Consider the following 140,311-nt stretch of genomic DNA (forward strand, 5'->3'; position numbering starts at 1 on the left):
TGGGAGCTATGGGAGACGTGTGAGACTTGGCCTGTATTTGAGCCCTGAAACCTGCAACCTATTCTTATCATTTGTGCTGTCCCTTATACATAAGCCAGGCATCTAAGAGGTGTAAAAATGCTCCCAAGACCTAATCTCACCCCCTACTCACCGTGGATCAAAACAGGGAAAGCCATGAACAGACCAGGCTACCTGCAGGACCTGGGGGCGCTTCTCCCAGACAAGTCTCTGTCTCAAATATAATCTCTGGACTGAGGTTATTTCAGAGCTGGTGGAAAAGGCTGAGCTGTGCATGTCTATTCCCTCTTAGTGACACTGCCTTGAAGGATGCTTGGCGCAGCCTCCTCCATCCCAGCCTCCTGGACTTGGTCTGTCCTGTGCCTGAATCACCACCCTGCTCCTAGCACAACTATTCGGCTCCCCTGTGTTGGACCGAAACTTAAACAGCCTGACAGTCCTGTCAGCATTTCTCTCCTTAAGGGTTTCTAGAGGCAACAATCAGCTCTAGGAGTCAGCTCTTACTCATGCCACCCCCGTGGAAAATATAAGAACAGGGTTAGCAATCCAGCTGTGACTAAGGAGGCTGCAACTGGGGAGGTCCCCCTTGCTATTGGTGTGACCATGATTATCCTCCCTGCCAGCTTGGCAACACCCTTGTATCACCAGTGATTTGAGGCAGGGAGGGCATGGCCAGGATCCATCCAGCTCCCTGGGGCAGGTGGTGCAGGGAGGTGCACAGACAGCTTTTAGATTCTGAGGACATCAGTCCTGCCAGGATATTGGACAGAGCCTTCTTCATGGACCTAAAATTATTGCAAGGCAGACAGAGGAGGAGGGAGAGGTTTGGGTGCTTGGGCAATCAGGGAAAAGGCTGAGAAGAGGAAAGACCAAAACTTCCCTGTGGTGTCCAACCTCATGTCCAGCCAGGATAACTCTCCAAGTAGGGCTTTTCCTATGGATGTAGCCTGGAGCAGCCAGAGGTGGCTGCAATAACTCTTCTTCCCTAGTGCAAACACTGCTCCCAGCACTGTGGCTCCAACAAAGTGATGGAGCCACAGCAGCACCAAGACGCTGGGTGGAGCAGCATCTGGGTCCCATGGAAGAGGGCCTAAGAGCCTATGAAAGTCCCCCCAGCAGAGAAACTGCATCCGGAAAGCAACCAGAAGCCCTCCAGGGGAAACCTATAAGCAAATATACCCAACAAAGAGAGATGATCTCAGGGCACCCCAGGAACGTCCAGGGAAGAAGCAGAGATGCTGAAGCAGTCCTGTGCTTGCTCCATTCATGTAGGATGCCCGCCCTGTGATCTCTAGACAGGGATGCGACAAGGTCCACTGCTCTGCTGACTGTAACATTGCTGTTCAAGTCTTGTATCAGATCCATCCTGAATCCTGCTTATTAGAAAGAGATCCATTAGAAAGAGAAAAAGCCACACCAATGCTTTGAAAGATACTGGGAGTGTGTACGTCCAGTAACGCAGCTGTCAGGGATGGGAAAAATTTTTCTGCCTGTACTGGTCGCTGAGTCTTCACATTCCAGCTCCTGTGCTGAAAGGAACAAAACCTCTTAGCTCTGCACTTACTGGAGACAGGAGACACAACTTGAAGTCATCTGGAGTCAAGCACTGTAAAAAACTTAATGATGCAGGACAAATCAGGGTGACCAAAATAGCAAGCAAGACAGAGACGGTCTTGTGATTTAATGTGCTCGGCCAGGACTAAGGGTAACTGGGAGCAGTTCCCAGGTCGACCACAGGCTCCATGTGTCACCTTGGCTGAGCCACTAGGGACAAATACTGCCAAGAACTGGCTTAGGCATCTTGCAAAAGTAAGATAGGTGCTTATAAGACAATTGTATCAAAAGTCAGAAGGATTAAGATATTTCAAATGCAGCTAGGCCCTTGATGAAGGCTCCTAATTCCCATTGGATAAGCTCCTCACCCTAACGGATGGTGAAGTTGGGCTGGGACTCACCTGGTGACCTGGGGGTTAACTGTTTTATGCTCCATTAAGAGGATGGAGGCTCAGCATGAGCCTAAGATGATTTGGCACTTCCTTGCTCTGCTATAGGTCTGGAGCAAAGGATGCTCTACTGATAAGACAACAGCCTCACTTGGCTTCCTGCCGCCACCAGGAGATGGGTTTGTAGCCCGCTCCCCCAGGCAGTGGAGCCAGCATCTGGTCAGGACACTTCCACCGCCCCATTTGCACTTCCTGCAAAGCCTTAAACTGAGGTTTTAAGTGGGATTTAAGTGATGCCCTGTTTTTTTCTGGCTTCTCTGCAAAGGCAATAAATTCAACCCCTGCTAGATGTGAACAAACAAAAGCAGCTCTCCCTGTAGGCTGTGTACGCACGCATCACCGTTAAACCCTTCTCTGACAGCCAGAGCAACAGCTGGTGTAAATCTACAGCAGTCTCTGGGCTTGAGAGAGAGGCACTGATTTACACCCTCTCCCACTCCTTCTCTCCTCTTTCTCCTGCTTCACCTCTTCTCTAGCCGCTACCCCTGACCTTACTTCTTCCCTGCTCTCTGGAGATAAATAAACCTGGATGTGAGGAAGATAATGGGGCACTGACCTTTAATCCGTTGAGAATTTCCTCCATCTTCTTTGAAACAGAAGAGGGGTTTTTGTCTGTTACCTTCAAAAGCAATTCAGTGCAGGAAATATCATCTCCAGGAACAGGGAGGAGAAAAGAGATGTGGGCAAAGTTACAGATTCCTATTCAGGCATGGCCTGTTTTCCAGTGGGGCTGGGGAGCCTGGCAAGGAAGAGATAGTGTCCTTGAGCCACTCTGAGCAGCACACTTCCCCTTAGACTCTGCATCTGATGATGGCACCAGGCTAGGAGTGAAGCCTGCCACTGGGAGGAGGATCTGGGGAGGATTCACACTTGGCTTCCTGAGCAGTTAGGAGCTGCATGGCAGGAGCCTGCCAAAAGACAGGCCAGGCACGAGGAATCTGATCCAAACCAGGGCACGGCCACACACACAGCGTCTCATGGGAGACAGCCAGAGGATGGATGGTGAAGGAAGCACAAGGTGCTTCTGGCAGGTACAGAAGGCAGACGAGAAGGGGAAATGCAACCGCAGGAGCCGCAGAGAGGTGCAGGGTGAAAGACCTTGGCTGAGGCACTGAGACTATGAATGTCTTCCTACAGCTTCAGCATGCCTGCAAGTGCTTCATATCTCATCACCACGCATCCAAGTCAAACGTTACTCACAGGGCACGGCAGTTTCTGAAGGGGAAGTGACCAGCAGAGGCTGCGCTCTCCTAGCATCTCCCAGCAGAGAGGCTCAGACCTCAACCAGAGGCAGTAGCTGTTTGCCAGAAGTCTTATAATCTGCTCTCTAATTATTTCTTGCATTTTACCCTTCTCTGAATACATTGGAAAAGAAGTCAGTTGCATTGGCTAAATATCCCCACTTCCATCAAGGTACAACTCCCTCGTACGCCATAAAGCATTTATGTGCATGTGATTAAATGCCACTGAAGAGAGCGGGAATTTGCTTACAAGCAAATTACAAATTCCTTACAAGCTTAAGGACTTTGCAGAATCAGGGCCTAAATCCACTAAGTCTCTGTTAACGCTCCCAGCCAGGGCAGGCACGGATGAGTCCTGCCCTGGGAATGCATTTATTTTCCCTTTTGAGGCTATGAAACATTACGCCAAAGCTTCACCTCCCCCTGCCAGCTGCCGGGAGCTGATGTGAATACTGGGGCAAAATTGGGTTCGGCCCTGTTAGAGATAATGCTGGCTTAGGGTGCGGTTTGTTTTCAAGCAGAGCCTTCCAGCTCAGACGCAGAGCTGCAAAAGGTCTTCTACACACTTTAAAAGCCTCATATCAAAGACAGAGCAAAAAGCATAGTGCTGTCTCTTACCTTTGAGCTAAAATCAGCCCTGATTGCAGTTGATGGAAATTTTCCCATAAGCTCCAATGGAGCAGGACAGTGGTAGAAGCTCGGAGCGTGTTTTTTTCATTTGGTGCAAGTCTTTGGCTTAGACCAAAACAACAATTAAATAAGAGGCATGGACCATTTTCCTGCTGAGCAGATCATCTGTGCAACATGAAAGACTATAAACTCAAGATGAGAGGTCTTTCTACTTCCAAAATCAATTTTATTTAATTTTTGTATGGGAATGGGTTCCATATTCCATTACTGTCAGCTGAAGCAAGAACATCTTCTTCAGTTTCACTAGAGCAGACACATAAAAACTCCGCCCTAGGGATAAGACAGTATTGATCTCACACGGATTGAGCTCAGAGAACATTTATAGGGTCTAGTGAGCTGCTAATAATGAACAAGACCAAACATATTCTTACTGATTTAGAACAAGAAACCCATTTTCTTTCCCTCAGCTCGCAGAAAGTCCTGGTTTAGTTTTGCATCCAATGAACAAACGCTATCAAAACCCCCTTGTTACAAGGCATCATAGAAATTACTCTCCAGGCAGGCTTGGTCCCCACATTCTCCCCTTCTCAGGGCTAGATGCTCATCTGTGTTAGGGGACGACTATTGCATGTGTCCTACTTAGCCAGAGAGGCTCTGGGCAGCTGGTAATTGGGCTTTCCTGCCTGAATATAGGAGCTTAATTTAATAGGCGGCTGTTGGAAAAACAAGTAGGAAAGCAACACAATGGGACTTGATAAGCAGCCTCCAAACAAGCTTAGAGGAGGCAATTACAAGAAAATGTCTGAGCCGTTTCGATGAAGAAGATGCACTTCCAGATGCCAACCGTTACACAGCTGCTTGCCCAGGCTGGGAGCCTCCAGGTCAAACCATCACTGTATGGTTAATGAATGTCCTTTAGGAGGAGAGTGGAAAAGGGAGTCCTAGGAGGACATTTTGAGCAGAAATAAAGATGAATGCAAGAGTATAAAAAAAGGTGTGCTGGATTCAATGAGGGGATCATCCTGCCTGACATCCTCTCTCTCCCATGACCAGTACTGTGTGATAAGCCAAGCAAACAAGACTATTTTCCTATAAACTCTCCAAGCCTGCAGCAGGGTGTGGTTCCAGGACCTCTTGAGCCTGAGGCTTGTATAGAGATTATGTGCTGAAGAATCCTAGCCTGGCCAGTTACCTAGGGGAAAAATGCTCCATATCTTCGATCATTAGTTCTTTGGTGAGAACAGAGACCAGAGCTGCTCACAGTATTCAAAAGAACAAACCAGGAATTCATACAATAGTTTTTCCTCTTTCCTCGTTAATTCCTAGCCATCTATTTGCTTTTTTGACTGCTGCTCAGCAATGAAATGATGCTTTCATCAAATTTCCTATTATAACCCCAGGATCCTATTTCTATGAACAGTCAGTTCAGAGCCCATCACTGCGTGCATGACATTATCAGTGCTTCCTCTGAGGTTCAGCATTTACATTTATCTCCACTGAATTTCATCCATCATTTTATCACCAAATGTCCCGACGTCCTTCTGAGATTTGCTGCCATCGGCCTTTCCGAGCAGCTCTGTGTCACTAGCAACCATCACCACTTTCCCATCCACCCCCACTTCCACAGCAGTGACGAAGGCGCTGAACAACAAAGACTTCTGCGCAGATCTCTAACAAACTTCCTTGGGCCTCCCCTCGTCTCGGAGGCTGACTATCCCTGTCTGGCCTTTGTGGTTTCTGTCTTTAAACCACTTAATTTTTCATGTCTCCTTACTCTCCTCAAGAGCCTTTGATGAAGGATTTTGCCAGAGCATTTAAGAAATCCATACCTATAATATCCATTAGATCTCTGTTGTCCACCAAATCTTTGGCTCTATCCAAGGACTATGCTAGATTTTGTGAGTTATAATTTCTCTTGACAAAAGCTGTGCAGGCTCTTCCCCAGTACACTTCAAGATATGCTTATCCTCGTATTCCACCAGGTTTATAGCACTACCACTCCAAATAGCCCACACCTGACACTTTCTACCCCCCCAATGCCTCCGTGATTGCCACCTTCCATTGCTCCAACATCAAGGTAACGTTAAGAGAGCACCTGCACACTACAAAGAGTAGGTTGCCAATTGCGTCTTGAGTCTCTGCAGTACCACGGTGCAAGAATGAGATGGTTGTGGCAATTTGCAATTATTCCTTTTGCCAGTACAATCTGTGAACCCTTTTTCTGGTACTTCAGCTTGAATTCAAGTCTCCAACGTGTTCTCTGGAAAGAAGGGATCTCCCAATCCCCATCATGACCCGGATGGGGCACCCCAATCACAGAACCAGAGAATCATTAAGGTTGGAAAAGACCTCTAAGCTCATCCAGTCCAGTGCCACTGTGCCTAATAAGAAGTGCCACGTCTACACATTTTTTTTTAATATGTCCAGGGAAGGAGACTCCACCACTTCCCTGGGCAGCTTGTTCCAATGTTTAACCACTCTTTTAGTAAAGAGATTTTTTCTAATATCCAATCTAAACCTCCCATGGTGCAACTTGAGGCCATTTCCTCTATTGCTTCTTACTTGAGAGAAGAGACCAATATCCACCACATATAACCACTTTTCAGGTAGTTGTAAAGAGCAATAAGGTCTGCCCTCAGTTTCCCCTTCTCATCGAATTAGAGCAGGAATTACAGTAACGCATCTCTTGCTGTGGGGTGGCACGGACACAGAAATAGGTTCTGGGGAATCTCCAGCAGTTTGCACCTTCTCATGCTTCTGGGAAATGGTTAAGTCCCTGGCAAGACAAGCATGCCTATAGAAAGGTGTCGATGGTTTCAGAAGGGGTTGTTTCAGTTTTCAGAATCTTGACTAGTTTCCTGAAAGGGACAGGATGGATTCCCTGTTGAAAGGATCATTATCAGGATAGAAGCTCAAGGGTTGATGCTTGTTTGCCAAATGCTAGGCTGTGAAGAGCCATTTTAAAAAGCTTAGAGGTGAAGCCAGCACAGTAACAGGGAACTGGGATGGCTTTGAAATTCAAACCAATAAAGTGAAGCAATTTTTTCTCTTAGCAAATCACACTTATCCTGTGGAGCTCATTGCCACAGGACACCAGAAGAATCAGGAACAGGACTATGCATGGTGAGAAGGAGAAAATCCACTTTATGAAATTGTGGCTTTGTTGAGATAAATGTACCTTCTTACTTTAAATACAACATCAACCAAAAAACCCAGCTGAAGTCTTAAGGAATTTCTCTAATGGGCATAACCATTCCCGAGACTGTTGCATTTTTTTCCTGCAATGTTATAGACCACTTGTCTGGAACATGGATTCGGTATCTATACATGTTATACATACATTTCTGACTGTCTCCCTCATACAGAAGGTGACCTAGGTGTCTGGATGGCTGTGTATAACCTATCCCAGTTCTCACGTTATATTTTGTTCTATGCTCTACTATTGGCTCCCCTAAGTATGCTCTTTCTTTACTTTCCCATCATTGGCCCTTCCTTTGTCTCTGTATCAATTTGAGTGGGCTCCATATGAAAAACAATCCCTGTAAATCCCTTTCAGACCTTCCCATTACTGTTGTTGCTGAGAAAAAAATTCATACAAGATATAAATAGCTTGACCTCTCATCTGGAAAAAAACCCAACTGTTTACTTAAGCTAAAATATTACCCACTGTTAATTTGATCTGGTGTTTTGATTTGCACCACACCAATAACTCCTTCTGCATGAAGCCCACAGCCTTGCCTCATGCGATGAGGTTATGCTGGTGCATGTGGAAATCCAGCCATATATCAGATTGCTACCCTGATTTACGTGAAATGGGAACCCTGGAAAATTGATTTCTTAAATCCAACTTGACAAGCAGGGAATGCTGGACCTTGGGGGAACTTTTTCAGGCAGCTGGGATGCTGATCCTGCATGTCCGTGATCACCCATGTCGCCAGTTGGATGAAACTTTATCTTCTTTCCTTGCCTGGGTGGGAGCTGGATTGTCCCCACCCTGTACCCATCCTGCCTCCAGCACCACCAGTGCCAGAAGATCTGCACCGGGCACCCAGATTCATGTCAGGCCACCATCCATGTGGCTACAGGTGCATCCTCTGCTGAATTAAAAACTGGCTGGATGGCCAAGCCTAAAAAATAGTGGTAAATGAAGCTAAATCCGGTTGGAGGCTGATCGCAAAGTGGTGTCCCCCGGGCTCAGTGCTGGGTCCAGTTCTGTTCCATGTCTTTATCAATGACCTGGATGAAGTGACCAAGTACTCCCTCGCTACAAGTAAGTTTGTGGATGACACTCAGCTGGGCAGAAACGTTGATGGGCTTGAGGTAAGGAGGCTCTGCAAAGGGGTCTGAATAGGCTTGACCAATGAGCTGAGCCCAACGGTGTAAGATTCACAAGGGTCAATGCTGGGTCCTGCACTTAGGACACGAAAACTCCATGCAGCATTCCAGGCTTGGGGAAGAGTGGCTGGAATGCTGCCCAGTGGGAAAGGACGTGAGGGTGTTGATTGACAGCAGTTGAACATGAGCCAACAGTGGCCCTGGTGGCCTACAGCATCCTGGCTTGGATCAGCCACAGGCAGGCCATCAGGACCAGTGTTTCCAGGGATGGGGTAACTACAGCCTCACTGAGCAATTGGCTCTGGTGTTTCACCACCCTCATCATAAAAAATGTCTTCCTTCTATCTAGAATCATAGAATCACCAGATTGGAAAAGACCTACCGGATCATTGAGTCCAACCATTCCTATCAATCACTAAACCATGCCCCTCAGCACCTCATCCACCCGTCCCTTAAACACCTCCAGGGAAGGTGACTCAACTACCTCCCTGTTCCAGCAGCCTGTTCCAGTATCCAATGACCCTTTCCATGAAAAATTTTTTCCTAATGTTCAGCCTAAACCTCCCCTGACGGAGCTTGAGGCCATTCTTACAGGCCGAAGGACACAAACAAATGGACACTGTCTTTGAAGGACCTTGGCTGTGAGGAGATGAGAAGCAAAGTAACAAAGAGGAACACAAGAGACAGAGCTGAAAAGGAGAAAAACATGATGAAGAAGTGGAACGAGATCTAAAAACAAAACACGTCACGGCGTGTGAACAGTTAGTTTTAGCCAATCATATGTATAGTTTAGGCACGTGGACAAGTAGCAAACCCCAATCATTGTAAAACTAACGGCTCATGCTTTACTAACTAACTTACCTAAAGAAGCTTTAAGCCTAGTAAAGGGTCTTCTGCCCATCAGACAGGAGTCCGTGCCTTGATCCCTCAGAGCAGGGAAGGGATTTTGCTTTTGCCCCTGTATTTGGTGCTGGTGAGTCTGCACCTCAAATCCTCAGCTCAGTTTTGGGTCCCTCACTACAAGAAGGACATTGAGGAGCTGGAGCATGTCCAGAGAAGGGAAAAAAACTGGTGAATGGTCTGAAGAACAAATGTCATCATAAAATCATAGAATCATAGAATAACCAGGTTGGAAGAGACCCACCGGATCATCCAGTCCAACAATTCCTGTCAAACACTAAACCATGTCCCTCAGCACCTCGTCCACCTGTGCCTTAAACACCTCCAGGGAAGGTGAATCAACCACCTCCCTGGGCAGCCTCTGCCAGTGCCCAATGACCCTTTCTGTGAAATTTTTTTTCCTAATGTCCAGCCTAAATCTCCCCTGGTGGAGCTTGAGGCCATTCCCTCTCGTCCTGTCCCCTGTCACTTGGGAGAAGAGGCCAGCACTCTCCTCTCCACAACCTCCTTTAAGGTAGTTGTAGAGAGCAATGAGGTCTCCCCTCAGCCTCCTCTTCTCCAGGCTAAACACCCCCAGCTCTCTCAGCCACAGCTGAGGGAACTGAGGTTGTTCAGGCTGGAGAAATGAAGGCTGAGGGGAGAGCTTATCACTCTGTAACTGGAAGGAGGTTGTAGTGAGGGGAACGTTGGTCCCTCCTCCATGTAACAAGTGAGAGCGCACGAGGGAACGGCCTGAAGTTGCACCAGGGGAGGTTTAGATTGGGTATCAGGAAACAATTCTTCGCCGAAAGAGTTCTCAGGCCCTGGCAGAGGCTGCCCAGGGAGGTGGTGGAGTCCCCATCCCTGCAGGGGTTTAAAGGACGGGCAGGTGAGGCGCTCAGGGAGAGGGGGCGTGGCCAGAGGAGAGACGTCACCGCGGGGGGCGGGGCAGCTGCGGCCGCCATTGCGGGCGGGGGCCCGCGAGGGGGCGTGGCCTGACGAAGGGGGCGCGGTGACCACCGTCTAACGGCTCGGGAGGGGGCGTGGCCTCGCCGAGGAGGCGTGGCCTCCGCCGCACAGCCCGGGGGCGGAGCTTTGCTATGGGGCGCGGCTTGAAGGGAGGGGGCGTGGTCTGGAGGGGGCGTGAGGCCGCGGCCCCATTGCGGGGAGGGGAGGGGCCGCGGAGGGGGCGGGGCCTGTCGGGGCGGGGCCTCGCCCCCATTGTGGGCAGGGGCCGCCGGGACGCCGATCCGCGCCCTCGGGTGAGCCCGCAGCGGCCCCGCCGCTTCCCTCGGTCTCCCCTTCCTCTCCTTTCTCCCAGGTGGGTTCCGGCTGGGGTGCGGGAAGGTTTCCCTTCCTCGCTGCCCCCGCGGCGGGTCCGGTGGCGCCGGCAGCGGGGCGGGGAGCGGCGGGTCTCTGCGCTCGCCGGTTGCCGTTTCCCCGCCGAAGGGAGGGCGGGAGGGACCCGCAGCCCGGGGCGGGGGCTGCAGCCTCGGGCGGCCCCCCCGCTCCCCTCCGACCCCCGTCCTTCCCCCATCCCGGTGTTCCCGGTGCGCGGGGCTTGGATGGAAAGCGGGACGGAGCCCCGGAGCCGTGCCCGGGCGGTGCCCGGCCCCGCGGAGCCGGGCGGGGGATGCGGGGATGCTGCGGCGCTGCCTTCTCCATGGCAACGCCTCCCGGGGCGGCCGCGGCCTCGGCTCCCACCCGGGCCGGGTGGGATGCGGCCCTTCCCTACCCGCAGAGCCCCGCGGGGGGCGCTCCCTAGGGGGTGTTTAAAAGACGGGTGGACGAGGTGCTCAGGGACGTGGTTTAGTGGCAGACGGGAATGGTTGGAGTCGATGATCCGAGAGGTCTTTTCCAGCCTGGCGATTCTATGATTCTCTGGTTCCCGTGGCTGAGCAAAGCCCGTCTTGGGGATGGTCTTTGCCCTCCACCGACCTCCCCGCTTGGCGCAGCAGTTGGGGCTGTCTAATCATCTTTCTGTGCCGCCTTGCTGCTGGCACGCTCGGGTCCAGCCTGATGCTCTCTGTGCCTGATGCGGGTGGGAGATGGATTTCGGTGCTGAGCTGTGGTTGTGTCAGTGCTGGAGCTCTCCGGCACCTTGCACAGAGCTGCCAGACGTGGGGGTCGACTCTGTCTCTGGCTGCACCGAGGTGGAAATTCAGGGAGATTTGGGTCAGGGGGCTTGTGTGGAGGAAGGGCGATACCCTCGCTGCATGCGAACCTTGGGGGTGGGCACCGGTTCCATTGGCGTGCGGCGGCTGCAGTCGAATCCTGCCTGATCTTGACTTGCTTGGCACAAAGTCATTGCTATTAACAGTGAGATTTCATCCTTGGGGTCCTCGGCGCTCGCAGGCCGTTGTGCTGCCTCGTGCCTTGGTGCCTCTGTGAAAATGGTTTGCCGCATCTTTAAGCGATCGACGTTATTTTAAGGCAAAAATGCATGATAATTCTCTTCCTGACAAAAACCGCTTGAACTGACACGAGTTGCGTGCTGCCAAATGGGGCTCGAGGAGCTCTCTGTGGAAATTTGAGGCGGGTGAGAGGTCCCGGGGTGTGGCCGAGCCCCCTTTGCCAGGTACCAGAGGTTCCAGCAAGGCCCGAGCACTGCAGATACTCAGCATTGTACACCCAGCCGGCTTCTCCTGGCTGCACCGACAGAGACAGCAGAACAAGGCTTTTTCTTTTTTTTCCCCTCTCTAGAGCTCGATTCCGATACTGCATACAAAACCGAGTGGTGGTGTGTATTAAGGTGAACCGCAATGCAACCTCCTTATACTCTGTTGCTGAAAACAACACATGCCAAAGCCACTGGTGTGCCCTTCCTGCCCCTCTTTCTGTCCCACCGGGAGTAAAAAGGTCTTGCAGCATCCAGACCTTCTTCCGTGGGTGCAGGGTTTTATTTTGGTGCGTGGTGCCCCTGAAGACCTGCGGGCTGGGAATCCACCTTGCTGTTCCTCGATTAGTGAGTGACTCGCCTTGCTCTCCCCTTGGCTGTACACCGGGACCTGTCTCTTCCCTGTTGGGAGCAGGAAGCAAAAGCCAAAGTCCGCAATCTCCAACCGTCCGACGTGTGATACCGGGACAGCAGGAAGCACTGACGCTTCCTGGCTCCGGACGGCTTTGGCGTGTGGCTCTGCTGGTGGTGCCCCTGCACGGCCCTGTGGTTTTTGGGTCCAGCCAGCCAGGCGTACACACCGTTCTGCGTCCTAGCCTCCGCCCTGGGGAGGCAAACAGGATGGGTGAGGTGTAAAATCAGAGCCGAATCCGCTCCCCTGGGCTTGAAACGGAGTCAAACTGGTCTTGACCTGAGCTGGCTCCTTATCTAACCCTTTCTTTGCAGCAGGGGTGCTGGGGAGAGCAGGGAAGGGATGGCTGTGGTGGGCTGACACCTCAGGTCCCAGATAAACCCTCCTGCGAGGACAGGCAGGAGCTGGGGACAGCCGGTCTAACTGGGTCATGTTTATCTCCCTTGGATTCTGTGCTTTGTTTTGGTTTCTTCCCCCTCTTTTCCCGTGCTGTCATTGCCATGGCTGAGGAACCCAGCACAGAGCTTTAGGGCAGCTGGGCTCCTTTCAAATACTGTTTATCCCCTCTCGCTCCATATTCAGTTTGTATGCACTGAGCATCGATACTGGCTTGATGCCTGAAGGTCTTTGGCCGATGTGCTTATGGCAGCCCACCACATGCACAGGTAGCAAATTTACCTGCTGCATTTATAACCTGAACTGGTTAAAAGTTGGCTGGGGATGCTGATAGATGCACCACCCAGGGTGGGTGGTCGTCTTTTGCCCATCCTCCTGCTGCACAAATACGCACTGAGCTAATTCTACACACACTTTTATCTCGGAAGTATTAATAAATGAAGCTTCCCTATTTATATGAGCCTTTTCAAGAGGCTGGCGGAGCTGCCTTGAAGGCTTGCTTGGCACTGCAAGCATTCAGAGCTTTTTTTTTTTCTGTGCATGCTCTAGCAGTCGATAAGCCAGGGCATCCAGCTGTCGGCTTTGGAGATTGCCAAAGCCTGCTCAACAAGATTTCTGCAGCCTTCGCTCACAAATGAGGATTTTGTTGGACGCTTTGGTTTCTGACTTGATGCTGGTAATTAAATATCTTAGCTTGGCTTCAGAAAGCTGCCACTGCCATGGAGTGACTGGTGAGGCCATGTGAAGCAGGATGCTCTTGTTGTGCTGGAATTGAGTGTGACCTAACTAGGGTTATTCAGCCTGCAATTTTTTTTTTTAAATATACCTTTTTATATAAGTAAAATTCTTTTAAAAAGGGGGAAAAAAGCCTTACTTTTTACTGCTACACACTTAAGCTTGCATGGACCTGCTGGGACAGCTGTTGATTTGCAAGTCATGGCAGCCGAATGCTGTAAAATTCAAATCATGTCCATATTGATTTCTCGCCCCCCTTTTTAAGGTAATCTTATGTGTACTTTTCACTCCTGCACCACAACAGATGTCAGCACTGTGCTGAAAAAAAGAGGTGATCTGAACAAAGAGCGGAAAATTGGGGAAGAAATACTGTATGTCTGATCCTGACTTCTGTGTGGGTTAATTAAGATGCTAAGATTTACTTACTCTATGTGCTTACCATACTAGGGGATGAGAGAAATAATTAGTAAAGGGTTGGAAAGAAATTAAATATGCCAGCAGAATGTATTTCCAACTTTCCATTTGATGTAAAAAGCTAGAGGTTTCCCAGCCCCTTCTAAGATGCTGTGTGGAATTTGCTGTTTGCCTTCAATTCTTCTTTTCTCCCACCACTTCTTAAATCTGACCTGGGTTGGAAAGAAAGCTGTGTTGATGCCTTCTTACCCTCCTGCCCTCTCAGAAGATCACTTGCACTGAGTATCTCCTGTTGTGGTGTGTCAGAATGTTTTGAAATACATTGAAGAACCAGGAGTTCTAGGATAGCGTAGAAAATCTCAGTGAGTCATAAAGCTTTCAAATCTTTGTGGCCTCCGAGAAGAAAACCAAAGGAGGTGGAGATGAGAGAGGCGGCCTGGCACACCATGAAGATGTGGTTAGTTGACTGGAGAGTTTCATGATCTGAGCTGACAGTTCTTTGTTTTGTGATTGGTGTGGCCTGAGCACCAGCCACCTGAATTACAGCAAATTAACCAAATGAACATGTGAAGTTGACTGGACATCTGGTCTGTGTTTTCCTCATGGTGAAGTTGGGTGGGGTCATTCCCAAGGGCGTCTCATCTCACACTGCACCCAGGTCTGGAGCAACTTCTGTGTGTTCCACAAGAATCCCTTATCACCCTGTCCTGTTGGTGCTCTGTCCTGCGTTTGCCCCCAGCCTATTTGGAGGAGTTTGTTGTGAATTTGCTAAATGGAAGAGTTTTGTGCTGCTTGGAGAACTTGGGTGCGGAGATCTCTCCTGCCCTCTTCTTAAATCAGCTAGATGCATGGAGAAGACCAACCTAGTGACAGTCATTGAGCCAGTATTATCATGACTCAATAAATTACTCAATACATTACTCCTCATGGACTGAGTTGCCTTGAGAGTCTTTGTGTTTGAAACATTGCCTTGACCCACTAGAGTGGCAGTGCTGGTGGACAGGTGTGTTCTTGCCCACCCCAGCACGTGCCAGCCGGTCATCACAGCAGCGATGACTAGTGCCAACGTGTCAGACCGCTGAAGCAGGGTTGCTCTTCACGCCTCGTGTCTTTCTGGAGGATGTGCCAGTTGCTTCGCTACTGTTTGGACTTTTCTGTTATGGTATTTTGGAGCTCTCTCGCTGAATTCTTCTGGACTGTGCACTGAGGAAATAGCAGCACGTCTGCAGTGCGGTTAGTAGGAGGTGGAACATAGTTGGTTGGAGGCATCCTCATCTTTCTCAACACAGAGCGCCGAGTTCCTCAGCTCTTGCTGGGCCTGGTGAATGATTGAAGGGTTATTCGCCTTGCTAGACAAGTGGCTTCATGTTTCGCCTTCTGCATTCCTCCGGGTGAGCATTGCATAGCGTGCTACGTGCTGCTTACCTGAATCATCTCTTTCCTGTGCACGCAGCTTCACCGCCTGGAAGTCAGGGCTGTCCCTCTCCAGGCTGTTCCATCAATGCTCGAGTGTTTTACATGAAATATTATGTGGAGGGGTGTGGTGGAGGAGCGGCTGAAGTGTCCGGCTCTGGCTTTGGTGGTGAAGGTGAATGTTACTGCTTTTACTGCCCCTCCTGAAGGGATGTTTTTCTGGAAGCTGAACCCAGTGACCCAGTTCCCAAACTCTGGATTTGGGCTGTTGCCAAGAGTTTTGCACTGAGGCTCCTCATCCCTTCTTGCACGGGTCCTGGATGTAAAGCAGCCACGCAAAGCTCCAAGCAACCTGACAGCAGCCAGGTACCAATGAGATAAAGAGAGAGGAAGGACCCAACGAATTTGTCAGACCTGTGCCCATCCTCAGGAGAACAAAGGAAAGCACAGTGGGATATCTAGGTGTTCATTGCTCCTTGCTGTTCTGATAGGCTGGGTTGCTGGCAGATCCTGCCCCGGGGCACTGTGGCAGGAGGCAGACAATTCAAAACTGTGCCATGCAGAGGCAGACTTGGGGGAGGTTGCATGAAATGCCAGCAGCTGGGCTCTGTACCAATATGCAAAACTTTGCTGTGGAGCTTGGCGGCTTTTGGGGAAGGGCTCTGCAGGGCGTTGGTTCCTTCGATGCTTTGCAGGAGTGAGGATCAGCTTGCCTTCCCGATGGAGGCCCTTCTCGTAAGTGGGGCATCCTCAGAGATTTTAGGGTTGAGCATATGAGGGTAGATTATCCACACACAGTAAAGTGCATGTGATGGTTTTCTATAGGAACAAAGCTGGTTGTACCGCAAGGCTGCAGCACGGGTGAGCTCTGCACCTGGGGACAAGCTCTGCACTGCTTGGACCAGGAGGAGAGGACAGTACTTGTCCTAAAAATCAAAGAAAACTGGACTGTGAGAATGAGGGACACAGAGGGGCATTGTTCTGGGGTGGGACGGGGAAAGCGCGGCAGGTCAAGGTGGTGGGAAGACCCACAGCATCTTATGCTGTTCAGGTGATGTCCTGGCAGCTTGGTGGCTGTTACAGACAACTTTTGCTAGCAGCAGATCTTGCTCCCAGCTCCACTAGAGAGGAGAAGCTTGGAGGAGCAGTCTGGAGACTGTTTCCCCCACCTCAACGAAGCAAGGTGAGTTGCTTGGTATGGCACAGCCATAGAGACCGTACAGCCAGGATGTTTTCTGGCTCAGATGTGTTGCATGCCATTTAGCTTAAGCTGTGGTGCGTCTGCCTCACTACTGCTCCTGAGTGTTTCTTTTGTGCAAACCTTTCTGAGGCAGCTCTCTTGAACCATGCACCCATCTGGCTTTCACCTAGTCATAAGTCCTTGTTCGTTGCTTGTCCTTGGCATCCTCTGAGTGAACAGTGCTTAGAGTAGCTGTGAACTCTTGCGTGTCATTCTGGAGAGTCAGTGGTAGCTGAGGTCCGGTGCAGCTGTTTCCTTCAAGGATGCTTGTGTGAATGTAAGCGACTGTAAATCTGTTTGTGTAAAGCTTTCTCTCCGGTGCTGCCAGGCACCCTTTGCACTCCCATTCCTTCACAGTGCTGCTCCTGGAAACCGCAGCATCTTCTCGCCGGAGGTGAGGGCAGTGGAGATGTGGCTGGGTAAGGTGAATACCCCTGGTGTGCCCAGTTTTCACAGAAATCATAGAAGCATAGGATGGTTTGGGTCAGAAGGGACATTAAAGATCATCTGGTTCCAAGCCCTCTTCCATGGGCAGGGACACCTCCCACTGGATTAGGTTGCTCAAAGCCCCATCCAGCCTGGCCTTGAACACCTCCAGGGATGGGGCAGCCACCACTTCTCTGGGCATCCTGGACCACTGCCTTACCACCCTCGCAGGTGAAAAGTCCTTCCTGATACCTAATTTAAATCTCCCCTCTTTCAGCTCAAAACCATTTTCCATCATCCTATCCCTGCACTCCCTGATAAAGAGGCCCTCCGGCTCCCCTGTAGGCCCTTTAGTGCTGAGAGGCTGCTATAAGGTTTCATGCAAAGAACACTTGATTTGCTGAGGTTTTCTCTTGCCTCCCCCTCCAAGGCATTAGAAGTGTCTTGGCTCTGTGCAGGGAAGAGAGGCTGCTGTCTGCCTTAATATCAGGTTAAGCCTTTCAGATGCATGGTGATTTCCAGCTGCCCTGTTTTGCTTGGCACTATTCTCCATGCATATCCCATGCATAACTTTCTGCTGCTGTTCCTCTGCTGAGGGACACTTGTCCAGCTTGCTCATGGACATCCTAAGGCTGGAGCTCCTCCAGCTGCAAGGGAGGAAAGAAGACCAGTCCAGGGCGATGCTGCATTGTGTTTTCTTCTGCCATCAGGTCCTGTGGTCAAACACAAGGCTTCTCTCATTGCTATTTCTCTGCCTTCAGGAGTCGGCAGGGTTAAGGCTGTTGGGAGCCTGGGTGTTGCTCATCAGTGCCAGGCAAGTGTTGGGCAGGAGAAAAGCTGAACTTGCAAATCTGTTCCTGGGCGCTCTGGCAAGTCACGCCAAGGACTGTTTGAACTGTGCTAATCCCCAGTACCTCTGGAGCAACCTTGTTTACCAGAGCGGGTGCTTCAAATGAGTATCCTGATTTTACGTAAGTCATTTGCTTACCAAAGCTCTGCAGGTACAAGAAGGTGGTCTTGAGACCTCAGCCCATGTGCCTCCCCCTCACTTCAGGTTTTGGAGGCATCCTACAAAGATGCTTGAGACTTTTGGGGGACAACTTAGATCCATTTATAAACTCCAGCTCCTTTTATCTTCTGTGGAGAGTGCTGCTTGGCAAATTGCATGTGAAATAGCTGGTGGCTCCCGAGCCATGAGAAATCTCGACCTGTCACACAGAGCAAAAAGATGTCGAGGAAAATTTTTGGAGCGTGCTAAATATTTTAATCCCTACAGTCAGCTTGCTTTTGGGTATGGAGCTGGAAATGAGTTTATGATCATCATTTTCTCACATTTACTTTATTAAATGCTGCTTTACCACTCAGGAGTTCACTAGCATTTGCCATTTCTTAAGCGATGCAGTGATGGTTGTAGTTGTTCTCAAACTGCAGCGGTGTGCCATGGGCTGTGATTGGGGTTACGTACTCATGAAATCGTACTGTTCCCTCAGTTGGCCCACCAGGATAAAATGCAAGATCTCCCTGGCTTTTCCAGCCATCCTATTGCGTGACAGCTTTCAGCAAAAGAAGAGAGTAAAGAGGGACTTTAACCTCCAAATACTCAGTGGATGGACTTCCAAAGAAACGCATGTAGTTGCATCAGAGGAAGCTCTGTTGGCTTTTCACAGGGGACGCGGCTGAACTAGGTGAGACATGCGTGAGACAGTGATGATGAAATCTCATGTCTGCAGCTTGGCTGCCCTGTGTCCACATTTTCTTCCCTTTGCCTTGTGTTTCAGACTACGTCTTTTGTTTTTGTGGGAGTCAGGGTGGAGACTATGTCTTTAGGATCTGTCATCCCTGGTATACAGTGGGATGTTGGAGTATTTAAGGATGGACTGATTGCTGGGGACTCTAGACCTGAGCTCCAGCTATGGAAATAGGTTGTTACAGTGCATCCTGAGATGCATGTTCTTACTCTGGGAAATCAGCTTTTGGGGTAACACAGGGAGCAAGGAGAAAGACCCATGAAAAATGAGTGCTCATTTTTCCACGGGGAGGAAAAAGCCAAACAAAACGCATCCAACAGCACCTTGTCAGCAAATGTCATGGGGATGTCTGTACTCAGCCTCTGTGCTGCTTAATTACAGCTTCTCTTGCTGCTGAAAGTAAAAATTTGAATCTGTTCACTCTGGGGTTCCCACAGCAACTTTTTGGGGTGGCACCAACGCCATAGCTCCATGCCTGGCAGCCCTTGTCCAAGGCCAGGAACTGGGTTGCTCTTTGTTTGCACCGAGCCTTGGATTTGCAAGCACCCATTGTGGTTGAGGAAGGTCTTGGAAAAACACTTCTTTGCCCTATAGCAAACCCACCTGCTGCAAAAGGCTCTTGCAGAAGTGCTCTGGAGCTTGAGGGATGTTGCTGTAAAGGTGCAAAACGCATGACTGCTGTCCTTTCTGGTGCTGGCCTTGCTTTCAGTGCTCTCCTGCAAGAGGATCCACAGCTCCACTCTCCCTTGGGTGCAGAGTTTCCTGCTCAGCAGAATTAGGTTGGATTTGGAAAAATAAACAGACCTCCAACACCGCCTGTGCTGGAGCTGGGAGTCTCAGACTGTTACACAAGTGGAGAAGGTTGTAACCAAACGGCCCTTTCATAGCTTCTCTACCTGTGCCACTGCTACAGCTGGCTCTGAAGCCCTGGAATTGCATTGCCATCTAATTTATGATACTCTGCATTTGAAGGAGAGCAGAGTGGAGGGGCAGAAACCTCTCCCTTGTGCTGCTGCTCACACTTCTTCTGATCCAGTCCAAGATTCGATTGGCCTTCTGGGCTGCAAGTGCATGTTGCTGGCTCATGTTGAGCTTCTTATCCACCAACACACCTGGGCGAAGGAGCAGGGTCTTTTTACCTGCACTCGTGGGTTGCTTGATGCTTTTCCAGCACTGTTGCAGCAAGGAGCCAGCTTGATCATAGGGGCACGGCTGGTTTGGTTCATAACACCTGGGCTTTGGCTGCTGAAGCACCTGCAATCTTGGCTCCGCAGGTCAGGATCTGGGTCACGAAGCGCCTGGCACAGATGGATGGTAACTGCTTGCCAGTGCTGGTCTAACCCCAAGTCTATTAACAGCCCACAGGACTGAGTCTTACCCTTCCTCCTCCTGCTTCCTCCCCCCTCCCTTGCTTTTCAACACCAGGTTTTTGAATAAATCATCTAGGATGTGATCACACAGGAAACTCGGTGATTTGTAAGGTTTTTTTTTATAGCCGAGTTAGGAAGTGAATTCAGCTCCCCAGGGTTTCAGTCCTGTGCTTTTTAATCACAAGGTTCTCCATCCTTTCTACTCCATCACTTGTGACATGACGTCTCCTCGGCTGCGTAGGTTTTTCCTCTGCTTCTGCCTGCCTGCAGAAACAATAGCTGCTGGAAATGCTCTTCTAGAACCTGAAACGGATAGGGATTGCCTGCGGAAAATGCAGATTTGATCTGCATTACGTCTTTTTGTTGTTATTTTGTTTACCATTTGGTTATCCTTTCCCTTCAAAGAAAAGCAAAGCCCTTGTTCTTGCAGAATCCATCACTCCTGTTGTGTTCCTCGCTGGAAGTAACACGTGCAAAATACTGCATTCTTTTGTGTATCTTCTTTATTTTCTTCTTCTTTGTCGGTGGGAGCTTAGGGAGTATAATGGGCAGATTAGCAACTGTATTTGTGGAGTAACCCATCTTTGTGCAGGTCTGGCTAGAAACCAATTAAGCTTGTCTTGATCTCTAAATGAGATTTTTGTCCAACGCCTTACCCAACTGCCTTTTGCATCCATTAATAGCGGGGTGGGATGAAAATAGCTGAACATGTGAAGATCGTGTGTTGGATAAATAGAGAGGCGTGGGTTGCGGGGAGGTTCCCTGGGATGCGTGCGAACCACTGCCTCTTTGTGTGGTGGTTTTGTAGCTCCAGTTCTTGAAATCTGGGATTAGGTATATTTGGCGGCTAGTGCGCAAACCTCCGTGGTAGCGTGCCTGGCGTGAGGTCAGAGGCAGAGATGCTGGATAAATAGCGACTGGCCTGTGGATTTCATGAATATGCCAGTTCCCATCTCTATAACACCCCATGAGGAGATGAGGGTGTGTTTGGGAGCTCCTTGTGATTCTCACCTGTGAGTCCCACTGTTTTTGGCTTGCTTTTTAGCCTGGAAAATCCCCATGGCTTTACTGGGGGAGCGCATTGGATTGCTGGGCTGGGGGACCCTGCCTGGGTGGTGTTTGCTGCTGCCACGATGAGAACCAGTCCGGGAACAGCACTTCAGTGCAATGTTTTTGAAGAGCACCGAGCAAATAATCATGCTTTTAATAAACTGTGCCTTCGGGGAACCCTTATATCTCTGTTCCAGACTGCTTTTGCATCACGATAATATTGCAGAGCAGCTGGATTTTGCGTTGGGAGATGTAGGTGGGGGAAGAGATTTCTTTTAGTGTGCAAACATTCATTACAATCACCTTTATTTGTAAAGTAGCTACAGCCAAGCAGTGCACAGCCTAATACCTTCTTCCCTGAATGGGTGGCTTCTTTGTTGTGGCCAAACAGTGTAGAGAGTGATCTCAGCGGAAGGAGGGAAAGAAAACACTGGGTGAACTGTGCTCTGTTCGTTGGAAAGGATCCTGTTTTCTCCATCCTTGCCCTCCTGGCTGCCACCTGAACAGTGCCACCCCAGCTCTGAACTGGGAGTGTGGGCTTTGCTGGAAATGAGTTATGGAGCTTTGGTGGTGGGATCATGATGTTGCGCTTGTGCAAGGACGTAGCTGCTTCGGATGAGTCAAATTGTGGTGCTAGGAGGAATAAATCCATGTGAGGCGTGGTCGATGGCAGACGGGAGCTCCTGGCGTAAGCAGGCTTAGCTAATTTAATCTGCGGTGGACCCGATCTGCTTTGTCTTCTAGTTGAGTTAAATATACCCTTCGAGTTGTGGTTACAGAGGCTAACTCCAATTTTGATTATGCCAAATGTGCTAACATGGGACACAGCTGGCTGCCTCCAAACAGATCTGGGAGGAGAGAGAGATGGGGCATCCCATGGTCAAGACCTGCATTGTTCTCTCCTGCTAACCTGTATCTGGATCACAGTTGAGGGGCAGGATGTTCGATAGGCCGCTGCAGGGAGAGCTCTAGCTCTGGGGTTTCAGGCAATACAGATTTCGCAAGCACTGGGTCTTGTAGCATAGCTGTAAACTTTCCATCATCTGACAGGTTTTAAAGTTTAGAGTCTATGCTACTGCTGCCTTGGCATGGCTGGTGGTTTCAAAACAGAGGAAAGGACCCTCTCCATCTCTGCAGAATTTCCAGAGGCAGCAGATCAATATTTCTGCCCACAAAGGAGTACAAAGCTATTGGTCAACTTGAGCAGCAATTAGAAGCAGTTTTAGCCTTGCAAGGCAAAAGGGAAGTTAAATGCTAGTGGGGAAATTTACTGTGTTTGTCCAAAGGTGCCACCTGGGAATTTATATGCCTGGGATTAAGATCAGCAAGTTGTGGCTGTGTTGGGGGCAGCCTGTTTGCACCCTGGTCTGTCTGTGCTAATGCTCTGCCAGAGCTGCTGGGTGGGTCTCTGCTTGCTTTATCTTCTGGGGTTTGCCTTGGGTGACAGCAATCTCAGAATCTTCTGTTTGGCCTCATGAGAATCCTCAAAAGACAAAAAAGTCACAACAGCTAAAAAGTGCTAATGATCTTAGACTGGGTATAAGAAAGAAATATTTTGCGATGAGGATGGTGGAACACTGGCACAGGTTGCCAAGGGAAGGTAGCGGATGCCCCATCCGTGGAAACATTCAAGGCCGGGTTGGATGGGGCTCTGAGCAACCTGAATGAATTGAAGATGTCCCTACTCCTGCAGGGGGATTGGACTGGATGACCTGTAAAGGTCCCTTCCAGCCCAAAGCATTCTGTGATTCTATGATCTTCTCCAGGTGACAGCCTCAGAGCTAAGCGTCACTTTATCTTTTCAGATTTCTGTAATGCAGGCTTCAAAGTAGCCAAGAAAGCAGTTCATCAGGAGAGCTTTAAAGGAATGTGTCTTCAGGGTCTCCGATATCAGCAACTTCTGCATTAAATACCCGGTGACAGTCGTGCAAGCAACTTGTGCTGGTATTTGCTGTAGGCTGGCAAACCGCTATTTGCCATTTGCTTATCTGCAGTATGTGAGCAGCTTATCCCTTAGCAGCTGGATTTAACCCCCTTATCTGGCTGTGTGTTGGCAGCACGGTGTGCTGTGCACTGCTGGCCCACTGCGCTCTCCTGCTCCTCCACCCCAGCATGCTGCGAGAAGCCCGGATGGCTGCAGCCACAGCTGCACGTGGGGGCTTCCAGGGGAAATGGGTGTTTGCCCTCCCTGGGATGACTGATTGCTTCTGTTGTTTAAAAAATTCCACAACTCCTGGAGAGGAATAATGGATTAAATTGTTTAAGTGAATGAGTTTTCCTTTAATTTTAAAAAATATGTGTATATATGTGTGTGTGTAGCAACATGGTATCTAAAAGAATTAGCCTCACTGACCTGCTTTATCCCTGATTCAGTTTACAGATAGAGAGGGGAGGCAAATTTTAGGTAAAAGTAGGGGAATCAGCTTTACCCTTGCAAGGTCAACTCCTCAGTTTCTGTAGTGATGCCCGAGTTTGTTTGTTAAGAAAAGCAGGGACTTGCTTTCCAAGAGTGGGGTAGTTTGTGCTTTCCCAGTGTCTCAGGAGCCGAGCAGCGCTCACACAATTGGAAGAAGGTTCCCTGGCCAGGGTGAAAGCTGCAGCAGGTAGTGGCACATCCTCAGCCCTCTGCCTCTTTGTCCTTGCAGTGCTGGGCTTGGCTCCAGCCCTACCTTTCCTCTTTGCCATTTTAAATGATTTCCAGTGAGTGAAGAAATGGGTATTTGCTGGTTGCACCTTCCTGTATGGCACTGACTTTACAGGTGTGATTGCGCCTGTTCTGTATTGCTTTGGGTGAGCGTGGGCAGCAGCTGAAGGCGTTAGGGGTTGCTCATGAGCTCACCTGCCTCACTTGGGTACCAGCTACGCCATGGCAAGAGGGTGCCAAGTTCAGGACTAACCCGTGTCCCCAGGTGTGACATCTACACCTCTCTTAAATACCTCCAGGGATGGCAACTCAGCCACTTCCCTAGGCAGCCTGCTCCAGGACTTGACAACTCTTTCAGTGGAGAATTTTTTCCTAATATCCAGTCTGAACCTCCCACAGCGCAACTTGAGGGCATTTTCTGTCATTCTATCACTTGTTATTTGAGAGAAGAGACCAGCGCCTGCCTCGCTTCAGCCTGCTTTCAGTCACTTGTAAAGAGCAGGAAGGTCTCCCCTGAGCCTTGTTTTTTCTCTGGGCTAAGCAAATCCATTGATTTTGTTTTTAATCCTCGCTGTATAAAGGAGTAGTTTTCTCCCCATCACCCCCAAACAACAGTGCCAGGGCAGGTGGTCTTCCCAGGGTGGTGGTTCCTGGTCCCTGAGGCAGAAGGATGCTGGAACCAGGAGGATGCTGCAGAGCCAGGAGCCATGCCTTGGGTCTGGGAGGAGGCAACATCGTCACACCAGGAATGCGAAACCCATTAGCTTTTTATTCCTCAAAGCCAATGCACATGGGAATGGCAACCCCTCAATGGAGAGATAAGTGAATAGATGTGATGAGACACGTTTGTTTATCAAAATAATGATCAGTGCCAGGGGGATGGGGTGTGTTTTGGGGAACGAGTGAGGCAGCGTGTCAAGGCGTGGGTGGCTGTGAGCGACGGGGGCTGCAAACACAGCTGTGTGTGCCTGCGTGCCCTGATAACTTGAACTTGTTGCTGCTGGGAGTCTCTGCCTCAGATTGCTGCCAGAGATGTGGTAGCCTTTATTAATCTGCAGAGGTAGTTGTAATTTTAATGTTACCAGCGGGGGAGTTTGCATGAGGCAGAGGCATTCCTAGAAGACCTGCACAGGTACCATCCTGGAGGCATCCAACATGATGACTCAGCATCTGTGCTGACGGTTTTTTTAAAGTAAATCTCAAATCAGCACTGATTTAAAAAACTAAGAGATGATCTGAAGAAGGGGATGTTTGGAAGTGACGCCAGGAGGTGATTTTAAGCAGTAGAAAGTGGCTTGAGCCATGATCAGTTCTTGCCAAAGTCAGTTTGGATGCAGGGCTGCTGCTTCTGTGGTGGAAGGGCAGCTCCTGGCCCTGCCCTCAGCATTTGACGGAGCTGGTTTGATTGATGAGGGTGTGGGGAATTGCCACATGTGCATAAAAGCTGTGGAAATTCTTCATGCTGGGGGAACGTGAGCAGTACTTTCTCCATCAAGAAGCTAAAAAATGTTAGTATATATTGCTTTTTCAAGGGGACAGTGGTGGGCATCCATCAGCTTTTCAGTCTAGCAGATGGCCTGTGTCTGGAAGCGAAAGCTGGATGAGTCCTATCCAGAATAAGGCACAGATGCAGCCGTCTATATCTTTATTTTTCATAGAAGTGTAGAATGGTTTGGGTTGTAAAGGACCTTTAAAGATCACCTAGTCCAACACCCCTGACGTACGTTGGGACATCTTCAACTCGGTCGGGTTGCTCAGTGCCCCATCCAGCCCAACTTTGAGTGTTTCCAGGGATGGGGGTAACTACAGCCTCACTGAGCAATTGGCTCTGGTGTTTCACCACCCTCATCATAAAAAATGTCTTCCTTCTATCTAGAATCATAGAATCATAGAATAACCAGGTTGGAAGAGACCCACCGCATCATCGAGTCCAACCATTCCTATCAAACACTAAACCATGCCCCTTAGCACCTCGTCCACCTGTGCTTTAAACACCTCCAGGGAAGGTGACTCAACCACCTCCCTGGGCAGCCTGTTCCAGTGCCCAATGACCCTTTCTGTGAAAATTTTTTTCCTAATGTCCAGCCTAAACCTCCCCTGCTGGAGCTTAGGGCCATTTCCTCTCGTCCTGTCCCCTGTCACTTGGGAGAAGAGGCCAGCACCCTCCTCTCTACAACCTCCTTTCACGTAGTTGTAGAGAGCAATGAGGTCTCCCCTCAGCCTCCTCCAGGCTAAACAACCCCAGTTCTCTAGTCTGACCCTACCCTGTTTTAGTTTAAAAACATTGTGCTGCCTTTAACTACTGGAACAAACACTTGGAGCAAATGGCCTCAGACTCATCTTGGCATCCTGGGTCCAGACTGCTGGCAGCTCCAGAAGGCAGCTTGAGTTTGACAAAAGTATGTTCAGCACTTGATATGGAGAGAAGTGGGTAAGATTAACAGGCTGCAATGCTTGGGAGTCCCTTGCTCAGTGATAAATCACTCTTTCAGAACAGGCACTTCTCATGGGACTTCATGGTGCTGGAGAAGGACAATACAGAGGAGGTTGGCGTGGATCTGTGCTGCTTCTCCCCAGACATGTAGTCCATTTCCCTGTCCCATTGTAAGCAGACCCTGGGGGGATGGCCAGGGAAATGCATATCATACTGTCAGTGGCAGCAGCCTCAGTGTCCCACTGTGCATGGTGGCTGCAGCCGTACGCAAGCAGGTGTGGGTGGAGTTTATGTGGATGCAAAGCAGATGTCAAGCAGTGTTTTTATCTACTTGCTTGCAAAAATCATTCATCTAGCCTGTCTTCCATAGGCAGGGAGGTGGGAATTAAGTGAGATGTGGCATGGATCTGTGCTGGCTTCCTCTCCAGCCCCATGAAACCCCATTAGAATCATACAATCATGGTTTGGATTGGAAGAGACCTTAAAGCCCATCCAGTTCCACGCCCCGCCATGGGCAGGAACACTTCCCACTAGGTCAGGTTGGTCAAAGCCTCATCCAACCTGGCCTTGAACACCTCCAGGGATGGGGCAGCCAGAAGTTCTCTGGGCAATCTGTATCAGTGCCTCAGCACTCTCATCATGAAGAATTTCTTCCTAATGTCTAATCTAAATCTTATCTCCTCCAATTTAAACCATTTCCCCTCATCCTATCGCTACATGTCTTCGTAAAAAGTCCCTCCCCAGGTTTCTTGCAGGTCCCTTCAGGTACGGGAAGGCTGCTATATGGTGTCCCCGCAGCCTTCTCTCCTCTGCGCTGAATAACCCCAACTCTCTCAGCTCATCCTCTCAGCAGAGGTGTTTCAGCCCTCTGATCATCTTCTCAGGACCCATTCCAACAGTTCCTTATCTTTTTTATGTTGGGGATTCCAGAACTGGACACAATACTCCAGGTGGGGTCTCACAGGAGCGGAGTAGAGGGGGACAATCCCCTCCCTCTCTCCCTCCTTCCTGCTTCTCTTGATGCAGCCCAGGGTACAGCTGGCCTTGGGGACTGTGAGTGAGAAGATACTTCTAATTAGTGACGCTTCCAAGAGTGGCTTCCCCTGAAGTAAGGGGCTGGAGTGATAGTGCTGCAGCCTCTCACTGCCAAGGATAGCCCTCATTTTGTCTTGTCCCATTCATGTGAATGAAGTAATTTATAAGGACATTTTCCATGAATCAATAAATCCATGCTTGCTGCTCTGCCTGGGAGGATTAATTTGCTCTAGATACTGTACTGAGTACCTCTGTCCTGAATTGCACTGTGACGTCCTGCTCTTCAGAAAGGATGGGGATACAGCTGGATCCTCTGGAAACACGCTGTGGGCAGCTGCTGGTGCCTTTTCCCCCTTAATAGTGCATCTCCCCATGTGGGCTAAAGAGGTTAGGGAGGGTTTAAATGCAATAGTTTCTCTAGGTATGCACGTGGAGCTTGAGGAATTCATCGCCTGTGCCAAGCAGTTCCTGATGTTACAGGTCTTGGGGAAAGTGAAGCCAAAAGTTAAAGGAGGAGAGGGAATATTGGCCTTTGTAAGAAGACAGAGATCTTGGTTACAGATAAGTTTTCTTTTCAGGTTTCCATGTAGCCTTTCCTATTGAGAGGAACTGAAAAATTCTTGTTGCGCTGCGCCGCCTCCCCTTCCCAAAACTGCTTCTGTGAGCCAAGAAGCGTGCAGCTTTTGAAAGTAATGTGTGTGTTTAAGAAGCCCTCCATGAGATCTGCCTGAAAAAAGAGGGTTTAAAACCCCAGCCCTTCTACAAGTAGAGAAGTGAAAGATAACCCCAAGATCCTCAGTCCTGAGCGTGTTTCCCTTTGTTTGTCCAAGTACCACCATGGTCTCGTGCGTCTGGAGTGTCGGTCTGGGGTGGCCTCATCCTATTGCCAAGACCCAGGACAGGACCTTGCTTTCTGCAGCAATCCTGCTGTGGATTTGGGCTAGTTTCTGACTTGTTCCTCTGGCACGATGTGTGTTTTGGGGATCTCTGAGCTCATAGAGTATGGACAGCTGTTGGCTGTCCCTATGGTCACCCAGAGCCCATCTCTCCATCCCGTTCCACCTGCCCAGCTGAGCACCCAGGGACACCTCTGCTTCTCCTCCAGAATGATTCTGAGACTGCTTAGCAGCTCTTGGAGGTCAGAGCTTGTACTGGGGAATCCAGAAATGTTTCTGGAGCCAAACCACTGCACAGCCAGTGGGTGTGTGCTTGGTCTCTGCTTCTCATTTCCTTCATTGCTGCAGAGAGCAGCTGAGCTGCACACGGGGTTTCAGCAGGGTGTCCCCTCTTTTGTTCCTCTACATGAGAAACGTCTGTGCATGTGTTTATATTTAAAAGATGTATTTTTAACGTAGCTGGCTGTGAGCTATGCCACTTGGGACTGGTCTAGTTGGGTGATGGAGGGATGTTACTGGCAGCTGTGTGATGGTTCTGTTGGTCTGGCCATGCTTGCACTTGGAAAAAAGCAAGTATTTTCGCTCAAACCCAGCTAGAAAGGCTCCCTCTGTTGTGAACAGTTTTTGGAGCAAGTCTCGCAGCACTGGTGGCGAGGCCCAGTTGCTGTTATTTGTATCACAGCCTGTCCCAAACCTTACCATGAGTATCTGTCATGAGTTTTCTGTCCCCATTTCCCCACATGCTTGCTGCTGTGTGCCTCTCCGGGTAGCAGGGCTGGATGAGAGCTTGCTGCTTGCCATGATGCTGCCCATCCTCTGGAATGGCAAATGCAAGGTCAAAGCATCATCGTGCCAACGGCAAACTGGAGCAGACATATAAATTTGTCATTTTAAATCATTGCTGGGATGGTTCCTCCTCCCTTTCCCCCATCCCCATGTTCTTCCCCAGCACCGTGTCCTTTCCCACCTACCACCCGGGGGCTGCCTGGATCTGTTCAAGATTTATGTTAAAAGGGGAATTTTATATACGTAATTAAAACGTTATATTGCTGGGTAGAAATAGGATTTGGTGCCTACTGCTGCGAGTCTTTCTCATGTGTGAGGGTGAACTGATTGATTACTGGGGTTTGAGATTAAATATTCCCCTGAGCTCCACTGGCTGTTAATGTGGTGGGGGAGGGCACAGAGAAGGGGAGGAGGAAAGCAATGGTTTTCCTCCAAGGCAAGGAAAGCAGGGGAATGTCTACTGAGCACATCCTCTTGTCTTGCTCTGTGTGCCATCTGCTGCAACGGAGGCTCCCAGTGCTGGTGTCATGGACCACAATAAAGCAGGTGTCTTACTCTGCATCCTCGGTGGTGCGTGAGCTGCTGATGGGCTTTGCCAGTTTGTCTTGCTATCGCATCCTGTCGTGTCCCTGTGGCTCAGCTGCATCGCTGCCTCCCTGCATCCCGGTCCACGCTCAGATCCCTCCAAGCCCAGCAGCGGGGTAGACCTGCCGACCCCTCCCTTCTCCCTCAGATCACCCTTTGTTTATTTCTTTTCCTTAATTTCTTTTAATTGAAAACCCCCTCTCTTTTTGGTTTCAATGGGAGGGGAGGAAAAACTCCAACACACTGTTCCTCAAGCACGTGGTGGCGCAGGTTGGAGACACCCGCTTTCCTTGAAGTCTAATTTTAGCTGAAGGCGACGGGATCCCTCCAGGGTACTGCGGAGGTTTCCTATCGGCCTAGACCTTAAGAGACACGCACACAAACAAAAACAACACAGAAGTACTTAGGTTTATTTGGGCGAATTCTTTTAAAAATGGGTGTGACTTCTCTTTTTCGAGCAGCCCCTGGTGCACAGCAGCTTTGTTCTGCTGCAGTCGGGTATTTCAGGTCTTCCAGGATTTAATCAGAATAATTAGTTACTGTCTGTTTATACCTTCTGTTTTTGTTGCAGGGTTTCCAAAGGGCGTATTTATCTTCCAGAGAGCTGCCCAAGTGTCGCTTAATCATTAAGCATCTGATTTCCTCCAAGTTATCTGTCATGCTGCTTATGTAAGTAAATAAAACAAAAAGAAGAAGGGAGGGTGGGGATGGTGTTGGTGGATTCTGCTTGGGGGGATTTGGAAAGGTTTTTCCTGATTGTCACGGGTTTAATTGCGAGCTGCCTTTGGTTCCCAGCCCGTCATGCGGTGATCAGAGGACTGCGTGTTTGAATTGACGCTTAATGACCCAGCCAGTTTAATGAGGTTGCTTTCAGCCAGGCCTTCATGTATACCCCACTAAACTGGCAAGAGCTGGGTTACTCCCTGTTATTTCAGGAGGGGGAAAAAAAAAAGACTTTACAGAAATAAAGGGCTTTTGCTCTCGCTTTCACAGTTACGCCTTTGACTCCTTAACCTGGTCGTATCCCTTATAAAAACCACAGCTGTGTTTGGCAATAAGTTACCACTCTAAGTTTGCCAGGATTGGAAATTGGATGGTTTTCAGCCTGTATTTGCACATTTGGTTGGGAAAGGGGAGCTGGTGGTGCATACATTACCCATCTCTTTGTTATGGGAGATGAGACAGACACAGGAAAACACTGCAGAAGAGGATGGGATGGCTAGAAAGTCATGACAAGACAGATGTGGTGCTGAACGTACCTCTGGTTCATGCTCAGCACCTTAATGAAGGGAAAATATCATGTGATTCAATATTTATCATCAGAGCAGCTGAGGGCGGCTGCTGTCTTGAGGGAACTGTGAGGCTGAATGATCTGCTTTTTTTCCCTTCGCTTCCCTTTCTTCCCAAGCTGGGGTGGTAGGGGTTGCGTGCAGGGATGCTGGCTTGTCAGCTGCCCTCACCGCCTTGTTTATCACGTCAGGCATGGAAACCCTGGGGGCAAGGATTCGGGGTGCATGCTGCTTCCGTGATGGGTTTAGATCCTTTTACATCCAGAAGCAGCCATTGCCATCAGCTCCTCTGCTCTCCCTTGTGATATGGACCATAAATTTTTGAGGTCAGTAACTTTTGTGTTAGCCCTTGTCAGGGATTACAGATGCGCAGTGGGGCTTTGCTTTCAACCTTCCCTGGGGGAAGCTCATTAGAGGGAGGGGGCCGAGGCGAGGGCAAGGTGGGGCCATCGGGATCTGCAGGACTTTGGTGGCTTCAGTAGACCCAGTGAAACGCGCTTGCATGAAGGCTAAATTTGAAGTCTGTCTCCTCTCTGTTTGTTGGGGAAAGTAAAGATGAACTACTGTGTTGGGGTATTTGTTGTCTCTGTGCTGCATCAGAGCTGAAACTGAGCAGGTTTCCCAAATCCCATCCACCTCACTCAGCTCCTGAGCAACATTTTGGGGAGATGCTGGCAAATCCTCTCTTCCCTCAGACCGATGCAGTGGATGTCGCAGTCAGCACCAGGTTGCTGATGGCTCTCGCTCTTTCTGCTCTGGTGTGTATGGGGGGTGGGAAAAGTCCAGTCTAATGAAAGTATTCTTAAGGAAGGCTGTCAACGTGATGTTTACCCAGCTGGAAAGCTGGTAGAGGTTCAGATGAAGTGTTGGAGATGTGCGATGTGCAGTGCAGCCATTCCTTCTGCCCAGTACAGCCCTCTTGCCACAGTGAGGGATGCCAGAGGGGGTAGCAGGTCTCTAATCTCCATTCTCCCAGCATGTGCCTGCCCTTCGCTCAGTTTTTCACAGATCTGCTTAATTTGAAGAGAGAGAGTTGGGGAGGAGGAGCAGAGCTGCTGGGAGTTGAGAAGGATGAAAGCATCGAGAGGATGGGAAATTGTGGGTGGAGGTGAATGCTGGGGAGGAAAAGCAGGTGATGTGGCTTGTTTGCCCAATTCTTTAGGAGATGCTCGGTTCAATGAAGCATTCATGTGGCTTTTGAATAGCTTTGGAGCATGTGAATGCTCTGTGTTCCTCTCCTTTCATGATGGGAATCACCTCCTGTCCCCATCTCTATTTGGAGATTGTCTCCCTGTTATAAGTCCACCTTGGAACATGAGAGGTGCAGCTTGGCGGTCATGTGCTTTCAAAAAGCCCTTCCAGTTCTCCCCAAGTTCCTCATTGTTGTGGACCACCTATCCCTTGTTTTCTCCCAGTCTGGCTGTTGTGGGCCTTGGCCATCGGCAGTGACCACAGATCCCCTCTCCTGCAGTATCTGCTGCATGCCAGGAGGTTTGGTGCTCACCATGCAGTACTAGCTGGTCTGGGATGAGCTTATTGATCTTCCATGACCTCTCTTTGAGCATCCTACTTCAGGCAGACATAATGCCTGTTTGTCTTTGCTGTGCCTTTGCAGGGTTATGAGTTTCTTTTTTCCTTTCAGCCAGCTGAAACACTCCTCCAAGAGACTAGAAATATGTTTTCTCCTGGAATACCTTGTTTCTCTGGTTGTCCGTTGACACGGAATTGGCTTTTCTTTATGCACTTGAGTGTCCTGCCACCCGGTAAAGCAAATTCATGCCGTTTAGTTTTATTTAATTCCTGTTGAAAATGAAGGTACTTCAGGCTGTTTCCTCTTCTTGGGCCCTAGAACAATGCGACCCTGTGGTGAAGGATGCCAAAGGCAGACTCAGATCCTAAGGATCAGGATGCAAAGGGTGTTTGCTCTGCAGAAACCTTTATTTCAGTCAAGAATGGGGAGACTGCTTTACAGGCACTCCTGTTTCTGATGAGGCTAGTGACATGTATGGAAGCTACTGTGTCAATAGTGGGTTGAGAAAATTGGGGATGGGGACAAGCCATGTGCCAGCCTCCTGGTCCCTAGAGTGGTTGGTTCTTCAGCTGAGCACTGCTGAGACCTTGTTGCTCTCCCTTTGACTATTGTTGTTGGGATCAACTGCTCAGACCAGCATCTCCCACAGCTGTCTCAGTTTTGGCTGTGTAATAGCCATAAATGTCCATGTTTGTTGGTATTTAGGCAGAACTTCAACATTCCTTGCTTAACTGTAGAAAATGTGTGTCCAACTGTCAGCCCAACACCACTGTGCCTAATAAACCATGTCCAAAAGTGCCATATCTGCACAGTTTTTGAACACCTCCAGGGGTGGAGACTACATGACTTCCCTGGGCAGCCTGTTCCAATGTATCACCACTCTTCCGATAAAGAATTTTTTCTAATAGCTAAAGAATTTTTTTTCTACTATCCATCTGTATTTTCTTTCTTACTTTCCTTAAGTGGCTTTTAAAATAATTTTTATTTTATTTTGGGGTTTGGGGCTCTTATTTGGGTTGTTTTTCTTTTTTTTAATAATTTTCCCTTGTTCCAGAGTATCGGAGGCAGTGGTGCTTGGAATAAACTCAAAAGCCTGACGTGAAGCTGAGGACGCCTGGCCTCATGCATTCACTCTTTCTCTTCATGAAAGCCCACAGAGCAGTTGAGCTTCATCACATTGGAAGATGCCCAGCTGAGAAAGCAGTTTTTCTTTGAAATTCTGTGTTTTCTGCACAAAGGTCTTTAATGTGTTTTGGCAGGTGTGTTGTTGGGAAAGTAGTCACCAACCATCTCCTTGGTGTGTGCTGCACTGCATCGCGATGTGGTGCTCAAACACAGGCTATGGTGCTCAAATAATGGCACGAGCTGCGACCATAGCCCAAGCTTTAGTGGTATCATAGCCCAAGCTTTAGTGGTATCACAGCCTGGCTGGGAAAGCTTCAGCTGGAAGCTTTGGAAAACATTTGAATCAAGGATGTCGTAGCTCTATGTCTGATTGTTTTCCTTTGCTTTGTCCTTGAGAGACGAAACAGCTGTTAGGTTTCTGTTTTTTTCTTTCCATCAATTACTCTTTTAGATGTATTTATTTCCAGGGATTAATTAGAGCAAATGCCAGCATGTAAACAGTTTGTGGTGTAAAATGGTATTAAAATTGGGCTGGAAGGGGTCTCGGGAGGTTACTGTGTCCCCAAGTCAGGGGCAGTTGAATCCATACATCGAACTGGAAGGCAATTGTGTCTGCTGGGAGTTGTTTTCTCTTAAATTATCTGTGGAGCAGAGGCAAGAATCTACCAAATAATACTGTCAGTATGTGCATGCAAGCCTTCCTCAGTTTATTCAAATTGTTTGCTGAATAAGTGTTGAAAATTAGTGCTGGGTTCGTTCCCAGAGCCATTCAAAGTAATATTCCAGAGTAACCTTTTCTGCTTTGGCATTTGCCAAAACACTGCAGCTTTCACGGGTGAGATGCGTTTATCTGTATTTGGTGTGGAGCCATCCCTGTTTTGCCCCATTTCTGAGACAACCAGACCCCAGAAGCTTCCCTGGTTTGAAGAACAGTTTTTTGGGGATATTTCTTTGTTTCTTGTGAATTAAAGCCAACTTCTCAGTTGTCCAGGTAGTCCCTGCTTGGGCTGGAGGGGCAGAAACACAAAGCCCCCAGACCCACCCTGACAACACGGGGTAGTTTGGGATGCTGCAATGCTAGCCCTGTGGGAATCTGTGGCAACCTCTCCCCTTGACATCTGGAGGTTTAGATAACGCTGAGAGATCCGTGGCAGTGGTAGGAGAGGAGCAGCCGCACTAGAAGGCCTCGTCTGATTTGAGATTGAAAGCCAAGTGATGACTTCCAAATAATTTCCCTGCATCTTCCTCTGTCTCAGATTTGTCTTGAGTGATGGATTGAAAAAAACTGAATGCAAGAGCTCTAGCTTAATCCAGTCCCCTTTTGAAGGTGCTGCAGAGCTCCAGTGGGTCTTTTTTTCCTTGCTTTTTGCTTCCCATTTGAATGATGAAAAGTTTTGAAAGAGGTTCACCTGTAGCCAGCTGGATGCTAACTTACTCCCCAGCCAGCACTGTGTTAGTATTAGCATTCATGCATCCCAGACGGTGACCGATTTCCCTTCATCTGTTCCTTTCCCCAGCCAGTTTATAGTAGGTGATAGCAGAATTCATCCATCTTTGGCTGTATGGCAGGTTTGGCAAGTCCCCCCCTCCGTCCATCTGTACGTTTAAAGTAAGGATGACTGGCATGAAGCGTTCTTGTTTGAGCAAACATATGCAGAGCTATCACGGCGTAGATTTGTTACAGATGGGTTTCTAGATATAGTCTAAGGCATTCTGCCAGCCAATTTTATATCCGTGTAAAAGTGATTGGCATGCCTATAAATAAAGCTGCTGTAGGGTTATGAATCTAAATATACTTATTCATTAAATTATTTTTACATCTCAAGTGGGTTCCATCCTGGGTTATTGTAAGTGAACCATGCTCTTCTCATATGTGCTATCCACAGCTCCAAAAAATGCAGCTTCTGAGGCTTTGAAATATTTTTTCCCTTGGAAATATGTGCATGTGAGCTATCTGTGAGTCCCTGTGCCATGGTAGGATGAAGGACCTCTTCAATGGGACGTCTTTGCTGTCATCACTGGAAATGACTTTGCCTAGGAGGCTGTAACAGACAGAGCTCCAGAAGCAGTAGTGGCTGGGAATGTGAACTCTTTCTTCTTTGGTCACAGGGGCTGGAGAACAGGCCATATGAGGAGCGGCTGAGAGAGCTGGGGTTGTTTAGCCTGGAGAAGAGGAGGCTGAGGGGAGACCTCATTGCTCTCTACAACTACCTGAAAGGAGGTTGTAGAGAGCAGGGAGATGGCCTCTTCTCCCAAGTGACGGTGGACAGGACAAGAGGGAATGGCCTCAAGCTCCACCAGGGGAGGTTCAGGCTGAATATTAGGAAAAAAGTTTTCACAGAAAGGGTCATTGGGCACTGGAAGAGGCTGCCCAGGGAGGTGGTTGAGTCACCTTCCCTGGAGGTGTTTAAGGCATGGGTGGACAAGGTGCTAAGGGGCATGGTTTAGTGTTTGATAGGAATGCTTGGACTCGATGATCCGGTGGGTCTCTTCCAACCTGGTTATTCTATGATTCTATGAAATTAGTATGACTTTGCTGCGGTATTTAGTCCCCACAGCCAAGGAAATTCTACTTGCTTGGCTCCTTCAGTGCTGGGAAGGATTCCCCCACTAACATCTCCATCCATGTCCTCTAGCAAGGAGTCTCACAGAGGATTTCCTTCCTGTGTGCCATGGAGTGCATTGCATGGGAGAGGGGGTCTTTCTGACTCGTTTAACCACCCTGGCTATTGTTTTGGCTGAAGGCACGAGTGTCCTCACCTGTGAGGACTGAGAGGGTTGAGTTGTTCAGCCTGGAGAAGGCTGCAGGGAGACCTTATAGCAGGTTTCCAGTACCTCAAGGTGTCCTACAGGAAAGCAGGAGAGGGACTTTTTAGCAAGGCCTGTTGCGACGGGACAAGGAGTAATGATTTTAAACTAAGGGAGGAGAGATTTAGAGTGGGTACAAGGAAGAATTTTTTTACAATGAGGGTGATGAAACACTGGCACAGGTTGCCCAGGGAGATGGTGGTGGCCCCACCCCTGGAAACATCCAAGGTCAGGTTGGATGGGACTCTGAGCAACCTGATTGAGTTGAAGATGTTCCTGCTTCTGCAGGGAGGTTGGACTGGATGACCTGTAAAGATCCCTTCCAACCCAAAGCATACTATGATGCAATTTTATAAAAAAATTCCCGCAGCCCAGCTCCAGGCAGTGCCATGAGCTGTGCAGGTACAGAGATGGAGGGGGAGCCCAGCCAGCCGCCCATGCAGCCAGGCAGCGGCACAGGTGCTGGCAAATCGGGCTTGATCTTTGAATGGCCTTATTAAAACACTGCGAGCTGCAACCTCTGGTTTCTTTGGGCTTGTTTTCCTTCTCCTTTCAAGGCATTTGAATATTCATTCAGTAAATAGTGAAGTGTAGAGTGCATGTGCCTGAGAGGCAGAATATCAGCCATCTCACTTTCTTCAGTAATAAGGTCCACCATCAAAAGTTACCCTATGATTTTAGCTTAGTTTCCTAATGAAAGGAAGCTTTGAAGTTGGTCTGTCCATCTACTCCTTCCCCATCACTGACAATTCATCAAGTCCATTGGCTAGTTTTGTTCTTTTTTCTGGGTTTATTTTCATCTCAAATACATGGAGCTACTGCAAGTTTTGTCAAAGCAGTCATCAGGTGAGAAGGGTGTTGTGGTTTTTGGTTTTTTTTTATTACGGCAAAGAGTGCAATGAGAGCTCAGTCTGTGCTAGACACTAGGGAATACACATAAATGTCGTGAATGTCCAAGCCATAAAGAGTGCTTTAGTTGGATTTACCATGTTACAAGACACCGGAGAGGCCATGCTGCAGGACTCTGCACAGACATGTAGATGTTGCAGAGCGGATGTTGCTTATGTGAGTTCTCCGATGTCTAATAAGTGTAATTCATCCTGCAGCCTTAATATAAATGTAGTTTATGTTGCTTAGGTTCTCAGAGGGAAATCTCTTATTTGTTAAGGCTGGTATTTCTAATGCTGCTTACCCCACCAAGTGTAGTTTCTGTGAAAGAGCACGGTCCATGCAGTCTTGTAGAGTCTTAAGAGGCTGGTATCAACATTTACATGTCTTGCCCCTTTGCTGGAAGTATTTGCGGGTCAGTGTGCCATTCAGCGTTATGAAGACAGGGATTCGGCAGGTGGGAGCTGGAAGATGGTGTTGAAAAACCTCACCATCTTTCCTTAGAGGAAAGCTTAACGTGGCAGATGAGCAGCAGATGGAGAGGAGAACGTGTCAAGCCTGAGTGGTGGATCCTGCATCCTTGGGTTATTTCTGACATGTATTGGCTGAATTGTAGCTGCATGGTGGAGGTAAGAGGCCGGTGTCTGGATTTAATTTTGGAGGTACCAGGGGTGACACATAGCCTGGACAGTCAGGCTGTATTGACAAACTTGAAAGAGAAATGAATCACCTTGCCTGGTGCAGGTAGGGGCTGTGGCAAAAGCCGTGCTGCGTGGCTTCTGCTGGCAAACAGGGGGGTGGTGGCCTCTGGGAATGATGTTTCCTGAGTTCTGGTGCAATACCCTGATGCAGACGCCTTCCTCCCCAGCAAAGAGCTCCTTGTTGGCACATGTTATCCAGGTCCTGGTGTGGGTGCTCAGAATCCCTAAGGTGCTTTGGTAACCTAGAGGTTACGGTGTGACTGGTTGTGCTCCGTGCTGGTGAGAGCTACGTGCTGGTAGACGGGTCTTAGGTGAGCGAGACCCTTGCTTCACCTCACATCTCATAGCGGAAAGAGAGAGACCCTGAAAGACCAGCCACCTACTTCCCTGCAGGGGTATGATGGGTTGCGAGCAGGACTTAACGTTCAGTACGTTCCTGGGGAGCTGCCAAGTGTTTGCGTATCTGCCTGGCTTTTACTGGTAGGTGTCAATACTTTTTTCCATGCCTGATTTTTGTTCACTGCTTTCCACCAGAGCTTGACTTCTTTGCAGTATTGAGGTTTTTTTTCTCTTTGTTTCTATTTTTTCCTTCCATTTAGTGCCTTAGTTAAGAACACAGCTGAAGTACCAGGAGCCCAAACTAAACCTGTCTATTATGCATTACCCGATTAGACGCCATGGTAATAAGCATTTGAATCTAAAGCTAGATTAGGCAGGGAGCAGTCTGGGGCTGGATTTGCATAGCACGCATTCCTTCTCCATATGACGTGTTGGTAAATCTACTGAAAGTGAATTTAAAAAGCGCTGGCGTGCTTCAAGTGCTTCCATTGATGCATGGTTTGCTCTCCCCACAAGGCACTCAGCTGGGCAAAAAATGCCTATAAGTGCCTGGAAGATGCTGTTTCTCCCCTCCTCCTGCTCTCACAGCTCATGTTGCAGTCAATGGGGATGGGTAGCTTTTGCCAGCTCTAAAAACCTGCATTAATGGGTTTTGGAAAATTTTTTTGTCTGTAGAGGCAGTTATTTCATGAGCATTTTTTCTTCCTATGGTATCTGCAGCGGTAGTGGAGTGAATGTGGAATTTTTGGGTAACTAAATCCAACGTGCAGCTTCTTCAGGATTTTGCTGCAGTGTTACAGGTCTTGTGCTGGAAAATGCTGTGAAGAATTTTTATCCAAAAGGTATTTGACTTCCTTCCCCTGTACACAGTCACAAGATTGTGGATGACCTCAGAGTTGCTCTCTCTTTGAGTTATTTCATTAGTGTGTGTTATGGGCATCCAAACTGCAATGTTAATTGGGAGCATTGAGATTAGACATGGAGGAGAAAGTTTTACAATGTTTAGGTCAGTGGCTATGCTGCAAACCCGTGGGCTGGGAGGAATTTGAGGTGAAGGTTCTGAATGTTGGAAGTTCATAGAATCATAGAATGGTTTGGATTGGAAGGGACCTTAAAGTCCATCCAGTTCCACATCCCCTGCCATGGGCAAGGACACCTTCCACTGGATCAGGTGGCTCAAAGCCCCTTCCAGCCCCCAGGGATGATGCATTCACGACTTCTGTGGTCAACCTGTTCCAGTGCCTCACCATCCTCACATTAAAAATTTTCTTCCTGATATCTAATCTGTAGGGTTCTGGATGTTCTTGTTCCATTGCAGGGGGGTCTTGAGATGGTTATGCTTGTGCTAAGAGCTAAGCAGAAAACAGACTTACCCAGCCCATTCTTGTGGTGAGCTCTGTCTCGTGACATAGAGCAATTATACCTTTTGCTATCTTAGTAGAGATGCTCTGGTGTCACTGCAGCCCTGAGCTGGTGGTTTGGCTTTGTTTTTTTGTTGTTGGGGCTCTGCTTCACCCCTTTGGCAGCCCAGTGAGTGTGGTTCACCCTGCTTGAAGCCTTTGCTTAGACAGCCTGTGACCCTCATAGCGTGGGTGTGAAGAAGCGTGAATCAGGAATAGAGCTCAGCTCACTGGGCTTCAAGCTCAGTTAGACCTGCTGGGCCCCACTTGGTTATCAGTGGTGTTGTCTGGACTGTGTTGAAAGATTTGGAGAGCTGATTAATGGAAAGCTGCTGCCCTGAGTGGCTCCTATCAGCAAACTCAGTCACCATGTCTGCTTCTAGAGGTGTTTCAGTTTCAAAGCTGCTAAAGGAATGAGATGGGGGGTGGGGTTCTGGGGATGCACTTTCTCACTGGGTGGACCTGATGTCAGTTAAATACATTGCCCTGAAGCCAAGAAAGGAGGTGAGCTTTGAAGGAATGTCACAAAGGCTCTTATCACCAGTGGTACCATGAAACCTTGCCCAGGTGGCAGATGTGAAGACCTCTGCAAGCCCCCGCCACCACCAAGTTGTGGGAAATCTCAAAGACGTGAAGTTCTCCATTGCTGCGGATAGTGAGTAAACTGGACTGATGTTGATAGAGAAAAGTACTTTCACTTTTCTAGCCAAAGTGGTGGAGTCCAACCCTAAGCAAGAAGTCATCTTCAAGGAGCTCTGAGTTTGGAAGGGGCCGGGAGCATCAAGGGCTGGTTTGAGGACTCAGGAAGGCGAGTGAAGTGATGGCATTGAATCATGGAGCATCTCTGCAGAGGTAGCAGTGGGAGTGTGGGAGGGAAGTGGTGGATGGAAGAGGGCAGAGCACGGTTCTGTACCCCAACAGAAATGTTGGCAGTGTGGCTTTCTGAGCCCTTGTCATGCCTACGGTGGCTGTCGGTAAGGTACGTCTGTGCTTGTGGGTGTGTCTGGAGTGTGGCTAGTCCCAAATATATGAACACCCAGACTGCCTCCCTGCAGCAGATGAGATGAAATTAAAAACTTCAAACACAGTTATCTTCTCTCAGGGTGTCTGAGCCTCTCAGGATCTCCCTGAGTCACCTTTTCAAGCAGTTCTTTGCAATTATGAGGGTGCTTTTTTTTCTTTTTTTAATGAAAAGGGAGATCATTCCATAAATATCTACAGGGATGGGAAGCTTGTATTGCAATTTGTGGTGGGTGCAGTATGAAAACCTGCAAAGAAGAGAAATCCACTTCTGTACATAGCCCTGGCGGCGTGGTGGCTGCTGTCACTGTGATATTGCATCTCGAGGGGGATTTCCTCTCTGGAACATTTGCTCTAGCATTTACGCTAATGGGGTGGAGACGCTCATGTTTTAAGCAGCACATAGAGATGGAGGCAGGCAAGATGTCTGCAGCATTAGAGCTGCAGAAGAAAAAATGAAAATCCTGTGCTGCAGAAGAAAAAAAGAAAAAATGAAAATCCTGTGCATGTACTCGATGTGTTTAAATTAGGTTTGTATTGATGTTGCTGATGCTGATATCTTCCTGAAATAAGCATTAAAATAGCATCTATTGATTTATAAATGCATTCCGCTGGGATCTTCACAGGATGGATGTTTCCCTCTGGATGACCCTGCTGGGGACAAGGGGCCTTCGTTTGGTCCATCATTGGCAGTGATGGGTCAGTTGATGTTGGAGTGAGCCCTTCCTTGCTCCTTGCCATCAGAGTGAGGCAGGATAGTTAGGCAATTAAAATGGCATGTCTCTATTAAGCTGGGTCCTCCAAACTGCAGGTGTTGGGTTTGAGCAGCTCTCTTGGGAAACCTGAGCTCCCACTCTCCTGTGTCATGGGGTGGTACAGCTCCATCCTGGTCAAAGCAGGACATATGCCATAAGCTACATCAAGTATAACCTACCTCTCCCCTTGTGGGAGGGGCTCTTTATCAGGGAGTGCAGGATAGAGTGAGAGGGAGTGGTTTTAAGCTGAAAGAGGGGAGATTTAGATTAGATTTTAGGAAGAAATATTTTCCTGCGAGAGAAGCCGTGGCTGCCCCATCCCTGGAGGTGTTCAAGGGCAGGTTGGATGGGGCTTTGAGCAACCTGACCAGTGGGAGGTGTCCCTGCCCATGGCAAGGGGGTTGCGACTGTATTGGCTTTAAGGTCTCTAACAATCCAAACCGTTCTATGATTCTATGTGTTGCATTGAGATAAAAAATCTAATCAAGCCTTCCAATTAGTCCCGCCTGCTGTGCTTGCCTGCTTTTGTTTATAATGCTTAAACACAAACAGTCTTTTAGTGTAATGTGATAAAAATTGCTGCTTTTTCCCAGGCTGAGTGGGAGTCGGTGTCACGTTGAAGATGTTGGGATCGTGTTGTGCCTGACATGAGCTCACATATATGGATTTTCAGCGTTCATCTGCTGAAGCACGGGGAGGTATTAGTGGTATTAGAGATATTAGTGCTGTACTGGAAGGAAAGGGGCTGGCAGGCCATTTCTGCCATCAGACATTTTTATCAAGGAACTCTCAATCCCAGGTTCAGACTTTGGGGAAAAAAGTCACTCTGGATTAATGTCAGGATTTTAAAATCTTAAGAGGGAAATCAGCATTGCAGATGTGTTGGCCAGCTGAGACATCTGACAAGTATATTTTGTTTGCTTTGGGCACTTTCTGGACTACAAGTTTAATGATATCTGGCCATCAGGGTCCCTGTCAGGAAGGAATCCTGTTTACAGCAGCCTCCATCCATTTCCCATTTTGAAAGAGAAAAAGCCCAACTTGCTACACATCATAAGCTACATCAACATCAGTGATTCCAGTAGCCTTACCTTAAGTGTGGATAATACTAAAAAATCTCCAAATACAACCCAAAACTAGCCCGTTGGGACTAGTTGCCTTGCCATGATCGTGGCCCCAAAGCAGAGGTTGTGGTGCTGATGGACTGGAAGCATTTGCTGCTGAGCAACTTGGAAACTCCAGTTTGTGAAGCCAAATTAAGAGGCTTTAAGAGAGGAAAAACCTGCTTGCCATCCTCCTTGGTTTTACACTCGGAGAGCCCGTCTCACCCCAGGGATTACTGCAGAAACAGGGAGCAGTGAAATGGAAAGCTCAGCAGTGAGGCTTTGCATAGGATAAATCAGAGCCCAAATATTCACTGGAGGAGCAGGGCTTGAGGCTGGGGGCGGGGTGGAAGAAGGAAAGTAAAGGAAGACTTTTGCTGAACTATTGTTCTCCAGGAAAAGGCTAATTGGGAAACAAATATCCTCCCTCAGTGGAAAACACAGTTCCTCTCTCCCTGCCTGCCAGACTGTTGAGTTTTTATTTTGCACAAGCTTTGCATCATCAAAGGGAGTAGTTGGATCGTAGAAATGAAGTGACTTGAATCCACATCCTCTCAGATGAGAGGGAAATATTGAGAGGAGAGGTCTCCTTCCAGCAGCCGACCTGGGAGGTGGTCCCGGCGTCTGACATCTGGGGAGGTTTCTGGTCAGTGAAGCTGCTCTTCCTGGCTTAGTTATACTTGACTTGTGATGCACCAGGGTAGGTTTTGCAGGTCAGTATTGTCAGCCTCCTGGAGGTGCTTAGTGCTTTGTGTGAGCTTTTTCCATCAACTGGGGCCAAAATCTCTGATGGAGGTGGAGCAGGGCTGGATGTTGTCTTGTGCTTGTGCTGGGTGATGGGTGATGGCAATGGACCTGGGATGGAAGAGAATGGTCACCCCAGGATGCTCGGCAGTGCTGTAGGAGTCTGAGCTGCCCAGGAGGTCTTGCATCCCTTTTTTGACTATTTTTTGCCTTGAGGGCTGCCTGTCCAACACTTGGCATCACTCAGCCCAAACATCCACAAAGGCTCTCTGAGAGACCACGTTCAAATGGCAAAGAACAACTTTTGTGAGGGTCTTCTCTGCAAGGCTGTGGTGTTTCAGGAGAGCTCTGGGTTGGTGCTAAACCCTCCCCCCATGTTACCTCGGCTTTGAAAGAGCCTTCTCGTCCTCTTTGAGCCCCACCACAATGCAGTGCCAGCAGCTGCCTCCCTTGAACAAGACCGGGGTGAGGGGATCACCAGGCTGGCTCGCCCCTCATGTCGCCTTTCCTTTCTGCCAGGTTTTTCTGTGCTGCCTTTTGAAGCCAAGGCACAGGGAGGGCAGGGAGATGCTCCAGCATCCTTTCTGGAGAGCCTTTCACTGCCTCTACCTACCTCCGCCTTCCTGGGAAGTCTCTTGGGCTTATCCCATGTCCAACAAGTGTTGTGCCTAAGTTTCAGGATGCAAATTATTCACGGCATTTAGGGGAGGAGTATCTGACTTAAAACCTCCTTCCTCCTACTGCCAACACACGCAGCTTTTTGGTTTGCTTCTGCAAAAGGACCACAAATCCACCCAGCTGCTGGAAAAAAGGCACATGTGCATTTATAGAATCAGGTCGTTTAGCACCCTAGTGGGTATTAAGAAATATATATTTATATAGGTTCCTAAACTGGGTCTTGTCTGTGATTCCACGCTTGTTGTCCTTGTTCCTGAAATAAATGGCATTTGCCTGAGGTGATCTGCTGGAGCTCCTGTATGAAGGGTTCTTTAGCTGTTTAGAGGATCTGGCGCCGGCACTCAGCTCATCACCGATTAAGTTTACCCTTTTAGTGGAGAACTCGTGACCTCCCCCAGTGTTACTGAACTGCTCGCAGTCTAGCTGACCGGGAAACTTCCAGCAAGGTTTGGGTTTTAATCCTTGAAAATTAAACAAAGTTTTACTCCAGCAGCATCTTCTCTGGTCAGAGTCATCTGTGCACTGAGCTGTGCTGTCCCCTGCAACTGCAGGGGGGTAAAGAGCTGTGTGGGTATCCCTGGGGCAGCTTCTGCTGCAGAGGATGGATACTGCAAGCTCTTAGTGTCTTCTCCTTGGACCCCAGCTCATCTCTGTGCCCTGGGACAGACGTGGTCCTGTAACACAGGCAGCCGTTCCCTGCTCTGGATTTTTGCTGGCTTGCCAAACCAAGCGGCGCTGCTCCAAGGATTGATTTCAGTTGGAGAGCGTTAAGACAGATCCCGTCTCACCCTGCTGTGCGCCACACTCTTCCACCCAAAAACTGGATTGTAGAGTCAACAACGCGCGTACTTCCCTTGGCAGGGAGCTCGCTAGTACACTGGAGAGATGACTTGCAAGCTGAGATATGATATTCTTGCAGCGTGATGGAGATGGTTGCTCTTTTTCCTGGGTAGCATCATCAACACCTCTAGATAGGAGAGCTCCATGCAGACGCATGTGAAAAAAAAAAAGTGTCTCCCAGCACTTTTATTGTTTGCCCTAGGTGTAAATTTTGTTTAGCTGGAAAAAGGAAGGCCTTTTCTGATGCTTTACAAATCTGTGCAAGTGTTTTTTTTTCCTGGCTATGAACGTAGACGTGTTTAATGGCTCTGTGAATAAGCTGGTTTGATTTTCCTTGCTGAATTTTACCATTGAGCCCCCAAATCTCATCTGCCCTTGAGCAGTGTAAAATGCTTTCTTGCAAGACAGCAGACCCAGATGTACACTTCAGATTGTGACAAATGCCACAATAAAAGGAAAGAATACAAAGAGGAGGTGACACTTTTTAGGGAAGCACTGGGTTTTTGACGATGCTGGCAGATGGGACTTCCCGGGAGCGAGCTGAGAGCCTGTAACTGCAACCAGCTTCTTCCAGCATCCTTTGGGTACTGGACAGCCCAAGCAAGATTTGGAGATGCAAACCCCTCTTTATCATGGAGTATAACAGGATTTTTGAGAAAGGGGAGGAGTATCTGGGGTAATTCAGGATTTGGCAGATGTATTTATAAATCATGAAACCCAAGTCTTTGTGATTTGTTTATACTGAGAATTACAGCTCTTGTGATTTAGCGATGAGTCAGGCTCCTCCCGTGGCATCGCAAGAAAGGTCCTCTCCCCATCCCCTTCCATGATCGTGGTTTCACAGGTGGATGAAGCGGGGAAGAGGCAATCGTCAAGGAGTTAAAAGCATTTTATCTGGTTGTTTTGGCCTTTGTCCCCCTCCTGCCAATACACACGGATTTCCATCAAAGACAAATATTCCCCTCCTGTGCAGCTTGTGTGTGAAAACAGCTTTGTAATGGAGAAAGTTTTTTTTTGGAAATCAGCGTGGGAGCTTGTGGCCAAACTATCATCCAGGTTGCTTTTAACAGAAACAGCTGTGCCAGGAATACCAGCAACCACACTTATTGTGGGGTCTGTGCTGGTGATGGGCTCAGGTCCTCTGGGCTACTGCAGTGGAGTGAGGCTGGCTCCTGCTTAGGGGAAGGCAATCCCGTTTGTGAGCTTTCCATCCACACAAGGGCTCCATTTCAAAGGTTTTATTTTTAAAAATTAAATGATGCTTGGATTCCCCCTTATTAGAAAGGGTTACTTTGCACTGTCTTTGGTGCAAACATGAAACAGCAGCACTTCTTGCTCTAGAGAGAGATAAGCCCAAACACTGCTGCTTGATCACAAAGATGATCCAAGGGCTGAAGCACCTCCCTTATGAGGAAAGGCTGAGAGAGTTTGGCTTATTCAGCCTGGAGAAGAGAAGGCTCCAGGGAGACCTTATAATGACCTTCCAGTGCCGAAAGGGGGCTACAGAAAAGCTGGGGAGGGGCTCTTGATCAGGGAATGCAGGGCTAGGATGAGGTTAATGGTTCTAAGCTGAAAGAAGGGAGACTTAGATTAGATATTAGGAAGAAATTTTTCACTGTGAGGGTGTGGAGGCACTGGCACAGTTTTCCCAGAGAATTTGAGGATGCCCCATCCCTGGAAGCATTCAAGGCCAGGTTGGGTGAAGCTTTAAGCAACCTGATCCAGTGGGAGGTGTCCCTGCTCATGACAAAGGGTTTGGAACTGTGTGGTCTTTAAGTTGCGTTCTGACCCAAACCATTCTATGATTGTATGGGCAGAGCACTGTGCACACATTTCCAAGGGTTTGCGATTGAAACCAGACCCAAGAAGAGGTTGCATGAGTTAGCAAGGGCAAGGAGGCTGCCAGCTTTCTTAGGTCCATAACGTAAAAAAATCAAAATATGTCTTTGTTTCTCGGGAGATAACTCAAACATACCACTGGTCTGAAAAATGCCATGGGATCATCTAGTTTTTATTGCTGTGGTGTCCTGGACATGATTTATTATGGGAGGAAAATAATCTAGAATTGCTTGATTAGAACAAACGGTACAAAATAATTAGTGGGTTTGAAATGCACCCCAGCACTGCACTGTGCGCTGGGTGTTATACGCATGGGGGAAACACCAAGGGAGGGTGCACCACTGCTCAGCGGTGGGATGGGACAAGCATAAGGTGCAATGTCTGGGATGCCAAATTTCTGCCCTCTACATGCTGTAAAAAGTGGTCCAGGACTCCTGCCTCTAGCTTTTGGTGGGAGTGATGGTGTCTTCCAAAACTGCCTGCGGAGGCCAAGCACCTCCTGGCTAACACCAGCCAAGGAGATCGCTTCGCAGTGAGGGGAGAGAGAAAAGTTCCTTTGGTCAGGAGCATTCCAGCCTGCGCTGAAACTCATAGGATCATTAAGGTTGGGAAAGACCTCTAAGATCAAGTCCAACCATCAGCCCAACCCTACTGTGCCTACTAAACCATGTCCCAGAACTCTGCAGGCTGGGTGGAGGAAAAATTTGGTGTGGCGTAAGGTGCTGAAATTGGTCAGGGCTCGACAGGGAGTCTTACTGCACTTGCACAAAAATAAACTCCCCTATACAGTGCGCTGAAATAAAGCTTCCTGTTGAGAAAGAGCTCACTAGGGATCTTGCATCCATCTTTTGGGAGGGGATGGGAGAAGAGCCAGAAAAACAACACTCTGTATTCATATTTGAGGATTTAGCTCCTGGCTTCTGGGTGGGTTTGGAGGCGGGTGTGAAGGGGAGCGTGCACACTCTTTTGCATGCGTTTGTACCCTTGCCGGGTATTTTTAGCCTGCCGACCGCACCGCTGCGATGCTGGTGCTGGCTTTAAATCAGCTCATTGGGGCATTGGTCACAGACAGGCTTTGGCAGCATGCTGCTCCACGCGGTCTAATTTAGCTTGCTGAGGAGGCTGTTGAATATGTAATCAGTAATTGTTGCTCTCCTTTCCTTAAAGCAAAGGCGGAAGCGACACCGGGGTCCAATTTTCTCCTAATGGCTGATTTCATTTAAGCACTGCTCAGGGCAATGTAGCTTGCTGCTTTTTTTTTTTTTTTTTTTTTTTCCCAGGGCTGGGAAAACCAGCAAAACTCATCTCTCTGCATCACTGAACTGCAGCTCATGGCCTCTGTCCTATGGTCCGTTCTGCCGGCACACGTGGGCTAGAGCTCCTTTTCCTCTCCCTGGCCTTTCAGGCTAACCCATAGCAATCACATTTCTACTTTTGCTTTTGAAAAAGCAAAGTTATTTAGGAATGATTCAGCCCCATCAGTCCTTCCTTGGGATTTGGGGTTTGTCTAGAAGTTCCCTCGATGACCATCCTATCTTCCCTGGCTCTGTATGTACAGGGGCAATTAAACTTAATTTATTCTGGCCCACTTAATAAGTAGAGGCCAGAAGGCACTATTAGATCACAATCTGGCTTCAACTTATTGATCTAATTAGTGCTCGAAGGTATAAATAGGAGGTGGGAGCATGACATTTAACATGTGGTACTGTGTGAAGCTGGTCCCTTCTGCTCTCCTTAATGCAAGCCTCCAGGTTTCCAGGGGCTGTCATATTTTTCTCCATGAGTAACAATTTTTTGTAGAATTTGCAGGGAAGGAGAAGGCTGCTTAGCTGGACTTTGTTCTGATGATGCAATCTGCACTGCCTGCAGCTTCTGCCGACCTGCCAGGGAGCCGTGTTTTGGTCTTGATCCATCACATCAATGAATATTCATCAGCCTTCTGAAGGTTTAAATAGCGTATTCTTTCTCTAACCCTTTTTAGCCTTGGTTGCTAATAGCCTACAGCCCACTCAGCCTGCACTGTAGGTTGGTTTGGTTTCTTAAATTGTTTATAGATGAAAATGAGGAACCTCAATAGCTCCAGAGCTGGAAGCAGCTCAAAAATACCTTGTCTTGGTTGCTACATGACTGTCTGCTTTAAAACCCAAAATAAAATCTTGCCTTTTGATCTGTCATTCAATCTCCTCAAAAAACATTGTCCAGAGTGTGTATCTCTGAAGAGTAGGTGGTGTTCTGATAAAAGCTTTCTGTACATTTTTGCAAGTCCAAGTCAGTGCGTGAACATAGCAGCGGTTTTCAAGGAAGAGGTAGATGCGATGTTGAAAAGGGGATGGAAATCACTCAGTGGAAAAGGAGAATGGATCCATTTGCTTCCACTACAGGAGCAGGATCAGGTGCAACTCTGGGCACACCTGACCGTACCCATGGACTGGGAATGACCGAGTGACCCAGCTTTGCACAGCTGAAGACGTGCAGGTCAGGACCAAGCTCTTGCAGCAGGCAAGAGGTGCTGGGCAGCCACCAGCATCTCCCTCTGCACGCTGATCCTCCTGGCTCTTTAAAACCCAAGCCTACAACGTTTTCACCCGTGGTGGAGGGGACAGAGGTCTGTGTGCCTTTGGTTTCTTGTTTCCATCGCTCCTTTAGAAGACAAACTCCCCAGCATGTCCCAAAGCCCTCCTAATACCGAAGGGATGCCAGCAGGCTGCTAATGGATTTGCTGCGGTGCTGGCTGCTGGGGAACCATGATGAGAGAGCTTTCATGGCAGCTGAAATTCCTTTAGTGCCTGCATTTTTCTACATCCAAGATGCTAAATGTGAAATGAGATTTGGGGCTCTTCGGGAAGGGAGAATCCTCTGGATGGGGCACAGAGCAGTCACACAGCCAGGGATTATGCTGTGTGAAGACCCAATAGCTATTTCCCATCGTTTGTGGTTCAGCAGATGATTACACATGTGCTAAAAATATGCAATAAAGACAATTTGAAGATTCTCCATTGAAGCAATGTGGGTAGAGCCTGAATTTTCTGCAAAGTCTCTGTTTTGGGAGGGCAGTGTTTGCCATGCAAGTGGTGGTGAAGAGTGTGACCTCAGGTCTGCCCCGAACCTGTCTCCAGTGCTGGCTCTTTGCGGGGCACAGCAGCTCTTTATTTAGGTGTATAAATCCATAAGTGGAGGGGAAGGTCTGGCTCCATGGTGATCAGGCTGTCCTCTCCAAATGCAGACCTTTTTTCTCAAGTCTCTTCATAGCTTTGTTAATAGATCCGAGTCATCCATGTTTCAACCTTCCACATTAACCTTGGCTGTTTGTCCTGTCTCTTAACATCATGGTGCCTTGTTTTGCGAAGGTAAAGTGTGTGTGTGGATTTCGGAGACAAATATTTATGCTTTTAAAAATTACCTCTACTTTGCTGGTTGATTTTTCTCATTAGGTTGTTTCTCTGCTGTCCTCATTCCTTATAGGTGACCCTCCTCTTGTATCATTGACTTTCAGGTCCCAATTTTGGGACAATATTTGCCTGGTCCTTGCCGTCATCAGTCAGGCAAGATATGTCTCCTGCCCTGAGCTTTACTCCTAGCCTGAGTTTCAGAAATCAGCAAAAGCCATGCAGCTGTTGGTGCGAGCGATGCCCCACGTAAGCACTGCGTAGGAAAGTCTGAGCTACCGGCACTGTGTGATTTTTATCAGCTGAAATCGCGTCTTGTAAATATTTACTGGAATTTCAAGTAGGGTTTATCTAATTAAAGCCAAGTAAAACTTTCCATGAAAAAGAGCCGCCTAACCGGTGGTTGCCAGTTGATGTTTAGAGACACGTTTAAGAGCTGGGAGGAGAATACAGCCTGTTTTCGCAGCTCTGCTGCCGTCTGTGGCTTGGGACATCCTGAGCCACATGAGGCGTTCGAGAACTGAGTCACCCATGCTGAGGACCATGTACCTGGTGGCCCTGAGTGCATCCAGCTGTTCTGGCAGCAGCCTCCCAAACTGGCCATCCTGCTGGGGCTGATGTGGCTGTCACAGCGTGGGGAGATCAGCAGATATTTGCTGGGATTTTCACTAATAGTGGGGGTCCACGACCACTCACCCTGTGGAAATGGCAGCACATCCCCTTGCTGCTGCCGACTTCCGCACAAGGCAAGCAAATGCATTTTTTTAATTCACGTGGTCGTCAAGGTTGCCAGGACCATAAATGTCAAATCTGAGCAGAAATATTTGGCGTGTAAACCATCTCCGCTCTTCCCCTCCGCACTGAACGCGTGGGTGGCTTTGATTCCTCCTCCCCTCAGTGGGACGGGAGCTCGGTGCAGCGGGGTGGCTGCTTGAGCCTCATCTCTTCTCTTCCCCTCAGGATCTAGTGACCAGGAGGGAGGGACGCCGAGGATCTTGGCCATGGCTCCAAGGAAAAGGAGCAGTCGGGGGATCTCCTTCATCTTCTGCTGCTTTCGCAGCAGTGACCACCCTGAGATCACGTACCGTCTGCGCAATGACAGCAGCTTCGCCCTGCAGACCATGGAGCCCGCGCTGCCCATGCCGCCAGTGGAGGAGCTGGACGTCATGTTCACCGAGCTAGTTGTGAGTAGGATGCTTTTCTTTTTTGTCCCCCTTGCCCTTTCTTCCCTCCTCTTTCTAGTCTCCCCAGGCTTGGTTTTGTGTTTTCAGGCAAGATTTGGTGTGAAGAGAGCATCAGGGGCTGCTGCTGGCAGCTGTTCTGCACTGAACCTTAACCTCTGCTCCTTCCTGAAGTCCTGCCATTTTGGGGTGGTTTCTCTTTCTGTTAGAAAGTCTTGATTTCTTAGAGCAGGGGTTGGGGGCTGGTCTGGTTTTGTGCATCTCCAGGGTGATGTAGCGCTGTTTGAACCAGTAATGCAGGTTGTCTCCTGTAGGTGCTAAGTGACTTTACTTGCTAGGAACTCTGCTTCAGAGAAATCCTGCAGAGATCTGGAGAGTTGGGATACTGTTTCTCTATCCCTTGGTACCAGAACTCTGAAAAACAAGGAGTAAGGCAAAAAGTCAGCAGCCAAAAAGAGCTTTAATTTCCTCTAAGCAGTAACGTGTTGGTGTGGTTTGTTGGATAGACTCACTTTGAATTGTTTCAGCAGTGAAGTGGGGTTTCTTTATGATGCTTTAATGTATAGAGGAGGCTGAGAGTCATGATGCGGGTCGATCATACCTCATGGTATCACACGTCCGATTAGATGCCAGGCAGCATGGTTTTGGTGAGCCAGGCCACTTGGTAGAGGAGAGCTCCAGATTGAATTATGAGAGCTGATTTTGCACAGATATCCTTCTCTCTGGGCAGGATGAGACATCTGCCAGACTGGGACATCCAAGAAAAGGTGATGGGAATGACATGTCCCTGCAGCAGGACCTCTTCTTGCAGCAGTCCTGCAAAACACTGCTGGTCGGGTTGGGTTTGTTCAGGTGAAGTTTTTCTCCACTGATGACTTGACCAAATCAGATTTTCCTGGGGAACTTTTTTCCTGTGGAAAACTCTCCCCATGACCCAGCCAAAGGCAGTGTTAGGGCTTCTTGCGCTGCAGCTCGACATCACCAGCCAGGCTGCAGGAGGCGTCTGTGGAGACTCACATACTGCAGCCTCACCAAGACTGCAGCTCCTTGTCTCAGCCCAGAATTTTCCAAGCATCTCCCTCAAATTCAGCTGGCACGCTGGCAGCAGAAGCCGTGCTGGCTCCTCAGGGACTGAAATCATGTCAGGAGTGGGGGGACAATGCTTTCCCACCATACATGCAAGCAGCTCAACCCCCTGGCTCCCCTAAAAAACTTATCAGGCAAATCTCGATCCGAGCCAGTGCCAGGTGGGAAGGAGGGGGAAGCCACACGGCCCCACAGGCACAAAAGGGCAGATTCCCACTGAGGGGAATGAAACTGGGAATGAAACTGGAAATCCCCCGCTTGCCTCCCATTACAACAGCTCCTTCTTGCTCTCAGTAACCTGTTGGTGTCGGGTATTAAATTTCAGCATTAGTTAAATGGTTTGGAAAGTGTCCCACTGTTTCTGTATAAACCCACTGTGTAACATTTGGAAGAGAGACAGAGAGAGCACTCAGAGGTGCGGAGCTGATTTTTACACCCACAGGAGCCCAATGCCACCCAGTCTGTCATGCTCGGCCATCCGGGTTGGGATGGCTTGTGCCTGCTCTGTGGGACCAGGGCTCCCTCCAAAGTCCTCGGTCGTCTCGGTCGATCGGGTTGAGGGAAGTCAAAGGAGCTGGAGGGGATCTGGAGGCTTTGCCAGCTCGGGTTGGTCCTTGGCCAACTCTTCTCTTGCAGCTTAATAGTGACTTTTCTGCCCCATTTGTTCCCTTTAGGGATTCAGAGTGGAGCGGGTAGAAGATTTCATGCCTGGGATGGATGGTATCTTTGGGGATGTTGCAGCAGTGGGTTTGGTCGCTGGGAGGAGAATGCTTCCATAAAGACCAGCAATCCATCAGGGTCCTTGCTCTGCAGATCCCAGCCTGTTGCATACATCAAAAGGCAAAACTTTCTTTCTGGAACCATCCCGCAAAATATTCTCTGGACTTTGGGTGTTATCGAGTGTGCCTGTTCGCCTGAGTCAGGAAACATCTGCAGCGTGAGAAATCAGTGATTGTCCTGTGCCAGCAGCAGAGGACGAGGGCCTGAGCTGCGGAGGGATGTGGAGCAGCTGTGACTCCAAGGTCAGCTCAAGGCTTGATCTGCTCTCCCAGTTTCTGTTTTATGGCCTGCTTTATGTAAGATGGACACTAGATTTTAACTAGAATAGTTAAGTAGAATAGTTAAATAGTTAGGGTTTTATTCTGTGGCTGTGCAAGTGTTTCTCAAGAGGAACAACAAGGAAACAGGGGATGGGGTTTTTTACCTGTGCACAAACAGGAACAATTACCCTGTAAGAAATGCCCCGTGCCCATCCTGGGCTGCAGGGACAACGCACCCCGTCCCCACCAGCGGTGCACAAGCAGGGAGGGGCTTTTCCCTGGCTCAGGGCAGATGCAGATGTTGTTGCTGAGGTCAATGACTGCTCACTGCTTCCTCCCAAAGAGACCTTTTCCCTTTCCTTTCCTTTCCCCTGCCTCGGCTGAATGGGTTTTCATCAGGGTATTGTTGGGATGTCGCTCAATCAGGCACTGGCCCTGTCTGAAAGGCTTTTCTTTGTCCGCTGTCCTGCCGGGGCTCCAGCCAGGCTCAGCCACCCAGGGAGGAGCAGGTGCTGGCAGGGAGGCGCAGGCAAAAATGGAATATTTCAGGAAGATTTACTAATTTGCAGCTCCTTTGGCTGGGACAGGACTTTGAAATTTTGTGCAGCTCTGCTTTCATCGACACTGGTGCATCCTGCTGGCTCTGGTCAGCAATGTTTTCTTCCTGGCACTCCTGCAGCAATGTGATGTCTGCCAGGCAACATCCATTGGATTTAAGGAGTTTCAGGAGCCATAAGTCCTCCCATAGGACATACCAGGAGGATTGCTGTGTCATGGGGCTGCTCAGCCACAGCAAGGGGGAATATCAGAGGCTGCACGAGCTGCCTGCAAACCAAGAGAACAAAGCTGTACCATCTGCCACGGCTTCTTTCAAGAGGCTTCTGCGTATCCAGGCTAACAATATAGCATTTCTTCAAAGGCTGAAATCTTGCTTGCACACTCAGAGAAGGCACTTGCAAAGCTCCACATAATGGTGCCATATGGTAGATCTTGCCATAACAATCCTCTCTATTTTCTGCCAGCAACTAGACTTTCCACCAGATGGGTAAATGACTGATGTCCTTTATATCTGCTTAACACTCCTTGTCACTCTGAGGTTTGCAATGAAACGCTCTGTGTGTGGTGGTGTGCATCGGCACAGTGGGACATGCACAGGGAGTGGAGGCACAGAGGGATTGAGCGGCTTGCTCTGGAGAGGGTAGTGGGAGCCCCATCAGGACGCAGAATCTCTTGCTGGGTCTCCTCCTGGTGGGGAGGGTCTCAGTGGCGTCACTGTCACAGCAGTATGAGAGCGATGTTCCAGCAATTCCTTGGATTGCCTGGGTGTTTGGAGGAGCTGCCAGGTCTGACGTGGTGTTGCACACATCTCCTAGCCTACATGCCCACTGATGGAGGGATGGGCTCAGAGGACGTGCTGCCCCTGCTGCCCATATATTCTCTCAAATACCCAGAATTTGAGGAAATTCCAGTTACTACTCCCAGTGGGGCCTCTCAGACTTTTCACCTCTAACTTGTCATTAGTGATGCGGAAAAAATTCAAGCAGCCTCCATCTAGTCCTGCATCCCACCTGTGATGTGCAGCAGCCCACTTTTAGCCTGTGAAACCAGAGCAGGTAACCTTCGCCAGGTCCCTCTGCCCAGACCCCAGCAGCCTGCAGGCTGGAGGAGAGCCGGGGAGGTGACACTAGGAGCTGGGTGGCTGGTGGCCGTGCAGTTTCCCCAGCAGCCCCGGCTTAGGGTGGGTGCAGACCTTTGCCCCCTAACCTTGTGCAGGGTTAGTGGCTGCCTTCACTGGGATCTGCTGGAGGGGAATACTCACTCACGGTCTCCATAGTTCTGGGTTTATGCCTTCCCTTCACACAACATGGAAGGCAGCTCCATACCTCCCTGCTGCTTTTTGAAGTAGCGGAAACTCGGGAGCCTGGGGAACAAAAGAAAAGGCCTCTGGCAGCTTACAAGATTTATCGCAGTATTTGGTTTTGCTGTAGTTGGGGCAACTGATTCATTTCTTCAGAGCTGCTCTTTGGATCCTATCTGTTAGGAGATAGTATCCCCCGTCACAGAGATTAATTCTTTGTTGCCTTTGAAATGCTTCATGGTGGGCGATCGGTCTGTTAGTGATGGTGTGGGGTGCTCCACTAAGATGCTCCATGTATTAATACCCTGCAGAGCTCTGCCTTTTCACCCTCTCAGCATGCTGGGACGATTGCTGTTTTGTGTAGTGCTCGAACAGGCAGCGGAAGGCAACTTCAGTGTGAGGAGGAGGAGGCGGTGGTGCGGTTGGTGTAAGCACTGTTATGTGTTAATAGCAATGCTGAGTTGGGAAGTCATTGCTAGCGATATCCAGTTCTACTTAGGAACTTAAGTAATGTGCTTTTCCCCAGTTTCTAATCCAATAAGGGGAAAATATGAGGTTTTGGGCCTTGCAAAACAACACGGCTTTTAAGTAACAGCTGAGGGATCAGCTGCAAAGCTAGGCTTTGCATTTCATGCTTGCAGGTCAGCTGTCTTTTTCTGCCACCTGGTCTTTGCAGCATTGAGGAGCTGAGGATTTTGGGTACCACTGAGTGATGGCTAAAGCCATTTTCCCCTATATCTGCAAAGAGAAGCATGCAGCTGGTACCCAGAAAAAATACAATTGCAATAGCCTTTGTGTCCTGGTCAAAATAACTTTTTGCAGGGTCTTTCCATGGCCAGACACACAGTATGGGGCTCCTGACCTCTCCCATCATAGTCTCCCAAGAACAAGCTCCCTTGAGCTTATGAATTGCTTTTAAGGAAGAAAACCAAGTTATTCGTTAATGTCTGCTTTTAAATTCACTCTGCAGGGAACTGTGTGGACACTTTCACTGGGCTGCCCAGTTTCTGCTTGTTAAATGCAAACAGCCTGGACCTGCCATGCTCTTGTCCCAGCCCGCCACTCACAGCACTTGTTTTCATCACCTCGTTGCGTTGCGCTCTCATAGATAATCTCTTAAACATATGTTTTGATAGGTAAGTGTCTGATATAGAAGTCACACACCTACTCGGTGCAAAAATAAGGATTTTCCGCTTACACACATTCCACGGACCTGAATGAAGTAATCCACTGAGGAACACTATATTTCAGCTGAAGCATTCATGTAATTGCAATATCTGTTACAGCTACAAACCAGCGTGGGGGCTTGCCCAAAAACCATGCAGTTCCCAACCTGTAATTTTACGAAGGAGCTGTGTTATAGCACAATTTGAACCCCAGCCGAATGCAGAGAGCAAATAAGAAACCCCTTTGTTTCCAGGAGTACAGCTGAAGTGGAAAAATTTTATAGTCTACCTGCTAAGTGCTTTCCACTTTGCACTTCATAAAAGACGAGGCCACATCCACATCCCTGGGAGATGCCTGAGCAGCTCATTCGGTAACGCATCAGTGACCTTAATTGGGGCATTTAGGTTTTTGGCTTGTGTCAGCTCCAAGTGTTTCTGGCCCAGGTCACCACAGAGGGTACCAGCCTCGTTACATCCTATGGGGCATCTGCTCCAGCAGTGATAGTTCTCCTTCCTGATTGCTCTGTGATTCTGTGGTGTTGCTGGAATTACAGGCAGGATTGAGGAGCACGGGGGTTTTGCTTTATCACTGACTCCAGCAGGAAGTGTTCTTGCTGGGAATAGCCTGTGCCTGCCTTGTATCCTTTTGCAGATGCCAATGAGGGCTGTCTGTACCCTTGTAGTATCTGTTCCCAGCAGAGTCTGAGCCTTCCTTGGCCTGCAAGCATCACTGAGGCTGGCTTTTTTTTTTTTTTTCTGCAGCACAACAGGCAGGATCCTGCCTGAGCTCTCAGCGATCTAAATTCCCATCAATGCCAGTGTTCAAATCAATATTGCTATTTAGAATAATAGAATCATTAGATTGGAAAAGACCTTTGAGATCATCAGCTCCAACTGTTCCTGTCCACTACTAAATCATAGACCTAAGCATATCATGTACACGCCTTTTAAACACCTCCAGGGGTGGTGACTCAACCACCTCCCTGGGCAGCCTCTGCCACTGCCTGAGAACCCTTTCTGTAAAGAAATTTCTCCTAATGTCCAAACTAAACTTCTCCTGATGCAGCTTAAGACCATTCCCTCTTGTCCTATCACCTATCAATTGGAAGAAGAGACCAACACCCACCTCTCTACAACCTCCTATTAGGTAGCTGTAGAGAGTGATAAGGTCTCCCCTCCAGCCTTCTCTTCTCAAGGCTAAAACAACCCCAGTTCCCTCAGCTGGTCCTCGTAAGACTTACTCTCCAGCCACTTCACCAGCTTCGTCACTCTTCTCTGGACACACTCCAGGACCTCAATGTCTTTCTTATAGAATCATAGAATCATAGTATGCTTCGGGTTGGAAGGGATCTTTACAGGTCATCTAGTCCAACCTCCCTGCAGAAGCAGGAACATCTTCAACTCAATCAGGTTGCTCAGAGTCCCATCCAACCTGACCTTGAATGTTTCCAGGGGTGGGGCCACCACCATCTCCCTGGGCAACCTGTGCCAGTGTTTCATCTCCCTCATTGTAAAAAATTTCTTCCTTGTACCCACTCTAAATCTCTCCTCCCTTAGTTTAAAATCATCACTCCTTGTCCCGTCACAACAGGCCTTGCTAAAAAGTCCCTCTCCTGCTTTCCTGTAGGACACCTTGAGGTACTGGAAAGCTGCTATAAGGTCTCCCTGCAGCCTTCTCCAGGCTGAACAACCCAACCCTCTCAGTCCTCACAGGTGAGGACACTCGTGCCTTCGGCCAAAACAACAGCCAGGGTGGTTAAACGAGTCAGAAAGACCCCCTCTCCCATGCAATGCACTCCATGGCACACCGGAAGGAAACCCTCTGTGAGACTCCTTGCTAGAGGACATGGATGGAGATGTTAGTGGGGGAATCCTTCCCAGCACTGAAGGAGCCAAGCAAGTAGAATTTCCTTGGCTGTGGGGACTAAATACCCCAGCAAAGTCATACTAATTTGATAGAATCATAGAATCACCAGGTTGGAAGAGACCCACCGGATCATCGAGTCCAAGCATTCCTATCAAACACTAAACCATGTCCCTTAGTACCTTGTCCACCTGTGCCTTAAACACCTCCAGGGAAGGTGACTCAACCACCTCCCTGGGCAGCCTGTTCCTGTGCCCAATGACCCATTCCGTGAAAAATTTTTTCCTAATGTCCAGCCTAAACCTCCCCTGGCGGAGCTTGAGGCCATTCCCTCTTGTCCTGTCCCCTGTCACTTGGGAGAAGAGGCCAGCTCCCTCCTCTCTACAACCTCCTTTCAGGTAGTTGTAGAGAGCAATGAGGTCTCCCCTCAGCCTCCTCTTCTCCAGGCTAAACAATCCCAGCTCTCTCAGCCGCTCCTCATAAGGCCTGTTCTCCAGCCCCCTCACCAGCTTTGTTGCTCTTCTCTGGACTCGCTCCAGAGCCTCAACATCCTTCTTGTGGTGAGGGGCCCAGAACTGAACACAGGATTCGAGGAGCGGTCTCACCAGTGCCGAGTACAGAGGGAGAATAACCTCCCTGGACCTGCTGGTCATGCCGTTTCTGATCCAAACCAAGATGCCATTGGCCTTCGATATAGTGATTATAGTGATTTACAGGGATGAGCTTCCCTTCCCAAGCAACATCTAACGTCTCTAAGCCCCTTCAGTGCCTGCTTGTGCTCAGTGTCTTGCTGCATGTCAGACCTCAGTCAGAAATTACCTCTTCACAGGCTGACTCTCTGCTTTACACCTGCTTGAATTCTTGAAAATCACTGTAGACCAGGTGTGACCAGGTGTGACCACAGCCAGGGTTGTGGGGAAATGAGGACCACTTGTCTCACCCAGTCCACAGGTACTCAAGGAGCCTGTTTCCATCTTACGTTGTCTGTCAGTATCAGAATGTAGCTTCCCTTGCCTGTGTCCTTCGGGTCCTGTGCACAGAGTGGCAAATCTTGGGAAGCTTTCAGGATCAAGTTGGCATGGGGCTTTTCTGCCACTAATTCCCATCCAGCCCCTTTTGGAAGCCCTTCCCAGAGCGTTATCTGGGGAAATCCTGAATCAGGATTTAGCCTCAGACCAACCATGCAAAGCTTTCCTAGGTGAGTATCCCTGTTTGGCAGAGAACATCTGAAGCCATATTTGACTCATTGCCTTGACTTCCTACTTCAGTAGCTGTCAGGGGTGCCAGCAGCAGAGATGGTTTAAAAATAGATTGAAAAGAGATCTGCTTCTTTGGGTCCATAAGTATGGGACTCCACATCCAAAACCTTTCCTTACTTATTTGCCTTACTTATTTGTGTTTTACTATGGTACAAAAGATGCACCCACCACAGAACAGTCATGTGCAGCTGTGGTTGACTTGAATTGAATCAATTTTAGTGATCACAGTAGTAAATAATGGGCCAATACATCTTAGTTTTTTGTTTGGGGCATTTGTGTATTATACAGTTGTGTGAAAGATGTGCACTGGTGCTCCAGCGACAGGGCTTCTAGATCAGAGGCTGCTCTTCAGGGTTGAACTGCACAGATAATAACTCAGGCTGTAAAAATACCCTGTGTCTAATAAGACGGGAGAAAGGTTTTCCAGATGATGTTGGTGAAAAGGTCACAGAAGGCCAAACTCAATAAATTAAAAAAATTATTTATGTGGTTATAAATATATATTAGAACAAAAAAAAAAGATTGAGAAACCTAAGTAAATCCTTCTCTTTTAAAATACATTAGTACTGGAAGATGAACACCTTTAAAACCTTTAGCCTATTAAAATAATGAATTAAGTGAAATAATATTAAAGCAGTACATGCTGTCTGCCTCAGTTAGGTGTTTGAACTGGTGGGAACATGAACCAGCTGCACCTAGAGTTTATTGAGGAGCTAAATCACCTACTGATGGCCATAATTGTTCCTGCAGAAAAGGAAAGGAACACATATTTTATTTATGGCTGGTCAATGCGTTCAGGTCAATAACTGAAAGCTGCAGAGCAGGGTGGATTGGGATCTTTTCTTCTCCCAGTCTAAAAATTTAAAGTGGGAAGAGGCTGACTGGGTGTAAGCACTTCAAAGTGCTTACACATTTCTCTTTGTTGTGGCTGCTAATTCCCTTGCTGTGGGCAATTTCCTTTATTAAAAAAGAGTCATTACATGATAACAGCAAAACTAATAAAAATCTTCTATCTTTTCTGCTTATTCATTAAGAAATATGAATAGCTGATTTTTATTCATGTGCTGTAATTCCAGCTGCAGGTTGTCAGGAATAAATTGAAAATATGCAGCAATAATATTCACTGGGGTTGGTTTATCTGGGAGATTGTTCTTAAGGTCTCAGGGTATTATGGCTGAAACGATGTGTGCTGGGGAGGTGATATTTCGTTACTAATATTAAAAATAAAAGACTTTATTTCTTATCTTCCTATTTAAAGAAAAAAAAAACCCTAAGATAAATCTGCATAAGAATTGTAATCTCCTAAATAAGAAATCCTTTATGGTCCCTTCCAACCCAAATGATTCTATGATTCTATGAAATAAATGTTGCAGATAGAGGAGCTTCTCCTGCCATGCAGGGGGGTTTCAAGGTTATTGTTGTTTGCACTGTAGCAGCCACTGATTAAGAAGCCTGTTTCTTTTGGAAAACAGCTTTAAAAGAAAATAGGGTACAAAGGAAGGTTGATTCTGGAGGTTTATCACACACCCGTGTGCATCGCGGCAGGGCTGGCAGTCATAGAATCATAGAACCATAGAATGTCCTGAGTTGGAAGGGACCCACAAGGATCATCGAGTGCAGCTCTTGTCCCTGCATAGGACAAGCCCAACATTCACTCAATATTTCTGAGTGCATTTTCCAAATACTTCTTGAATATTGTCAGGCTTGGTGTGGTGACTGCGTCCCTGGGGAGCTGTTGCAGTGCTCCACCACCCTCTGGATGAAGGAGTGAGTGAAGGCAGCTGCCCAGCTGGCCGTGTGGGCAGTGCCTGTGCGCAGCGGAAGATTAGATGAGGTACAGGGGAAAAAAAATGCTGATTGCCATTTCCCTTGACACTGCAGTGTTCTGGGGTAAATCAAATTGATAAACTTGGAGAAGAGTGCCTGGAAGAGAGTGAAAGAGCTATATGACCCCTGAGAAAGGAAGCTGATACAGGCGTCAGTGGGCCATTCTTTATTTTTTAATTAATTCCCATACTGTGCCAGTTAATGCCAAATGTTGCCAAAAAGTTCATGCTTGTTTCTTTCTTCATATTTTTTTTTTCTTTTTGAATCTTGAATCTCTCATGCTTTATTTGAGGAGGCAGGAGGGGAGGTTCAGACTGGGTATAAGGAAGAAATGGTTTACAATGAGGGTGGTGAAACCCTGGCACAGGTTGCCCAGAGAGGTGGTGGCTGCCCCATCCCTGGAAACACTCAAGGTCAGGTTGGATGGGGCTCTGAGCTGACTAATCAAGTGGAAGATGTCCTTGCCCCTGCTGGGGGTTGGGCTAGATGACCTGTAAAGATCCCTTCCAACCCAAAGCATTTTATGGTTCTCTGATTCTGTAACATCTTTACTTTCCCCTGTCACCTCCATGTGTCCCAGTTACACAATATATCAGCCAGAAAGGTGCACTAGACTGGTAAGTTTTTAATCTTTTTTCTTACCACCTCTGAAGGTACTCCAGAGGTTGCAAGCTCTGTAAAGGGAATCATCCCTTACTTAATCTCTACTTCCCTGCTACTTCTTGCAGAATTTTTGGTGGCCCATGGGACTACCTTGACTGCAAACCAGGGATGTAGTAGAGTCTTCCTCCTTGGAGATATTTAAATCTGTCTGGACATCATCCTGGGCGATGGCTCTAGGTGTCCCTACTCTGATTAGGAGGTTGGCCCAGAGGACCTCCAGTGGCCTGAGCTCCTCATATCACCCAGTTGCCAGCTTGGGGAGGTAAGGGACCAAGGGAACATCTCTCCCTTGAGTGCCTCCAAGGGTAAGGTGTAGGGAGAGATGAAGACCCATGGGATCCTGCTCACAGAATGCTGAGCTGAGCCATGTGTTTCTAAGGCAGCTTTAGGAGAATGGCATGGGATCACCTTCACTGGAGCTTTTCCTGTGCTCAAGAGTGAAGAGGAGATTTGTTTGGCTTGGGCAGAGAGCCATCAGCAAAGCAAACCATGTGGAAGTATTTTACCTTCTAGAAACAGCAAATACACGTTGAGAATCAAACGGGGGAGGGGAGTTTAAATCATATTCAAATGAAGATTTAATGTTGAAACATGTTTCCTGATCTAAAGGTGAATAGTTTAACAGTACGGGATAAATATTTAAGAGGAGAGTATCTCTTTCCAGTAAAAACAGCGCTCTGGGCAGAGACTTCCTTTTGGTAGCAAAATGAGGCTGTTATTTTACATGCATTTGACCTGATTCCAAGAATATATTTAAAAGCGAATTTGGCAGATCCTGCCATGGGAGGCAGCCAGGTGGAAGGGGCAGAGCTGTGAAAGGTGAGGGTGAAGTGAGGGGTGAGGTAGACTGACTCACTGGTTATCTCCTCACTCGTCAACAGCTGCCAACATCGCATGCTGTAGCGGGAGCGTGTAGCTTGCAAATGGCCTATAAAATTAATTGCCGGATAGAATCACCTAATTATTGAGCTCATGATATTAATTGAAGGCACATATGGGCTTCTCTGCCACGTTACAACTCCACCATGCAACTACAAAAGGCTCTGTCATAGCTGTGTTTGTATGGTGGTCTTTGAGCCACTGGGAAACAGCTAATGTGCCTGTCCTCTCTTCGTCTTTTGGAGTCTGAAGGGCAGCTTATGAGCAGCCTGCCTGGGGCCAAGGAAAACTGAGATACTCATCAGTGAGTGTAAACAAAGGGCTGAGGTGGGTGCGGGAGTCAACACACACATAGAACAGATGAAGAGCTCTGACTCTTCATGGTTAAGTTGCTGTTACAGCTCCGTATGTTTGTAGCTGTTTGATTGTGAGGAGTTTCGTGTTCACTGGGTGAGACGTAGTATTTATTTAAACACCTCTCCCAAGCATCCTGCAAGATATCATTAGGTAGGTGTTGCTGAGTGATGAAGGACTGCGGTGACTGAACACGTTAGAGCTAGGGCACAATGAAACACGCTGTGTGAGACTCAGAAGCGTTTCTGCACCTTTTTTGGATGTGTTTGCACGTTGTCATGTACCAGGACCTAATATGTTCTTCTGATTTGTTCCTTCTTGCTGCCACTTAGGCTTCAGCTCAGTTTAGATTTTTTTTCCTTGGTTCATTAATCTTCATATTTGCACAAGCTGTATTTTTAGGGTATGGGTATTTTGTAAGTTCAATAAATATTTTTCTAAGAACCTAAGTACAGATGTGCTTGGCTGGTGCATGGCTGAATCCCAGATTCCTGTTGCAAGGACACAGGGCTTCAGTGGAAGCATTTTTCTATACTCTTATTTCCTTCACTGCAGTGGTGATTATTAGTAGACCTTCATTCTCTCCCACACTGCTAGATGTATAGAACCATAGAATCATTAAGATTGGAAAAGATGTCTAAGGTCATCCAGTCCAACCATCAGCCCAACACCACTGTGCTTCCTTAACCATGTCCCAGAGTGCCACATCTACACATTTTTTAAGTCCTCCAGGGATGCAGACTCCACCACTGCGCTGCCAGCATCTTCCAGTGCTTCCACTCTTTCGGTAAAGAATTTTTTTCTGTTATCCAATCTAAACCTCCCCTGTCACAACTTGAAGACATTTCCTCTTGTACTATCACTTGTTACTTGGGCGAAGGTGCCAGCACCTGCCTCGCTACAGCCTCCTTTCAGGCATTTGTAGGCAGTGATAAGGTCTTCCCTCAGCCTTCTCTTTTCCAGGCTAAACAAGCCCAGTGCCCTCAGCCTCTCCTTGTAAGTCTTGTGCTCCAGACCCTTCACCAGCTTCGTTGGCCTTCATTGTAATTTTCCAACAAGATGAATTTCAGCTGATTCCCTGTGTCAGGTGTCATTCTGTTGGCCACCTTTAGACTTGCAGAACTTGGATGTCTGACCAGCTCATAGCCTGAGAAGAAACAAAGGAAGAAGGGACTCAAGTGCAATTTCTGTTTTTCTGTTTTTCACATGTGGAAGATGTGGAAGGCTGACAGGACTTGTCCAAGGCTTGGGAAGGAGATGGGTTGCTGCATGTTGACCCCTGACCTCAGGCTTTCTTAGTCTTCGCTTTTATCCAAACCTGTTCCACAGCAGCATGTTTATTTCTGTTATAAGGTTGTCATGCCATCCTGCTTCCAGAGCCCCACCAACATCAGCTGTGCACAGCACGGGGTTTTGACCAGGCAGTTGATATGGAGGTAAAAGTCAAGGAAGAGGCAAAGTCTCTCCATGTGCACATAACAGGAAGAACTCCATGATACCTTTCTGGTTTAGGAGTAACGTCATCAGAAAGTGAAATTAATACCTGAAGTGGATGTATAAGCCTCTCAGAGATACTCAGGGTGACCCGCAGCCCTCCGTAGCTGTGTGTTGCTCTGGGGGTCCCATGGCTTTGGGTTACAAGGTAGCTGAAGGCTGCCTTCCTTGGCTGCTGGGTGCAGTACGAGCTTTACTGAGATCAGCTGCGTGTTGTCATGGCCTGTGGGGTTGCTGTTGCAGGGATGTGTCTTTCCCCATAAGCATCATGTTCAGCTTTCGCCAAATGGGGCTTTTACCTCTGGTTGGGATACCTGGGGCTACCAGCCTTAGTGCGTAAGTGTTATTATTCAGACAAGGAAGCCTTAATGTGTTTCTATGTAGTTTCTTTTTTTCATTTTTTAGTTACTGGAATTAAGTGTGTGATTTTTAATGAGGATCTTCATAGTTAAGTCCACTGGCTGGGTGGGATGAGTTGACTGGGGGCCACGGCAGGGCTCTCCTATGACCTTATACAGCATCTACAGCACTCCCACTGTTGCACCAACACCCCTTCAGCACAAGGGTTGTCATCAGTGGTGGTGATTTTAAGTGGTGTCCATGGTTGTAAGACCAATGTTAGCTTTAGCAACGAGCCTCGCAGTCCTTCCTGAGTGTTTTATTTAGTTAGTTCTCTGATAAAAGCTCTGACCTACATTCAGCACCAGGAAGTGATGGGCCTTTGATAATACTCAGGCATCCTGGTGGAGGGCATGCTGCTAACCGAGCCTTCACGTTGAAAATGGATGTGTCCTTTAAAATAAAATCAGATAAACCAATAGAGGTTTCAATCAGTAAACAGCTTTATCTCTGCCAGGCAATATGTAGTCCACTTTTGATGGAGAGGATGAATCTCTTTATGAGCTGTAGATATTAGGAAAGGCACTTCCTATTTTTAGTTACGGAAAAACAATAAGAGCCAAAAAAAAAAAGCTCGATATTCAGTGATATGAGGGTAACAGTGATGGAAATGGACAGGACCGCTTGCAGTGCTGGGTTGTGAAGCAGTTATTTGAGGTGGTAAAAAAGAAAAGTCCTATGTGAATTTTTCTTTGCTGTACATATCTGAGATGTGTTCTCTCAATCCTCTGTGCAAGGCTGTCTTGCAGGCAGCTGTACCGGCTTCATGGGTGTCATTTCTAGGATGCTTGCTGCCTTTACAAGCTGTAAAGGCAATGTCTGTGAGGAACGAGGAAGAGTTTGCAGCCCCATCCTCCCAGCAGCTGTCTGTAGCCCAGGAGTCAGGGGGAGGTCAGGAACAACAGGATGAGAATTAGCATCATTGCCCTGACAAATCGATAGTCATCGGGCAGTGCTGCGGGGCCGATGCTGTGCTGTGTTTGTGGCTCCACATTGATTTACACCACTTATCTGGGGGGGGTTGTGTCTATGCCATCACCCGTTTATATACTCATGTTCTGTGGTTTGGGTTTTTTTCCGCCTTTCCAGGATGAACTTGACCTCACGGACAAGCACAGAGAGGCCATGTTCGCGCTGCCGGCAGAGAAGAAGTGGCAGATCTACTGCAGCAAGAAAAAAGTAAGAGATCTGTCCATGCTGTGGTTGGGGGCTGAGCCAGTTCCCTCCCATGAATGGTTGGGAGGAGATTTGGGGAGGGGCACAGTTCTTTTTGCAAGCTGTGTGGTATTTTGGGTGTCACAGATACACATCCGGGGTGGCTCTGGAGATGGGACAGTGACCAGCAAGGTCTTCAGTCTCCAAAATGCAAAACTCTTCCTCCTGAGCGTTTTTGGGCTGGAGGTGTCCCCCAGCTCCGCATGGGTGTCCCTGCTGGCACCAGTGGGTCCATGTGGAGCTCCGTGGCCACTGAGGTTGGCATCGTGTCGACAAGGGGCAAGGCTGCCATGAAACAGGCTTGGGTGTTGCTTTTGTCTTCCCACCAGCTCTTCTTGGAGGTTGGCACAAATGGAAAGGGCCACTGGGGAAGCTGTGACCCTTCAGTGCAGCCCGTGAGAGCTTTGGCCTGACAATGTGGAACTTACTTTTAGGGTGAAGATGTGTCAGGTGATAGAGGGCTTTAGGTTCACGTGTGGAACTGAGATACTGCTGATAGGAGAACAGGGTTGGTGTGAATTTCTGATGTGTCTGCCAAGCTGCCAGCGTGACATGTCCACTTTGCAATGCTGCTTTTGGAGACGCTTTTCTCAAGTTGAAAACATGCATGGACATTTCTGTATGCCAAGATGAGCTGTTGTCTGAGCTCGGTTGCATCCCCCTTTAGATAGAGGTCAAGAATTTAGGTTCATTTGTGTATCTGCTGGTAAATCAACATCCAGCTGGCCAAAGCCTGTAGTACCTGTGGGCAAATTTGTGCTTGCAGCATGCAGCAATGCTGGTGCTGGTTTTCACAGTCCATCCAAGATGGAACAGACCACCTCTCTGCCTTTCTCCCTTGGTTCATTTGCTTTTGCATCTGGAGGCATGCAGCCTGACTGGTGCTGAATACTGCAGGGTACCTGGCAAGGTAGACAAAATCAATCTTTTTTCCCCCCAGTAAACTGAAGATTTTTGCCCCTGTATGTTGGTACAGGAGTTATTCCCAGATATCTGTGCTGGGACTCATTTTCTTTCTCAACCTTGGCCAGAGCAAAGATTACGCAGGAGGATCTTTAAGGTCCCTTCCAAGCCAAACTGTGCTGTAATTCTGTGTACCACCATGGGGAAATATGGGCCCAAAATCCTCAGTCTCAAAAGCAGATGGAAGGATGCCAAAGCCTGCAAGGGAAATGCCCCCAGTTGAGGGCATGGACCTATTGGAGCAGGTCGAGAGTAGGGTCACAGAAATAGTCAGAGGGCTGGAGCATCTTTCCTATTAGAAAGGATGAGGGAATTGGGGTTGTTCAGCCTGGAGAAGTGAAGGCTCTGGCAAGACCTGATAGCAGCCTTTTCATACTTAAAGTTGGCCTACAAGAATGATGAGGATAGACATTTTAGCAGGGCTTGTCACAACAGGACAAGGGGTAATGGTTTTAAACTAAAAGAGGAGAGATTTGGACTAGATAGAAGGAAGAAATTTTTCATGAGGGTCTAAGGCACTGGCACAGGTTGCCCAGAGAGGTGGTAGATGCCCCATCCCTGGAAACGTTCAAGGTCAGGCTGAGCAAGGCTCTGAGCAACCTGACGTCGTAGTCCCTGCTCCTGCAGGGGGGTTGGACTGGATGACCTTTAAAGGTCCTTTCTGACCCAATCTTTTCTATGATTCTGTGATTCAGTTCCCAAATTTGTTGCTGTGTCCCCTAACCTGGCTGTAGGATTTGGCTCAGCAATGTTGGCAGTCGCCTGGGTTTTCACTGCCATTAATGCCTCTTTTCTCCTGCTGTAGCAATGGCACCAGATTTTCCAGCTGCATTTTAGGCCAAGAGCAGGCTTACCTTGCTCATGTAGGATTAAGTTTTAAGCCTCTCATAAATACCCCTGAAATCCCTGTATTATTGTTAGACAGAGGCCTGCAATGCCCGAGATTTACGTAGGAGGGGAGAAGAGATGTTAACAAATTACAGGCACTGGTCTGAATCAACAAGAAAATGGGCAGGGGATACTCGCTCGTCACTGCCTGTCGGATAAGCAGAGCTGTGCTCTGGTGCATCTGTTCAAGGGGAGACAACAGAGACTTAAATCAAGTAAAGCTGTGTAATTATTATTGTGAGTGGAGATTATGTGCTATCTAATCTCCCAAAAAAGGGTTTAGATGGGGTTGATGGTGCCTTTTTCCAATTCCAGCACCTCCTTGTGCTCATGTTTTTTTTAAAAAACCATGCTGAGAAGCGACCTGCTCCTGGGGGGTTTGAAGGAAGGGGCCACAGAATCAGCTCGTGGCTTCCTAAGAGGTCCTCAGAGCAGCCACCCATCTGAGGCTGGATCCTGGCTGCTGTTCTGCTCTGGTCCTCATTTCTCTGACTGCACTCAGCTGCTCCTTCCATGTTTGTCATGCTGTCTTAGTGAGCTTCAGAGAAATGTGCCAGTGGAGGCAAATGCTTTTCTCCCACTTTTTAATGTAAAATGAGCAAAACTGTATCAATGGAGGCTCCAGCAGTGGAGGAAATCAGCAGTTGTGTGGACTGGAGAACATGTCTTCATGCATGGAAAGCTCTCGGAAGTTCTGCTCCTATGCAATAAGGACTGATAGGCAGCAGAAACTTTGGTGCCTCTCCTAGTGGCTCATAGTAAATTTTAGTCATGTACCTAAGTTTATATGAGGAAAAATCATTTGCATCAAAGAGGGGGGCTGGGCTTCTCCAGCTGAGAACAGTGGCTTGGTTTTGGACGGAGCAGTGGAGCTGGAAACAGGAAAGGGGTCCTACCTCCCTGCCTTGGCTGTAGGCTGAGTGGCGGTGATTTGGGAAGTCCAGGGTGCACCCAAACTCTTTGGCCTGCCTGTATTTAATAGCAAGTTGTTGCTTGAGATGCTGATGACACCCCGTTTCACCTGGTGGGTCCCAAGGGGCTGGCAAAGGTGGACATAAGTCGCAAGCAGTTGCCTGACTTATAAAAGATCCCGAATTGTCCTCTGAAGAGTTTTTGCTCTTTCCTCTACTACCAGTTTGACTCCTGTTGGAAACAGGCTGTTAAGAGTCAGGCAACTTCAGTCAGACTTTGATTCCAAAAGCTTCACTTTAGGGCATTCCTAATTTTCAGCATTTCCTCTGTCTTCCTGCTGGTTGCAAGGCTCCCTGCACAATCACAGAGACCAGTTCAAACGAGCTCCCATTCTAAAGAGCATCATGAGGCAGGACAGAAACGCTGCTCAGCCTTATCCTGGGAGTTTTCCTTGACAATTAGCTTTGCTGGGCTCCAAAATATCTTGTGTTGTGGCTGCAGCTCTTGCAGCCAGGGCACTCCCCTACCTCTGTCAATGATAAAGGCATGTGCAGCGCAGAAAGCAACTGAATATGTCTCCTTTCAGCATGTTCCTTGCTGCTGTGTGCCATGTCTGGTATTTTTGCTTTGCCGTCGGTGTCACCCATTGTACTCAGCTCTCCAGAGCGTATCCCAGTTGTTGCACGTTTTATATATTCCCACGATAGGCAAAGTTTTGTAAAAGGTATCCAAACTGAGACATTTTATTGTGCTGGGTTGTCCTGGAAAGGGACCTGGCAGCATCTGGCCTTGGCAGTGCTCATCAAGAGGAAATATGGGAAAACCAGCTGTTCCCTATGTGTATTTCCTTCCCTGGAATATTTCTCCCAGGCCTGCAGCCTCATATCCTGGTTTCTCTGCCCTGCAAACAGCTGCTTTTATCCCAGCTCACAGTACTGGCTCGGCAGGGTGTAGGCTTTGTCCTCACAGATTCTCCATAGAATCATAGAATGGTTTGGGTTGATTTGGGTCTCTGTCCATGGAGACACTGGATCTGATCCCAGTCCTGATCCTACTTGGAGCAGGGGGTTGCAGTGGATGAACTCCTCAGGGTTCCATTCCACCTGCATCACGCTGTGATGCTCAGGAGGAAGAGGAGGGGGCAGAGAGATAAAAAGCATCTCATGATGGGGGCTGGCAAGTCTGTTAGTGGCAATCCAAGCGGGAACTGAAGACCACATTAAATCCAGCAGCTGTGCAGCACTCGGGTCAGGAGAGAGATTTAAAGATTATTGGAGAGACCTTCTTTGAAGTCATCATGCTCCTCTACGGCTGGAATAAACAGGGAGATGCAAAAGTGGAGATATATTAACAGCAGGATGAAATCTGCTTTTAGAAGTGGTATTTCTGGATGATGACTCGTTTCATACCTCATCCCAAAATATTTCACTCCCTGCTGGCCCCGCTCTCCAGGAGAGGATATTGCTTGGAAGCATGGGGAGGAAGCAGGAGGATTTCCAGCTTTACTGTTTCTTTGGCTGCAGGTTTGCTTCGGTAGAAGAGGGTGACTAAGGATGCCCTTTCTCAGGAGGCCACACTCCAAAGCGAGTTAATAATTAACACTTTGCCCTTAGTCTGCAGCACCTCTTAATTACAGGAGGTTTAACTGCTGCCAACTGATGTACATAATGTCGAACTACTAAAGCAGCTCAACGGGAAATTTTTATGAGCCTCAAAATATGGGTGGTTAAGGGGTGTTCAGGCAGAAGCTCAACATAAATAACAAGGTCGAAGGGATTGGTAGTGAAAACCAGCTCAGGGAAATGCGGAGCCTGACTCTGTTCTCCTCCCTTTTGATTCGGCTGAGCTCTCTTAGCATCTGTAGAGCCGGGGTAAGGGAAAAATGACCTTCAGAGATGCCAAGTGATGCTGCGTTCTTTAAGCTTGTGTTGAAAACCCGCTGGCATCGCTGACAATGAGTGCATAGCTCTCAGCAGTGTTAAGTTGTGCCCTGCAAGCAAAACTTAGGTCTAAAATTTCCTCAGGCATCAGATGTAAAACTGGGATCCCTTCTCATTAGAAGAAAGCAACAGTGGTGCTTTTGCAGAGGAGAATGGAGAAAATGTGATAAACTGGGAAAGGAATGATGGTTCTCCAATAATACTGTATTTCCCTCTAACTGCGCTTTCCACCCACTCCCTCCAGAGAGCTTCGCTTTCCAGCTTGCTCTTCCACTTGTCCTGCTCAGTCCTGCTGCTCATTCGTGGGGCGTGTGTTGCTGTTTCCTTCATTTATAAAAGCATCTGTTATATTTTTTTTTGCTGCAGTGGGAGAACTAAGAGCAAAACCTGATGAAGATGGTATGCAAGGGGAAGAAATAAAAATAGCTTGGCATATTGCCGTGCCCCTGTGTCACCTGGGATGGATGAGGAGTGTTCCGTGGCCCTGGAGCATCCAGATATACCTGCGGTTATTGCAGCAGCAGGTTGAAATATCATCTCAAGGTGTCATTTTCCCAGGCTGAACTAGAGAAGCAGGCTGTTTGCATGGCTGGGGGTATTTTTCAATAGGAAATGTTTATGGGTTTTATCTTTAAAGGTAATTCCCTTTTTACTTCCAATCACAACACACTTTTGTTCAAGCGAGCTTTTCCTCCCTCTCCGGCCAAAAAATCCATCTGTTAGCAATCTTTTTGGATTTTGAAGTGAAGCCTTTCAAACAATGAACCAGCTGACTATGAAAGGCATCTGGACATGCTATATTTGCTTATGGGGAGCATAATTTTTAAACCCTGGGAAAATCATACAAGGGAATATGTGTATTTGCAGAGGAGAGACTATAGGAAGTGGTAGTGTATGGAAAACTACAGTGGGCTGGGCTGGGACAGTTCAGATCCCCAAATCCCATCTGGGGAAGAATCTGATGAAATTACAGTCTTTTGCATTGCTATATCGGTGAAGTGGCTTCAGTTGCATCATTTAGGTTTTGTTGCAGGGATACCTGGGTGAGCTGCGTGGCTGGAGGGACAAAGAAGACCCAGAGGGCTACAGGGGTCAAAAAAACTCCACCAGCACATGTCTGGCTACATCTTGGCTATGTTGGCAGAGCTGGGCTGGATTTAAGTATCCCATGCGGGCTGCAGACCTGTCAGTTTTAAAACCCATCTGCACCTCTGTCTGCTTCTTTTTTGACCTTGCAAATAGAATCCAGGTGGATCATCCACAACAGGAAGGGAGAGGGGGCATCCATAACATTGTGGGCTGCCAGCTGCCACCAGCTTTCTCTTGCTTGACTGTTCCAGAGCAGCAAGGAGGGGTGGGGAACACCATGCAAAATAAAAATGCAGTCAGGAGGATGCATAAAAATGAAGGGGGTTGCTTCAGTTTTTGCAGCAGGTGCCAACTGAACAGAATTTCTTTTTAATCCGTTGCCGTGTCTCTCCTGATGTGAAGTTCTCCTGGGGCAGACCAGCCTTGCAGGTGGTGCTAGGAGGGAAGTGAACCATCAAAGTCACGAGCATTGTCACTAAAGAGCTCAACAGGGTTTGCTTGGAGCTGGCTGCTGCGAAGTGGTTTCACCTTGAAGACTCTAACCCAGCTTGTTGGACATCTGGTGGTTTAGTAATTGGCCAGCTGCCCTCCAGGGCTCAGCTATCCCAAAGCAGCTCCACATCCATCACCACCACCAAAGGCTGTGAGTGCAAGAAGGAGGCTGCTGGATCAGGTGGAGATGTTGCCGGCAGGCTGGGCACCTGAAAGGCGTTGCCAGGAGCTTGATTTGAAAGTAAAGAAGCTATAATGAACCACTGAGGAACTTCATGAGTGTCTTTCTCTGTGCCACCATGGGGACATGCTGCAAGCAGGAGGGTTCATGTCTCCTGGCAGCTGAGTTCCTGCAGGTCAGAAGGACAGGTGCTCAAGGAGATGCACCTTTCAGGTGTAAATATTGATGTCCAAACCTGGCCAAGAGCAGCCTGTGAACTGCTTTTGTGCCACCACCTCCTCTGTGCTGCTTCCTGGTATCCCAAGAAGGGTCACTGGGAAAAGCAGGGGCACTTCTGATTGTGGGAGCTGCCAACACCCTGGAGGAGAGACGCAGAAGCTGTGGAAGTGTCAGACTTCTCACCAAGACCTAGCAGGGCTGAGGAGTGTGAAATCTCCCCAGGAAGAGCAAAGGGATGGCTAGAGTTGGCAGATCAGTGACCTTCACTTGTAAAAGCTCCCACTAATGAGGCAGTGACTGGACGCTGCTTTCCCCGCGGCACCTGGCCCTGACAGAGAGAATGGAGCTTGGAGAGAATGGAGCTTATTTATTGTGTTTACACCACGACAGCTCCCTGCCACTGCCCCGCAGTGTGAAACAGCCGAGCAGCACCATCCGTCAGCCCTGTGCACAGAGCTTGGCAGTGAAAGGGCGGTGGAGGCAAGGAGAGGGCGCAGCAGTGCCAGGGCTGCAGCTGATGTGATTAGTATTTTTGCCAGGTCCCTGGAAGGAAGAAGTGCAAGTCAGGGGGAGCGGGTGGGAAATGAAGGAGGGGACAGGGATAAGATTGCCCTTGGCTGCATATCTTTGGGGTTTCCTAATTTTTGCAGCAACGCACATGTATCCATCAGAGCCCTTTCCCAGAGGAGAGAACAGTTGATGCAAATAATAGAGATGAGAAGGGATCACCATCCCTGCACTGTGCAATTAGAACCATCAGCCTTCCTCTAAAAGAGGAGTTCACGTGAAGCCACAGCACGGTACCGGGCTGTCAGCAGGATTCAGATTAGCCCTCACTTCTGTGCTCCCTTAGAAGAGAGCGAACACAGCAAAGACCTAAATACAGCCCAGAGAAGAAGAAACTGGGAGATGTTTGTGTCCTTGGTGCCAGCCAGGCAAGATGCAGTGGAGCGTCCTGGTGAGCTGATGTGTACAGTACTCAGTTCCACGTCTGGTTATCCCTCATTGAAGCCAGGCTGCAAAACTCACATCTCCAAAACCCACCCTAGGTGCTGGGAAATCATTTTACAAATTTACCCTTTGAACGCATGGTGCCCTGAGAGGTTCCTCCTTCCTCCTGGCTCTAAGCAGAGCCTTGTGAGTCACTTCCCACCAGGCTTGTCACTTTGTCAGGAGATTTCTTTAGACACCGCCTGCACTAAAGGACACTTATCAGTGTGCTGTAGACCATTAGCCACAGTAATTACCACTGAGCAACGTCCTGCAGCGAGCAGAGGGAAGCCTGTGCCCTGATCTTTGCCTGCTTTATTGTGCAGTCCCCTTTTTGCCTGGGAAGTTGCTTTCCGATGAGCCTGCCTGGCTGCTCATCTGAATTAATGAGGTTCTGCTGCACTTAATTGAGAGCGCTGTCTAAATTGGGGGTTTCAGGGAGGAAATGCAAGAGCCCGAGGGAGCCAGGCAAAGGGAAATATTTATAATGCAGCACGTTAATTATAAATGAGCAGTTTAGCCAATTTTGTTGTTCAGCCTCCCCTCCACCCCCCGGAGACCTTTATTTTTTTGCTCCAGTGCTTCCTTTCAGCCCTAAACGAGCAGCAGGTCCGGATCCCTGCCTGCCTCACAGGTGTTTGAACCATGCAGAAATGCCCTGGGATGCAGGATGAGCCTGTCCTGCTGCCCTCCCATCTCATTTCTTGGCACAGGTCTCACTCCCTACCCAAAACTTTTGGCTGGCTACATCTGGATACCTCTTGGTGCTGTGCTGTGGAGGGGACCTTGCCACCCTTCTTAGGTGGCGTTGCTGCTGGAAGCACTGCTGGTCAAGGGAAGCTCCTTATAAGAGTTGCTGATAGTGCCTCAGGGTGATGGGGAGGACCTCCAGTGACATCTCCAGGAGGTGAAAGGAGCTGATCTCTTTTTGAACCAAATTCAAGGTACACGTGGATGGTGGGTGGATGGTGGATGCCGCAGCTCCCCTGTCCCCTGAGGCACCGTTTGCGTGCCAGCCTCTAAAGCGGGGCAGGAAAGCTGGAAAAATCAAAATCTTTGCCTGCAGGCTTTGCAGGTTTTGTGCAGAGTCTTCCTGTGCACGGTGTAGGATGCCTGGAGGGGTGAGTTGGCAGATGTGCATGGGGCTCACGGTTCCCCAGCATCCTTCCCTGCTTCTTCAGTGCTTCCACCACACAGAATCCTAGAATCACCAGGTTGGAAAAGACCCATTGGATCATCAAGTCCAACCATTCCTATCAATCGCTAAGCCATGCCCCTCGTCCACCAGTGCCTTAAACACCTCCAGGGAAGGTGACTCAACAACCTCCCTGGGCAGCCTGTTCCAGTGCCCAATGACCCTTTCCATGAAAAATCTTTTCCTAATGTTCAGCCTACACCTCCTCTGGTGGAGCTTGAGGCCATTCCTTCTCATCCTGTTGCCAGTGTACGTGCTGTCTCCTGTTTGTGGTGCATACAGCTGGCGTGCTGTGTGTGGCTCTGTGTGCCAGGGAGGGATGTGCTTTTGCACACAGGATTAGATGGGAGTGTCCTTTGGGAAGGCGTGCAATGTGAACTGAGAAACCAGAAAGACCTGGCTACCTGTGTCAGACAGGATTATCTCTGAGCGGGAAGATGGGCTGGCTGCTTGGCACCGCTGAGGAATCATGGAGTTATTCAGCAGGACAAGTGAGTGGCAATGAATAGTGCTAGCACCCAGAAACTGCCCTTTGGTTGCAGGAAAATAATGAAAGTGATGCTCTGCAGGTTGAACCTGCTGTGGGGTTCAGCCTGTCCTCACATCCCTGTGGTGGTTGGCCATGGGCATTTCTCCCATACCGTGCTCCCACTTTGCTCCCAGGGGCTGGTGGTTCCCCCTGGATTAAACCCACAGGTGGCTGAAATGATGTGTGTTTCCCTGGAGTGACAAATACTTTGCAAACTACAACAGTTTACTTTTCTCACCGGGCTCACGAGAAGCAGAAGACCTTCCTTCTGCTCTGCAAGAGATGGTGGTATAATTTGTGCCTTTGCATTCAACTCCTAAATGTAATATATGCCTTTGTTTCTCAAGCTCCCTGACACTTTCTCCACGCTCCTTGAGCATCTTTCACACAACATGGATGTCCTTCAGCAGACTCTGTGTTGAGTGGACATTTTTGGGGCCTCAAGCTCCATCAGGGGAGGTTTAGGCTGGACATTAAGAAAAAAATTTTCACGGAAAGGGTCATTGGGCACTGGAACAGGCTGCCCAGGGAGGTTGTTGAGTCACCTTCCCTGGAGGCGTTTAAGGGACGGATGGATGAGGTGCTGAGGGGTGTGGTTTAGTGTTTGATAGGAATGGTTGGACTTGATGATCCGGTAGGTCTTTTCCAACCTGGTGATTCTATGATTCTATGACTCTTGTGGACACAACAGGTGCTTCTCTGCACAGTCCAGTGGTGGGAAGCTCTGACTGATCATACAGCTGCAGACAGGTGTCCTCTTCCTAGCCCCTTGGGAATGCATTTGGTTTCTCTCGCCATGGCAGAAACTTCTCCTTGACCATGGCTTTGTGTGGCCGTACGCGTCGCTCGCAGGTGACAGTCCCTGCATGTGGTCCCAGGTGTGTCCAGAAACGTAGCAGATGGGCAGTCTCCAAGTTATTCGGAGGTTATTGCTTCACTGAGTCCATTTGTCAGTGAATGGTGAGACTTTGCCAGCCTGCTGTGTTGCCTTTGCTGGAGGTGTGTTTTCAGGAAAGAGGAAAGGAGAGAGAGTCCAGCATATCCCATTTTTCTTGGCTGCAAGAAGACCAAAGGCATCCCTGTCTCTCCCCATCAGGCTGGGTTTTGCATGCTCAGCCAGCAGATGAGCATTCCTCTTTTATTTAAGCACTATTTGGACGGGATGGGGATGGTTTTATTTGTTGCTGTCAAAAGCAAACTGTCAGAGCATGACTATGAATGGTCCTCCACCCATGCAGAGGCAGGCGGTGGGACCTCCTTTGAGTTTGTTAGGTTTGGCACTACCATGGGTAGGACAGACTTTTTTCTTGTTTTCTAACATCTCAGAAAAATTCTTGCTGTCTGCTGATTTCCTCTTGTGTGAAAAAAAAACCCTGGAATGTGGAGGGCAGGTGAATCAAGTGTTTCATTCAAAACCTCGGTTCTTGGCAGAAGTAGGAGGGGAGGACAACCCAAAGTATTAATGCAGAGGGCAGGGAGGGCTGAATGTGGTCTTCTTGCTCAGGGAAGTTATTTTATTTGCTTTAAACGTGACCAGATCTATAGGACGTTAAAAAAAAAAAAGTGAGACTCGTGGATGTGCATGTGTCAGCAGGCAGCCAGCCCGAGGGCATGGGCAGCCAGCATAGAGACCTGCTCGGGGCTATCTGATTACTGCCAGACTGGATCACAGCTGCTTGGAGAGGGCTGGAGGTGGCCACGAAGGTGGGTGAGCAGCTTCTCTTGGCCCTCAGCATGTCACAGGAGATGCCTGAGGGTTTGCTAGGTCTCTTGTTGCTTCCAGACTTCTTTGTCGCCATCCTAGAGCCAGGCACAGCGAAGGGTCAGGCCTGCAGAGATGGGCTGCACTGCCCATGGGGGAGCTGGGTCCTGTTCAAATTACCTATCAGTGACTCCGTGCGTTCTCATCTTGGCAAGCTGCCGCTTCGGAAGTTTGGATGCACAAACATTTCCCACATATACCTCTTGAACCATGGTAAATATTTGTGATTCTGCTCCTTGGGCTTGCTGAAATCAGCCAGAGGATCGGTAGCTGTCTGCATGCACGGACGTGGGAGCAGAGGAGCAGGTCGTCCACCTCCCACTGCTGCAGGCAATTGTGGTGAAGAGTGACCTTTGCAAACATCTCTTAAAGTTAGGGAGGGGGCAAAGCTGTGCAGCAAGTTGGGCTGTAAACTGAAGATGGTTAGTGAGGGAAGATGCCCGAGATTTATGTAGTGTTGGTTGGCTGTACAGCCTAGACCTGTGTGGCATTTCTGCTGTGAATCTTGTTTCTTCTGCTGACAGTAGTTTTTAGGAAAATACCATGGGGAAAAGGGGTGATTTTGAAGTATTCCCTCAAAATCTGCCTACTTGCTCCAAGTAGTCCCTGGGGCCATGCAGCATTATTTATCTGAGCTAGGCTCAGGGGTCCTTCAGTCATAGAATAGTAGAATCATTTAGACTGGAAAAGACCTTTAAGAGCATCAAGTCCGACCATTAACCTAGCACTGCCAAGCCCACCACTAAACCATGTCCCTCAGAGCTACCTCTACACATCTTTTAAACACCAGGCAGGTGTATGTTCTATCCTAGCCACTAACAAAGCTCCCAGAGGAGTTGTCTGTTGTACCTGGAGTCTCTCTTAGGATGTTGGTAAGTCATGGTCCTGCTTCAGGAGTGGAAGTTAGTTTGCATCACATGTATTGGATGGGGCCTTGGAGCAGCCTTGTCTAGTAGGAGGTGTCCCTGCCCGTGGCAGGGGATTGGAACTTGGTGATTGTTGAGGTCCCTTCCAATCCAAACCATTGTATGATTCTATCATTCTATTCACTCTTCCTTACTGGTAAGAGACTCTTTTTCCCCCCCAGCCAGAGCACATGCATCAAGACTGTGCACCTAAAACTTTAAGAGCATTGTAGAGCTGATGCAAGAGAAATCTGGATATAAAATTTCGGTGTGGTTTCTCTGAAGCTGATAACCGCAAGGCTGATGCAGTATCAGTGGGGCCGGGTTCAGTCACAGGCAAATGATGAAACATAGTTCATATATAAAATACACTGGCTCAGTATATCAGGTAATGTTCCCATAGCTGGAGCTGTCGGTGGTGAGCTCAGAATGTAAAACATCATGCATACATTGATAGAAAATAAAGCAGGAGCTCAAGGGCTCTTCAGAGGTGGTTGGTCATGAAGGGCAGGGGAGGTTATCACTATTTCTACTAATCTGCTGTCTTTATTTCACTCTTTTTTCTGCCCCCCTGCAGGATCAGGAAGAAAATAAAGGAGCCACCAGCTGGCCGGAGTTTTACATCGATCAATTGAATTCAATGGCTGCTGTAAGTATTTCTCCAGTGTTTTAGTGCTTGTGAGCCCTGTATGGGGCAGCAGCACAGCGGTGACAGTCTGTGGCATGGCCAGCATCGTGCCCAAGAGGGTGACAAGTGTTGTAGCCACAAAGGTGTGACCTGGCTGTCCCCAGCCTTTCAGGTCTGTGGACCTCTCAACAGTTTGAAGATGGCAGTAGCTTGCAGTTTGTCCCAGTGGTTCAGAAACCCCGGATGTAAGGATTTAAGTATTTATCCTCCAACAGATACAGCTGGAAAACAGAGATATTTTCTACGTCAAGAAGGGGATTTCGTCTTGCCTCAGACTTTGAGGCTGAGAGACAGATGGCAAACAGCAGCTTTCAATCCAAAGCCACCAAGGTGGTTTTTAAAGACCCTATTTGGCTGTGCAGTGCTAGTAGGGCACCAAGCTGAGTGGTTGCTTTGAAGCCAATAATTCCTGTGCTTTTTCATGGATGGCTGCTGCCGCCTTGTTCCCGAGACACTCTCCTGTACCAGGCAGCCACAGCGAAACATGATGCTCTGGCTTGTGTGTCCCATGAGGGATGTGCTTAGATGTAATTTTATTAAATACTTGTCAACATTGTGCTGGGTGAGACAGAAATAGCAGTATTTTCTGTAGGAAATACAGTTTATTTCCAGCAAGGCTGCACAGTTCGAAGCCCCTTCATCCTCGCTTCTGCTTTCAGAGGCTGAAAGTGCTGAGTTTCATGGCCACTGCACTAGAGACAGGAGCAGCATGGAAAACAAAAAAGAAAATCATTGTTTTTCTCTTTTTTCCCCCTGTGTTTGCCCTGGCGTCACAGAGAGAGGGTGACAGGGAAGGAAGGGCTGCATGGAAGAGCAGGGACAGAGTGGGGACGTGCGAGGTTGCAAGCCAGGGTGGAGCATGCTTCTTCCCTTTGAGAAGGCAGGGATACCCAGGGCTTGCCAGAGGCTGCTGGCCAGTTGAAGCCCTGAGCCTGAGCAGAGCTTGTGATCAAAGCCTGCCAGATGCCTGGATGGTGGCTTTGATCTTCCTGACACAGTGCCAAAGAGGAGCTGGGTTAAATCTCAGAGCCAGTGGCAGCTCTTTATATCTGCCGGGACTGTTTCTCCCTCCTTTGCTTTAGCCTTGGCTGATGCTGACAGGGCTCTCCTGACACCTCTGAGGGCCAAGCAGGAATGTTGCGGGAGGCAGCCAGGGTGTTTCTTTAGCTGTGGCCTTGGTTGCATGAGTTGGAGTGAGCAAGTTGTACCCTCTGCATGCCCAGGGCTGCAGGCAGCTGTGCTACCTCGTAGAGTTGTGGGAGCCAGAGCCCTGGTCCCCAGTGCCAGCCTGATAGCAAAATCCATTGTGGGAGATGCCAAGGGGCACACACAGCCACTGTCCCCAGTGTGGATGCACATTAGTGGGTGGCACGGGGAAACCTGGGAGGAACAGGGTTGGCAGGACCCACCCTAAGTGACCTGAGCATGGCTGTAGCATCCTGTCCCCTCCAGGCTTCAGGGCATCCCCTGAGCCCCCCAACTCCTCTGCAGGGGCACATGGGTACCTGTTAGGGTGCACGTGTACCAGGGAGACCAAAGAACCCCTCCTTCTCCCTTGCCTCAGTTTAGCACCTTCCCTCTGTGGACCCCCAGTTAGCATTGGCTTAGCACCCTGCATCTTCACAGCCCACTCAGCCCTGGAAAGAAATCAAGATTCACATCACCTGGATGTCGCCTGCAGCGTCTCTGAGCAGAGTTCAGCAGCGCAGTTTCTAATATGATACTGTGATCCACTTATTTACCTCTTCCTTTTACAAAATGTGTTTCCTGGAGGGTCATGGGCAATAGGAGACGTGCCAGGGTTGACATCGAGAGCCCATGAGTTGGGATGCTCCTTGCTCTGATCTGAGGGTTGCAGGGGACACTCTGATGTGGGCTTGTCTGGATGACTTACAGGTCAGCAGTTTGGAGTGATGCCAATTTTGCCTGTAGGGCATTAACTCTGGAGCTTAATAATCACACAGGACAATGCTAGGTGTGTCCTCTCAAGGTGGTGTTCCTGCTGTCCCAGTTGTCTCAGGGCAGTGAAGCCCAGCTTCTTGCCAGGACTTGCTGTGGGCTAAGGACTGGTTTGAGGAAGAAGGCATTGGGTTTCTACAGCCTCACTCAGCACCAGCCAAGATTTAGTGCTGCTTTGAAACAAAACGCAAGTGGCCAGGGAGATGCGAGGTGATCAGCAGCACCTCTCTGCTGATTGAGGTGTTGCTGACTCGTGATGCCCTCAACGCTCGCAGCTTAATTGTACACGTGCTAGTGAGTTCTGTGGGTGCTTGCAACAGCATCTTCAGGCTAAAACATTGCAATGACCCTGCTGTCCCCAGGCCAGGCCGTCTCCTTGAAGACCACAGAGGGTTTTTCCTTGGTGTTTCTTTTCCTGAGTCCTGCAGTTGCCATAAGAACCCGGAGGTTTTAGATTTCCAGAGTGGATTTAGGGGCCCAGCTCCATCCCTATGGCTTGGCACGCCAGGCAGTGGGCACTCCCCCTCCTCTGGTGCTTGTTTCACAGGGAAACTTCCACTTTCACATCCGCCTTTCTCCTTTCACAGAGAAAATCACTGATCGCCTTGGAGAAAGAAGATGAGGAGGAGAGAAATAAAACAATCGAAAGTTTGAAGACTGCACTGCGCACAAAACCAATGAGGCAATTCCCTTCCTTTTCCTGGCTTTATCACTTCAGTCATGGCTTGGGATTTGTGTTCTCTGGTGGAGGGGAGGTTAAATAGAAATATAAATGGGGCTGCACAAGACAAGGGAGGCAGAGACCCTGAAACAACACTTGCTTTTTTTCAAGTGACCTCTTGTCATTTTGTTCCTTTTCCTTGGACCTTTTAGTAGCTGAGAGCCACCAGGACCCACACATCTGTTCAGGCAAATCAGGCAACTTCTTTTTATTTTTCTTTTTCGAATTTGCTTTTGTTCTCATTCGAACAGAATGTAAAAATTCCTTCCAGATTGAATAGAAAAAGAAAAAATCTATTTTTCTTATTCAGCTAGGCCCTTTGTTTCAACTTCATTTTTTCTTGCACTTTTTAAAGGACTAAAATCACATGGATGTTCAGGCTTTTATGAAATATAAAAAGAAAATAAAACTAGAAGGTTTTGATGGGTAGGATAAAGAAAGGGTGGAATTCTTTCTGAATCTGTACCTTTTCCTGCAAAACTTTTAAGATGCCTCAGGTCAACATTTTCTGATGGGAAAATGTTCCATTAAGAAATGCCTGACCTGTTCTGGTTACGGAAGAAAGAAATTTGCTATTGCTTGCATATGCATTCCTCTCTGCCATTTCTCTTTTGCAATGGTTCTGATGATGGTGCTTGGTAAGAAATTCCCAGGGTAAAGGGTGAGCATCCAATTTCCGCGAAACCCAGACCTCTTGGGTGCTGTCTCCCTGCAGTCCCCTGGGAGCAGGGCTGGTATCCAGCCATGAAACTTTCCGAACTCCTTAAAAGTGGTTTGCAAGTCTGTCTCACTAGAAGTCAGAGGGATGCAGCAGGCTCTGCAGAAAATTTTACCTGTTGGACCTGCTTCTGCTCCCAGGGAGGTGAACATCAAATTTCCTGTTGACTTTGGCTGGACAAAGAGCAGGCTTTGAAGCAGAGAAATCAGTTTTCAGCCTGCAATTACCCCTTTTGTTGCTGCGCATCAGCAGGGCTTGTTGTGAATTAAAATCATCCCGATGCTGGGGTGTTCTTGGCTCATTTCCTTTTGGAGCCCATGCTTTTTGCCAAACCAGAATATAACCAGCCTGGATGGCATTGAGCAGGGAGGTCCTGAAATGCCTGAGCAGCATGGTGCATTATCTCTGCCTGCTCTGGTGAAGCTGTCTGAGGCACTGCCATGCGTTTGCTGTCTGCTTTCTATTTAGTGGCATTATAAGCCATCCTAAAAATCAGAAATCCCTTAAAATTGGTGAGATGCACCTAAGGGAGGAAAAGGTGGTGGGTGGTGGGGCAGGACAGTTAACAGGAGGCAGAAAATCTGACAGGCATCACAGGCTCAGCTGATACTGGGATGTCTGTGGCTGATGAGGAGGCAACTCCCAGGGCTTGGGATCTTCCAGTCCTGTGCAAAACTGGACCCAGTGAATGGCATTTAAGACTCAGGGTAGAGACTGGAAAGGTTTTACAACAGCTTGGTTGCAAACTCCTGAAGTGGGGTTTGTGCTGATGGGACTGGCTGGCTGGGTTTGCTGCTTCTGTTCCAAATATCCTAGCTCTGGACAACCTTGTGCAGATGATGGCTGGTTGCCTACACTACTAGGCATTGATTAAATTGAATAGATTTCAGCAGCATTGTCTCTGTGTGCTAAGCTTGCAGACTTTCTGCTATCCAAAGTCCAGGAAATAATAGATAAGAAGGTTCTGGGTTGACCACAACAGAAAAGTTTGGTTTTAAAACTAAAACCACTCTTTCTGGCAGGTTTGTAACCCGGTTCATCGATCTGGATGGCTTGTCATGTATTCTGAACTTTCTCAAAAGCATGGACTATGAGACGGCAGAGTCTCGAATACATACCTCGCTCATTGGATGTATAAAAGCACTAATGAACAACTCCCTTGGCCGGGCTCACGTCCTGGCCCATTCGGAGAGTATTAACGTAATCGCTCAGAGTCTGAGCACGGAGAATATTAAGACGAAGGTGGCAGTGCTGGAAATCATGGGCGCTGTGTGCCTGGTTCCTGGGGGCCACAAAAAGGTACTGGAGGCGATGCTGCACTACCAGAAATACGCCAGCGAAAGGACTCGTTTTCAGGTAGGTGGGTCTTGACTCACCCCTTGGCTCCCAAAATTCAGTTTCTTGTCCCTTCTTCCTCCTGGATATCTAAATGCCATTTGTAAATTATTTATTATGGCTGTTTGCAATTTAGATACTCTGGGGATTACTCCAGAACCATGTCTGAGGAGGTCTGCAGCTGCATGAAGAGCGAGGAACCAGTTGTTTAGGGCAGCACCCCCCAAACCCAAGAATACTTGCTGCTGTAGGGTCACTGGGACTGCAGCTCTGCAAAGCTGTAGCACATCTGGATGGGCTGATGTTAGCCAAAAGGGGTGCTGGAGTGGGCTTCATTGAAGGAGGCAGAAGCTGATCATCCATCACCAGGGGGGATGTTAAAGGCACCACAAGAATTTGTTCCTGCATGCATCACCTAGCCACTTGTGCAGCACTGGGGCTGTCACTGGGCATTTAACTGACATTTTGTGTTTGGCAGACGCTGATCAATGATTTGGACAAGAGCACGGGACGGTATCGGGATGAAGTGAGCCTCAAGACAGCCATCATGTCCTTCATCAATGCAGTCCTGAGCCAGGGGGCAGGCGTGGTCAGTGCTGGGGCTCTTGGGGAGGGTGATGTTTTGGTGGGCTTGGGGTGGTTTTATTCCAGTAATGTTTCTGAGGATGTGCTGCGTTGACCCCAAAACTATCCCTTGCAGGAAAGCCTGGATTTCAGACTCCACCTGAGATATGAATTTCTAATGCTCGGGATCCAACCAGTCATTGATAAACTAAGAGAGCATGAAAATTCAACCCTCGACCGGTGAGTAGTGACACCCACCCAGCCCACTGGTTATTTTTGCCCTTGCCTTGCACTCTTGCTTTCTGGTTTCTGGATTTGGGCTTTGGGGATCCATGTGGATCTTGACTCGCCCCTCTGCTGTCACCGGAGAGGGAGGGGAAAATCCTGACATGGTTTTGCTGCACTCTAACATAGGGTTGAGCTGGGAAGGATGTGCCATGGGGATCTTGGGGGATGCTGCCAGCCCTCCTTTTCCAATTCTCGCCCCAAAAGTCTCCTTGGACAGGCTATAATGACTGTAAGCTCAAAACTGAAATTCCAGTTGATGTTTCACGTCCCACTTGTCTCTGAGCTGCTGCCTGCGATTTATTGGTTGTCACATTCGTATCTGCTTTTAACAGTCTTTTACACCCCCTCCCTCCCTTTGTTTCCTCAGGCACTTAGATTTTTTCGAAATGCTTAGAAATGAAGACGAACTGGAATTTGCCAAAAGATTCGAGCTGGTGAGTATGAACATTGCTGATGCAGACACTGGCACTCGATGGCACAGTTCCTTCTAAAAGTGCCTTTGTGTCCCAGGATGGAGTGTGGTCTTTTGGATAAAATCTGGAGGCTGGAACTCTGCCTCCTTTTACTCTGCTTTGTTGCAACCTCTATCCTACAGTCTGCTTCATCCTTCTTCTCCTTTGACTGATGATCAGCACTGTTTGCCCATTGCAGGGCAGTGGGGTTTGTCTGTCCATCAGGTGTGGGGTGGAGACGGCTCATGGGTTCTGGAGCTGAGGCTCAGGAAACAGGCAGTACCATTGCCATTCGCATGGCCTGACCTCGATTCCCTCTGTCCCCAGGTCCACATTGACACCAAAAGTGCGACTCAGATGTTCGAGCTGACAAGGAAGAGGCTAACACACACCGAGGCATACCCGCACTTTATGTCTATCCTGCACCACTGTCTCCAAATGCCTTGTGAGTCCTTGGGGAGGGAAGGAAACTCATGGCTGCCAGGGGCTTGGCAGCCCACATCTCCTCCCCAGACATGGCAGCAACCTCCCTGCTGCTTCCCTCACACTGTCCCCTCCTTCCTCTCTAGATAAAAGAAGCGGCAACACCGTCCAGTACTGGCTGCTGCTCGACAGGATCGTGCAGCAGATCGTCATCCAGAGTGACAAAGGGCAGGACCCTGACGCCACTCCCCTGGAAAACTTCAATATTAAAAACGTCGTCCGAATGTAAGTGCTCACCCTCCCTTCCCGGGGCTGGCTGCTCTGCAGCACCAACACAGGCCACCCTGGCTTTGCTGCCTCCCATCCTGGCAAGCTGGGTGTTAGCCTGGCCAGGCTGACATCATTTTGACCTCTTATGCAGGTGTATTAAGCTCAGGCTCTGCATCCTTGGTGAGCTCGTTCCCCTTGACTGCTACTGTCACTGTTCCTTATTTATCACTTGGTGTCACCCAGTGATGTTTCTGCTCCTTGCTTGGATAAGCCAGCATCTCCAGAGCTGTGGAGATGGTGCTGCATCTCAGCCTGCAAAACCCTGCCAGAGGGAGGCACAGCAGAGATGTTTGAAATATCAGTCTGGGAACTTTAAGTCCCACAGTCTGGGCTTGTTAAGTTGTGTTTCTTGCTGGTAATAGCTGCTGGTAGGATCGTCTCACCACACCACTTGGTAAAACTTTCCTTTTAGGTTAGTCAATGAAAATGAAGTGAAACAATGGAAAGAACAAGCAGAAAAAATGCGAAAAGGTGAGTGATGGAGAGCAATACAGCGTTAACTTTAACCTTACCGTGTGCTGTAAACTGAATAGATAAAGTTTGCATGTGTTTAGCTGGATGGACTCTGCAGGCTTTATTGAGTGGTGGAGATAATACCACACTATGGGGCTCCCAAAGGAAACGGGCAAAGATACCCGATTTTTTCATGGGCAAGCCCTGACTAGGGCTCTAAGGCACAGCGCATGCTCCCTCTCTTAACTGCAAAGCTTCCCTGCAGGGCAGCATGGGGTTTAGTTCCCCACGTGTTGCCGTTTGCCAAAAGGGAGTGCTTGTCACCCAGAAGCGGTCTCACGGGGCTGTTTCAGAGCACACCGAGCTTCAGCAGAAGCTGGAGAAGAAGGAGCGAGAGTGTGACGCCAAGGCCCAGGAGAAGGAAGAAATGATGCAAACGCTGAACAAGATGAAGGAGAAGCTGGAGAAGGAGTCAAGTGAGCACAAGCAGGTCAAGCAGCAGGTGGCGGATCTCACGGCACAGCTCCACGAGATGAGCAGGGTGAGGCCCCAAACCTCCTCCCTGTTATAGACCAGTCCCAACCCCACCCCCTGCAAATACCATGGGATGATTTGTGGAGGCTGAGCTGCACAGGAGGCTGAAAAAAGGTGCTTGGTGGGAGGGCCACCATGATGTCCATCCCTGGTGAAAGGGTGATTTCACCCCTCCAGCTGCAGTGGACTTCAGTTGGGAGTGCTGAAGGCTTTGGATGCTTCCTGTGCTGGTTAAATATCGGCAAAGTCTTAAAAATCAGCATAGGGGTATTTTTTGGGTGGTGTCACCCTGCTCCATGTGACCAGTCTCTGCTCTTTCTCTCCCAGAGGGCAATCTGTGCTGCTGGCCCTGGAGGACCTCCCTTACCACCAGGAGCTCCTGGTGGCCCTTCACCTTCTCCAGCTCCCGGATCCCTCCTTCCTCCTCCACCACCACCCCCACTGCCAGGAGGATGTCCCCCACCACCGCCACCACCACCACCCCCTCCAGGTGGTCCACCACCACCCCCTGGCCCTCCACCCCTGGATGGGGTAATGCCTCCACCTGGAGCACCACTAGGCTTTGCCCTCAAGAAGAAGAGCATCCCACAGCCAACAAATGCCCTCAAGTCCTTCAACTGGTCCAAGCTGCCAGAGGTAAGCCGGGCAATAATGTGGGCAGTGAAACTGGAGGTGCCAGACAGCTACCCAGTGATCTAAGGGCAGGTGGGCAGGGGATCTCCAAACAGCAATCCTCCTGCTGTCTTGCAGAACAAACTGGCAGGCACCGTGTGGACCGATATAGATGACACAAAAGTGTACAAAATCCTGGACCTTGAAGACCTGGAAAGGACGTTCTCTGCCTACCAAAGACAGCAGGTAACAGCTGACCTGGTGTGGAGAGCGGGAGGTGGGCAAGGCACCGCCGTTACAAGATCGTGTGGTTTCACTCGTGGTCTCAAAACACATCTCGCATCATTATTTCATACCAACACCATGTTTACCAAATCAACTCGATTTGCTTTCCCCTGTCATCCGCGTGCCAGTGCCTTTACATTGAGGTGGCCGTTTGTGGCTCAGTATGTCCACACACCTGACCATGTGTGTCATGAAGATGGGTCACAAAACAAAGAAACAAAAAAGAGAGATAGAAAATGTATGAAAATAGCCCCCAGATGTGGCCGTGGTTGGGTAATATTCTTGAATTGCTCTTTATAGCAACTGCTTTGTGTATTGGGTGGAAAATTTCTATCCCTCTCTGGCCAAGAAGGGCTCAGTTTTACCCACATCTACCATGGGTGGATCTCTTATTTTTATAGTGAGCCCAGAGCAAAATGTGAGCTTTGAACAAAGAAGAAAATCCCAAACCAAAATAATGACACTGCAGGCAAAAGTCTCTGCTTTTTAATCTCCTCAAGCAATATGGCCCCAGTTTGGAAGGCATCAAAGCTTATGTAGAAAATTAGGCATTATTTTACCCCAGGCAGGACCACAATGGACAAAAGCAGTGAGTTTTACAAGAAGGCAGGAGGAAGAAGCAACAAGAGAGACTGAAAAAGTCACATTCACCTGCTGAATGTCTGCGTGTGTTGCTGGGAGAAGAGGACGGGTTGTCCTGCTCTTGCCAGGCTCAGGCGGAGGGATGATGCTGGGAAGGAGTGGAGCCGACATATAAGCTCCTTAGGCAACGTGAGTTTAATCTCTTCCAGAGTCTAATTGAGGGAAAGATCAGGGTAGATTAGAGCAGGGCAAATATCAAAAGTAACCCGCCAGAAGTACATGTTGCCCTAGTGCATTTCAGGCAGAGGTGACCACAGTGCTGGTTCTTTCCCCTGATGTTTCTGGAGCTTGGCTTATGCCTCCTGAAGGGCGTGTCTGCAGATGAGATGGAAGTGGAAGGGAGGCAAGAATAGAAACCTGGTGTGTCAGTGGGACGGTTTGCCCTCTGGCTTGCCTGCCTGAGTCCGTGAATCACCTGATGCGCTGCGGATTATCGCCAGACAGGAATTTAAAAATAATTTGGCTTGGCTGATCCCCGGCTCGGTAAAGCAGCTGGGTAGGTTCAAGGCCAGCAAGAACGGGGAGATGCTCCAAGGAGCATGGTGACTCAGGCTTTGACCCCAGATGGGATGAGGACCGAAAGGGAGCTGAACATGGCAGACAGGGACTAGGGTGGGACTGGCAGAAGCTGCTGCAAGAGTGTCTGGAAGGGAGATTGGGAAAGAGGAGGTGAAAGCTCAAAAACTCACTTGTGAGATGCTGCCAGGGCTGGAGCCACCCTTAAGAGCATGACACATAAGCTCTTTGTGACTCATTCAGGCTTCATGGTACCCCCGACCGGTTTGTTCAAGTTAAGCGATGGGGGACATCCCCCTGGACCTAAGGGGATGTGATTTCTCACCTGCGAGTCCCCAGGGTGGCCTTGCTTGCAATTGCAGAATGAGGAGACAGCAGAAAGCTGCAAACAGAGCTCTGCTGAGACTCTGCAGGCAGCAGCCACAGATACACCAGATGCGCCCCTTGAGATAACACACACACCCCCCATGGGGTGCTTGGTGGCGGGCTGAGGGAGCTCCACGCAAATGGTCTGTCTCTGAGGAGAAAGACAATGAACATTAGTTCATTAATAATAAACAGTGATTTTGATCTCTAGTGAAAGTTGGTTCCTGTTCTGATCAAGCAGGGGAGGAGCAGGGATTTCTCCTTTCTGCTCCCTGTCGTGAGCCCTTGGCAAAAAAATCACTTTTCTAGGTGATGGCACCTCTCACTTGTCCTCAGACGCAATGTGGGACATGGGGAGCTGCCTCCCTGCCTGTGCCCCAAGCAAACTGCGGCTCCAAAATCGCGTGGCTGGGTGGCACGTCACTGTGACTGTCACCCCATCAGGGCATGGGAGTAGCGTGCAGAGGTATTTGTGGTGCAGAGAGCTCTCAGACCCACCATGAGTAGATGTTCCAGGGCTGCTTTTGATAGGACTTGGTTATTTTTATTACCATGGTGCCTGGGAATCTGTAAGTAGTGCACAGACCTGGGACTTAATGATGTACTTAATTTGAAGCATCTTTTCAAGTGTTTTTCCCATGTTACGGGCTGGGATGTAAAGGCAGGCTATAAAGTGAGCTCTGTAGTTCTCCAGAAAGGCCCTTTCCATGTGGCAAGGACAGGAGCCCTCTGGACTTCCAGGGGCTCAGCCTGTGAGCATCTTTGCTTCATGCTGTCAGAGAGCCTGTATCCTCCTCATCCTCCCTGAAGAAGCTCTGCAGATGTTCTTGTCCCAGGGAGAGAGTTTGGCCCTGCAGCTGGGTGTGGTACCGGTGTTTGCCAGTCTTGCTAGCTATAACTGAAAAACCAACAGGAGCTCTGTGTCTCAGGCTGTAGCGTGAGGAACTGGCAGGGCTGGGGGTGGCTGCTAAAAGACGTGCATGTGGTGTAAAAGCAAGTCTAGAGCCATCAGGGCTTACGTGTGCCACGCTGGGCTCTGCAGCTCCACTGGAGGTATTTTGAGAGCCTGCAATGGGAAGGGGCTAGGAGTGATGCTGATAAGTGGCAGTGACACAGCAGGGCAGTCCTGGCAGGTCTCGCGGTGGTGAGTGATGTAAAAGATTCAGGGCCAAGTGGAAAAAATATTATACAGCTGTTGAACTAGGGGCTTAGCAATGAGCTGGGAAAAGAATTCATCTCCCAAAAAATGGGTGAAAGAAAAAAAGCCTCCAGCTCCTCTGTGCAATCTGGGGACAGCAGAGGTGGGGAATATTTGTGGGGATGGTGACAGCAGATTTAAATCTACTCCTTCTTTCACCACCATCCTACAGCAGAGGCTGGTTGCAGTGCAGGCCGGGGAACGGGGCAGGGATGAGGTGGGTCTGATGCAGAGAAGAAGGGGGTTTGAAATGTGCTTTTTCTCTACCTTTGTGCATGGCAAGCCCTCGCTTCCCTGCAGCAGGAGACTGCAGGAAGACCACCTCATCCTTCTCCTCTCTGGCAGTGTGGGACAAGTCTGAGCATCAATGGGCAGGTCCAAGGATCAGGATGGAAGGAGGGCTTCCAAATTAAAGACCAGTTAAATGAGCAGAAAATACCCACTGCTGTTTGTGAGGTGCTTTATGCCTGTTCCATGAAGGAGCCTACTGGGAAGAGGTTGTTTTATGAAATACTGATCTTTTACAACCCTGACTCATCCATGGAGTTAGTTCTACCTTGGCAACAGCCTCACGTCCAGCTAAATTGTAGTTTTTCATCTAACCTCCCTGAAGTGTAGCAGTGGCAGCTTGGATGTCTTTATTCAGAGTCTGCAGGTCCCCCTTCCCTTGCAGAGCCCCTGATATGGTGGCATTCCTGGAGCTCTGGGATGGTCCTGGCAGCATTTGGACACGTGTTTCTGTGCAGATGGGTGTGATGGTGCCTTAGGGAACCACTCAGCATGGTGCTGTGCCACACTGGGATGCCCACACCACACCCTGTGGTGCCTGTCCCTCTGCTGAAGAAAGGATGAGTTGCTCCTTTTCTTGGCTGATGTTTCTTTGTCTCCTGGCATGTCTTGTTCTGCTTCTTGGTCCCTGTGTTTCTACAGGCCTAAGGAATAGCCTGATGTGTTGGGTTTTAGCCACAAGGCTTGGATTGACACAGCTCAGCCCCGGCAGGTGCCAGTCTCCCAGCCCGGGGTGTTCAGTGACATCTGACAGAGCCCTTTCCCATCCTTCTGCCCAGAGCCATGTGTGGATCCTGGACTGATCCAGCCTTGGTAGCTGGTTAGGGGAAAACCTGCATGAAAAGGTTTCCTTTAAACAGGCAGCAGTGACGGGCTGTGTTTGGAGATCACCAGCTTGAATGAGGCACGTGGGCAGTTGGCTGCCTTGGCATGGAAGGGCTGGAGGGAAATGCCATTGTAAAACAACTGCGTTTGGAGCCACCTATCTCCTCCACTCAGTGCTTGCCTTCTCTTTTTACTAAAACTAAATGAAAACAAACCATGTATGCACCATTGAAACCTTCTTCCCCAATATGGAGCTCCTGGATGGTCTCTTGAGCCAAGCACAGAAATGAAAATAAGATGCAGCCCAGGGAACAAGGAGGGAAAACCCTCATATGTGTGTGCCTGTCTGTGGTGCTGGCTTTGCTACGTGTGTTTTCAATGTGGTGGAGGGAGGACAACCAGGTCTTTGGAGGAGCGTGGTGCCGGCGGGGTGTCAGGGTGGCATTTGGCCAGGCTGCTGAGCCCTGGAGAATGGGAATTGTCCCTGTCAGAGGAGAAGTCAAGGGGAAACATGTTGCCATGGCAAATGGTAAAGTTTTGCTGTGGCCAGATTAGCTCTGGGATGAGTCTGTCGTTATTTCCACTTGAAAGCCTTGTTTTTCCTGGCAGTCTCATTGGCATTTCAGTCTCTTGAATTCACAAAAACTAGCAATTTTCTTCCCCGGCATGGTGGGCTCCGCGATGCTGTGCCCTTGGGCCAGCTCTCGCCGCCTCTCACACAGACTAGAAGCAAGGCTCAGCCACCGTCCTCCCACCTCATCCCATGTCCCCTCCTCACCTCCTTGCACAGCAGCACCTTGACCTGATCCATTTGTTCACCTGCCTCTCTCTCTCTCTCCCATCAGCCCTCCCCTTCTGTGCATCCTTTAATCCTCACTGCATTTTCACGTGCAGCCCCTGTATCTCAACACTGGCAGACCCTGAGTGCCTCCCGGTGCTGCCGAGCCCCCTCTGCTGCACTCTCCCTTGACTGTGCTTCGGTTCCTTTTGTTTTTGCTGAGATCACTGAACTGCATGTGTTTTTACTGCCTTTTTCCATGCTTCTGCTATGACCGTAGGACTTCTTTGTGAACGGTAACTCCAGACAGGTAAGCGAGCATCTGCAGGACCCTGACGCCTGTGAGCGGCGAGGGCAGGGCGAGCATGGGGCTGGGGATGCAGGGGATGCGCGCGGCGCTGCGGGGGCTTAATGTGCAGCGAAGTTGGTATTAAATCAGAGAGGTACAAAGATCACCAGGAGTTGCAACTTGAAAGTTGATGTTAAGGAGGCTGGTAAGTACAGAGTTGCCTGCTCTGCTGTCTGGTCACACCTCAAAGCCACTGTCTGTGTCTAGGGGTTGAATTTGCAGATGCAGCTTAACATAAAGAAGCTCCTACCCCTGAGCAATTTGCTTTTCAAAAGATGGAAATAAACTCATACCTATGGGCTGAAGCTCTTTGTTTCACTGCAGAGGAGGAAGGGCACAGGAGAAGGGCAGCTGGTGATAGGTCACTAGGGGCTCACCTTCCTTCACCTGCCACTGCCTCTGTTCTACACCACCAGTCTCTGCAGCTTCTCGCTCCTCATAGCTGGGTTTGGGTTTTTTTAATTCAAACAAGAAAAGAATTCAAAACTGGGAACTTCTGTGCTCATTCTCAACCCATGCAGTGGCTGTGTGCCAGGTCTCCTACACTGGCAGACTTTTAGTGTGGATCTAGAGTTCGTGGGACCTTGAAGCTCCAGGTTGTGTTGCTTCCGGAAGGATTGAATAGCTGGCTTTTAGTTGATTAACCTTATGAAAACATGTGATATGGTAAAATAAAACTGGGGGCAACATGAAACTCTCGGGCAACTCTGCAAAACTGCTGTTACATAGATCTGCCTGTTCACCCGCAACCACAATTTGGTAGATTGTTACTCATTTGAAGGTAACATATTTAAGCTGCTTAGGAGATGTAGGTGCTTATGCCACACCAATTCCTGCTTTCAAATCCCTTATTTTGGGAGAATTGCACTGAAAGAGCAGCAAATGCTGTAGGTTGTGTTTGCAAGTCTGGTAGCTTGTGTTGGTAGGTTTGTTCAAGAGGACTGATGCGTGAAGGGCGACTGCAGATACTCGGAGCAGGAGTGAAGGACAAGAGTGATGCTGAGTGTGTGCAGCAGCCCATAATGGAATATTTCGTGTGAGGATGTAATGAAGTATCACAAATATGTATGCTGAGAAAGACCGGCTTTATTTATTCAGCAGCGCCTGTGTGTTTGCAGATTCTTAAATCTTCCCTGTCTGAGAAAATATTTACATTTCTAACTAGTGGCTTCAAAGCCAGCTCTGGTTTATGAAACAACTTACTGTGTTTCAGTTACAGGCGATGGGTTTTGCTCATAACCCATGGTGACACTTCTGACTAATGGGGGCCCGCTGTGTATCACGCTGCTATGTGCTGAGAGTACTAAATGTCTTTGCTTCTCCATGGCTTTCTCCAGGGTTTTTTTTTCTTTGTTTTTCTTCGTAGAAGGAAGATGCTATTGATGACACCTTGAGTTCCCGGCATAAAGTCAAGGAGCTTTCAGTCATAGATGGCCGGAGAGCTCAGAACTGCAATATCCTCCTCTCCAGGTACAGTTACAGCCTTGTCACCCTCTGGGCAGCGGGGGGATGCTTGATCCCCTGCCCTGGACTGAGGGATGCTGCTAATCCCAGGGCAGGGGTTAATGACAGAACCCAGCACGGAAGGACAGCCAGCGACATCTGAACCCAGCTATAGCCTTACACCATACATGGTGGGGAAATGAGATTAACTGGGGACATGGCAATTTGGACTCCCTGGAAAGTCCCAGAGGGGCTGGGGTACCCAGTGAGGCTTTACAGGGAATAGGAAGGGGATTGATTTCACCTCTTACATTCCTCAGCCTGGGTTTTGTTCACTCTTGGATGGTCTCAGGCTGGTGAAAGCACTGGGTATCAGTGCAGGGAGCAGCAGTGTAATTCAGGTAGAGCCTGGCTGCCCATGAAGGTATCCTGTGCCACATCTGGATTTTGGGAAAGGGACATTCCCTTCTTACAGCTGCCCATCCCCACTAGGATGACAGCCTCCTGCTCAACCCTCACGAGGCCAGCTCAACCCTGCCTTGCTACCAGCAATTTAATCCCATCTCCAGCTTGCTGGCAAAAGGATAAGAAAGGCCTTTTTTGGCAAGATAAACTATGCCAGTAAGACTGAGTGCTGAGAACGGAGAAGCGAGGCTGCAGTGGTCTGAAAGGGCTGACCATCAACGTAGCCATTTGAAAAAAAACCCCACAAATAGCAGCAGAAAATACCATTTGTTTCTGACTCACGCAGGAAAAAGATAATTCAAAAGCAGTAAGATACAGCTCCATTCAGAAGTATTCACTCCGTTGCCTGGAAGCACAGAAAGTGCCACTCGGGTCTGGCTGGGATGAGACAGCATTGCTGGCAGGTTGGGCTTGCAGCCACATCACCCAAATTCTGTGTTTTCTGGAGTGTGGGTTGGTGTTGCCAATGCCTTGCTGGGGCATCCTGGCTGGTTTCCTTCCCTGGAAAGCATGCAGAGGCTGATGTCTGAAAAAAAACCCTCTGGTAACTGGTAACTTCTGGTCTCTTGTGCTTCTTCGAGCTCTCGCAGAGATGGTCCTCAGCCCTGTGGGCAGTGGGAGCGATGAGTGCAGTGAGCCATGTGCCACAGTGTTCTGTAGTGAAATTGCTGTGTTTATGGCCGTTTCTGCTCTGGATTGCTTCTGGGGATTTTCATACTTCCTAGCAATCCAAATAAAAAAGGATAATGATGAAAGCAGAGTTTAAAGCAGCAGGCAAATGAATACATCTATGCCAGCCAGCTATTAGCAAGTAAAGCGATGGGATTCAGGGCACTTGCTGGGCTGCTCCCCAGCATACTTGGAGCTGAGTGTAGTCAGAGCGGATTAGGTGTGATACAGCCAGAGCTTTAGGTGTATAATTGAAAGTTAAGCATGCAAACAGACCCTTCAGTGGGAAGAGGAGCTACTCAAACACTTAACTTGAGTCGTCTTCTGTGTCCTGTGGAGTAAAGCAAGTCTTCTAAGAAAGTGATGGCTGGAAATGAGTTGCCAGTAATTAATCTAGCAAAAATGGAAAGACAGGAGCTGCTGCCTGTCTACCCTCCCCTTTTCTAGGTGGTGCAGGGTGGTCTCCAGAACTCTCATATGACTTTTCCTGGGCTCATCCTGCTGCTCTGTGGCCCTGTGGGGCCAAGCAGCTCTAGGGGTGCATCAGTTTACGCCAGCTGCTGGTTTGGATGTGCTCTGGCTTCATCCCACGGTGCTCCCAGGGGTGTCAAGATGAAGCCCGAACATCCTGCTGCCTCCCAAGGGCCTCAGGTCCAATGCCTGCATCTACAGCAGACTCCATGGGACCTTGGACAAGCCCTTTCATCTCTGCCTGCCCCGGTTGCCCATCCCTAGGCTGGACAGAGCAGCGGGTCCGTGGTCCTGGTGTTGCAAAGGGCTCAGCTTAACCTGGTCTCGCAGGGTGGCTCGCTGCAGCTGAGCTGCTGCTCTCCTACCTCACTCATGCGGCCACCACAGGGACGAGCAGACTTTCACATGTGAAAGAACCTGCAAGCTTGGCCCCTGATTTAGCCCAGACATTTGTAAGCTCACCAGGCATTGTCTGGCTTGCAGCGTGGAAAGATTACAGCCAGCGAGATACTTTATCTCTCTCTGTAGATTTATTTTTTTGCCTGCTTCCCTTGCTTTGGGAGAAATTACTGCTCAGTGAGATCACTGGATTTTCCTCCGGCTTGTAATGCAGCACAAGAATATTTTCAACACTTGTTTTTTTCTTCTTGTTTTCTGGAGAATGCTTTGCCGATGTCAGCGCATTATCGGGTCTTCCTCAGTGAACCCACCACGTCCTTGCTTTTACTCCCTGTGTACGTGTGTGTATTTTTAGTGCTGCTTTCTGCAAGATGCAAATCAAGCCCTTGCTCCAACGCTTTCTGTGCTGGCGGTGAATGGCTCGCTTGATTCCTCTCTCCAGCGTGGCAGCATGGAGCATTTTTCTCGCATGAATGTGGCTTTTCAGAAGGGTGCGTCCCTTTCCCAGCGGAATTCATTTTTCCCCTTCACACTTATTACGTCCTCTGCAGGACTCTACAAAAGCCGCGCAAAATAGCCCCGCGCTTGTCAGGCTGGCGAGCTGTCACTTCGCATCGGCGGGCTGCTGGCTTTAAATCCCTGTGACAGCAAGTCCTGTGACCCCGTTCCTCTCAGACGGCTCGCGTTCGACAGCTGCTGCCAACAATGATAATTATTGTGGTTATAGATAAGCTTCTAGCTTTCACTGGCCCCTTTCCCATCAAATTGTCTGAGAAGCTGTTTTCTTCTGGCGCCCCGCACTTGCTCTCTGCCGATGACGGGGTAGGCTCTTGTTCTTGGCACTGGGTTTGGATGATTCCTGAGAAAAGTTTTTTCGACCTTTTTTTTATATATATATATATATAAATATATTCTTTTATTAACTGTGCTTTTAATGAGCAGGGCATACAAAAGTCACCCTCAGCTTTCACCACCCTCCTGGAAATGATCACAGTGGAAAATGTTGATTTGGATGAGGGGTAGCTGCCTACCTGTCCCCTTCTCCCAGGATCATTTTTGCCTCCCAGATGTCCAAACCCAGCCAATGTTTGTTTTTCACTGGGGTGGGGACAGATGTGACATTTGTTGGAGATCTGAGCTCTTGTGTCACTGCTTGGGTGTAAAAGGAGGCCTTCTGCAGCTTCACATCCCACCTCAGGTCAGGTCCATGCCAGCCACTGCCTTCATACAGAACAGGTAGAGTGTCCCCAGGACATGGCTCCTTGTCACTGCAAGCATCAGAGGGGATGTTTTCTGTGGATCTTGAGTTTGCTACTTGTGCAGCCACTCTAGCAATTGTCCTGGCCAGTACTCAGTGCAGCCACCTGGCTGAGGTGAGATTTTAACTCACTCCTCGTTCAACAAACCCTCTCTTGGGAGACTCCCTGGGGCAGTAGGTGAGAGAGGACTGAGTATGGGACAAGAAATATGAGCTTATGAGGAACAAATATTTATTTGCCAGGTCTTTAAGATCCACCAGCCTCAATAAAGCTAATCCTTCACTTCAGGTCTTGAGCAAAAGATTTCAAGCTAAACCAAGCTATTGATATCGTGCTCTTGGATTACAGCACCCTTCCTGCTTCAGATTCATCTTCCAAAAGCCAGCTTTACAGTTCTAGTGTGCTCAGGTGTCAGGATGAAAAATACCTTCCTCACTTAATTACTTGGAGTGATCAAGTCAGCTCCTGATCTTCTTGTTGACCTCCAGATCAGGTTTACACAAGGCTTCATGTCCCACCATAGGATGTGTTTCTGTTTTCAGCTCATTCCTTTGAGCCACATCCAGTGTTTCAGCATATTTTGACATCATTGATCACTGAGACTGAGACAATAGGTTTCCTTAAAGCCCACAGAGAGGTCTTTTCAGTTGTGCAGCAGTTCCCTGCATGCAAGAGCAGGGCATTTGTGTTTTTTAGACTGTATCTATTGCTTTAACCGCTGCTGCAAGCTGGGCAAGGGAAATGGTATTGGCAGATGGAACTGCAGGAGTTTCTGGGCTTTCCCTCTTTTGCATTTAGATTATTTTATCAACCACAAAGCAAAAACGTGAAGAAAAATAATGTGTGGTTTTGCAATCAAAGTCGTTTCAGGGAGCGGTCGCAGGGAGTGCCACAGACATATTAAACTGTAATTAGTGGCTGCTTTAGCCCAGGAAGAGCTGAGGGCGTCTTTCTATCCATCTATTGCCTCAGCTTGGTGCAGGTTGCTGTTGGATAAACCACTGCCCTGGAAGATCAGCCTGTTGTTGTTTGCTGCGATGCAATGGTTTGGGGTTTTCAAAACCTCCAGTTTGAGGCTACATCTTCAATTCCTGTTATGTGGAGGAAGAAAAAGGTGGAGGGAGGGACTGGTTTCCAAGCTGTTACACATTGAATCTCCACCATTCCAAAAAAAACTGATGGGTTTCCTGAACATCCATTTTCCCCAATTTTGGATTTCTTTCTTCTAGAATTATTTAGGTTGGAGAAGACCTTTAAGATCATCAAGTCCAACTGTAAACCTAGCACAGCTAAGCTCACCACTAGGTCTCTCTTTCTTCTTAGATGGAGACTTCAACCAAAGTCAGTTAGGAGGGATGGGGGAGGCAATGTTCAAATCCAAGAAAAGCAGAAGAAATTGGCTAAATTTTCCTTAGAGGCTGTGGTCATGGGTTCAGGAGCAGTGCTGAGCTGTGTTCCTGAGTCCAGGCTGGGCTCTGTTACCGATAGGGAGAGCGACCCTCTCTGTCCCTGTGGCTCTTGGGGATCCTGGCACCACCAGAGCAGCATTGCTACAAGAGTTCCATATAAAAGTTATATATTTTTAATACATGTCTAGTATACTACTTCCAATACTTATATAAAATACTATAAAATAGTGGGTGGCAGCTGCTGTGCGGGGAGGGGGTGTTGGCCAGTGGGGTTTGACCCCTCATTCACAGCAGGGCCAGGGCTGTTGTGTGCTGTGCTGTGGCAGAGCACAGTCCTACCACGTTTCTCACATGTCCTTCTTCATAACACGCTGTGTAGCGTTACTTGTGATGCTGCTGCTGGCCAGGATTTAAGCAGTTCATGTTGCATGGGTGTGTAAGAAAATGCTCCTGAACCTTGCCTGATTGCTGGGCTGGGAATAACTCTCCTTCTCCTCCACCTCCCAGACTGAAACTCTCAAACGAGGAGATCAAACGAGCGATTTTGACGATGGACGAGCAGGAGGACCTCCCAAAAGACATGCTGGAGCAGGTGGGCAACATATCTTGCGTTCCTCCATGGTTGCATCATTCTGAGACCATACTGTGCAAGGCACTTGGGACCAAACAATGGACTTGAGAAGCGTGTTGGGGCCCCAGATTATTTACCAACTGCATGCTGAAAAACCACCCAGGTGGGCTGGAGCAGCAGGAAAGCAGCTTGGTTGTAGCATCAGCAGTGGGTTCCACATGCCATGCCTGTACCTGGATCTGCCCTGGGACCCCTTTTGTGGCCACAGCTTGAGGGTTTATTTTTGAAAGATGATTCAATCTTTCTACAGTCCTCAAAAAGGGAATCCAATTTGTCACCTCCTCTGAATCCCCTTGGAATCATATTTTTCACCTGTCCTTAAAGCTGACCTGATAACTGCACATTCAGCAGAGGATTCATTGCATAAAATTTCCACCTGCAAATGGGTAGCGTTGCAGCAAATGAGAGTCCCTGACATCTCCTCTGGCAGAGCTGATGTTGAAACCTCCTTGGAGCAGATGTGATACATCTGTTGTAAAACTAGAGTGTTGTCAGGGCAGCGACAAGAGGCACTAATGTGATGGAGTAATGGGAGGAAGGTCACAGGGACAGTGATAACATTTAATTGACAGGTGCCTTGGGGTCACTGTCTGTACATGCTGGAAAGTATTCTACTCAAGCAAATAAATCGCCCTTTTGCTCCTGAAAATCTGTACACAGACGTCATGTCCACAAACATGTTTTCCCTTGTTTAGCTTCTGAAGTTTGTTCCTGAAAAGGGCGATATTGACCTGCTGGAAGAGCATAAACATGAGCTGGACCGCATGGCCAAGGCTGACAGGTTCCTCTTCGAAATGAGCAGGTTGGTGGTCCAGGGGACACGTGTCTTGGCCAGTGGCTTCATGGGCTGATCACAAGGTCTCTGTTTAATGGAGCCTGCTTGGGAAAGTAGCCCTGCTTCTTGTTTTTCACATCAAGAAATGGGTGGACCGAATGGATGGGACAGCAAGCAAGGTGCTCCCACTCGTAACAATCACTCGTGATGCGTGCATCCCAGACAAGCAGCAGCTAGACAGAGCAGGGAGGAAGGATGGGGGATAGGGACAGGTCATGACACATTTCCCCTCTCATTTGGGGGAGGTCTGAATGGTAACACAATGCTCTTTTCCCCTTCACACAAACAACTCCTGAATAATACTCAAGGCTGATGTATGTAAATTTGGCCCTGATGAATCCCTCTTCTCATCTCAGGAATGACTCCTCCCTGGGGCTCCAGAGATTATATGAGATGGAAAGGAAATGTCATTTCTTCCTGCTCTTGGTAGCAATCATTTAAGGCTTAGAAGTCTTCAGGGATGAATAACCTTGTCTTTTGCATGCACATCCTCTAGAGGTGTGGGTTTAAAATCTTGAAGCTCCTTATTTAAATCCAACTTAGTATTGAGCTCTTTGGATTTCTTAACAGAACTTCAAGCAAGTCACTTGTTTGCAAAGTCGGTGAGTTTTACAATTTGAGATCGTACTGGGAGATCAAAAATAGAAGCACTCCTGTCCTCCCAGAGAAGCGCACCAATGAACACGGGGCAATGCACCATGTAGTTGCTGAGTGTGAAGGACAGGCAGGACGGAGCTGTGAAGTTCAGACCCGATCCCTCGGGGCTGGAAGATGCTCAGAATTAGCTTTCCTATTACAGGTCACCTTTCTTCTTCACAGTCTCTTGCCTGAGTGTTGTTCCTGTGCCTTCATCTTTTAGAAAGCTCAACGTACCAATGCAAATGTTTTTCTTCATTTCCAGCATGGATTTTTAATTTGCCCTGTGGTCTGTAAACGAGTGTGGTGTCTCTGTCACCTCTGATTAGTACAACAGCACAGCTCATGGCCTCGTCTGTGAGCATGTCTCCCGTGGGTCCTTGGTCCAAATGACTCAAATCAGACTGCCATTTGCATCTTGTTTAGCCTAAATACAACTGACATGAGCAGAGACGACCTTAACTTGCCCAGGAAAGGGCTGGATTGGGCTGTGTTGGTGGCTTTCCAGGCTAGGTCATCATTTTGAGGATCTGAAGGTCTGGTTTTGTTAGTGCTGGTAGTTGGTGTGCCTGTGTCCAGCCACAGCTCATCAAAAAGCCCCTGGGAGACCAGAGCTCATCAGCATCTTTGCTAAGGAGTGGTCATAAATGAACTGTTTGTTCATAGCAATAGCGTGTAAAAATGCAGTTGTTGAACCTGCTGAGTTAAGGGTAGGCTTAAGCATGTGCTTAAGAGCCCACCTGGATCCACCCCAGGACAGCTGTAGCTTCAGTTGTCATTTTTTCCCATCCCAGTGTAGTTTCAGGGAGAAATGCAGTCATTATTTTTTAATCAGCGTGGCACAAGCATGCTTTGTAAGCACAGCTGTTAGCAACAGAGCAACTGAACTCTGCCTGGAGCAAGCAAAGCTCAACCCACACCTTGTTTTTTTTTTCCAGGATAAACCATTACCAGCAAAGGCTGCAGTCCCTCTACTTCAAGAAGAAGTTTGCAGAGAGAGTTGCAGAAGTCAAACCCAAGGTGGAAGGCAAGTGACCAGATCTTCTGAGATCGCAAAGAGGCTCTGTGCTGGCACAGGGAGCATTCGTAGGAAGAGCATCCCTCCATGTCAGGGCGAGCCTGATCTGCGTGGAGGTTGCTGTGGTGCAGGGGAAGGGAGGGAGCTAGCGGTCACTCTTTGACCCCGGGGGTGCTGAAGGGGTTGCTGCAAGGAAAGGGGTCCGATTTGCTGTTATGGCATGGGGTAACGTCCTGCACCTCTCCGCTTACAGCCATCCGTGCCGGCTCCAAGGCTGTGCTGCAGAGCAGCAGCCTCCAGCAGCTGCTGGAAGTGGTCCTGGCCTTCGGGAACTACATGAACAAAGGCCAGAGGGGCAACGCCTTCGGGTTTAAGATCTCCAGCCTCAACAAGATTGCGGATACCAAGTCCAGCATTGACAAGTGAGCAGCCTCTGCCCTCATCCTCTGTAGCAACTGCAGGCCCCGGGGATGATGGAGAAACGGAGGTTGTTAGATTGCCTCTGGGTAGGTGGGAGCGGTCCCCTCCCTCCTGCTGCCCTGCCTGGCACATCTGATGATGCAAGCATCCATTTTTTAAGGAAGATGGATTTCAAGGGAAGCTGAGCTGTAGATCAGCATGGGGATTCATGAGGGCTTTCCTTCCTGGGCCGGCTGAATGGCACCCTGGGCTGACTGGGAGTGTCATCCTCCAAATGCGTTTTTCCAGCTTAGAGAAGCCAAGAGCCACCGTGCTGTGACACACCACTGGAGGAGGGGTCCCAGAGGCTCCTTTCCATGGGAACACCCCCTGCAACCACCCCAAGCTATTGCAGCTGTCATCTAGTTTGCTCTCCCCCAATGAGCTCTGTGTGTGGAAGCAAGAGGAGCTGGATCAGCTCTCACACCTGCCTGGTACATCAATAAAGACAGTGGAGGAGCGATGACGCCTATGTCACCTCCCTTGGGTCCCCTCTGCGAAGAGCCCTTACTTGCAGGGACCAGGCTGCTCTGCGTTGTGGCTGTGCGTGGGAAAGACCCATCCTACATCCCGTGCTCTGGGATGTAAACAGGCAGCGCAGAGAATCCTTGCAGAAATCCCCAAATAATTCATTACCAGAGTTGGGATTTAACTAGTGTTTTCAACTGAGCTCTCGAGTCCGCACCACACTGACCTCACTCTTCCTTTCTTCTAGGAACATCACCCTTCTGCACTATCTCATCACTATCGTTGAAAAGAAATACCCCAAAGTCCTCCGCCTGCATGAGGAGCTGCGAGACATCCCGCAGGCAGCCAAAGTCAAGTAAGCAGGGATATAGGTGGTGCCTAGGGAGTGCCTCTCCCCTCACTTTAGCCTGTCTTTCCATGTTGCTTTCGGGTGCTTCTGCTCCTGGCCAGATCCTGGCCACAGGGCTGGGCCCTGTGCTGTGGCCACGCTGGGAGGTAGGAGCAAATATCACCTGGTGGCTTTAAATCTCAGCCCTTGCAACAAAGGCTTGTGAGCCTCTGAGCCTCCGAAGGCGAGGGAGGAGAGCTGCTTGGAGCAGACGTTTCCTGTCGTTATCTCACCGCAGAAGCATTTAATTAATTTCTAATGGTACGTTAAGTAATCTGGGAGGAAGCAGTTGCGGTGTGGCTGCAGATAAGGGGCAGCTGTTTATCTGCCTGTGGTGAGGAAGCTTTGCCGGCGGCGCAGCAGGACTGGGCAGCGGTGCGAGGGGCTCACCTGCCCTGGTCTAGCCTGGCCCTAATTTTGCCACCAACACAGAGCTTCTAAACCTTGCAACGACCTTTTAAACCTTGCCCGTCTCCTGCTGATGTCTCCTGCTGACGTCTCTTTGCCAGGGGAGGCCCCCATTCAGCAAAGCCCTTAAACATACGGTGAACTTTTAAGTGCAGGAGGAATCTGCTGTTGCTCTGCAAAGCCCTCAAGTATGTGCTGAAGTCCCTCTGAAATCAATGAGGCGTTGTTTCGGTTTTAAAGTTCAGCGGGAGCTTACGGGATTTGCTGCTTTGGGGACCTGAGCAGCAAAGATCACATATTTCCGCAGTCAGCACACGTTTGTGTTAGCCTTGAAGATGAAAAGGGCCTGAAACTGCACCTTTTTAGGGAGAGGATGGCAAATATGCAGAGAGTATATGGCAGCTCAAGGGTCTTTCAAGTTTCAAAGTGCTCTTGTAGCAACAGTGAATTCCCCGCAGAGGATCCATAATGTGCAAAGCAAGCATTCTCCTGTTTAAAATGTAAAATAATTATCAGCCATAGGGATTAAACAAATCTCGGCATGCGAGGAGGAGTGTGTGGTGGCTGTGCTCATAGGCATTGACTGAGAACATGGTTGAGTAGGGCACGCTTCTTGCTGGTGCAGGCTCTGGCTTTCTCATGTTTGTGTATCTGCAGCTGTTGTACAGATCCATGTATGGGAAAGAAACCTTCTGCATAAAGGGTCTTTTTTTTCCCCTCTAAACTTTATCATTTTGCTCTAAACTGGACACCATATGTAATATTTGGGTTTGGTCCAATCTAGAGTGAAACCAAAAAGTTTCTAAAGCTCTAGAAAACCCTAAATTCCCCCCAGCCCTGCAGCTGTGAAGCAAAATTACCGCCTCTGTCAATCCCACCACTAGTAATGAACTGCTGGAGCAGAGGGCTTCCAAAACTGCATTTTCCCAGACTAAATCTGCCAGGAACACTTGCCCCGTGACCCAGCATCAGCTTTTCCAGATACCCCAGCCCTACGACAATCACCTCTGGAAAGATGTCAAGCCTGTGGTCATCAAGCCTTTGTGAGAAAGCTTCCACTCAGATGTGGTGGTAGAAACCCGTAAGCACTTGAACTGGATGCTCATCAGGGACTTGAGCCTTGTGTAAACAGTCAGAGCCAGACGTGGTGATTTATCTTTATTTTTCTATATTTGGGTTGTCTCCCTTTTTGAAATCCTTGCTGCTCAGAATTATGCTTCTCATGGCATTCACCTAACCGAAGTTCCCTGAAAAACTGTCTGCTGTGCAAGGGCACAGCAGGTCTATGTTCTGGTAGCCCTTGAGAGGAGAAGGGAAATCTGTGCCCCACAAAACCCTCTCCTGAGCTCTCCTTTTGCTTTGAGAGGTCTGGAAGTTGCTGAGCTTGCTAAGCCTGCACAGTCCCCTTGATTAAAAATACGCAAAAGTGCTTTTCTTTAAAACAAGCAACGGCAGCCACTTTGAGACGGGCAGCTGTCCTAGCTTAGGGGCTGTCAACCCGATTTGATGCTCTAGGTGCGCTGCCTTGCAAACGGGAGGCAATGTGTGCTGGGGCTTTTTCAGTGGAAAAACGCAATCAGTTTGGTTGAAGAGCAGTAGAAGTTGCTGAGGAAGGCCCAAAATTAACATCTTGCGCTTTCCAACAGCATGACCGAGCTGGAGAAAGAAATAAACACTCTGAGGAGCGGCCTGAGAGCAGTGGAGACCGTAAGTATTATTTAAATCAAATCTAGTCCGGCGTAGCTCCAAGCACTGCAGCATCCCTCCTTGGGGAGGCAGGCGAGGGAGCTCCCAGTGAAACTGCTTTTATCTCACATCCTGGAGAGCTGTTTGTCTTTCCTTTCTGCCTGCACGTGCGCCTGCCCTCTTAGGGCTGTTTTGGCACCAAAGTTGCTGTGTGTGGTGAGGCACGTGCATGGTTTACATCTAACACGCCAGGAGAGGCTGAGTAATTCTAGTGATGATGTCCATGGAAGACCTGTGATGTGCCGAGGGGTCTCCCTTTGGCTGTAAAACTGCAGAGGGCTGGGGCTTGGGCTGGGAAGCGCTTCTGCGGACCAGCTGGAGTAGTGATGAAATGGTGGATGTATCCCGAAGGACTCACTGTCTTGCTAAATTATGCTGCTTCCACAATCTCCCCTTGCAAGATTTGGCCTTAAAAGTGTGCTGCAGGAATGATACTGGAAACTAGGGTAATCCATGGTCTCACACACGGCAGAAGGGAGCAGTGGTGCAGCCAGTACCCGTGGCACCGATGCAGGGACAAGCTCAAGGGCGCTACCAGAGGCTGATGGTATTTGTGTCCCTCATCAGCCAGGGCCTGACCAGATTTACTTCTTTTTCTTCCCCAAAGGAGCTGGACTTCCAGAAGTCTCAGGTTCAGCAAGCAGGCGACAAGTTTGTGTCCGTCGTTAGCCAGTTCATCACATTAGCTAGCTTCAGCTTCTCAGACGTCGAAGATCTTCTGATGGAAGCGAAAGAGCTGGTAAGGTCACCACCATCCTTGAGATCTGGGTAGCATTTCAGCCTTTCCTCCAGCCAACAGGGGAGGCATGGTCCTGGCCATCCTGGAGCCCATGCCGTGTGCTAACATCTCAGATACCTCCCTGACAAGATGATGCAAGTGTCCTGCTGAGACCTTGACATAAGAAAGGTGCTGGGCTACTCTTCATGGTTTCTTTGAAGTGTGTGGGTGGGTACATCCCTGTCTGTCCCCAGGGCATTTTTTCTGCTCCACAACCCAACATGCCAGGATGGGGTCAGCCCAACAGACTTCTTCTGGGACACAGGATGTGTTGCTGAAAGCTGTGAAATGCCCGTCCTGTCTTTCAGAAGTGGGCTAGCCATGGGAGAGTTGTGCCCATCAAGGGTGGAGATGGGTCATCTTCTCTGGAGCGAGTCCAGAGAAGAGCAACAAAGCTGGTGAAGGGGCTGGAGAACAGGCCTTATGAGGAGCGGCTGAGAGAGCTGGGGTTGTTTAGCCTGGAGAAGAGGAGGCTGAGGGGAGACCTCATTGCTCTCTACAACTACCTGAAAGGAGGTTGTAGAGAGGAGGGTGCTGGCCTCTTCTTCCAAGTGACAGGGGACAGGACAAGAGGGAATGGCCTCAAGCTCCGCCAGGGGAGATTTAGGCTGGACATTAGGAAAAAATTTTTCACAGAAAGGGTCATTGGGCACTGGAACAGGCTGCCCAGGGAGGTGGTTGAGTCACCTTCCCTGGAGGTGTTTAAGGCACGGGTGGACAAGGTGCTGAGGGATATGGTTTAGTGTTTGATAGGAATGGTTGGACTCGATGATCCGGTGGGTCTCTTCCAACCTGGTTATTCTGTGATTCTGTGATTCATTTGTGAGAATCTCAATTTTGGTGAAGAGCTTTCACTCAAACCTAGAGGTCTTGTTTTGCTTTCTGTGTTTTAAAATGGAAATATCCCGGTTTTGGTGGCTTTGGAGCCAGGAGTGTTGCAGCTGGGACACCTTGGCTAATGGAGTCTGAAGGTGGCAAGGAAGCAGTCTGTTCTGTCTGGTATTGTTGGAAGAGGAGGAAGAAATTCAGCCAAGGCTTCAGGCTGGACATGAGATCATCCATAGGCTGATATCAGAGACAACGCAGGCTGCTCAGTGACCCCACTTCTTTAGGGAAAAATAACATCTGATGCTTGACTTCGTTCTGAGACCTGCCCAGCTCTTCTCTCCAGAGAAGAGGTGCAAGGAGCTCAGTGACATGAATCAATGCCAACTTCAGACCTGCTTAGAGAAGCTGCTTAAAAGGTTTGCCTTCCTCGGAGTGATTCCTTGGGGTTCTTTGCAGCCACATGAAATAACCCTTTACCACGTCCTTTTCTCCCTACCGGTCCAGTTTAAATCACAGCAAAAGGGTGTCCATTGACTGGCATCTGTGATTTCCAAGCAATTCCCTTTTGCTTACCCTCCTTCAGCAAAGGGGCACACAGCTGGTTTCCATTTCCTTCAAGAACTGTCCTCCAGTATCTCCTCCCTGGCCTGGTCTTTATCTTGATAGAAGTGGCAGGGAGATAGTCCAGCACAGGCTGGTTTACATGTCTCATCTTCATCCTACTGCATGAGCTACCTCTCCAAAGACAGAAGTTACCAAGTGTTACTACCTCCTCCTCCCCTCTGGATGTACCAATGTCCATTTGCCACTGTCCTTCAGACCATCCACACATGCTTGGGCATGATGATTGACCACGGCCTTCCTGAGACCATGTCTAACCCAGGTCACCCTTTTAAACTGTTGACAGTAATGATGCCTGCAGTGAGGTAGGACTGCGGAGATGATGACAAATGCTCTGCAAACTGTATTGTCTTCTGCAGACTTGGCTGGATCTGGAGGAGAAGGTGTGGTCGTGGTCCTCAGAGCCCATCCAAGTCTACTTGGAAGCAAAGCGCAGCTGTTCCTGTGGTTATTGGATAGGATGGGCCGTGCAAAGTGCGCCTGCTTTTCACTTTTAAAACACATGTCCAGATTCAAATGCTTTCTCTTAGGCAAGCAGAAACATCATTATTTTCTAAACTTCCTGTCCTGTGAGGATAACATTTTCAGTCTTTCCCCTCCCCAGAATCTCCTGTAACATGGCAGAGAATTGAGTATCTTAATGAAAATCAACAAAAATAACCCCAATTATTTTGAATTATATAGTGGCACCTCTCAGATTCCTCCCTGCATCTTGAAGTGCTAAGTCTCTTAAGTAAACAAAGAAATAAAAATGTTCTAAATATCTTTTGAAGAGCCTGGGGCATCCATGCAAATAGAACTTAATCATATAGGCAGGCTTTAAAAATCTTCCTCTCAGTCTACCCAGCAGAATCAAAGCAACTAATAAATCTATTCATACTTTGATTTTGTTTTCATTTTTATTTAAGCATGCTTATCTCCTGAATGCACCATCACAATTTTAACAAATTTTCTGTGCACAGAGTCTCCTTCAAACTGGAAGCAAGAACAAAGGACATCAGTCCCAAGGACGACTCGTGAGCTCCTTGGGGATCAGGACACATCGGCAATTCATGGATGTCCTGTCCTGACCTTTACTACAGCCTCATTCGACTCCCTTACATTAATGGTGTGCAAACAGCACGAAAGGCCGGAAAACTCCCTATTTCCCTCCCCAGGGCTGTGCCTGAGCCTGGGCAGAAATGTCTTTTAGAAGTTTCACCAACACATTTGGTTTCAATAGCAGAGCATGTGGCAATGATAAATAATCCCCCAAAAATACTTCAAAGGCAAACTTTAAAGTGCGAGTTTCCCTTCCCCTGCCGTGTTTACTATTAGGTTTATGTCTTCAGTCTTCAGTCCCACAATATTTTGCTTCCTTGTTTTTACTGCTGCTTAGTTAATAAAGTCGAGCTGGGGCAAAGGGAGCTTCGGCAGAGCCAGACATGAGAAGGGTTGTGTGAGAATGTTTTAGGAAAGGAGGCTCGGAAGTGATCCAGTTTGGCTTTTACAGGACAGCAGGTAAAATGTCAGATGAATTCTTTCATGTCTAAGTCAAGGTTTGATGAAGCAGAGCCCCGCTCTCTGCCATGGCCGCTGGAAGTGCTTCTTTCTGCTCCATCAGGTCAAAGACTTCCCATGGTGGGTTTCACCAGAGTAGTGAGTATCTCCAAGACTGACAGATCCCTGTCTTCTCTCCCAGTTTTCTAAGGCTGTGAAGCACTTTGGAGAAGACACGGACAAAATGCAGCCCGATGAGTTCTTTGGCATCTTTGACCAGTTCCTTCAAGCTGTGACTGAGGCTAAACAGGAGAACGAGAACATGAGGAGGAGGAAGGAGGAGGAAGAGCGCCGGGCACGCATGGAGGCACAGGTAAGTGGGCACTGGCAAGTCCAGCAGGAACCTCAGGACACCTGAGGAAGGCCACCATGCTGTGCTGTCCCCAACAGCTATCCTTGGCCATGGTGGCACAGGGAGTGCTGAAGGCTAGGCAAAGAACTTCTGCACTCTTAGACCCACCTGCCTTTCACTGTTGCTTGCTTAATTCACTAATGACCTTGGGTTGGTGAGATCTTGGAGCTAAGACATAGAGCAGACCTGGTGCTGCCTGTGAGCTGCTGTGTGGAAATCAGCCCATAGTTTGCATCAATAAACCTGACCAGCTTCATGTGCCAAATACTGGGGTGGGAAACTACTCTTGTTTATGGGTTTGGAAGTCACCACGTGTGTTGGGCACTCCCGCAATCACCTGCATGAGAGTGAGATGTCTCCTTTCCCCTCTCCCACTGCGGCATGTAGCTGAAGGAGCAGCGGGAGCGAGAGCGCAAGGCAAGGAAGGCGAAGGAGAGTGGGGAGGAAGGTGGTGAGTTCGACGACCTTGTCTCCGCCCTGCGCTCAGGTGAAGTCTTTGACAAGGACCTCTCCAAGCTGAAGCGCAACCGCAAGCGCATTGCCAACCAGCTGGCTGACAGCGGCCGTGAGAGGCCCGTCACCAAGCTCAACTTCTGAAAAACAGACATCAACAACAACAAAAAACAAGAAAAAAACGCGGATTAGTCTTTTTGAAGTGACTGGGGTGTTTTTTTACTCCCGTTATACTGCCTTGTGACTCAAAGCAAAACAGTGGCACGCTCTTTCTCCCCGCGGGCAAGTGTGTGTGTGTATATACTGTGTACATAGTCGGGTCGGGGTGCAGATGGAGGTGTGTGGGCAGCCCACCTTGATGGGCACCCGCACCACCTCCTGCTCTCAGCCCCCTCCAAAAAGTAGCTCTCCCCATGCACAAGCACAATTCTGCGTCCACGGAGCAGGAGAGACCCCAACCCAGAGATGCTGGTGGTCCCCGGGATCCCCAGAGGCAATGGGAAGCTGCTCCCTGCCACTCTCCTGCTTGGACTCCCCAGGGCTGTTGGCGGGAGACGCCTTGCGCACAAGCCAAGTGGTTTAAAGAGGAAAAGAAAAAAAAAAAACAAAGTTGACTGAACTTAATCTGGTTTTGGGTTTTTTTCTCATTGTGATTATTCAAAAAAACTCGCACATCTGTGCTTTCGCACTGGTTCCTGAGCTTGGTGCCGCGGGCACTCTGGGCAGTGCTCTTCCCATCATCCTTGGGAAACGCTCCTTTTCCTCTTACCGCCACCTTGCTAAAGGAAAAAGTTTATCCCAAAGTGCTTATTGCTGTAACGCCACACAGATGTATTTATACTTTTCTAATGATTTCTGACCCAAGGCGGTGGGAAAGGTCGGTTCTCGGAGGAGAAGAAGAGCATAAACTTTTGCGTTGTAATGTTTATTCTTGTTTTCTGTTCAATGGGACAAACTGTATCCTCTGTAAAGGTGGGTCAGGACCTGATGTGCAAAGGGGCTGGTGCAAAAGCCACCAGCTTTCACCCATCTTCTTTTCTTTTTCTTTCCTTTACCGGACACACAGAAGCAGCGATGCCAAGAAACACTCGTCTCTTAGCCAGGTTTGCTGTCATTGTCATTGTAAGCTGAACTACCTGTCAAATGTCAGTCCAAAAAAAGACAAAAAAAAAAATAATAAAAATAATTCAAAGCTCTCAGGGAGTAATAATTTATGGGTTTAGAAAATTAAGAATTGGAGAATAAAAAGTAACCACCATTAACATATTAACATTTCTATTCTTAAATTATGCTGAATATATAGAGGACTGTTACTTTTTACTTTTATTTATTTGTGGTGTGTTTTTTTAAGAAAAACAAACCAAAACCTTTTTTTATACCACCAATACTTTTGTAATCCTTTTTTTTTTTTGTTTCTTTGTTTGTTCTTTTTTTCCTGTGGAGAGATGAGTTTGTCCCTGTTGCACTAGATATTAACACTATTGGAAATGGTTGGTTTTTTTGATTATTTTGTCAGATAATCGGTATTACTGGTGGGGTGTGGGACGTCAGTTAACTGTATGTACTGTATAGCAAAAGTGCTGTTTAAACTAATTTGTATAAAGAAAAAAAAAATGGTTCTTAGCACCTGAAGGCCCTGGGCTCTGCGTGCTGAGTGAAAGCTGTGAAATCTCTCTCTGACCGGAGTTGTCAAGAGCTGTGGTTTTACCATTTTTGTTCTTTTCTTTGTTGCAACTTTTGACGCACTGTAGATTAAAAAAAAAAAAAGAAGAAAAAAAAAGACTTTCTGAGTAGCATTTAAAGCAGTAATAAATAAAGCAGGTAAGCGCAAAATAGAAGTCCAGCACCTCGTAACCCAGCAGCTGCAAAACCTGCAGATTATGTTCAAAGGTGGAGTTAAGCACTTTGCTTTAAGAAGGAGGGGGAAATAAAGACAGAAGGTAATGATAATACTATTCCTTAACTAAAGTGCCTCTATTTATATTTTTTATTTATGGCTGAAAAAATAGGGCTGATGATACAATTGGGGGAATGGACTTTGGGGGGGAATTTAAAATATTTAAAAAAAAAGAATTAAAAAGAAAAGGTTAAAAAAAGAAGTCTGGCCTCTGATGGTTTAAGGAATGGTTGGTCACGTGTGTTTCATTTGAAAGGTGGTGGGAGTCCCTAAAGGCGATAGCCTCCCAGGGTCCCTGGGTGCGGGGCTGCCAGCACCCACCCACAGCTCCTGCCTCCGCAACCCCAGTGCCACATCAGGACCTTTCCTGACAGATTTCCTCTTGCCCTTCCAAACCTGTTTTGGTTTTGGTTTTGTTTTTTTAATTGTTTTATAGCAGCCTCATTACAGGGCTGAGTTTGCCGTTTCTTTGTTTTCTTTCCAAAAAAAAGAGAAGAAAAAAGACAAAAAATATTATATCTCTATAAATAAATGAAAGGCTGTGTGCAGATAATTCCATGTGCCATTGTCGAAAACTACTTCTAGATTGGTGCTGGTGTATGTAGCCACTCTTTTCTCTTGGGTGTGTATTTTAAAGATGTTTTTTTTTTTAATAATGCCAAAAAGGAAAAAAAAAAATTCCATAATAATTTGTAAACTGAAGTATATGTCTTGGACTTTATTAGCTTCGTAGTGACCAAGGTAGTCTGTTAGGTGCAAGGATGTCAGTAGTCTTAGCTAGCGGGAAATGCTGTGTAATGTTATGAGACTGTACATTTTCTAAGACGGCGATATGCAATAAAGAAAAATGATTTCGGTGAGTGTACGTGACAGAGCCGCGAGTTATTTTTTGGGGAATAAAAAGGTGTATTTGGGGATTGAAGTGGGTTTGGAAGAGAAGTCCTTCCGTGGGTTGCTCTGTTTCAGAGGTATTTGCAGTCATTGCTGGCGTTGGCTGTTATTCCCACTTCAGTGCTTTTCTGTGTGCTGCATTTCAGGCGTTCAGAGGTTTTTCCACCCTCCTGGCTCTCGTCTCTCTCCTCATGGTTGCTCACATGTTTGCGCTGAAACACCTCCTGTTAGCAGCCCATTCATTTCTCCCCACTGTGTTGTTGCTACTACCTGTTCCCACCTTGGTGACCAGGTTTTGTAGGAGCCTGCACTGAAGCAACCACCGGGATTGGATCATCTTGCATTCTTCAGCTGAGCTGGTGCTGGCTGGGCTGGTCAGTGTGCCTTTAGCAAGCATATCTAGACACACCAAAGATGTTTTCTTGACAGCAGCCCAAACCCCAGTTGGCCTATTCACACTTATCATTGCCTTTTCCACACACCTTCCATCTGGGCTATGTATTATTTTCTTCTTTTTCTAATGCTCTTTGCACCAGGGACCTTTGCAGCGCCCAACATCCCCAGACCCTAACGTCTGTGGTGATGAGGAGGGAAATGGCCTCAAGCTCTGCCAGGGGAGGTTTAGGCTGGACATTAGGAAAAAATTTTCACAGAAAGGGTCATTGGGCACTGGCAGAGGCTGCCCAGGGAGGGGGTTGATTCACCTTCCCTGGAGGTGTTTAAGGCACGGGTGGATGAGGTGCTGAGGGGCATGGTTTAGCGTTTGATAGGAATGGTTGGACTCGATGGTCCGGTGGGTGTTTTCCAACCTGGTGATTCTATGATTCTATAATGGGATCAAACCCATGCTCTTCCCCACTTTGTTCAGGGTTTTTCCCAGTATAATCATTGAGCACTCACTGTGCTAGCATAGATGGGATGTCAGCACATCTCTGTGCTTGCTGGGTCCTCCTTCGGTGTGATCCCACCTGCTAGACGTGGCAGCTTCTTTCTGTGTACGTCCCATGGCCGGTGTTTCTTACCACAGGACGTATTTATGACCCAGGAGCTCAGGGCAGTGATGAAGAGCTCAGCTACCATCACAGCACCCCGCGGCTGGGTGGGCTGATGGTGCCGTACAGAAGTAGCCCTGAGCTGAGTAATGAAAGGACCCAGCGTGGCTTCAGCTGATTTTCCCTTCATAAAACCCTGTGCCCCAGCACTGGGTTGCATCCCTAATGGATGTGAACAAGCTGGCCAAAACATGCAACCTGACGAGGACCTGAAATTCTGGTTGATGGCAAATGGCAGGTTTCCTGGGCCATTCCTTTGTGTGACACAGGACAGTCCCTAGGATGGAGGCAGGGTGGCAGTGGGAGATTTGAGCCAAGACAGGAGCTTTTCATTCGTCTGAATGGGAGAAGAGGCCAGCTCCCTCCTCTCCACAACTTCCTTTCTGGTATGCAATGAGGTCTCCCCTCAGCCTCTTCACCAGCTTCGTTGCTCTTCTCTGGACTCGCTCCAGAGCCTCAACATCCTTCTTGTGGTGAGGGGCCCAGAACTGAACACAGGACTCGAGGAGCGGTCTCACCAGTGCCGAGTACAGAGGGAGAATAACCTCCCTGGACCTGCTGGTCACACCGTTTCTGATAGAAGCCAAGATGCCATGGGGCTTATTTGAAGTACAAAAAAACCAAAACAAACTAGTGATGTGCAAGCTTCCCAATCTTACAAACCCTTCTTTAGGGCTGAAACAGCAGCAGTTATGGCTGGGAACATAATTTGAGATATGACATTGTCATCCCAGAGAAAAGGGGAAAGGGGCAGGTGCTGTGCCAGACCAGCAGGGCTGTGCTGTGTGAGGCCACGTCACCAGGAGTTCATGTTCACCAGTGCTCTGGTCAGTTGGGTTCTCACCTGGAAAAGGGTTTCTGTGCCTTGAATCCTGGCTGGTCCCTCCAGTCAAAGCCATGAGGAGGGTGTGCTGGATAGGCCAAACCTGCCCAGACCCGTCGGTGCCAGAGGAGCTTCTGGGCATGGCACTCCCAGGGGAATTGCCTCATGGGACTACCCAGCTTGGTGGCATCAAACCTGCTGAGCCAGCCTTGGCTTTGCTCCGCTCCAGCCCAGCGGCTTTCCCCATTGCTGAAGGCTGGGGTGACTGGGAGTCCTGCTGGAGCAGGGAGTGTCACGTATCATCTCCCGCACTCAGCCTGTTATCCTTGGCATCATGCCCCCAACTTGGAAAAGATGAGTCAAGAGGCTGGGGCGATGACCTGGTGCAGACGCAGCGTTGCACGCAAAACTCAGCTCAGTAAGTAGGGAAGACAAGGCTGGACAGGGAGACGCAGGGCTCCAAGCCTCACTGGCAGCACTGCTGCTGTGGTGCCACTAGCAAGGGGTCACAGGGTGCTGGATGGGCAGGAGGTTGCTCAGACTTCATAGAATCATAGAATCACCAGGTTGGAAAAGACCCACTGGATCATCGAGTCCAACCATTCCTATCAAACACTAAACCATGTCTCTCAGCACCTCGTCCACCCGTCCCTTAAACACCTCCAGGGAAGGGGACTCAACCACCTCCCTGAGCAGCCTGTTCCAGTGCCCAATGACCCTTTCTGTGAAGAATTTTTTCCTAATGTTCAGCCTAAACCTCCCCTGGCGGAGCTTGAGGCCATTCCCTCTTGTCCTGTCCCCTGTCACTTGGGAGAAGAGGCCAGCTCCCTCCTCTCTACAACCTCCTTTCAGGTAGTTATAGAGTGCAATGAGGTCTCCCCTCAGCCTCCTCTTCTCCAGGCTAAACAACCCCAGCTCTCTCAGCTGCACCTTGTAAGGCCTGCTCTCCAGCCCCCTCACCAGCTTCGTTGCTCTTCGTTGCTTCTTCTGGACTTGCTCCAGAGCCTCAACATCCTTCTTGTGGTGAGGGGCCCAGAACTGAACAAGGGACATTAAAGATTGGAAGGGACATTATAGATGATCCAGTCCCAACCCGACACATCCCACTAGATCAGGCTGCCCAAGGCCCATCCAGACCTCCAGGGCTGGGGCATCCACAACTTTCCTGAGCAACCAAAAAATATTTATATACTTCACATCCAAAAAATATTTATTTACTCCCAAAGGAAGGTACAATGGGACCAACGGATCTGTCAGGCTTTGATGTCCCTCATGGAGACCCTTGGGAAAGGGTAAGCAAAGCTGGGACATGTCCAGTCCTGCTCCCACCAGTGTTGCAGCTGGATCTGGCTCTGTCCCTTATTCTGTCCCCAGTGCCTATGTCACAGTTCAAGCAGATGTTCTGGGGTACACTTGAACTTCAGCAATGTCACGCCCAGTCATCAGATCTGCAGCTGGAGCACCCCAAGAACAGGCTCACCCCCCAATACAGAAACCAGTGTAGAAATGCAACCCCGTAAGTAATGAAATAAAAAGAAAGAAAGAAAGAAAGAAAGAAAGAAAGAAAGAAAGAAAGAAAGAAAGAAAGAAAGAAAGAAAGAAAGAAAGAAAGAAAGAAAGAAAGAAAGAAAGAAAGAAAGAAAGAAAGAAAGAAAGAAAGAAAGAAAGAAAGAAAGAAAGAAAGAAAGAAAGAAAGAAAGAAAGAAAGAAAGAAAGAAAGAAAGAAAGAAAGAAAGAAAGAAAGAAAGAAAGAAAGAAAGAAAGAAAGAAAGAAAGAAAATGTGCTGTGGGTGAACATGCCCTTCGAGCTCTTCTTCTTGAGGGAAACGGAAGAGTCCAAGCTGACATGAAATCTGATGAGAGGATAGAGGCTGTGAGGCAGCACCATCCCTGTCCCCATCCCCTCTCCTGCAGCAAATCCTGCAGGTATCGCTGGAGACAGTGAAGTCTCTCCCTGGCCTTGCTCAGGGTTCTGCATGGGAAAAGGAGAGCTCTCTGTTTGAATCAGAAACATTCTGACCTGAAACCTCTGAGCATTTTATATTATTTTTAGTCTTAAACACAGGCTTGTGTGCAGGTGAGCCAGGGAGAAAGCCAGGAGTCTGTCCTCCCGGGCCCCAGCAGAGCCTCAGGAAAGGCAGCACTACCATCTGCTGGCTCTTCCCTGGACTTCGCAGTTTTAGAGCTGTCATATATAAAATAAATCCTTTCTCTTGCTTTCCTCTGCCAGATCTCTACTGTGGTCTGAAAAGTTCAATGTTCTCTGGCTGTGGAACACTCAAAATGCTAAGCATTATATTTAAGTTTCCTCCAACATAGCTGAGGAGGGATAATTTTAATTCCACCCATCATAATTCGAGTCAAATAGCCAAAGGTGACAGTGACTGTGTGTTTGGGCAGCAGCAAGCAGAGCTGCCCTAAACCAGGATGCCATCCAGAGGGAACTTGACAGACTTGATAGGTGGGCTCGGGCAAACCTCATAAAGTTCAACAAGGCCAAGTACAAGGTCCTGCACCCAGGTCAGGGCAATCCCAAACACAATTACAAGGCAGAGAATAGATTGAGAGCTGCCCTGAAGAGAAGGGTATTGGTTGCTGGTGGATGAGAACCTCAAGATGTGAGCGCTTGCAGCCCAGAAAGCCAAGCTTATCCTGGGCTGCATCAAAAGAAGTGTGACCCGCAGGTCGAGGGAGGGGATTCTGCCCCTCTACTCTGCTCTTGTGTGACCTCATCCAGAGTCCTGCACACACTTCTAGAGTCTTCAGCAGAGGAAGGATGTGGATCTGTTAGAGTGAGTCCAGAGGAGACCACAAACATGATCAGGGGGCTGGAGAACCTCTGCTATGAGGACAGGCTGAGAGAGTTGGGGTTGTTCAGCCTGGAGGAGAAAAGGCTCTGGGGAGACGTTACAGCAGCCTCCCAGTACTGAAAGGGGGCCTATTGGAAACCTGGGGAGGGGCTCTTGATCAGGGAGTGCAGGGATAGGACAAAGGGGAATGGCTTTAAGCTGAAAGAGGGAAGATTTATATTAAATATTAGGAAGAATTTTTTCCTGTGAGAGTGGTGAGGCATTGGTATGGGTTGCCCAGGGAAGCTGTGGCTGCCCCATCCCTGGAGGTGTTCAAGGCCAGGTTGGATGGGGCTGGGAGCCCCTGATCCAGTGGGAGGCATCCCTGCCCATGGCAGGGGGCTGGAACTGGACAGGCTTTAAGGTCTCTTCCAACTCAAATCCTTCTATAATTCCATGATTATCCTGTGCACCACGGCAGCAAGTCTGGAGGATACAGAACAACCAAACATAGCTATGATCCTGCTACTGAACCTATCTCTTTGGATTTCCAGGATGCTGCTGTAAGCAAAGCCATGCTGGGGAGATGTGTGTGGTTTTATCTGGGCTTCAGGCACTGTGAGGTACCAGTGGCTTTTCCATCTACTTGAATTCATGCTTGTGTAGGTTTGCACAGCTTTACTTTACCAGGCTCTGTGCAGAGCATCCCCTGGGTTCAAGGAAGGGCAAGGAAGCCCCAGCCTTGTTCTTTGCCCAGATCCTTATCTCTGTCCAAGACCCTTCTTACTGTGAAATTGGAGTGAAGCACTCAGGCAAGACCTCGTTTCTACAGCAAATTTTTCCAATTTAATCGCAGGGGGCAATCACCATTTGAGTTTCATTATATGGAAAGAATCTACAATTCAGATACTGCATTCAAAACTCGACATGACCTCAGGGACTGTATATTACCAAATGTTCTGTAAAATGCACCAGACTGAGCACAGCAGCCACAGGCACAGGTCAGGAAGGAGCACAATTGCCGTGGCACATTAGATTTCACTGGGGAGATAAGTGACCTGGTTAGTCAGAGCATTTTTTTCTCCCTCATACCGAGATTAGTTCAGAGCATGTTGCTATGTCGGGTAAGCAAATTATGGTTACGTGGTTGCGAGGGAATTGCTGGATAAGCAATTTAAGAGAAATTTATCTTGCTGCTCTTGTCCAAGTCTATGACCCCTCAGGGTTTGCAATTTGTAGGGTCTACCCAGGGGGCTTTGTTCCTTACCAGCTGCAGCAACAACATCCTGCTAGATGCCCTCCACTGGGATGGGATGCGATGGGATGGGATGGGATGGGATGGGATGGGATGGGATGGGAGTGTGCACACTTCAGTGAAGCCCTCTGGTCAGGCCACCAGGCATAAATCTAAGATTTTAAACCTGCACATCTGTGCTGCTTGCAGAAGCAGGTGGAGAGATTTCTGCTGCCTTCAGTCAGACTTGCTCTGGCCCCTGGGAGAAGCAGAGGCGCAGAAGGGCAGTACTGAATATTTCCACTCTTAATCTCATAGAATCATGGAATGGTTTGGTTTGGAAGGGACCTTAAAGATCATCTGTCTCCCCAGGAGCCGAGGAGTGGTGTCTCTCTAAGTAACCTCCCCAAAGTCATTCCACTGCAGCTTTCTGTTTCTCCTTACAGTGGGGACAAGGAGGAATGGGTGTCCCTGTGTCTGAAGGGAAAGCACCTGCAATGCATGAAGCACTGAGGTTTGTAAACACCTTTAACTCTTCAGCACACACAAAAATAGAAACCCCTCCAAGAAGAGGTGCAATCAGCTTTCCAGAGCAAAGCTTTAAGACCCAGGTTTTTCAGTTTATGAATCTCCTAGTACTTAAAGGTGGCCTACAAAAGGGTCTACTGCATGGACAGAATGAGGGGGAATGACTTTAAGGTGAAAAAGGTGAGATTTAGATGAGATATTAGGAAGAGAATTTTTCCTGTGAAGGTGGTGAGGTACTGGCACAGATTGGCCCGAGAAGTCATGGGTGCCCCATCCCTGGAGATGTTGAAGGCCAGGCTGGAGGAGGCTTTAAGCAACCTGATCTAGTAGGAGGTGTCCCTGCCCATGGTAAGAGGGGAGATACTGGATGAACTTCAGTCCCCTCTAACCCAAACCATTCTATGAATCTATGAATCTCTTTAGATGCTCCTTTGTTCAGTAGTTTCTAAGCTGAATATTTGTGGAAGAGATAAGGTTGAAAACAGTTTATGTAGGCAAGGATAGTGGATGCACAAAATTAAGTAGCTCAAGTATTTAGGAGTTGCTCCCCATTCTGTTTTGTGGGCTTCTGCTAATGCCTGCCTTTTTGAAACCAGCTGAACCTGGAGAACCTCAGTGCCAGCTAGACAAAGAAGAAATAGCACAAATAACAAATGGGTCATCTCAGAGTAAATTCATTTCCTCTGCTGAGTCACAGCTGGATCCAGCTCATCTTTCATGATCACCCCAGAAGCCTGTGGGCACACAGGTGTGCTGCTTCGTCTGGTACAAACAGCTCCAGCAAGGCTCCAGGGTTTGATTGCTGCCTGAGCAGCAAGTACCAGAACAAACTTTTTGGCTGGGGTGGCAAGATGAATGCAATGATCTTTGCAGAAAACACACAGATTGGTCTTCAATTGTGGCTATACAGCTTGCGCTACAAGAGTCTGTCTTTATGGCTCAGCCAAAAACTTACCCCTGGGCAAGAACCAACGAGTGAAGCTGAGCACAGTGCGGTGATGCCCACATTGATGGGGGCAGGAGCAGGGCAGGGCTGAGCAGACACCCCAGCCTGGCTGGGGTAGGGGCCTGGCACAGTGCTGCCAGCTGCCTGGGACAGAAATGCTGGAGCATGTCACCACCTGCCTTCCTTCTGGCACAGCTGCCTGGTGAGGAGAAGGTCTTTGCGAGGGAGTCCAGTGCTGTGACTCCCAGCGCACATCATACTGTGCTGGTCTTCCGTTTGCCTCTGAATTCCATATGCTGTGTTCCCTCTGGCTTCAGGCAGAGCCTCCTGGGGAGTTTTTGGCTGAGTAGATCATCCATCACTACCCAGCCAGACTAATGCAGGCTCTGATGTTGTGCCCTGGGGTTTGTGCTACTTTCACTTTGATTTCCCCTGTGACTCATCCATTTTAAGCCACTAAGAGGGATTTGCAGTCTGGCTCTCCACGTCACTTTTCCTCTTGATTGTCACAGTGGTGATTTCCTAGGCAAGAAATACCTAGAAAAGCAGAGCTGTTCCCCAAACAGGCTGCCCAGGGAGGTGGTTGAGTCACCTTCCCTGGAGGTGTTTAAGGCATGGGTGGACGAGGTGCTAAGGGTTTAGTGTTTGATAGGAATGGTTGGACTCGTTGATCCGGTGGGTCTCTTCCAACCTGGTTATTCTATGATTCTATGATTCTATGAAACGCTTCAGCTGGGGCAAGTGTAGGTGCTTCAAGACTCAAGGTAGTGAGCTGCCAGCAGCATGGCACTGGCAACTCCTTTCCTTCACAAACTAGGAACAGCAACAAGGCTGGACGTGGTGTGAGTAGTGCCTCGTCCTCCCACATCCAGCTCCAGTGAAGCTGCTGGAACTCACCCCAGTGGTCCTGGAAAGCTCATGGCTTGTAGCAGCAGAGCAGCACAGTACAGCTGGGCATTGGGGCACCCAAGCCTGGATCCCTGTTAATGGATTTTCACCAGACAGTGGGTAACTCTAGGCTTGCTTTATTTACAACTCGGAGCTGAGCCATCAGTGAGCGGCAAAGGCCCACACAAGACCATCAGATATTTATATATTCTGACATAGCATTATACAATAGGTATTTTCTTTGAAAAGTTATTGGTGTTCTTCCATGTGCTCCTAGTTCTTTATTTTTCATTAACTCAAAAGTCCACAGAAGTCCACCCTGATAATTTATCTCCACTGTCTCGTTTCAGTTCTCCCTCAGAAGTGATGCTTCAGCAGGTTATGTTCCTCCTCTGGTCATAAAAGTCGCTTATCTTCTTTCTTGAGACACATCTATTCACCTTTAAACTTCAAAGAAAAACTTCAAGCCATTCCATTAACTTATACCTATACCTAGTCTAAGTCTATACTCAAAAATAAGTTGACCTTTTAATCGTCAGTTATCAGAAAATATAACATCTGTGTTCTAGGTCTGACATTTCTTACACAACCTGTTGATTCAGCTGGACTGGGGCTGTACATGGGACAATTGAACAGTATTCTTGTAGTTGTTATAAAGATTAATTTCCAACACCCATTCTTATTATATTCATAATACAATTCTCTGTTTATTACACAGGATCACAGAATCACAGAATCACAGAATAACCAGGTTGGAAGAGACCCACCGGATCATCAAGTCCAACCGTTCAACTATCAATAATATATACAATCAACTATCAATAATATATAAGTCCTGCATGGATATATCTATCATATTTTCTCATTTCCCTTAATAATCACACTGCTGGTGACAACCCCTGCAGGATTTGGGACCAGTTTATTCTTCTAGCAATTAGTTACTACCTTGTGCCTGTGCAATGCTTTGCAAGCAGATCTAGAGGTGCACCCAATTATTAATAGCCAGAGTCACCATGTAAAAATACAAATGCAGTCAGAGGGGATGAGGCAGCTCTGTCACTGAACTAAGTGCCCTGCCAGCATCAGGACTGATCTCACCAGGCATCTGGGCTGCAGCTTTGGAGAGCATGCAGCACAGACATTAACCAGCATCACACAAAATGCTACTTCCCTGATGTGATTTCCAAATCATTCATTTCAGCCTCTATGACAAGCCTTCCAAAGAGCATCTTGTGTTGAGTTTAATGATGACTACTCAACCCACCTTTAAAATTAGGTTTCAGAGAGGTACACTTAGGGCTTGCACTGCATTGCTCACAACACTTGTTCTGAATGTTTTTGTTTGGGATGCAGCAGTCCTGAAGGCAGAGTGGTTGATGTCATTACCAGAAGGAGGATTTTCTTGAATCAGTGGCTGAAAGGCTCTGCTGGCTACTCAGGTCTCTGCTGGCATCTACTGGATGTGCAAGCCAACACCAGTGCTGAAAGAGAAGCAGGGAGGGTGGCTCTCTCACGTGAGCTATTCTGGTTCTGGTCATTATTTAGACAGCAATCACCGACTATCAGGCTGTCCCTTACAAACTGGTAATTTTCATACTTCATAAGTTACGTGCAAAGCATTTGCTTTGATTTGAGACTTCATCCAGAGATTAGAAAGGGAGTGAAAACTAATGACTGGAATAAATCTGATAATTAAATCAACGGCAAAATTACCATGGAGTTCAGCTGGAAGAGTACCTTCCAAAACTTGGTTTTCAGCAAGACAAGGTTTCCCTTCTAAGATACAATGCATTAGTTGTATCAGTGACTAGCGTATCATTGCCAGATAGCATGGCACTCACACTGAGCGCAAGTATGCTGGAAGGTTGACAAGGGACTAAAAGGCCCAAGGATTAAGTTTTTATTTGGCTTTGATTAATGTTGTCACCTGTATCCAGGGCTGAACTGGTCTTCAAATCATGTGAACTGCTGTCTCTCTCGTGTCAAATACCTTGCACTGAATAATCCACGTGATTTTTTGAATTGGGGTGCTGAAAAGTGCCCCGATATCCTTTGCAGAGCCCTTGTGCAAAGCAGATTGCAGTTCACCTTGCATGCAGGTTCATCTCAAGGGAGGAAGAAGGAAAGCAGTATTTCAGAGACATGGCTGGAGGGTTGGAGCCTCCAAGCTAGCTTTGTAGTGCCTAAAACCTTGGTGTCTTGCTGACTTCTGAGTTTTCCTTCAGCTCAGACAAAGAGGATTTCTATGTGGGTTGACTCTAGCATGGCCTTTAAGAGGCATGGAGCTGATGTCTCCACAGTGGCTTTGCCAGGAGCCCCGTCCCACGATGTTTTCCTATTGGGAACAAGCAGCTGCCACCATGGGTGGAGTTTTCAGAGATCAGGTAAAGCAGTGAAGTAAACCTCAGGTCTCCCTCTCCTGGGTGGTCACATGGAGCTAGGTACAAGGACAAACTTACACACTGGCTTGTGTGCTTCCATGACCAAGATCTTCTCACCCACTCCACAATGAGAGGCAGAAACCTTCAGCACAGCTGGAACACAGCAGCATTCCAAATATTGTTTTGGCAGCTGGCTGCCTTTGGCGTGTTTTGTGTGTGTCTGTGTATCTCTCTCTCTCTGCTGTTCATGGTTTATTTAAGACGCTTCAACCTTCGGTTGCATTTTTTAAAACTAATTTTTAAAAACGTGTCTGTAGAGACCTGTGTACTTGACTTGCTTAACACTGCTGTGATGTGAGGAGTGGGTGAGCGAACTGAGAGAAAGAAAGGTTGAAGTGAGACCTCATGGCTTTTTTTAAGTACTTGAAAGGAAGTTGTAGTGAGGTGTGTGTTGGTCTCTTCTCCTAAGTAACAAGGGATAGAATGAGAGGCAATGGCCTCAAGTTGTGCCAGGGGAGGTTTAGATTGGGTATTAGGAAAAATTTCTTCACTGAGAGGGTTGTCAAGCATCGGGACAAGATGATGGAGTTGCCATCCCTGGAGGTATTTAAAAGATGTGTAGATGTGGCACTTAGGGAAATGGCTTAGGGGTGGGCTTGCCAGTGTTAGGTTAACAATTGGACTCCATCTTAAAGGTCTTTTCCGACCTAAATGATTCTATAATTCTATAGCTATGAGGATTACAGGATAAGCACCGCCTTAAAGCATAGCTAGCTCTCTATTGGAGCTGTAGTATGTCCATGTCAAAAAGGATTTGGTCAAGAATATCCCTTTGCTGCAGCCCAAGTTAGTGTTTAACAGAAAGCTGCTAATTTGTAATGGCTCAAAGACTGCAGCCAACTGCCCTCCTTCAGCTCTTCACACGCAAAACTAATGTACAGACACCGATCAGTGCTTTGCCAGTGACAAGTGGGGTTCCCCAGGGCTCAGTGCTGGGTCCAGCCCTGTTCAATGTCTTTATCAATGACCTGGATGAAGGCATCGAGTGCACCCTTAGCAAGTTTGTGGACGACACTAAGCTGGGTGGAAGTGTGGATCTGCTGGAGGGTCGGGAGGCTCTGCAAAGGGATCTGAACAGGCTGGACCGCTGGGCAGAGTCCAATGGCATGAGGTTTAACAAGGCCAAATGCCGGGTCCTGCACTTGGGGCACAACAACCCTGTGCAGCTACAGACTAGGAGAAGTCTGTCTAGAAAGCTGCCTGGAGGAGAGGGACCTGGGTGTGTTGGTTGACAGCGACTGAACGTGAGCCAGCAGTGGCCCAGGTGGCCAAGAAGGCCAATGGCATCTTGGCTTGTATCAGCAACGGCGTGACCAGCAGGTCCAGGGAGGTTATTCTCCCTCTGTACTCGGCACTGGTGAGACCGCTCCTCGAATCCTGTGTTCAGTTCTGGGCCCCTCACCACAAGAAGGATGTTGAGGCTCTGGAGCGAGTCCAGAGAAGAGCAACAAAGCTGGTGAAAGGGCTGGAGAACAGGCCTTATGAGGAGCGGCTGAGAGAGCTGGGGTTGTTTAGCCTGGAGAATGCTCCCAGAATGCTGTGTTAGCTCGCTCCTGGTGGATCTCTTATAATGCTTCGATGTTCATCTCAGTCCTGGCACTCCTAATCCTGCCCTTGGCAGAAGTAGCTGCCAGAAGGATGTTAACCTAGCCTGTGATACTCTGGTTGGGGTGTTTAATCAGTAGAAAACTAAACCAGCATGCAAAATAGCAAATCAGTGGGTTTCTACTGGTTAGAGCCTGAGCTGGTTAATGACAGTCAGCTGGGGTGGTGAGGACAGAGGGGACAGAGGGGACTGGGAAGGTAGCCAGAGCTGAGTATGGAGGGGAGCAGGACCACGCTTTTCAGGAGCTTTCTGCCAGAAGATGAGTGCAGCCACAGAGAACACCGAACAGCACACTAAAAGTCAGTGTTGGGAGTGTTGGGCCTTCATCTTTTGTTAACCCAAGAACTATACTTCAGTTCATCTACTCTGACCAAATTTATTCCAATTGGCAGAGAAAACTCTTCTTCCGTGCAAATAGTGAAAGAAAATCCCCGTAAATCTGTGCAGTGCTAAAGATTGGAAATTTTTTAAGTATTCGTTTCGAGTCAAAGTACAGGCTCCGCTTCAGAACCAGAGGGGCCAAGCTACAAACAGAGCCATCTTTTCCCCTACAAGACAGACATCACAGAGCAATAACGATCTGTGCCACTACCTGTATCACAGCTGGGTGATTGGAATAATGGTGCTGCTCTGCAGGCGATACATGAACCACAAGTGGTCTGCCTTTGCCTGCTGTCCACGTTACACATGCATAAGGTTGATTGAGCTTGGGTTGTTTTCCTTGCAGTGTGGTTGGAACTGGATGATCTTTAAGGTTCCTTCCAACCCAAAGCATTCTATGATTCTGTGATTCTGTCCTCGTGGCATTACAAAGCACAGGACTCTAAGGACAAATGACAACAACTTGTGGAGAAATATCCCTTCTGGGAATGCAAAACAGCAGGCTTTTCTTTGCTACGTAGTTAGTTATCATGAAGTTTTCTATAGAGGAAATGAGTCAATGATTAGTGGAACTCAGGCAGAAACTCCTGAAGCTGTTCAAACACCATGTGCTCTATACGGCTCTATACGGCTAATTAGTCAGAAAAAAACTCCTTTATTACAACCTGCCCGCCTATACTTTGCTCTGGTGAGAACTCACCTGGAGTATTGTATTCAGTTCTGGAGTCCTCATCACAGGAAGGACATGGATCTGTTAGAGCCAGTCCAGAGGAGGCCATGAAGATGATCCGAGGGCTGGAGCATCTCCTATACGAGAACAGGCTGAGAGAGCTGGCCTTGTTCAGCCTGGAGGTGAGAAGGCTTTATGTAGACCTTACAGCAGCCTTCCAGTACTGAAAGGGGCTACAGGAAAGCTGGAAAGGGGCTCTTGATCAGGGAGTGCAGGGGTGGGACAAGGGGGAATGAGTTTAAGCTAAGAGGGGAGTTTTGGGTACTAGGAAGAAATCTTTTCCTGTGAGCATGGTGAGGCACTGGCACAGGTTGCCCAGGGACACTGTGGCTGCTCCATCCCTGGAGATGTTGAAGGCCAGGCTGGATGAGGCTTTGAGCAATCTGATCCAGTGGGAGGTGTCCCTGCCCATGGTAGTGGGGGTGGAACAGGATGATCTTTAAGGTCCCTTCCAACTCAAACCATTCTATGATTGATCCTAGGTAAGAGCTAAATCTAATCTCATCATTCACAACCACTTCTTTTTCTTTACATTAGCCATACCTTGCTGCAGCAGGGCAGGTATGCAAGATATTCCTGTCCCACCCTTGTAACAAGCCAGTAGTGTTCGCTCGCTGTCAAAGAGCTGCTGTGAAAAGCTGTGGGTTTTCTGTACGACTTCTATCTGAAACAGAGAGACTACAGAAATACAAATCCACTGCTTGACTTGCAAAATCCAGGATCTGCAGGGTAAAGTATCCGTGCTGAGAAGAAGTCAAGGGTCAAGTCTTTCCCTTGTGGACTTCAGGAGCACCACAGAAGAAAATTACAGTAATGCTCACAGCAGGTAAAACAGCTGCATTAAAATTTCACAATCAATTAGGTCTCTCAACTAGAATTTGTCTGGCCATTTATTTATAGAAGTTCCTTTCTCAAGGCTGGGCTCTGAATGATGCCAGGCTGAGACACTTGCATCTCCTGCATAAAGGACAATTTATTTCTTGTCTGGCTTACAAAATAATGGTAGTATGTTCACTTGGGTCACAAGCAGTTGAAAAAGCTGGTAAAACAATAACACTGTATTTTTAAAGAAAATACAAGTTAAAACACTGCCTGTCTTTCACATTTAACTCTGTCAAACATGAAGAAAGGCCCCATCTTAGTTTCTGATTCAAAGCACTAATTTAAGGCTTTAGCCCTTTGGACGAAAAAATGATACTTGTAAATTCATATGAATTTATGCTGTGCAATCACACTTCCATTGTGTTACATTCCTTTTTTTTCAATGGAAAACAGAGGATTTTTTAAAACATTATCCTCCGGATAGATTGCTGCCATCAATATAATACCTTTTCTCTGCATATACACATTTTCACATGCTTAAGATCACACAAAGAGCTCTCCTTTCAGATACTCACCTCTCCTTTATGGTTCCTCTAAACATGGTTAAATGCTTAGAGATGTGAGATACTTGGGATGAGCTCAAAAAGAAAACACAGACCCTGTGCACAAACTTGGTGATACCATAGTCTACACCCGCATCCTTTTCTTCAGTCTGTCTCAACAACTCTCATTTCTCACTTTCATTTTAACCTGATTGTACCTATTAAAAAAAAAAAAAAAGAAAAGAAAAGGCAGCTGAAATTCTGACAACTGAGGTTTTATCTTCTTTTCCTTCTCTCCTGGTATCACACCTCTTCCCTTTGACAACAATTGCTGTTTTGTTATGCTTGGGAGCTTGAAAAATTAAAAAAAATCAAGTTAATAGATTGTTTTTTTACCCTGTCCTACATTCTATGACTTTCTGTCGGCGTTTCCACGCATAATGGGTTAAAGCAACATTTTTCTGCCATGATGCGGTTTTCACAGTGTGTTGTTTTCAGCATGTCTTCCAGCTGCCAGTCCTAGGCTTTTTGTAGATTTTTTGGCACTTAACAAACAGCTCACACAGCCGATTTGGGCTGTATTTGTGTCTGTCTCCTAATTCCACTGTGGCACTTTCTGCAGGACTGAAGCAAACACTGTTTCATTATTGCAGTCAGCCCCTTGCACTGACTGAGCTCGGTGGTGATCACCAGTGCGTCAGGGCTGCTGAAAGGAAAGGAGGACTTGCTTTCCCTGTGGAGCTCTCGCTTCTTGCTGACTGGGTTGCCAAACCAGAGCTCACACAACAGAGAAGAAACCACACTGTGGCTCACGCAGTCCCATCTCTCCAATACCCTGGCAGTCTGGCTCCAAGCGCTGGGGCTCCCTACATTTCCTTGCGGGGGCAGCCCCGGATTCCCAAGCCTCCATCCAGGACCCCCATCCCTTTATAGGCTGGTGTCGATGGTGTCCGCTTTGGCCTGCAAGGTGGCCTCAGAGATGGTGTCTGGCTGCCCATCCCGACAGAAGAGGACAGCAGGGTTCTTGCAGGCCCACATGGCCACCTCTCTCCCGCTTGCTGGGCTGGAGGAGGACAGGGCGCTGCCCGGGGGGCCGCTGTGCTGGTTGACGTAGCGCTCTCGGACGCGGTCAGCCCGGCTCCGGGGCTCCAGCTGACAGCCCGGGACCGAGAGATAGGCTGCCACGTTGTTCCTAGTCCTATAGCCCCCCTCACGGCTGCGCCGCAGCAGCACAGAGATGTTGGGGTTGCGGGCAGCGTAGATGAGGGGATTGATGGCACCATTGGCCCAGGCCATCCCGCTGGCTACGGCGTCCATGGTGGGCGAGAAGGGCAGGTGGCCAGCGGCAGCAGCCAGCCCCAGGATGCAGTAGGGTCCCCAGCAGCAGATGATGGAGACGATCATGATGAGGACGGTGGTGGCTGTGCGCATCTCCCCGTAGGCCCGCAGCAGGTGCCCGTAGGTGGTGAGGGGCCGCACGCGGCTCTCGGCCAGCCGCACGGCGCGACAGATGTTGTAGTGGCAGAAGCACATGAGGGCGAAGGGCAGGAGGTAGCAGAGAACGATGAGAGCTGCTCCGTAGGGTGGCCCAAGCTGGGAGGAGCCCCAAGGCAGCACGTAGATGCAGCGATACGCCCCGGCATGGGCTTCTCGTCTCCCCTCGCCCGCCAGCCCGTACCAGGGTCCAGCCAGGGCCAGGGCGGCCAGCCAGACGGCGGCCAGGAGCTGGGCAGCGCGTCGCCGGCCCATCTTGTGTCGCGGCTGGCGGACGATGGCGCAGTACCGGTCGAAGGAGAGGAGAGCCATGGTGAGGGTGGCGGCGATGCCCAGCCCGGCATGGAGGGCAGCGCTGGCCAGGCAAAGGCGCTGCCCGAAGAGCCACGTGCCGGGCGGGTGGCTGAGCAGGCTGAGGAAGGCGAGGGGCAAGCAGAGCAAAGCTCCCAGCAGCTCCGACAGCGACAAGGACAGCACGAAGGCGTTGGTGACCGTGCGGAGCTGCCGGTGCCGGGCGATCACCAGCACCACTGCCCCGTTGCCCAGCGCGGAGAGAGCGAATATGAGCAGCAACGCCAGCGCCTGGGATGCCAGCGCTGCCACCGACCACCCCGCAGCATCCTCCTCCCCGTCGCCTGCATCCTCCCCGCCGTTGGACAGGTTGCCCGGTGTGGCCGTCGCCAGCTCCATGGGCTCCTCCAGCCCCAGTACCACTGGCCCTGCTGACGTCCCAGCGTTACCCGGGGAACCAGAGAGCCCGCCCCGCCGCTATGGATGGAAGAGTAGGGGGAGGATGAAGAGCAAAGCCCCCCGAGGCCAGCAGTGGGGCTGAGGGACGCCGGCTGTCACAGCCAGCAAGGGGGAAGGGGCATCCCTCACCCTGCACCCGCAGCATCGCCATAGAATCGTAGAATCCATTTTAACTGTTGATTCTGCTGTAGAGCGTCTTCTGAAAGGATGGTCTCTATTCAAAAGGTAACTTCCGATTTTCTATCATATCTGCATAAATAGATTTTTCAGTTACCATGCAAAAAATAAAATTTCATATAGCAAATAAAGCACTACAATTTTTTAAGTTAAGCAGATGCAAATTATTAAACCTATGTTTTCCAGCATTTTATAAAAATCCTAGCTATAAAAATAATTTTTCCTAATATGGTTCCTTTTGCTGGTCTTACACTCAACCCTTACATTCAGTCTCTCTGTATCTGATAATATTATTGCTGTCCTACATTCAGCTCATCATAGAATCATAGATTTATGGCTTGTCCCCCCTCGCAGCCCCTCTCCCTTCATGGCTCCTCTCCCCTTACAGCCCCTGTCCTTTCATGGCTCCTCTCCCCTCATGGCTCTGCACTCCCCTAAATCACTCTCCCCTCCAAGTCCCTCTCCCCTCACAGCTCCCACTCCCCTTAAAACCCTTTTCCCCTGATGGACCCTCTCCCTTCCCAGCCCTCGCCTCTCCTGGTCCTTCTCCCTGCACAGCCCTCCCTGCTCACAGCCTCTCTCCCCTCCAAACCCTCTCCCCTACAGCTCCACTCCTCCTCCAGCCCTGTCCCCCCACAACCCCTCTTCCCTCATGTTTCCTTTCCTCCCCACGTCACCCTCCGCTCACAGACCTCTGCCTTGACACCCCCTCTCCCCTTGATACAGTAAGTGGAATATTTCAAAGAGGAATATTTTGATTTAAGCTAAAGCACTGTTACATTTCGTCTAAGCAGTTGTGGTTTTTGAGAATTAGACAGAATGTCCCTCTGACAGCATGTTTTCTTAACAATGGTGTTTTCTAGACATTGTTTATTCCTTGAAGAGGATAACCTCTTGTGTTCTGTATGATCTGTGCTGAACAGATGTTTCTTTTATAACCACCTCTGTATGGAGTTTCTACGTACCTTAAAAGCCAAGGTTAAGCAGAGAGGTGGAGCCAGCTCTAAATTAGCAAGAGTTTTGACTGTTGCAAAGTGTCACAACATTAAAATTAGGCCTTGGAAAGTAATTGAGTGTGCATAAGATTTCTGGGAAAAAATATCCATATGCATGTAAGTGGAAAATACATCCTGTAGCAGCTCTTGCATCACTGCACATCGTTTATGGAGAGCACTCCCTCATGTTGCCCAGACCGGATAAGGGATGCTTGCTTTCTAAAACTCCAAAAAGAGTCTTAGAGAGCTTTGTCTGCTGGCATTTTTGGTATCACCTACATTGCCTCTCTCCCCTCTGGGCTTCTCTCCCCTCCCAGCCCGCCCCTTATGGGGAGAACCCCTCCCCCTTCATGGCTCCTCTTCCCTAGTGGCTCCTCTCTCCCCATAACCACTCTCCCCTCACAGCCCCTCAACCCTCATGTCCCTTCTCCTCTCCAAGCCCTCTCCCATCATGGTTCCTCTCCCTTCACAGCCCTTCTACACCCACAGCCCTCTCCTTTCCCCACAAACCACTCTCCCCTCACAGCCTTGCAACCCATCCCTCCCAGGCCAGGACCACCCTCATGCTCTCTGGGTTGCAGTCTCACAAGCAGAGGGGTCAGGCTGGGGACCCCCACATGGACAACAGGACCCTATACCCCACTCCCAGCCACACTGGAGCCACCTGCCCCTAAGGGATGGGGACAGTGAATAGATAATGAAGGCTGCAACCCAATTAACAGCTATAGAGCTTCTGACCTCTCTGCACTGGGCTGCTTGATTTCCAGCCCCAGCTCTTTCCTGGGAGCTGAGCTGATGGGGACCGATCCAAAGGGAGATGCCCCAAAGGTGGAAGCACACACAGAAGTTTGCTCCTGCAAGTGCAGGTGATGTGTGTGTCACTTCTTGCTCCCCTGGTCCAGGGGCAGCAAGGGATTTATCTGGGAGTTACAGGAAAGCTGGGAGCAAGAGCCCCAGACACCAGCCTAGAAAACCTCATTGGAGTGCTGCTCTCTGAACCAGGGGATTTTTGTTTCTTCTTGTTCCAAAGTTATAATTTCCAAGTTGACAGAAGAAATTCCTCCCAGCCTTTTCCGTGTTAACCTGTTCCAAGCTTTCCAGTGTGACTGGCTCCTTTCTGCTGCATGAGCTACTGAAAGATGATCATACTCATGTCTCATTGTAAGGAAGCACACTTCCACCACACCATTCTGTCCAGAGACACTGGAAACTGCAGGCCACGGATGGTCTGAAGAACTTCTAGCCCTGAAAATGCTTGCCTAAAGCCCAGGGCTTGGTTTGGTTTCTCCACTGGCATCCCTTCCTCCAGGGAGTTCAGCAAAGCAGGCATTGAGGCTCTGCTGCACATGCTGCCCTCAGACTGAGGCAGAATCTTCAGTAAATAATTAGCAACCAAAGGTCACAACAGCTCAGACCTTGGAATACAGCTGCTCCTGTTGAAAGTTAACCATGAGCTGTTTGCAGCCAATGGTCCAAGATAAGCAAGAGAGGAAGGTTTGGGAAGCAGCCTGGTATGGACACAGCACATCTGTATCCAGCCCTGGGATGCAGGAGGGCTCTGGCAGGGGAGAATTGAGAGCAGTGAGAAAGGGGCTGTTGGGACCTGCCTGAGCCCGAGAAGCTGGGGCATGAGACAGAGCAGCATGGCCAGATGAGCAGCAGGCAGCAAGGCAGAGCAGGCAATCCGAACCAACAGCTGTCACACACTTGGCAGAGTCCTGGAATTGATCTCTGGAAGGCAAAACAAGAGGAGAAAGGCAGTGTTTTTAGCTTGCTTTTAATAGGAATCTGACTTTGGAATTAGTAATTTGCAGATGTAGAGAAGGCACATAAATCTGAAGAAAGCTCTCCAGGATCGGCTCAGTTTTCTGTGAAAAATTATTAAGATGATGATGATGATGGCTTCTCAGAGCAGTCCATCTCTGTTAATCACATTGTACCTGGAATTCTAATTACAGCAGGGGAACACTGACTGTGATTTTCAAACACTGCAGATACCACCAAAGGCTCCTCCTGTTGCTCTGGCGTATTACAACGAGCCATGTGGAGAAGGAGAACAGGAATGTGTGGACAGGAGAAGCACAGCGCTCTTAATGCGCCTTTCACACAGTGGCTCAGGTCACTTGAAGAAAAAGCCATATTTCAGTGGGTCTTCTTCTTCGACAGTGAAGGTGGCTGTACCGGTATAAAAAGCTTCTCCCGAGACTTCCACGATGACCGCATTGTATTCCCCAAACTTGGTTTCCTGCAGAGGGATGAGGATACGGACAGAGGTGACAGGAGGTTCTCTGCTTGCACCCAAAGACCAAGAGCTCCCTGGGGCATATCCAGACCTTCACAGCCATGTCCTGCCAGATCCCATGGCCAGGGCTGGGCCTGGAAACTTGGATGCACAGACCAGTTTGTACATCTGCAAACAATGCACTCAGCCTTTGAGCAAGGAAGAGGGGACTAAACTAGGAATCCACCCTTAGCTGCCACTGAAAGCAGACCACTGCTTTATCTACATCAGCATCAGAGACATTTCTCACCCTAGCCTTTTCCCAACGGCCAAGAGAGGATTTGCAGGGAAGCCCATGCAAAAAAACAAGGTCTTACTGTTATTTGCTTCTCTAATAAAAAAACATTGAAGCATGAGGCTTGTGGGAAGGCAAGACCCCCCGGCACCTCCCTCCTTGCACATGCCCTTCCCCGGACACAGAAAGGCTTTTCTGCTTCTCTATGGAGCTGAGGCAACAGTGCTTTTCCAGCAGCCCTCAAGACAGAAGGAATCTCCTGCACAAGCCACTTGCCTGTACTGCCTTTCCGGTGAAAAAAGACCCCGTGATACTGCTCCGAAAAGTTCTGGCCTGATTCAGCTGGATGAGTCCTTTATGGTACTGCAAGGCGATGCGAGCCGTCACTCCTGAACCTGTTGGACTCCGGTCAACCTACGTTCAGGAGAGAAGATGAACCAGCTCTAGTATTCTGGGTTTTAACAGAACACAATATTGCTCATCTCGATTCTCTCTGCCACCTTTGTATGGCGCTTGGGGGAAAACCCTCTAGCCTAGGGTTTAGTACAGAATCTGTATACATCACAAATAAGAAGACAAAATAAGCAGCTTTAAGGTACTTTTGGATTGTATCAGCTTTGGCAAACTAGTAGGGATGAGTCATCTAATAAATATTAAGGCTATTTAGGGAGCACTTGAAAGCTTCCCAGCACCACAGCAACAGTACTGAGAGGGGCAGAGACCACCTTCCCCATTCTCACACGTCAAGGTAGGAGTAGTTATGCTGAGAGAGCTGCTGGCCAGCCTGGTCTTAAAACCTCCAAAACTCACCATGTTGGCCAGCTTCCAAGGTGATATATCCCAATGCTCTACACTCCTCACTGCAGGGAAGTCCAACCAAAACCTCCCCTGCTATTTATGTGATACCTTATCCACTGCAGACAAGAAAAAAAGCCCCCTCTTTTCCTCTGTTCATGCCCTGCAACTGTTCCCTAGATCAGCACTTTTAAGGATAGACACTATGCTGGTACCCCCCTTCAGTTCCTGAACCCCTGGGAAATTCCTAGTTGTGGGGCATGGCCATCAACCTTTCTAAAAAGCCACCAAGATGAGCTGAAGTACTTCTATCATTAGAAGCTAAACCATCACATGTTAAGTGACAAACATCTCTTCCAAGACATCACTGAAGCAGAAGCAATGAACACTGCCCAAACCAAGAAGAAACAGAACTGTCCCTCATCTCTGCAGTGGATGCAAGAAGGTAGGAAAGTGGTGCCTTGTTTGCCTGAAAAAGCCCGTTTCTGTACCTGTTCATCTGCAAACACGCAAATGTTGGTGGTGGGCTCCTCGCTAAAGGCATCTTTCCCATCTGTCAGTATGGTGCCGTAGAGGAAAGCCAGATCTTCGCTTTCAGGGTGATGAAGCTTAAACTGGAAACAGCACAGACAAGTTCACACCATGCACAGCAGCTGGGCAGCCAGCAGGACATGCAGTACAGCTTCCGCAAGGGACCAGAGGAATAGGATGAGGCCACATCACTGTTTCTACCTCTACTTCTCCAGGAACAGAGATGGATGCAGCAGCAGCAAAAGTGAGCTCCTTCTCTCATCCTTGTGAGGCTGGAGGACTCCAAAATTCAACATGGAACTGGAAAGATGGGATTCCCTCCCCACCTGAGGGTCTCGGGGGAATAAAGGACCTGGGTCTGGTATAGTCACCCCAAAGGGAACATGCTGGGGTACCGCAGTGCATCATCATACCTGTTTCTTCACCGTTTCTGTCACTGCACTTGCTGCATTGACAAGGTCTTTGGTCTTTGAAGAGCACACATCAAGGCCCAGCTGCTTGGCGCTGAGGAAGGCATAGAAAGCACCACCGTAGCCAATGTCCACCACCACCTTCCCGTGACCAGGGACATCGATGGCCAAGTCTGAGAAGAGAAAGGAAGGGCAGTGAAGAGGGGAAACCACATTGCAGTGGGTTGCATGCAAAGCAAAAGAACCTTGCTGTGTGCAAGGAGATGGAGACAACAACTGAAGTGTTCCTGTGCCAGAGTGGCATGTGATGCCTTTTAGCATCCCTGACAGCCTTGTCCTGCCTCTAGGGGACATCGGAATTGGGGAGGGATTTGCCAGACATCCCCCAGCCAGGCTGCCAGCCCCCCACCCTGGCATAGCCACCACCATATCATAGAATCATAGAATCACCACATTAGAAAAGATCCACTGGATCATCGAGTCCAACCATTCCTGTCAAACACTAAACCATACCCCTCAGTCACAGAATCACAGAATCACAGAATAACCAGGTTGGAAGAGACCCACCGGATCACCGAGTCCAACCGTTCCTACCAAACACTAAACCATATCCCTCAGCACCTCGTCCACCCGTGCCTTAAACACCTCCAGGGAAGGTGACTCAACCACCTCCCTGGGCAGCCTGTTCCAGTGCCCAATGACCCTTTCTGTAAAGAATTTTTTCCTAACGTCTAGCCTAAACCTCCCCTGGCGGAGCTTGAAGCCATTCCCTCTTGTCCTGTCCCCTGTCACTTGGAAGAAGAGGCCAGCACCCTCCTCTCTACAACGTCCTTTCAAGTAGTTGTAGAGAGCAATGAGGTCACCCCTCAGCCTCCTCTTCTCCAGGCTAAACAACCCCAGCTCTCTCAGCCGCTCCTCATAAGGCCTGTTCTCCAGCCCTTTCACCAGCTTTGTTGCTCTTCTCTGTACTCTCTCCAGAGCCTCAACATCCTTCTTGTGGTGAGGGGCCCAGAACTGAACACAGGATTCGAGGAGCGGTCTCACCAGTGCCGAGTACAGAGGGAGGATAACCTCCCTGGACCTGCTGGTCACGCCGTTTCTGATACAAGCCAAGATGCCATTGGCCTTCTTGGCCACCTGGGCACACTGCTGGCTCATATTCAGTCGGCTGTCAACCAACACACCCAGGTCCCTCTCCTCCAGGCAGCTTTCTAGACAGACTTCTCCCAGTCTGTAGCACTGCATAGGGTTGTTGTGCCCCAAGTGCAGGACCCGGCATTTGGCCTTGTTAAACCTCATGCCATTGGACTCTGCCCAGCGGTCCAGCCTGTTCAGATCCCTTTGCAGAGCAAAGGTCTCATCCACCCATCCCTTAAACACCTCCAGGAAAGGTGACTGAACCACCTCCCTGGGCAGCCTGTTCCAGTGCCCAATGACCCTTTCTGTGAAAAATTTTTTTCTAACGTCCAGCCTAAACCTCCCCTGACGGAGCTTGAGGCCATTTCCTCTTGTCCTGTCCCCTGTCACTTGGGAGAAGAGGCCAGCTCCCTCCTCTCTACAACCTCCTTTCAGGCAGTTGTAGAGAGCAATGAGGTTTAAAAACAAAACAGCCCATAGATAGCCTCTAAAACCAGTGTGGCAGCCTCGGTCCCCACCGGTGGTGACGGCAAAGGCAGGCACACTCCGGAATCGGACAGGGTTGCCGCTGCAGTGGCCATCCCAGGGCACGAAAGCGGTGATGGGCCCGCAGGGACACCGCAGGCGCACGGCCGTCTCGGGGCAGCTGGGTGCCGCCACCAGCCCGTAGTCGAGGGCGAAGCGGCCGAGGGCCAGGACGGCGTGGCCGCACATGGTGCTGTAGCCGGCGCAGTGCAAGAAGAGGACGGCCAGGTGGGCGCCGTCGGTGGCCGCCTCCCCGCGCACCACCACGGCCCCGTACATGCCGGCGTGGCCTCGCGGCTCGTGCATCAGCGCCCGCCGCACATGGTCCTGTGTGGCCGCCACCTCCCGCCGCAGCGGCAGCAGCGACAGCGCCCTGCCCACCGCCTCCGCCGCCTCCAGCCGTGGGATGATGCGCAGCGGCTCGCCGCCCGTGTGCATCTCCACTGTCTGCACCACCAGCCCTGTTGGCGAGTGCGGCGGCAGCCACCGCTCCGAAGCACCGACGTCCCCAGGCCCCGATGACATTGTCCGTGACCCGACCAGGGAGGGAAATCCCAGATCCGCCTGTGGCCACGCCCCCTGCGACAGAAACCACGCCCCCTCCCGATCGGCCCCGCCCCACTGGCCCCGCCCCCTGTGACGGAAACCACGCCCCCTCGAATGACGACGCCCCTTTCACAGGGAACTCCCCTTGGCTGGCCACGCCCCCGAGGCATGAAACCCCTCCCCTAAATGATCACGCCCCCTAAATGACCACGCCCCCTGGTGCGATAAGCCCCGCCCCTATAATTGGCCGTGCCCCCTCACGGAGGGGAAACCACGCCCACTTGTACAGGCCACGCCCCCAAAGTTATAAGTTACATCCCTGTGACTGGCCACGCCCCCGTGCAGCAGGACCCCCACCCCGACACCGGCCACCCCCCTCTATTAGGAAACCCCGCCCCTGCGATTGGCCCCGCCCTCATTGCAGAGGGCACCACGTCCATAGGCCCTGGCCGCGCCCCCATGCGCCGGGAACCCCCGCCCCCTGTGAGTGACCCCGCCCCCCGGAGCGGGAAGCCCCGCCCCCTCTGCCCCCTGGGTGTGTACATGGAGGAGAACGACTTTAACGAGTGAGGCAAAGAAGGCATTCAGTACCTCAGCCCTGGCCTCATCTCCTGCCATAGCTGTTCCACTGGCATCCAATAATGACTGAATATCCTCCCTGCTCCTCTTTTGTATTCATAGAAAGAGTTTTTGTCGTCTTTCGCCTGCCGGGCCGATCTGAGCTCTCGCTGGCCGCTACACCTCCTCAGTTTTCTTTCCGGCGGAAGCGGAAGCGGCCCGACCGGAAGTGCTTTGGAGGGGGCTGTGCTGCTGCCTTCCTGCCATGTTCCGTGCCGGTAGCGACAGGAGGGTCGGGTTGGAGTTGTGGGGGTGAGGGGCTGTGGGGCTGAGAGCTGTGGGGCTGAGAGCTGGGGGGGCTATTGGGGCTGAGAGCTGTGGGGCTGAGAGCTGGGGTTGTGTGGGGCTGAGAGCTGGGGTTGTGTGGGGCGGAGAGCTGGGGTTGTGTGGGGCTGAGAGCTGGGGGGGCTGTGGGGCTGAGGGCTGGGGGGGCTGTGGGGCTGAGAGCTGGAGTTGTGTGGGGCTGAGAGCTGGGGGGGCTGTGGGGCTGAGAGCTGGGGTTGTGTGGGGCTGAGAGCTGGGGCTGAGAGCTGGGGGGCTGTAGGGCTGAGAGGTGGGGCTGAGAACCGGGGGGGCTGAGAGCTGGGGTTGTGTGGGGCTGAGAGCTGGGGGGGCTGTGGGGCTGAGAGCTGGGGGGGCTGTGGGGCTGAGAGGTGGGGCTGAGAGCTGGGGGGCTGTAGGGCTGAGAGGTGGGGCTGAGAGCTGGGGTTGTGTGGGGCTGAGAGCTGGGGTTGTGTGGGGCTGAGAGCTGGGGTTGTGTGGGGCTGAGAGCTGGGGTTGTGTGGGGCTGAGAGCTGGAGTTGTGTGGGGCTGAGAGCTGGAGTTGTGTGGGGCTGAGAGCTGGGGGGGCTGTGGGGCTGAGAGTTGCGTCTTGAGAGTAGGAGCGGGTGGGTTGTGAGCCATGGGAGCTGACAGGGAGCGGCAGTGGGTGCCTCTCAGCCGAGGGGGAGCTGGACTGGAGCACCGTGCTCATGTATCTGTGCTGTCCCTGCAGCCGTGATCATCCAGCCCGCCTGCCTCGGGCTGTACTGTGGCAGGACCGTCCTGTCTATCAACGGCTCTGTGGAGACCTACGGGGACTGCGGGGTGAGTAGGACTCGGGTTTGGCCAAGCTGGGGAAGCAGGGTGGAAGCCAGGCACCCCATTAGTCGATGCTGATCCTACTGGCAGTGGCACCACAGCCCAGCTTGAGGTGCCCTGGGGATGAGGTGAGGCAAGGGCTGCAAAGTGCAAGTAGAGCTCCCTTACCAAAACCAGGAGCTACTCAGTGAAATGTTCCCTAAAGGAGTGGCTGAAGGCTCGGTGCTCCACTGTGGCTGAGTAGAGGGGCTACAAAAGCTGGAACTGAATGGGATTCCACAGAGAGATGTGCTGGAATCGCTCTGTCCACTGATAGTTTTATTTTTTTTGAGAACTAAGTGAGAGCAAGGTCCATGGAAGATGCAGAGCAAGAATGGGGACTAAGAAACTCTGGGGAGCCTGGTGAGTGAGCTTTGCGATGGAAGGGAGGCAGTGTGATAGTGGAAGAGGGAGTCCTAGGTGAAGTCTGTTAAACAATCTTCACTGTTGTTGATGTTGAGAAGGAAGAGCCAGAAAGAGCAAAGCTGGCGTAAGCTGAGAAACTGCTGAGGTTAACGTTTCTTGTCCCAGTACAACTTGAGCCTGTTTTTCCAGGAACTGAGATGGTTCATTAGTGGTGCTCGAGTGCTTTCTAAATACAATCACTGCTTTGCCTAGGTGTGCCCTAGAGGTCAAAGAACCGATGAGAACAAAATCTGCCGGGAATGTATGGGATCTCCAGACCGCTATGACTGGCTGTACCTTGGCTTCATGGCCATGCTTCCTCTGGTTTTACACTGGTTCTTTATTGAATGGTATTCAGGAAAAAAAAGGTTGGTATCCGCCTTCTTCAGATAAGTTATTTGAAAATGGAAATCTTGTATTCGTGAGTGATCAGTCTGAGAGGCTGAACTGAAGGATCCAGCAGTTAATGCCGCTGGTTGTGCTGAAACAGTAGCATATCAGCTCTGGGCAGCTGGAGCCGGGAGTATCTACAAATATGAGAGTTCTGCGGGTCCTTCTTGTCAGTCATTGCCCTCAGGACATCGTCTGTGTCTCTTTAATGTGGTGGTACCGAGTCCATCTGGCAGTTTGGGCTGGATTAGGTTTCCCAGTAGCAGGCAGGAGCAGCGCGTTGTGTCACCACCTCTCTCTTAGGCCAGCCCTACCACCTGTAGAAGCCCAGTCAGTGGTGCTGCACGTGTGCAACAACAGAATGGATTTGAGTTTCTTTTCAGGAATACGCGTACTGGGTTTCGGTGCTGACCGCACAGCTGAAACAACCTTTATATCAGTGTTGGTACGTCAAGGAAGTTCTGTAAAGAGGGTTTAAACCCACAGCTGCATGTAGCTGTTAGGTGCTAGACTGGAATTTAAGAAGTAATGACTCTGGAATGCCCTAAATACTGAAAACATGGGGGGATGTGGGGGTTTAATAGATGAATATGTACACCATCACTAACAAGATCTTGCAGCTCTGAACATT

At 49.0% G+C, this 140,311-nt stretch overlaps 4 protein-coding genes across 6 annotated transcripts in view; 2 read left to right on the plus strand and 2 right to left on the minus strand.

Moving 5' to 3' along the window:
- The first annotated feature begins 29,878 nt into the window (after nucleotides 1–29,878).
- On the plus strand, nucleotides 29,879–112,459 carry DAAM1 (dishevelled associated activator of morphogenesis 1). Of its 3 annotated transcripts, XM_069856781.1 has the most exons (27): nucleotides 29,886–29,976; nucleotides 37,455–37,577; nucleotides 50,714–50,937; nucleotides 65,913–66,002; nucleotides 78,681–78,752; nucleotides 81,338–81,432; nucleotides 83,212–83,545; nucleotides 84,003–84,113; nucleotides 84,225–84,328; nucleotides 84,744–84,810; nucleotides 85,156–85,273; nucleotides 85,398–85,536; nucleotides 85,994–86,052; nucleotides 86,388–86,575; nucleotides 86,896–87,204; nucleotides 87,319–87,426; nucleotides 92,359–92,388; nucleotides 93,794–93,897; nucleotides 99,050–99,134; nucleotides 99,869–99,975; nucleotides 101,583–101,671; nucleotides 101,916–102,084; nucleotides 102,837–102,944; nucleotides 105,032–105,092; nucleotides 105,739–105,870; nucleotides 109,040–109,210; nucleotides 109,637–112,459. In XM_069856781.1, exons 3-27 carry the CDS (start codon nucleotides 50,755–50,757, stop codon nucleotides 109,844–109,846), a joined length of 3,243 nt encoding a protein of 1,080 aa, XP_069712882.1. In that variant the 5' UTR covers nucleotides 29,886–29,976; nucleotides 37,455–37,577; nucleotides 50,714–50,754; the 3' UTR covers nucleotides 109,847–112,459. The 3 variants fall into 3 exon arrangements, with proteins under 3 accessions (XP_069712881.1, XP_069712883.1, XP_069712882.1); XM_069856780.1 differs by lacking the exon at nucleotides 37,455–37,577 and having other exon boundaries at nucleotides 29,879–29,976; XM_069856782.1 differs by lacking the exons at nucleotides 37,455–37,577; nucleotides 92,359–92,388 and having other exon boundaries at nucleotides 29,879–29,976.
- Nucleotides 112,460–126,363: 13,904 nt separating this feature from the next.
- GPR135 (G protein-coupled receptor 135) lies at nucleotides 126,364–129,462 on the minus strand. Its single transcript, XM_069857099.1, has 2 exons — nucleotides 127,306–129,462; nucleotides 126,364–126,572 (listed from the first exon to the last, which is right to left on the minus strand). Exon 1 carries the CDS (start codon nucleotides 129,454–129,456, stop codon nucleotides 128,200–128,202), a length of 1,257 nt encoding a protein of 418 aa, XP_069713200.1. The 5' UTR covers nucleotides 129,457–129,462; the 3' UTR covers nucleotides 126,364–126,572; nucleotides 127,306–128,199.
- A 2,992-nt stretch (nucleotides 129,463–132,454) lies between these two features.
- Nucleotides 132,455–137,156, minus strand: L3HYPDH (trans-L-3-hydroxyproline dehydratase). Its single transcript, XM_069856898.1, has 5 exons — nucleotides 136,596–137,156; nucleotides 134,944–135,113; nucleotides 134,491–134,613; nucleotides 133,481–133,618; nucleotides 132,455–132,933 (listed from the first exon to the last, which is right to left on the minus strand). The coding sequence occupies exons 1-5, from the start codon at nucleotides 137,125–137,127 to the stop codon at nucleotides 132,808–132,810; spliced, it is 1,089 nt and encodes a 362-aa protein (XP_069712999.1). The 5' UTR covers nucleotides 137,128–137,156; the 3' UTR covers nucleotides 132,455–132,807.
- An 800-nt stretch (nucleotides 137,157–137,956) lies between these two features.
- JKAMP (JNK1/MAPK8 associated membrane protein) overlaps nucleotides 137,957–140,311 on the plus strand; it is a 5,704-nt gene continuing 3,349 nt past the window's right edge. The window contains exons 1-3 of the mRNA XM_069856905.1: nucleotides 137,957–137,984; nucleotides 138,761–138,852; nucleotides 139,504–139,658. Of these exons, the coding sequence (XP_069713006.1) occupies nucleotides 137,972–137,984; nucleotides 138,761–138,852; nucleotides 139,504–139,658 (260 nt within the window). The 5' untranslated portion in view covers nucleotides 137,957–137,971. The remainder of the gene's footprint in view (nucleotides 137,985–138,760; nucleotides 138,853–139,503; nucleotides 139,659–140,311) is intronic.

The sequence above is a fragment of the Phaenicophaeus curvirostris genome, chromosome 5, assembly GCF_032191515.1.
Source record: "Phaenicophaeus curvirostris isolate KB17595 chromosome 5, BPBGC_Pcur_1.0, whole genome shotgun sequence".
In the NCBI taxonomy this organism is placed as follows: Eukaryota; Metazoa; Chordata; class Aves; order Cuculiformes; family Cuculidae; genus Phaenicophaeus; species Phaenicophaeus curvirostris.

Bases quoted from the DNA above. Each gene is read 5' to 3' on its own strand.
- DAAM1 (XM_069856780.1), top strand. From the start codon at position 50,755: ATGGCTCCAAGGAAAAGGAGCAGTCGGGGGATCTCCTTCATCTTCTGC. The intron at 66,003-78,680 runs GTAAGAGATCTG...GCCCCCCTGCAG, and splicing joins TCTACTGCAGCAAGAAAAAA to GATCAGGAAGAAAATAAAGG. The intron at 83,546-84,002 runs GTAGGTGGGTCT...TGTGTTTGGCAG, and splicing joins GCGAAAGGACTCGTTTTCAG to ACGCTGATCAATGATTTGGA.
- GPR135 (XM_069857099.1), bottom strand. From the start codon at position 129,456: ATGGAGCTGGCGACGGCCACACCGGGCAACCTGTCCAACGGCGGGGAG.
- L3HYPDH (XM_069856898.1), bottom strand. From the start codon at position 137,127: ATGTCATCGGGGCCTGGGGACGTCGGTGCTTCGGAGCGGTGGCTGCCG. The intron at 135,114-136,595 runs GTGGGGACCGAG...TTCTCTTCTCAG, and splicing joins TGCCTTTGCCGTCACCACCG to ACTTGGCCATCGATGTCCCT. The intron at 134,614-134,943 runs GTATGATGATGC...TGCTGTTTCCAG, and splicing joins CAGAAACGGTGAAGAAACAG to TTTAAGCTTCATCACCCTGA.